General features: G+C 41.5%; 2 protein-coding genes across 5 annotated transcripts; one reads left to right on the forward strand and one right to left on the reverse strand.

Annotated features, from left to right (window-relative positions):
* Nucleotides 1-7,250: 7,250 nt before the first annotated feature.
* Nucleotides 7,251-14,797, reverse strand: GPR65 (G protein-coupled receptor 65). Of its 2 annotated transcripts, none has more exons than XM_070403480.1 (2): nucleotides 14,728-14,797; nucleotides 7,251-9,104 (listed from the first exon to the last, which is right to left on the reverse strand). In XM_070403480.1, exon 2 carries the CDS (start codon nucleotides 8,681-8,683, stop codon nucleotides 7,682-7,684), a length of 1,002 nt encoding a protein of 333 aa, XP_070259581.1. In that variant the 5' UTR covers nucleotides 8,684-9,104; nucleotides 14,728-14,797; the 3' UTR covers nucleotides 7,251-7,681. The 2 variants fall into 2 exon arrangements, with proteins under 2 accessions (XP_070259581.1, XP_070259583.1); XM_070403482.1 differs by lacking the exon at nucleotides 14,728-14,797 and adding an exon at nucleotides 9,292-9,348.
* A 6,427-nt stretch (nucleotides 14,798-21,224) lies between these two features.
* Nucleotides 21,225-68,620, forward strand: GALC (galactosylceramidase). Of its 3 annotated transcripts, none has more exons than XM_070415430.1 (17): nucleotides 21,225-21,419; nucleotides 28,246-28,314; nucleotides 28,583-28,646; nucleotides 29,808-29,921; nucleotides 31,758-31,897; nucleotides 34,346-34,384; nucleotides 36,175-36,305; nucleotides 39,432-39,587; nucleotides 48,663-48,787; nucleotides 50,291-50,418; nucleotides 52,222-52,311; nucleotides 53,402-53,488; nucleotides 56,084-56,234; nucleotides 58,133-58,313; nucleotides 61,484-61,647; nucleotides 62,833-62,909; nucleotides 66,732-68,619. In XM_070415430.1, the coding sequence occupies exons 1-17, from the start codon at nucleotides 21,225-21,227 to the stop codon at nucleotides 66,876-66,878; spliced, it is 2,058 nt and encodes a 685-aa protein (XP_070271531.1). In that variant the 3' UTR covers nucleotides 66,879-68,619. The 3 variants fall into 3 exon arrangements, with proteins under 3 accessions (XP_070271531.1, XP_070271541.1, XP_070271550.1); XM_070415449.1 differs by lacking the exon at nucleotides 21,225-21,419 and adding an exon at nucleotides 21,608-21,684 and having other exon boundaries at nucleotides 66,732-68,618; XM_070415440.1 differs by lacking the exons at nucleotides 52,222-52,311; nucleotides 53,402-53,488 and having other exon boundaries at nucleotides 66,732-68,620.
* Nucleotides 68,621-144,179: the final 75,559 nt, after the last annotated feature.

The raw sequence follows: 144,179 nt of genomic DNA on the forward strand, positions 1-144,179 counted from the left end.
CTTCTACTAAGTCTTGTCAATGAGCTCTGTGCCCCCAAGATAGGGAGGCAGCCAAGAACCACTGAGGTTCAAAGGACCACTGAAGTCTTAGATAATGTCACTGTCACTTGTGATTGTTAGAGACCAGCAATCAGAGGCCCCGCCTCCATTTTCTTAGCATATGCAAAACCTCCCTGATTTTGGTGTGAACCCCACAGAGGAGGACCTCCCAGTAATGACTGAGATGGAATTTCCTATAGCTTGGTGTTATGTGCGCTGGAAATTATTGAGTTAACTTAAAGAGAAAAGGCAGCAATATTTTTTGTAGCACTGAATCAACGAACAGAGATTCATGGCATTGTATAGTCTGCAACTAAATTAAGTCAGTTTGTGAACATTTTACTTAAAATTTAAGGAAATAACATCCTTACAAATTTCTCATGAGTAAAGAATGATGGATGGAAATCAAGATGACAATTTCTCTTTTTACCAATTTCCAATGAGTAAAAGGTCATTGGTAATATCTGATTCTGTTTTACTTTGATAAATGTAAAAAATATGAATATGGCTTTCTTAAAAGGAAAATATTTCTTAAGCTTATTTTCCTGGATAACCTAAAACATTTTCAACTGAAAAGGCAAATAGTTCCAAGGGTTTCAAAAACTGAACTCTGGGGTTAGGACAAAGAGTAAAATTGTACCATTCTTTGTAATTAACTTATTATTTATTCACTCAATAAACAATTCTGATTACCAGTGAGAACCATCTTAACAATAGTCCTTTTAGGGGTCAGAACAAGATTTGTAGAGCAAGGAAGAGAATCTCTGCTTATTCTACAGACCCTACTTTGTGTTGGCAATCCTTTCATCCCAGGAGAATTGGACGGGTGCTGAAGATGCATTAGATCTTCTGTCCCACAGTCCTTTTTATGAAAAATATTTTTATTGATTTTTTTTAGAGAGTGGAAGGGAGAGGGGGAGAGAGAGAAACATCCATGTGAGAGGGAAACATTGATTGGCTGCCTCTTGCATGCTCCCTATCCAGGATTAAGCCCCACAACTCAGCCATGTGCCCTGACCGGAAACCTTTCAGTGTTCAGTGCACAAGATGACACCCAACCAACTGAGCCACACTGGCCCGGATGGTCCCAGAGTGCTTTTCAATGCAGGGTGTCACACTCTCTTTTCTTGGGTGAACTGCCAGAGAAGCACTGAAGGCATTTCCTTGAAGATTCAAAACAGCAAGTGTCATTTCCATGAGTGAGTGAGAGATAATATTTCTGGTTATGTATATTTAAAAAAACTAGTCAAGCCTACTAGAGTTGATGGTCATTCTGTGCACACTTCTAAAGGCCCACAGTGCACCTCTATGTGGTATTTCTAGAGGCACTTCCTAGTCTACTATTGCAGTCCTGTTATGGGGCTCCATTTAACTGTCTAAAGCAGTGGTTCTCAACCTTCCTAATGCCGCGACCCTTTAACACAGTTCCTCATGTTGTGGTGACCCCCAACCATAAAATTATTTTCGTTGCTACTTCATAACTGTAATTTTGCTACTGTTATGAATCGTCATGTAAATATCTGATATGCAGGATGTATTTTCATTGTTGCAAATTGAACATAATTAAAGCATAGTGATTAATCACAAAAACAATATGTAATTATATATGTGTTTTCCGATGGTCTTAGGCGACCCTGTGAAAGGGTCATTCGACCCTCAAAGGGGTTGCGACCCACAGGTTGAGAACCACTGTCCTGGAGCCAAGACCAGGGATTTGAACAAGATTCTTTCAAAAGAATGTTCACAAGTTCAATTAAATATCCAAGAATGATCAATAGCTTCTAAGAACTGAAGTTAATATTTTTCACAGCATTGGCAAGTCAAGTCATTGCAGGTCAAGATTTCTTGATTATATTTAATTTAAAATTAATTGAGCACACGTTTTCTAGATAACAAAATTTATGTTTATTCTAAAGCTTGCACTGATCAACGATGTGAAGACTTCCATAGTGCATTCCTTTATTTGGCTTGCTTTTTAAACACCTAATTTCAACATTATTTGAGGAATTATAACCTGTTTTTTAGAAATCCACTGGTACTTAATAAAGGGCTTAGTAAAATAACAGGGAGGAAAAAATAGATTACAGGCCATTATATGTTTAATAATATGCAAATACTGTTAAATTAGAATGTGATTGCATTACTGTTCTTTGGAGAAGAACAGAATTAAACAATTCAAAGTAACAGATGTAATTTCTTAGTGCTGAGATTTAACAATAATAAATTAGAAATTGAAAATCATACATATATTGATTTATATCTTGACTTTTATAGAAGTAATCTCGTCATAGTAGGCAAAATTGCAAGCAGCTAGTAGTTCAAATGTTTTATGCTTCTATTTATGTGAAGGGTAGCTAGTATTTTCTTTTGAGTCAGATAACTAAATAAAAAACAGGTCACCAATGTTATATCTACAATCTTTCAGGAATAACACAATTTAGCCTATGTTCTCTTACATCTGGACTGATTTTAACAGGCTGAAAAAAAATACTGAAATGACATATGGAGTTTAAACCAAGTGAAATTATCTGATGATTATTGCTGAGTTTTCCAAAGAGCAGAGAAATAAATGATGCAAACTGAATTTCAGCATTTCTCCCCTTTCATTTCCAACTCATAGGAGATATTTCTAAATTGTTTCTTGGATAGAAAAAAAAAAAAATCTCCTTAAGCTACTTTTTGCTCTTGAAGAGCACCAGTTGGCCATGAACTTCAAAGTTCCAATTAGAACATGATCGTCACCTAGTGGCCACAGACAGGGTCCCTGTGTGATTTTTCTTGGCCTGCAACAAACGATGTAGTAAGAAAAGGATCTTTGGAGGAGAGGAATCTTAATTTCCACATCACTCCCCCCTCACCCAAATTTGACTTGATTTTGCCATCGTCAGCTTATTCCTACAACTAAGGTGCATTCAGCGAGTGCAGCTGATAACATGAACATGATCACTTTGCACTCCATCTTTAAGCTGTGAAATGGCAAAGGATAAAAATAGTGTTTAAAATTTTCTTTTACTTGAATCGAATCAGGTGTTTATACTATGAAAAAACAAAAATAAAAAACAAGACATTCTTGCTTTCTTTTAAATTAACCTTCTGTTATTTTCCCCCAAAGGCGTCTACCCAAGAGATGCAAATAAAACATCTTAGTCAGAACTGGATTTGTCCAGGATAGTAGAGGAAAAGAAAAATGTAGGTAAAAATTTCCTTACCATCGCTCCCTTGGCAGCCACTGTTGGTTGGCTAGGGGAGGAAGGAGGGAGAAAGATAGGGAGGGAGAATCTTAGCTATGTCCCCCTAGCTGCTGAGTTAGTAAATAAGGAAATGAAAATTCACATATGGTGCCTTCTTTCAGAAATTAAGGCAGTGACGTGTATTCAACTAGTTGGTATTAGATATCTTATAGCACAAGCAAGTGCTACAAAGGACCAGGTATTTGTTTGTTTTTGAGAGATGGGGCAGGTTGTCGCTGTATGTGTCTATGGATACGTATTTGTGTGTGGATGTGTCTGTTGGAGGAGCAGCCTGCTGATTCATGGCAGACTCACCTGACGGACCTAGACAAAGAAGCCTATTATCACAAAGGCCTTTGTGGGACTGGGTGTTATAGTAGCTGTTGCGTTTCCATAGCAACCTGTGGATGGGTTCAACTAGAAAGGATCAGGGGCCCTATGCATAAATGACAGAGTGAAGCCCAGGGCAAGATAAAAGTGATGTAAAAAGAAATGCCTATATGCTATGCATCACATATTCTATTTTAAAATTGGTACATCTGCTTAAAAAAAAATCAAGTTCACAAGGTCAACTGAGGTAATAGATGAATATTATTTATTTGACTATGACATTAAAGAATAGAAATATAAGGTCTTGCGGGGGGGGGGGGGGGGGGGCGCGGTTCAGCTTAGACAGAAAAGAGAAAAAGGAATAAATCAGGCTGAGAAAGCAGATTTTCTCAAGATGCTCCTGGGGAGGTGATGCTGTATAACATGAACCAAATGAGGTGGTTTTTTCGGTTGTATTTCAAGTTCTTAATTGGAGGTTTTATATCTCTCTGCTCAGTCACTTCCCTGGCCTATCCAGAGGTCTAATTGAGTTCATTAAGTTAAAAATGACATTTTTAATAAGAAAATAAAAAGTAAAAATTTAAAAATGGATATTTACCTGTGTGTTTATGATAATGTCCTGAGCATGTCTCCTCAGAATTATGAACTCTTATGAGCAGGCATATTGAGGATGTCCCACAGAACCAGGAACAAGGAGGCCCTTAAAGTGCCTTAGTGGATGTATTTAACCACCTGGAGGAAGTAACCATAGCAGTGCGTGCGAGAGCCAGCTCCTACCAGCCCACATGGGTACATGCCTACCCACAGGGTCCCTCCAGGGGCTTTTCTATTTCTTAGGTAGCTGGCTACCAATCCTGATAAAGATGAGAATAGTAATAATGAACATTAAGAAATCTCAGGACAATGCTCTAATCAACATTTACAAAGTATTTTTTACACCTACTTGTTAAAAGCAAGTGTTCTTATTGTCCTTGCAGTTTATAGGGAGAGCACAAAAAATACCTGAGGTAAAAAATCTCATAGGTAAGTGGATCGGTAGTGTCCCAATGTAGGTCTTCTGAAAACAGAGTCCCAGGTGAGGTCTTATTCCTTCCAGAAGTACTTTTAGTTTTTAATGGAGAATTTTAATCAAGAGCCAAAAAAAACCTTTTAAAACTAAAGGCTTAATTTCCCTATGTTGGGAGTATAGATAATTTCAGATCATGTCTGGAGGCTTTGCACTCAATCATCTGAGCATTCTCCCAGCATGGATTCTCCACGAATGGCCCTGCTCTGATAGGAAGGATAGGCTGCCCGAAGGTTTCAGCAGCCTGGTTTATATTGAAACTTATCTCACAACATCCTAAATCGATGGTTTTGCTGTCAATCATTGGGTAGAACATTCTTTTTTCTTTTTAATGTATTTTTATTGATTTCAAAGAGGAAGGGTAAGGGAGAGACAGAAACATCAATGATGAGAATCATTGATTGGCTGCCTCCTGCGTGCCCCCCACTGAGGAGGGAGCCCTTAACCAGGGCATGTGCCTTTGACTGGAATCAAACCTGGGACTCTTCAGTCTGCAGGCCAATGCTCTATCCACTGAGCCAAACCAGTTAGGGCTAGAACATTCTTATTAAAGGTGCCACACATATGTATTTGCTACATCTCTTCATGTAACCAAGGTAAAATATTTTTAAAAAATCCTCACTCAAGGACATACGTTCCCATTGACTAGAGAGAGAGATAGAGAAATAGAGAGAGAAACATCAATTGGCTGCTCTCTGTATGTGCCCTGACCAGGGATTGAACCCGAAACTTTTTAGTGTACAGGGCAATGCTCCAACCAACTGAGTCACCCAGCCAGTTCTCTGTAACAGTTTAATTAAGATCTATAGGATTTATTATATTCTCAGAGGTATTAATGAAACAACTCTCCTTTTTCCCCCTCTTCCTGACCAAAATTCAGTGTCTATCCTGAACAGCTCTTCATGCATATGTCTTTAGCATGCTTAACAAAAGAAATAGTAGAAATGTTTAAAAAGTAAATAAATAAACAAAAGGAGCAAAGCAACTCTGGAGAGAAGTCAGGATTCTTAGGAAGTCTTGTGATCTTGGACAAGACATGAGACTTTAACAAGTATTCAACTCACAGGCTGCTAATAATTTGTCAATAATTAGTCACACAGCCTAAAGCATTTTAATTACCCTTTCTTAAAAATTGATTTGAGAAAGAGACACATTGATTTGTTGTTCCACTTATTTATGCATTCATTGGTTGCTTCTTTTGTTTATTTAATTAACAATATATTTGTATTGATTTCAGAGAGGAAGGGTGAGGGTACGAGATAGAAGCATCAATGATAAGATAGAATCATTGATCAGCTGCCTCCTGCATGCCCCACACTAGAGATCGAGCCTGCAACCCAGGCATGTGCCCTGACAGGGATCAAACCCGAAACCTTGGTGTATGAGGACAATGCTCTAACCAACTGAGCTACCTGGCCAGGGCCTATTTTAGTTACTCTTCATTTTAATGGTATAACTTCAATTTTTCAGCATATGTGTTTCTCTGAGTGCCTAAACACAATTTATTAATTCTCTACAAACTTTAGGACCAGAAAAATGCAAAGAACAGAAAATGTACATATGGTCCTCAAGCAAGGTTTTCCTCTTATGTACACACCATCATGGAAATTTCCCTGGAAAATGAGTTAGTTTGTGCACTTATTGGTTTTTTAGTGTGTATCTATAAATTCATTATTGAAGGGAGATGGGACTTGTTATCTGGCTTTTTGCGAGACTAGCAAATGGAATCAAAACATTTATTATCTGATCATTTGCGGGGGCAGTAGAAGAAACAGATAAGACAAAGAAGGAAGAAGAAAAGGAGAAGAGTAGGATAAAAATCTTTAAAAATACATCGGTTAGGTCTACCCAGCATGGTTCAGTGGTTGAGCATTAACCTATGAACCAAGAGGTCACGGTTCAATTCCCAGTCAGGGCACATGCCCGGGTTATGGGCTCAATTCCCAGTGTAGGAGGCAGCCGACCGGTGATTCTCTCTCATAATTGATGTTTCTATCTCTCTTTCCCTCTCCTTTCCTCTCTGAAATCAATAAAAATAAAATAAAATAAAAATTAAAACACATTGGTTAGGAAAAATGTTCACCTAATACCTACTTAAAACTAGCAGAGTAATTTCTATAATGACAACTCAAAAGAACATATTATATCAAGACTCTCTAAATATTTCTAAATATTGTAAGTCCTAAAAGAAGTCCCCTAATATAAGATTTAATATAATAAATGCATTTTTTATCTGTAATGTCTTTTAGTCTTAACATTAAGCTTCTGGTAATTTCAACTACTATGTACTTAACTGTGAATATTTAAAAATCAAAATAAAACAAAAATATGATTTGAAAGAAAGTAAAGAAGGTCTTTGAGAAGCTGAAAGAGCTTCCACAAAGCTCATGTGCTTTATATCATGGAAGAGCCTTCAGATTGTCACTCTAGCCCATTTACTTTTCCTTTATATAGAAGTGAGTAGGTTTCTGAACTGATGTGAGTTTCACTAGGCTTCATGAAACCATATATTTTGTAATCCCAATAATAAACACAAAACAGTATTTAGAGTGGGCTCAATAATTATTTACTTATGAGTGAGAAGATTAGAAGAGGTATTTTGTAGTTGAGGTTGTTGGAGACAAGGACATATGGTTGGGAGACGTTATAGCTGACAGCCTAAAATCTATAGAAAGAGTGAGAAAAATAATAAAAACCAGACATAAAGGTTACCAAATTAAAGACACACAGTTCTGCATATCGTACTAACCTCTGAGGGATTATAGCATAGATACAAAAACAATTGCCATCAACAATAACAATTCTGAGTAATTAGGAAATATTAGGTTTTTGTTTAATATTCATTTAATAAAAGCCAAGGAGCTGCACAGTGCACTTTCAAAATATTTCCCCATTGGAGAGGATATTAAAATATTCCCTCAGTTTGGAAAACTTAGTTCTATCCCATGCTAGTTTTCCTTTTCAAAATGTAATCATGGTGATATAATATTGTGCATCTTAAAACAATTCCTTGGTTCTATTCCAGGGTGTCTAACTCCACAGTATCTTTGGTAGACATAGAAAATATGCTTTTTCTTTGTCTTTGTGATTTATTAAGTTTCCCAGTACAGAATTTTAATATATTCCACATATCGGATCTTCCTGTTTCAGTTACAAAACAATACAGAATCGGATCAGCAACACAATTTAAACTCGTTAATGCACCCGTGATTCTATATATTTTATAGGTCTGCTTCCCATACTTTTCGTCAACTCTAGGCTCTAAAATGCTGCGGAGCAGCAACATCACATGAAAGGGAGTAAAGCACAAGACGAAAGTCAATGTGATAGTAACAAGTAGTTGTATGATTCTTTTCTTTTCACTGTTTTCCGTGGCTTGATTATATTGCACCGCTTGGTAAACTTTCAGGTTGCAAACCATCATGATGACCAGAGGTATAGCATAGCCCATACACGTCCTAAAGAAATTGAACCAAATTTGCCAGTTCTCCAAAGGGTATCTGTCATAGCATAGAGTAAAAGTAGACTTATTGGTGCCACAATATTCTGTAAATATCTCATCTTTCCACAAAATGGCAGCATTGAAGATGGTTTCTACTACCCAGATGGACAGGCTGACCATGAATGCAAATCTTCTTGTTCTTAGGAAAAAGAACTTCAGAGGGTAGACAACTGCTAGGTACCGGTCCACAGCAATGCAGGTGAGGAAAGCTGTGCTGCTGTAAAAGTTCATGTGCATGAAGAAAGCACACCCCTTGCACAGGGCAGGAGAGAAAGTCCAGTTGTCTTGATTCCAAGTATAATGAATCCAGAAAGGGAGAGTGAGAGCATACAGCAGATCGGACAGTGACAGACTGAAGAGATAAATGCCTAATTCGTTTTCTCTCTTTGCTTGCAGAAAAGACACACAGAGAGATCCAATATTGGCTGGAATGCTGACTATTATCACGAAGATGTAAACAATTGGAAACAAATAGTGATCCAGGTCGTGCTGCTCATCAGTACATGTGCTGTTCATTTTCTTCTTTTCAACGTGGCAATTACATTCGTTCTTAGGAGCTAAACAGCAAAGTAAGTCTTGCCTCGTTTAGTTTGTCCTCAACATCGAATTCTCTTTCACTTTTCAATTTTCTTTGCTTCCAAAAGTGCTGGTTAATTCATGAATGCTTTTAAAGAATGGGCACAGATCCCTTTTCACACAGATGTCAATGGTGTGGAGTCAGGATCCAGGCCCCTGGCGGTTAGCTAGCGTGGCCAGTTGATTCTGGTGGGTGGACGTCCATGTGTTTATCATCACGGAATGCTGGTGAGGAAACCCTCAAGGATCAATCTTTCGGAGTCTGTTGTCTCCAGTTTGTTTGGTGTGAATCTCAGGAGGTTGGTGCAAACACAAATAAATTTCACAGAGATTGACATCTCTTTTTAAAATGCCTTTGTTTCTGTAATAAAAGATGAAGTAGAATAAATTAGATGTTTAAAAGATACACCAGGATTTTGAAGCAATATTCTTGTGTTTTACTTATTAGAGATTTTAAAAAATGCATTCAACTACAATAAGGTGTTTGTAATGGGAAAACGATCTAATTGACTTCAGTAAAGGAAATCAAGCTGAGATATTTTACTTACTTCAAATAAGAATCATCCAAGAGATACTAGATTCCAGGGAATTCTCTTTCTCACTGGACATGATCTAAGAATGCAAAACTAAATTTGAAAAGTCATCTTAAGAGATAATAAAAAAGATGGCAAATTCATTGATGTGTTTGTAACAGTAAAGGCGTTTGAGTGTATGATAAACTATATGGTTGTATGATTTAAAAATGTTAATTTCATAGGCATTCTAGAGGTAAGGCACTTTCAAAATCAGCTTATTAGCCAAGAAAATATTGTCACAAGAAATTTGATGAAGTATTTTAAATTAGCAGAGCTTGCTGAACCTTCATCAAGAATCAGATAACACTATCTCTTCTGTTCTTCCTTCGCTTCCTTTGTGGTTAACTCACGTTATCTTTCTGATACTCCTGTGAAATAAAGGTCAGAATGTTCTCAGTTTTGATAAAAATCTTGTGATCATCAGTTTCCTTCTTTATTAGGTGAATATATATATGGTGTCCCCCAAAAATGTGTACTCATTTTACCACTGATTCTATTACATTTTGAAAATGAAATATATTTTAATAAACACTGCCTTTGTAATTTTGCAAATTGTATGTACATTTTGCAGGGCAATATATCTATATATATATATATATACACACACACACACACACATATACATATACACAAGTTTGATGTTACAGGTTCATATAGGAATAGAGAATCCACCCTTTTCACCATATAGGGGTAGAGAAATACTTCTATCTTCCTTTGCTAGTGAGGCCCATTGGTGCCTTATGATTTATCTGATGGGTGCATTTACAGAAAGTTTTGTAGAGTTACTAGTCAAGAGAAGGAAGATTTGCCTTCTACCTGTGTGCGGATAACATCAAAACCACCCCCTTCCAAGTGTCATTGAGCCCTAGACACAAAAGAGACCTGTCTCCACAAGGCACAAGGATTCTGACAGCTTAACCAATATTCAGGGTGTGTAGTATACATATGTCACTCTTAAAACAAAATGAAGAACTGAAGTGTTCTAGTTTTACCAAACCTAAAAATAGGAATAGAATGTGAAAAATAGCCCTTTACATCAATGGGTGTACCTTGGTTGGAAAACTGGCACTTGTGTATATCATATGGCTCAGAAACTCCACTTCTAGGCACATGCTCAACAGAAATAGATGCATATGATTACAAAAAGATATAGAATTAGCATGTTCACAGTAGTACTATTTGTAATATCTCCCAACTGGAATACTCACTAGCAGTACAATAGATAAATAAATTGTTGTATATCAACACAATTGAAATCCATGAACCAATGAAAATGAACAAATGATTGCTCATTCATGCAATAACATGGTTGAAGTTCAGAAACATAATGCAGAGTGACAGAAAAAGGCAGGCACAAAGAGTATACACTATCTAATTAAGAATCAGACAAAATTAATCTATGCTGTCAGAAATCAGTGTAGTGGTCCATGTAGTGAGGGCTAGATGTTTTGGGCACTGTATTAAATGGCATGCATATTTGTTTTAATTTATGTTTCACTACAACTCTGTGCTAGTTATTATAATCATATATTTCAAATACAGATTTGAGCCACCTATTAAGCAATTAACCCCAAATGACTTATCTAATCTTTGGTAGAATTCAGCCACAAACCTAGATTGTAATGCTAGAATCTCTTATTTTGTTTTTTGTCTTTTGTACAAAAATACCTTAAAAATCTGAGGTATTTTTGCAACAATTCAGACTGCCTTTGTTGAGAAGGAAGATAATATTTTCTATTTTCCATCTAAATAGTAGCACCAATAGATTAGCACAAGTCTTGTAGTTAGAACAGTTCTAATTAAAGAACATGACTTATGAATAATCATTTATGAAAATTAGATATATAAAACCTCACATTCTCTAGAAGTCATCTCTTTTATGTTCTCTAAAAAACATGGCCTTCAAATAAACTTATAAAAATGATCTTACATCATGTCCTCAAACTCTGTGGCAATGTGTTGTTATGTTTGCTTAGAACTATCGCCATGTTTTCTTTGAAAGGTTAAAATGCAAAGTGTTTCTTTTCTACAAGTTATAATGGATAATGTAAGAATTTTACTTAAACAGGTTTTTATTTTTTTCTTGCGCTTGATGTTGGAAATAGATGGCTAAAAGGAGCAAATATCTTGCTACCACACCAAGAAAAAACAATCTCCCAGTTCTCATAGTTATGAGGCTGAATTTTATAACTTATTTTTAGTTTAGGAATCCTCTGTGAATTGTTTTAAAGTTGAAATTATCTTTTACTACTTATAATATGATAATGAAGAACATATAAAGACCTACTGTGAGATCTATCTATCTATCTATCTATCTATCTATCTATCTATCTAATCATCTCTTACAAGTAAGAACCATTGTGCATTTCTCTTCCTTCTCAACAGAGCTGATCTGCATTAATGCAGGAAATCATGTAAAGTGTCATAGTAAACATTTGTGTGTGTGTGTGTGTGTGTGTGAGAGAGAGAGAGAAAGGGAGAGAGAGAGAGAAAGAAGAAGGAGGAGGAGGAGGAGGAGGAGAAGGCGCCAGGTAGTGGTTAAGTTGTTAACTGGAGGGGTTAGGTAATGACTGGAAGAGGGCACTTTGGGACTTCTGAGAATTTTTAAGGTTTTGTTTCTTTATGAAAGTGTTTATACCATGAACAAGTTCTGTTTGTAAAACTTAGCAAGCTGTACACTGAGGATATGTGAATTCTTCCGAATGAATGTTGATTGCAATTAAAACGCTAAAAAATGGAATAAAAAGGCTATATGAGATGGGATGTAAAGAATCTTGACAATCAATATCTGTTTCAACCGCAGATGGACCATTTTGCCTTCCTAAAAAGGACATGGTTTAACTTCTTTCCTCATATAAAAAGCAATTCATAGAAACAAAACAAAACAATAAGTAATTTAAATAATATGAAAATGAATGCACCAACAATAAATATTCTAGGCATGAGGAAGAAGTAAATACAAATCCTCCCTGGAGGACGCTCCCCAACACAGGCTTAAAAGAATTCTTACAAATAGACTTCCAACAAACATGGGAGAGAGAGAGAGAGAGAAAGAGAGAGAGAGAGAGAGAAGCCATTATGTGTGAAATTTAAGAAAAACAAGAAAGAAGAATACCAGATCCCCAAAAGCTTTAGAGAGAAAATGAATAAAAGAACAGACATACAACACAAAACAAGTGTGACCAACAGCAGTCTAGAACTCATGAAGGACATGGAATCCTCAAATGTATAAAGCCCAGTGAATCCCACTGGGATTAAAAACAAACAAATGAAGATGGAAATTTACACCAGACACATTGTCATCAAACTGCAGATCAACAAAAACTAAGAAAAAAGAGCCAGAAAGAAAAGATGGACTCACTACAGAGGATGAAATTTAGACTGACAAAGGAGTTCTCAACAGCAATAATAACAGACACCAGAACACAGTGGATTGGTATTTCCAAATGGTTGAGAAAATGTCATCCCATAATTGTCTACCCAGCAGAACTAAATTTCAAAAGCAAAAATACATTCTCAGATAAACTACCACTGAGAAAATTAACCCCTAAAATCCTTCTAAAAGAAAAGATATAAGTGAGAAGGAAAAGGACACTAGAAAAAAATCTGAGATGCATGAAGGATTGAATAAGCTACTGAGGATGCAACTTTGATGGCTGAACAACATGTCCATTACTGGGCTGGTTGTGTCTGGGAGAGCACCTGAACCATGACATATCCTTCCTCAGGACCAGGACCAAGAGAGCTAAGTCAGTGGGGGCCTCCTCCTCCTTTACTCATGTTACTCAAAAATATGTAACCTTTTCTCTCTAAAAAAAAGATAAGATGAGTAAAATGGAAAGAATGGTTTTAGGATGACTTATAAAGTTCTCAAGGGGACACATTTCTTTCTGTGTAAAAGCATTCCCTGTCTTGACTGAGACAGCCACAAGACCCAGTGGTTTGATGAAGAAGATACTGGGGGTCTTCTCTGTTGCGAAACAGGCAGTGGGTGTGTTCTGGAGACTGAAATGCAGTCTTCAGGGGATTTGTGAACATGTGTGTCTCTTCACGTTTCTAACTTTCAGTTTTCACAGGTGTAAGATAGTCAGATAGTACCCATTTCTTAGAGTTGTTGTGAGGATTAAATGACATAACACATGAAGCAAAGTACCTAGAACATGGCAATATTAGCTAATATTATTGTTTTAATGACAACACCAGTAGTTCATAGGTGTCCTTTGTGCTGTCCCTTACATTTCCTAAAAGGAGGTCATCTTTGGCCATCTACTCTGACCACAGTGGAGAAGCCAGAGGCCCTCAGAGTATAATTTGTACAGTAACATTTCACATACAATACCAGCTCTGCAGAAAATAGTTGTTAAATTAGTGTGGATCTGAGATTTTAATGCATACATAATTTTATTATTCATACATCTTTTCAGTTATTATTGTGACTAATCAAACTTTCAGAAAAATTATTTTTAGAACTAGTTCTGAAAAAAAGTACATTTTTGACTTTTGTTTTCATTGTTACCAATTGCCAAAAGAAGATAATCCATAGCATATTAAAATATAATAACTATTCTTAACCAGCTCCTAAAATAGTACAAATCATTGATGACAGTGATCAAAAGAAAAAATGTTCCCCTACAGTGTTATAGGATACATTTGCCTTCATTTATCATTTTAATAGCTACTTATTAAGACTCTACTACATGCCAGACAGTGTGATACTCACTTATTAAGAATTATTAATCGGCCGAAACCGGTTTGGCTCAGTGGATAGAGCGTCGGCCTGCGGACTCAAGGGTCCCGGGTTCGATTCCGGTCGGGGGCATGTACCTGGGTTGCGGGCACATCCCCAGTGGGGGATGTGCAGGAGGCAGCTGATCGATGTTTCTCTCTCATCGATGTTTCTGACTCTCTATCTCTCTCCCTTCCTCTCTGTAAAAAATCAATAAAATATATTAAAAAAAAAAAAAAAAAAGAATTATTAATCGATACTTCTTAATAATGAATATATTACTTCCAAATTTCACTTCAGTTATGATGGTATAAAAAGTATCACTAGACCATTGTGCTGATGAGGAAATGGTGCTAACTAACGCTACAGCCAGGCGCTTTCTTGAATATAGACCTATCTTTCTAACCACTTAATTCAGTTTGCCAAATGAAGAGGGAACAGAGTATAAACATCCCCCTTTTGCATACAATTTTACCTAATTGTAAATGCCAATTCTGACATCCTTTTATCATTCCTCAAAATAGAGGAAACCACGTGTCATCCTCTTTTCTCTCTTATGATGCTCCGCATCGCCACATTTATACAATCTAAACTAGACAAAACATTGCAAACATCACTGACAATCACACAAAAGTATGTTATCAACTTAGAAATCTTATTTCATTTAAAAATTTTACACTTACCCATGTTTCTTGGGGTGACGATTTTATCAACTGAGGAGCCAGAAAAGTCGGCTTGCATCAAGAAGAGAAACCCACATTTTGAGTGGACAGGAAGTTGCACTCATATTTCATCATAAACCAATGAGGAAGCAGCACCTTAACAAGAGGGAGGTATTTTATCCAAATCTGAACCAGAAAAGTCTCCTAAATACTTTAAAAGATGTTTTATCTATTATTTACTAGAGTATATTTTTTTGTAACTAGCTTTTCTCTTTGCATCTTAATTACAATGTATACATGCATACCAACATTACATGGGGGTTATTTAATAGAATATGCACTAAAATTCAGTGATTCATTGATTCAGTCATTCATTTGTTCTGTCAACAAATATATCTAATACCCTTAGCACACAGTGCTCGGAGCTATGTAGGACCTGGTTATAGCCTGTAGGATCTTATCACCTAGGGAAGGAGAAAGGTACGTGCAATAATAACCATAATACAATGACAAAAAAAAAAAAATAGATAAACACTCCAAGAGAGGTACAAAAAGATAGGACGATCATTGGATGGGAGGTAGGGTAGGATGTTGTAGATGAATTCAGGGTGATCAAGATCCATGGGAGAAAAACTGCAGAGGGAAGGTGGGGGCTGGGTATATACTGAGCATATTTCAGTGCTTAATCAGAGTGACAGCAGGGCTAACTAAATCTTTTGTTCTTTAAAGTGACTGAGTGGTTTGGCTTCATAGTATTGTATCATAGAACCATTTTCTCCTTTGATTATTAGAATAAAAGGCAATGATTGCTAAAACCATGTTAAAACTAGTTGAACTAACTGGTTTAGAAAAACCAATAATTTTATGAAACTGAAAAATCATTTTGAGAAATACATGGATTGCTATAATGAAAACTCATGTAGTTGACAGTTGCCACCAAATCTATAAGTACTTTAATATGAAGTGAAATGAGCTCCTAGAACTTTTCAGATATAAAAAAATATCGGACATCACTGTTGAATCTTGTCATCTAAAATTTGTATTACATAGGGGAGCATATTACTTTATAAGAACAGAATTAATTAGAGATGCAAATATTTAACTTGAAAGACTGTAATCAAGACAATTTGAATCTATTTTTATAAAAGAAGATTAGAGGTTGTTGTTGCACTTTTTAAAAATTCTCCCTAGAGATAGAAAAGTTTTATGACATAACCTTGACTTTAATGTTGAGGTTATTCAGGATAATACAAGAATGTAAAGGTTTTCTATACTTCCTTTGTAGGTCTTTCACTGAGAATAATAAAAGTAATAACTTAATTTATAAAATGCATGAGAATTTTCAAAGTAATTGAGCATACAGTAATGTAAAAATTCAGAATACCTTGTATTTTTACCAAAGCAATGAAAAATTAAAGTACAATGTGGAAATTAATAATAAAACCCTTAAGCCTTCAAAAAAATGAAAGTAATGATTTATGCAAGTTCTCATTTTTGCTTGGTTTTGCACATCGGCTTATCTATTGCATTTACACATGAGTATTTCATGACTCTCAGTATCTCCTATTTTACCTAAACAGACTATACTTCTGCTTTCAGGAAAAAGGTATTTTTCACACCAAACATTTATGTATTTTGCTCTTCAAAAAAAAGGATGTAGCTAAAAAACACAAGAAACACAAACTTTCACCTTTGATTAAATCGGAGAAAAACTGTAGCCGACTTATGCTGAACCATTGCCAATTCTGCACAGTAAGACATTTAATAACTTTTAAAAATTTTGCTTTTCATTTAGTCCAGAATATTTGACAATATTGCATTTTCAACCACAGGACTATTAATGAAGAGTTGGTCATTTGAGAGCTCTTGAGTCTCTGTGACATTTCAAATACTAAAGTGAGAAAAAGCCAATTAGCAATTATTTTAAATACTGCTTTTAGGGGATATGCATTTTTGGTGTGCCAGTTCTCTGGTCTTCTGAGGTCACAAAATGGACACCCAACACTGGGCAGTGGCAGGGCACTTGTGCCCGCAATGTGGAAAAGGGGAAGAGAATGTGGTTCTGCCAGTTCCAACTTCTCCATGGGGCTGACAGTGCAAGAGCCTAACCTGCTGATGAAGGGTCCTTTGTGAGGCTGCATTGTCTGTTTGGTACAAATTCACTAGTTAAAGCAGCATTTATTGCTTCTTAGGAGGAATTCTTGGGTGAAAAGAGGGTGGTGGAGTGTGGGGAGAAGACATTCCTAAGGTTTAAAAGAAAATCTTTATTGTTGAAAGTACTACAGATGCCCCCCCCCCCCCCTTATTTCTCCCCATTGCCCGCCTCCACCTGGTTTCTGCCCTGCCCCAGGCCTTCATCACCCTATTGTCTGTGTCCATGGGTTATTCATATGTGCATATAAGTCCTTTGGTTAATCTCTTCCCATTCCTCCCACCCCCCCTTCCCTCGGAGATTCTTCAGTCTGTTCCATGTTTCCATGCCTCTGGTTCTATTTTATTCATCAGTTTAATTTGCTCATTAGATTTCTTGTTTGTTTATTTTGATTTTTAGTTCCAATTGTTGATAGATATGTATTCATTGCCATTTTATTGTTCATATTCTTGATTTCTTCTTTTCCTCCCCCTTTCCCTCTCTCTCCCTCCTCCTCCTCCTCCTCCTGCTCCTCCTCCTCCTCCTCTTCCTCCTCCACCTCCTCCTCCTCCTTCTTCTTCAAGAAGACCCTTTAACATTTCATATAATGCTGGTTGGCTGGTGATGAACTCCTTTAGCTTTTTCTTGTCTGTGTAGTTCTTTATCTGACCTTCAATTTTAAATGGTAGCTTTTTTTGGTAGAGTAATCTTGGTTGTAGGTAGTTGCTTTTCATCACTTTGACTATTTCTTGCCACTCCCTTCTGGTCTACAAAGTTTCTGTTGAGAAATCAGCTGACCGTCCTATGGGAACTACCTTGTAGGAAACTGCTTTTTTCTTGCTGCTTTTAAGATTCACTCTTTGTCTTTAACCTTCGGCATTTTAATTATGATGTGTCTTGGTGTGGGCCTCTTTGGGTTTCTCTTGTTTGGGACTTTCTGTGCTTCCTGGACTTGTATGTCTATTTCTTTCACCAGGTAGGGGAAGTTTTCTGTCATTTTTTTCAAATAGGTTTTCAAGTTTTTTCTCCCTCTCTTCTTCCTGTGCCCCCATGATGCAAATATTGGTGTGCTTGAAGTAGTCCTAGAGACTCCTTAAACTATCTTCATAATTTTGGATTCTTTTTTCTTTTTGTTGTACTGACTGGGTGTTTTCTGCTTCCTCAAATGAGAAATAACTGCTTTTATTCTTAGTGTCTTCTACGTACTGTTGATTCCCTATAAATTATTTTTCATTTCAGCTAGTGTATCCTTCATTTTTGACTGGTCTTTTTTTATGCCATTGATGTTTTCACTAATTTCCTTGAAGTTCTTATTAAGTTCCTTGAGCATCCTTATAACCATTGTTTTGAACTCTGTATCTGGTAGTTTTCTTGCTTCCATTTCATTTAGTTCTTTTTCTGGAGATTTCTTGTTTTTCATCTGTGCACTGGCTCTGGGACCTCTGGGACCTCCTGGAAGGTGCAGAGTCAACTACTGCCCATGTTGTGCCTGGGGCCACCCAGCATGAGCTACAGAATGATGGGCAGATGGCTGCTACTTGTGTTGGGCTTGGAGGTGCCAAGGAGAGGGCAAGCTGTCAAGCAAGGCAGGCTGCTCTAGTGCCAAGCCTGGGGCCTCTTACTGAGAGGTATTTCTCAGCTGGCGTGGCTCAATGGATGAGCACTGACCTATGAACCAGGGGGTCATGGTTCGATTCCTAGCAAGGGCAAATGCCCAGGTTACAGGCTCAATCCCCAGAAGGGGGGTGTGTAGGAGGCAGCCAATCAATAATTCTCTCTCATCATTGATGTTTCTCTCCCTCTTCCGTCCTCTCTAAAACCAATATATATAATGCTGGTGGTCTTAATCTAGCATCTAGAAGGGTTCAGGAATCTGGAGAAGGCGCTGTGTGTAGATTAACCATGAGTCCTGAGATGAAACATAATTTTGGAAGGCATTTTAGGGGCCAGAGGAAACTTAGCTAAAGGAACTAAGTTCTCCTTGTCTCAGGACCCTTTGCTATTTATTAACACAACTTGTCCTAAGGCAAGGTAGATATGCACTTCAAAGGGTAGGGTTAGGTATACAGAATCCATTGTCAGATTGGGGAAAATTGCCTATGGCTGTTCAGGTGTATGTGTGTGATTTTAAAATATGTTCACAAATTCTTTGAAACCCTTCCTTTCAAAAGGTGAAGCCTAATTTCTGTCACCTTGATGAGGCTAGACTTAGTGCGCCACCCTAGTTAATAGAATAAAGCAGAAGCAATGGTTTAGTCAGAAAAATTCGAGACTTCCTCCTCCCTCCCTCTCTCTCTCTCTGCTTGGTCTGAGGGAAGCCAGCTACCAAATGATGAGAAAAGACCCACATGTCTAACTGCCATTTCCGTTTTCTCACGTCTTGAGCAAATTTGAGTGTTGTGTCAGTGGTCCAAGGATTTCCCTTTCTCAGCTTGTATTCTCACGTTTTTATTAGAAACTTCCTTGTCTAATAGAGCATAGAAAATAAATTTGAAACAAGAGATACTTTCTCTAGTAAGGAATTACTCTGGTATATGAACTAATAGGAACCAGTGGCTTGTCCTGGAGGCAAAGCTACTTTTTCTGTTAAATATTTTGTGTTTCCTCTTCTGCAGATTGCACACATTGCACAAATATTTGTGGCGTGCCTCCCAAATGCAAGGTACAATGATGCGCTACAGGATGACTAATGCTGGATAGTTTCAACTTCCTGATTTCGTATACATGGAATTTTCCTCTATTACCACCATGGTACTTCCCTTCTAGTGACATTATTACATGTTAAATGCAGATCATAGCTATAACATCACAGGGTTGGTAGGACACTTAGCATTCACTTGATCTGTCATCCTTGGCTTTTCATTTACTGCTGCTCCAGCTCAAGCTTAATACACTGTTAGAACAGATGGATGAGAGGGAGTTCTGGAAAGGTAAATCTATGGGAGTTGGATAGTTACTGACTTGTGTCATAGAATGGTGGCAGGAGGGAAGGTAGAGTTCAGATATGTGCGGTACTGGGTATACCGAGCGGTTTCCTGGGGCTATATTCTTCCTGCGTTCCGCATGGGAAGAGACTTGAACCGGTTCATGCAATCTAGGAGGTGCTTTCGGGATTGAAGAAATAATGAAAGACAGACATAAAATAGACTAAAAACTTGGGCTGGGTGTGGTGCCTGCCCTCTGGAGGGACAGAGCATGCAGAGAGAGAGCAAGCCAGCTCCCAAAGCTGCTTTTATTATATACTTAAGTTGCAGGAAGTTACATCACATCTGGGTGGGCCTTTGACATCATGAGATCCATCCCCTTAACACTGGGTGGAAGAGTCAAACTGGGTGGCCTCCAATCTTTTGACTGGTCCCGCCCTCACGGAGTGGCTCTGCCGGCCCCCTGAGTCCAGCAGACATAAATTAAGACAAGCGTATCCCAACGGCCCTTAGCACTAGGAAAACAAGAAATAGAAGTGATCCGTTTAAAGGGGACTAAATAACTAATCATCCAAACCAGAACACTTTTGAGGGTGAAGGGGACTAAATAACTAATCATCCAATCCAGAACATTCTTGAGGATGAAGGGGCACCATTTTAATTACGTTGGGGCTGTCCTTGGGAAACCAGATTAGACCTACAGTAATTTACGAAGTGAAACAGAGCAAGTACAGCTTTTCTTTTCCCCTGCAGCCTCTCAGACTTTTCCATTTGCTCTAATGCCAAGGAAATCAGACATCTCAGACCAATATTGGATGTGGCAGACGTCCCAGGACAATTCACAACTTCCCTTCCAATTGAGGGTAATCTGCCTGGAACCATTTCAACTGGCAGTGGAAGGTCCTCTATGAAGCTAAAAGCTAAAAACACAGAGTTACCAGAGTGGAGAACCTTGTCACCTGTTTGCCAAGTGTGCAACCCATTCGGCTGAAACGGCCTGGGTGCCCATTGCCTAACGTGTATTGCATGCATGCCCCGTGCAGCTGCTCTTGCTGTGTCATCTTTCCTGAGAAGAAACAGGTTCCGAAAGCTACGTGACTCCACTAAGGTGGCTGCTGAACTGGGGCTGCCTTAGGGGCTGCCATTGACTGGCACGTGGTAGATGCGCCCCGAGATGCTGGGGGAGGGCATGGTAGGGCCTTCACTACCCAGTTGCCTCGCCAAACTGTCTTTCGCTAAAGTGCTCAAGCAGGGGATGGAGGAGAAGCATCGAGGGGAGCACACGTGAAGGGAGCACACGTGCAGGCAGGAGCATAAAAGGCTGCTCAGCCCTCCCGCCATAGGACGGCGGCTGTTGCCCTCATCCAAGATGGCGGCGGAGGCGTCAGTGGCCTCCTGCCCTTTTCCATCATGGCGGCGACCGGACCCGCCTCCCCGGGCGCCGGAGTCTTGTGACCCACACAATGGCTGAGAGCCTACTCCAGGCTTCCCGGCAACGCCGAGTAAAAGCCATGACGGCCGCCGCGGGTTCGGCGAGCCGGGCCGCCCTGCCCCTGCTGCTGTGCGCTCTCCTGGCGTTCGGCGGCGCGTACGTGCTCGACGACTCCGACGGGCTGGGCCGGGAGTTCGATGGCATCGGCGCGATCAGCGGCGGCGGGGTAAGCGGCCGGCGAGGGGCTGGCGTGGTGGGAGGGGGTGCGCGAGGTGGCGGGGGCGGGGAGGGGGCGCCGGGTCCCGCCCCGTCCCGTCCCGCCCCACAAGCCCCCGCGGCGCCCTCCCGCGTTGGGACGCGCAGCGGGATGGGGGGAGCTCCTGGCTCGGCGGTGCCCGCGCCCCCGGTGCGGGGCTGGGTCCCGCCTGCTCGTCTGGGATGAGCCCGTAGAGGCAGTTAGGTGTAATGGATGGGCGTCCCGAGGGCACCGAGTAAGTGGTGGCAGGTGTAGGTAGAGCCAGGGCTGGGACTCGAACCCTCCCGTGGGCGCCGGGGCGGGGGATGGGGGGGGGCGGGGGTCGCTGCTGCAGAAAGTCCGGGAGCCGGGCCTCTGTCCCGGGAGGAGGGCGCCCCAGAGAGTCTCTGGCTTCCCTCCTCCATTCCGGGGAGGTGGGTCGGACCGAAGCCCTGGGCGGCTGCAGCTGGATTCTTTCCGAGGGGCCAGTGCCCAGCAGGTGTTTTTATTTTATTTTGAATTATTTCATTTTTCTATTACAGTTTGCATTCAGCACTGTTTTGCGTTAGTTTCAGGTGTAGACCTTCATATTGGTTACAAAGTGTTCCCGCTGATAATCCAAGCGCCCACCCAGCACCATGGGTAGTTATTACAGGCTATCCGGCCTAATTAGCATAGTACGCTTTTATTATTATAGATTATTATAGATTGTTGACTATATTCCCTATACCTTACCTTGCACTCCATGCCTATTTTTAAATTTCCAGTTAGTACTTGTTAACCCCATCACCTTTTTTCATCCCGCTCTCTAACACCCCTCCCCTCTGGCAACCGTCCCTCTATCTCTAAGTTCAATTAGGTTTTTGTTGGAGGCAGGACAGGTGCCTCCAGGCCTCTTTAGTAAGTTAAGAGGCCTGAAAATATCTGGGAATTTTTTTTTTAAATGGGGGCAAAGGCTGGGGCTGGGGTGGGATAGGGGGCATCTGTAAAAATGTCAACAATAAAAGTACAATATAATTTAAAAAGTTAAGTAGAATGGCAGGCTATACTAGTATCAACTGATAGTCTAGGATTGTTTATTGTTGGGGGGCTGTGTTCCTACACATGGTCAAGGCCCGCAGGGGGCAGTTGCCCACTAGAAGGGTCAGTGCCTCTGTACCTCATTTTTGTGTGTGAGGAGGGGGAAACATTGGGTCAACAGCCCAGACAGTGGCTGGCCATCCTTGGGGTGCATAGTATCACCTGGTGCTTGTTGAATTGCAGATGCTGACCACTCCCACCCCCCATTCTGACTGTCGTCTGGAGTAGGGCTAGGAATCTGCATTTCAACAAACACATCGATTGATTCTCTTGCTAAGTATTGAGGGACATTTATCTATCTATGTATCATCTATCTATCTATCTATCTATCTATCTATCTATCATCTATCTATCTATCATCTATCTATCTTTCTTTCTCTATTTCTTTCAATTCAGGGATCTCTGGAGTAAGGTATGGATTTAAAATAATAAACTTTTTAATTTTAAAAGTTTTAGGTAGGCAGAAAAGTTGCCAAGACAATACAGAATTCTCATATACCGTGCAGCAGCCGCTCCTGTTATCAGCATCCCACGTTAGTATGGTACATTTATTGCAACCAATATTAATGAAAGTCCGTATTTCCCTTCATGTTTCCTTAGTTGTACCTAATGCTCTTTTTTTCTCTTCCGGGATCCTACTCAGGATGCCAGCGGCATTTAATGGCATGTCTCCTTCGTCCTCTGTTGGCTGGTACAGTTGGGATGAGCAGGAGTTTTCTGGGCATTCCGTAAGATTTATGTGAGGGAGACTTGAGGGCCGCTCCAGCTTTGTGCAGAACTGTGTGGGCACAGCTGACAATTTCCTTAACCCCCTGGTCATGCTCTCAGGTGACCTCCAGGTGTGGGAATTTGCTTCAGTAGCATCTTTGTTCTTGGCTCCAGACCACATTTACTTGATTTTGTCCATGTTCTTTGTAACCTTTGTCTTGTCTTGATTGGATCCTTGGTAACCTTGGAGTCTGTAGGGTTTATGGTGGTGGACCTTTGGGTGAGAGGGATTTTCTTTTGTGTAACCCAGATCACAGCTAAAGCCAATTTTATTTGAACATGTTAAGGCTGAATTCTTGTATGGGTTGTTTGTCAGGTTGAATCAGGTGGAACTTGCACCCTCAGATGCCATGCAGGACTTGCCTTGAGTGCTTGCTTGCTTGCTGGGTGGGTGTTTTATGTTGGTTTCAGCCTGTTGATAACCAGTGTTGTGGCTGGACTGGTTCTTATGATTGCAATGCACTCACAAGTCTTGGAAAGCACAGGTTAATTGCTCCATGTCTCATTGAATACCTGGGACCACACAGAGAGTTGGAAGGAGAGGAAGAGGGGGGGCGGGTGTGGGCATGGGGGGGCCTGCTTTTATTGGGGTGGAAGGTGGGGTCCTAGTGTTTTGCAGACTCACTCTGTTGGTGAATTTAAACTTAAAAGTCCCATCCCAACCTGGCTCTTTATCTAATTGTGTGGCAGGCAATGTGCTTATTTGAGATAGCCATCTTTGAAATGGGTGCCTCAGTAATCAAAGCTTAAGTCAGGCGCTTGCATTACCAAAAAGAAGAAACCAACTCTCAGGGCTTACTAGACAATCCATCGTTGATGCTGAGGCATCAGCGTCAGTGATGAGGACATTAACTGCCTGGGTAGCTGATATGCTGAAAGTCAGGGGTAGGACACGTTGTAACCCAGAAAGTGCATGTCTAAATAGGATATAGCAGCACTCCTATACTAATTATACAGGCAATAGTCTAAAATTCAGTCCATGGCCATTGTTCCAAGCTTAAAGGGTCCTGCCATGAAACCAGGTCAATGATCTAGGGGCCTAGAAATCTATTCAGTGGTTTTGGTCATATTGTGAAATATTTTAACATCTTGGGCCATCTGGTGTAAGTGGGTATGAACCTTTCCTGAGTTGGTAGATTGCTCCATATCTCATCAAACCAGTCTCTTAGTCCTGAGAATAGGTCAGTTCAGTTTAAGGGTTGTGTCTCATTTCAGGACGTGGTGATGCAGATGGGCTCCCAAAGGTAAGCCTACATGGTCTAAGTATTTGCATCAGGTTATTTAATAAGAGGCATTTCTACGGAAACAAAAGAAAAACAATGGTTAATGGTTGGACCCTACTGTAAACCCAGCCTGAGTCCTGAGGGTGGTTGAGATGTTTTCTAGACAGCAGGCTTCAAACGTCTTCACATGGAGGAAGGGCCGGCAGTGGCAATCAGACAGATTTCCTAGTTCGCAGTTTGAATGTCTCTGGTGACGGTTCTTAATGGCTCACAAGACATAACAGGCACAAAATGCAGTAGTGCTGATTTCTCTGAAGTCTATATCAAGTTGTCCCACTTTAGCTTGCATGGCTTCAGGAAAAGGGCAGTTTTAGTTCTCAGTGATTCAAGCCAGAAGGCAGGGTGAAAAATTTGAAACATTATGATGCATAGTAATCCCCCTTTGGAAAAACTGCTGTTTGAAACTGCTGTTTGAGCTACTCTGTTATTCTTAGACAGTCTCTTATTCCGTGGGTCAACTCTGTTATTTTTAGACTGTAAAATAACTTTGTTTTTTGCTTGAATAGGAAAGATAAACTTAATTGTCTCACCTTGCAAGCTAGCCATCTAAAGGGGCTGATGCACTATATTAATTCACATATTTTGCCAAGTGTTTGTTCATCAAAGGTTACAGGTGTTTGATTAGATATAATATGTATTCAAAGTTACAAGTTGTCTATATAGATATTGCAGGTGTTTGATTAGATAGGATATGTATTCAAGGTTACAACTGTCTGTAACAATAACTCACATAGAGCCCTTTGTAATATCTGCAAACAAAGAGGCTCGAAGAGTATAAATACAAGAGACTTCCTGTATGTGGGGTTCAGAATTTGACAGAGCTAATCTGCTCTGAATCTGCACACAGTAAAGATGACTCCTAACTAATTGGCTTATTTGGCGTCTTGTCCAGCTCGCTGATTTGCGATACAACACTACAAGTTTAACCTTAATTCCTTAAATCTGTCTGGTTATATCTTTCTCAAACTTGTCATTCTAGTCAAAGCCTTGGTAATATAACCAATGTTTCCAATTGTGTCCTGTTATGAGGAGGACAGATTCTGATTGAATTTATGCCAATAACTTTTATTGCCAAGAAAATAAGAATACCAAGTTTCTGAATTCTGGAGGGATCAAGTAGGGAGAAAAATTGTTTCATCTTTGTTCACAGAGATATACTCTATCAAATTGCCGTAAGTCATAGATAGCTTAAGAAAAAAAGGTTTCCTTAAATCTGGAAAAATATAACATTAAAGGGCCAACAATGTTTCAAATAAAAAGTTAGAAAAATTATAATCATCCTCATCAGTTCATTTAGTTCCATGCACTTCTTGTTGATCTTTTGTTATTAGTTCTATGAATCCCATTTTACTTCAGGGTTCTGTAAATTTGGCAATGATCTATGTATTCAATGAATTTCTATCATTTAACATTAATGTAGCAAAACTCTTAGGCTTCAAGTTACCAGAAAGATTTGGGTTAGTATTTTTAAGAGGACATACCATACAACATAGTTATTAAGAAGTGGCTGCCTGGCAAGCCAAGCTGAAGTCAGGCACTTGTGTTACAAAAATGACAGCCCACTGTCAGGGCCTACACCAAGGTGGAAGACTTGGTCTGCAGCCTGATCACAGGTCTGACTTTCTGCTGCAGAAAAAATCGCTTTCCCCTAACCCAGGGGTGGGCAAACTTTTTGACTCAAGGGCCACAATGGGTTCTTAAACTGGACCGGAGGGCCAGAACAAAAGCATGGATGGAGTGTTTGTGTGAACTAATATAAATTCAAAGTAAACATCATTACATAAAAGGGTACGGTCTTTTTTTTTTTTAGTTTTATTCATTTCAAACGGGCCGGATCCGGCCCGCGGGCCGTAGTTTGCCCACGGCTGCCCTAACCCAACCGATTCTTCTTGATTTTCATGCAATTTCCTTATGTTGCAATGTCTATCATAGGTACTGGCTCATATTTCAAGGTAACTGTGGACTAATGGACTAATTGATTTGTTCTTTACTACTACCCTTTTCCTTATTTTGTGGTTTAAACCTAGAATAGCTAGTATGTCATAAAATGAGGACCCCTATGTCCTGATATTTGTACTTTTCATATTAAATCCAGTGTTTAAACTTGCTGAAAATGGAAGTCTTTGATTATGTTTAACTCATTTTAAAGTTATTAAAAGGAGAAGAATTGTTTCAGAACTCAGAGTGGGTGGATTTTATCTATTTTGTTTTGATAGTGTGTCTGTGTATAGCACATTACTCATCTTAGAAGCTGATTAAATGAAAATGGTTGCAACACAAATATTTGCACACCATTCTAAACTTCTTTGCGGAGTCCCGAGTACCTAGCACAGTCTGTGGCAGTAAGTGTTCGGAATGTTCTCATTTATCTTCATCTCCTAGAGGGAAGGCAGTGTGGTAGTTAAGTATGTGGACTTAGAGCAGATTGTCAGGGGTCCACTCTGGGCCCTGCTACTCACTGGATAGCCTTGGGAAGGTCAGTTCACCTCTCTGTGTCTCAGTTTCTTTTCTGGGGACACAGTGATACCTGCATTGGCAGGAGCATTGTGAGGATATATGTGAAGTACCTAGGATGGCGTCAGGTACATGGCTAATTTTGGTTAATATCCTACTTCATAGATTAGGGAGGAGGAAGTCATGCCAAGGACTGTAAGTGAGAAAGGTGGTCCAGTTTGGTATACAGTGCCTGCCGTTTATTGCGAGCTGACTATGTGCCAGCTACTGTGCCATGGTTTCTTCCGGTGCTGGTTGGAAACAGCTCCAGGCCTTATTGAGGGACTGTGATTAGTAACTTGGTGATTTGTTATGCTTGATGGGGCGTTTCCACATTTGGCTATACTACTCTTAACTGATTATTGTGTTTTGTTTAAAATTAAACGTATTGGTGTGACATTGGCTAATAGGATCATGTAAGGTTCAAGTGTACATTTCTGTGATACAAGATCTGTATCCTATACTGTGTATCCACCACACAAAGTCAAATCACCTTCCTTCGCCATATATTTGGCCCCCTTTACCCCTTTACCCTCTTCCCTCTTAAAACTTGCACCAAACAACAAACAATCCGATTAAAAAATGGCGGGCAGAAGCCCTGAACTGTCTATTGTCTTTGACTAATCCCTTTGCACTGGGTGTGACTATGGCCTTGCAATCATATAATGATGTAGTGTTTGTTTCAAGTGGGCACTTTCTGTCTTAAAAATAGGAGAGCAGAGGGGACAAAATAACCCCCCAAACAGCAAAACACACCATTCAAATGGCACAATGCAGGACAGGAAGCATCATTTACATTGGGTCAGAGCGAGGTTAGTGAGCATGTATAGTGTTCACTCACTCACAGAGTGCCTCCTTAAATATCAGAGCCTCTGCTAGTCTGTAAGCTATTTGAGAACAGTGACTGCATTATTAAAAACAATTTGTGTACATAATGCCTCTCATTTATTGAGAGCTTACTACATCCCAGCTATTGTGCTCAGTCCTTTACATCTTATTTTAATGTAGTTTAAGAGCAGCTGAATGAATAAGATAACCCACTTTACAATCATTAGCCTTTGGTCACATAGCTTATAAATGATGGAATCTGGATGCAATTAGGTTGCCTGTACCAGTGCATAAAGCACCATGAAAAAGTATTCATGTTGGATTTGTTTTATTCATATTTTTGAAACTTTTTTTTTTTTTTTTAGGCAACCTCCCGGCTTCTAATAAACTACCCAGAGCCCTATCGTTCTCAAATATTGGATTATCTCTTTAAGGTAATGGAAAATTAATTATTTAATGGTAGCTGTGATATTTTTAGAAACAATGGTGAAATTCACCCATAGATTTTATCACCTTCTCAGTTCTAGTGTTGTTGTTTTTTTAAATGGCAAGTTACTTTTGGGATGAGTTGCTATTTATTTGAAGTTTTGTTTTGTTTTTCTCATCTGTAAAATCAAAGGCAGCAATTAGTAATTGTCTTGAAGTGGTGCTTCGTCCTTCATACCATGAATCACAGGTTAATACTGTTACTTCTTTCTCCAGCCAAACTTCGGTGCCTCTTTGCATATTCTAAAAGTCGAAATAGGTGGTGATGGGCAGACAACAGGTAGGAGTATCCCCTGCCCAACATTTGAATCTATACTTAAACTTATGGACTGTGACTTCAGAATATAAATAAAAGCTACGTTTGTTGATGTTGATTATTGCTTAGTAGATTGCTCATTTTCCCCTCTACTTATTTTTTAAAAATTGTATCAAAATATGCATTTTTCCCATCTAAAACAGCATTTGGACTTTAGCTTGTTTATTTAGTTGAAGTAATTTATAGTAAATCCACAGTTTTTTAAGAGCTATATTATACAGCATAGGGTCAGTTTGGAATTGTATTGAAAAGTAAAAAAAAGCTTTTAATATTATATAAAATATAAAGTGTTATTAGATTTAAATAAAATAGGTGGTAACAATATAAGTAATCAGATACATAGCTCTTTTTTTTTCTTTTCAAAACAAAATTCTTTGTAACCACCAAATCTTCAAACTTCATTGTGACTGTTTTGATGGCTTTGTGTAGCACATGTAGTTAGTTAAAAGATTATGGGCCAATAATGTCCAGGAAGAAGAAAATGGAAAGAAAAAGGAATTTAATTATCTCAATTATTATATACATATATGTATATGTATATATATATATATATACATACAGTTATTATATATATTTAGATCAGATTCCATTATAATGAACTCTAGACTTGTCTGTACACTCGAGTTCCTGTTAGAGATTTGGAAGTAATTTTTGTTAACCAGATATATCTATGTGGTGGTATTAGTGTTTAATTTATGTTGAAAGGAATGGATTGTGAGAATTGGCCCTTAGGAGCCCTGGGATTCACAACCAGGATTGAGAAGTGGAAGCTCAGGAGATGTGAACTTGAAGCTGGAATTTGAAAACCCCAAAGACACCAAAAGCCCAGCAGAATATAGTTGTAGGAATTTGCTATTATATGAGGTAATAACACTTCTCTTAAACTCCTTATAATAGAAAGTTGTGGTATTATTATTGAAGATGCTTACGATGCTTAGGATAGTGAAAAAAAGATGAAACAATATGCTTTCATCATCCAGCCACAAGCTATATAAGATTATTCTTGCCCCATTTCAGGATTGGAACTGGAATACTACTTCTGTGAAATGTGTATGTGTGTCGGGGCGAGTGGCCCTACGATGTACCATTAACGGAATTGCCTCTCTTTTACTCTCTCCCACTCAGATGGCACTGAGCCCTCCCACATGCACTACGAATTAGATGAGAATTACTTCCGAGGATATGAGTGGTGGTTAATGAAGGAGGCTAAGAAGCGGAACTCTAATATCACACTCATGGGTAGGAAGTGAAGTTTGCCATGCTTTTGCCGTCTGTTTTCCTTTAACTTTTAAAGTCTGAATCACGTATGTAAAGACCCTATTAATACTGAAGTACTAATAATGTCATTAATACTACCCGTATGCTACCCATAGCAAAGCATGTGCCAGGCACGATCCTTTCTTTGCCCTTATATATTACCTCTGATCTTTATAATAATTCTGGAGGAAGGCATTATTTTCCACATTTTACAGAAGAAGCAATAGAGGCTTAGAGAGGTTATGCCACTGATTTAAGGTCAGGTATTAGCAAATGGCAAAATTAGATACAGGAACTATTCCATTCTGGTGTTTTGTTTTATATTTTTATGGTAAAATATTTTCCGCAACGAAATTTCTCATCAAAATTTGTCAAAGGGCAATGGTGTTATACAATTGTATATTACATGCAGTAGTATATTCCAGCTCTTTGCAAAATTGTGTATTACATGTAGTCGTAGACCCCATTTCTAGAAGTGGTGCATACAAAAGGTTCATTGTTTGTTTGTTTTGAATCTCAGTGGCGTGGTGGGCACTGTTTCAGGCACTGGGGACACCAAGCAATCCAGCCCCCAACTCCTGCCCCATAAGCTTAGGTTCTAGTGGCAGGACAAATTGGATGATTCCCACAGGGGACTATATGCATTTCACTGTTCTCCGTAGCGGTGTCCACACCTGTGAAATATTTCAAATGTACACCGAGGTGGCATTCTTTCATCATCTGAAATGAACTTGATTTTTTGAAACAGGCTTGCACATTTGGACTAAGTTCAGGGAGATTAATGAGATCTATTTTATAGACTTGATTTCAAAAACCACTTTAGACATCTAAAGGACAAATGTAAGTTTTTCTAAATTAAAAAATGGAGGGGTCAGTGTGTGCTTTGTAAATGGGCCTTTGTAAGAGATTCCAGAAATGTTTGGGGCAGTCAAAAGCACCATTGACTTCAGTGTTATTTGCCACTGGGCTGCTTTCAGGGTCACTGCTCATTTACATGCAGGATATCAGGCTGTTGAACATGTCCTAGCAGAGACACACAGTGGGCCTGTAGAATGTATGTGGCATTTCATTGTTTCAAAGTGCTCTGCTATTTTCATGTCACATTTCTTATGTAAATACACTTAGGCATTCCTCCTGAGTTTAGAAAAGTAAACATTGTGTCATTTTGATTTTGAACTTTTCAGTGGTGAACTAGATTGGTAACATATAAACAGTTAGGGAACTTAACTGTTGAGTTTATTTTAATGTATCAGTAACATAGTTAAGATTTAGAATTGTAAATTCTACTCTTCTCATTTTTTTTTTACATAAAATAATCATTAGCATATAGGAACAATGTGGATTATTTAATCTGCATCATTTAACAAAGCTATATTTTCCCTATTGAGTCATTGGCATTTATACTGATATCAGGGCAAACTAGTTTTGCTGAATTTGATTACGTAATTTATATTTTAAGTAACCTTATCAGTGAATGAGGAATTTGTATTGTACTTACCTCATAGGAGTAGTTAAACATAAGCCTTTTAGAACTCTTTGATTTGACCTGAGAGAACAGAAATGGGTTATTGAACATTCCCTATAGTAGGTGTTAGGGATGTTAAGTTAAGTTGTACATTATATTTGTTTCTGTTGGTATCTTTGAGAGAGGTGTTTGTTTTTGTTGCTGTTTGTTTTTCTTTCTTTCCCTTGAAAGAGCATTTGGAGTTATTGAATTTGACTCCAGGGATCAGTAAGGAATTATAGTATTCCTTTTGGTTTCCTTTGCTCTGTTTTTAATAGTGCTGGCATTGTTACACCCACTCTCCCTCTCTGCAGGGTTGCCTTGGTCATTCCCTGGATGGCTGGGGAAACGTTTCGACTGGCCTTACGTAAACCGTCATCTGACTGCCTACTATATCGTGTCCTGGATTGTGGGCGCCAAGCGTTATCATGATTTGGATATTGATTATATTGGGGTTAGTAATAGATTCAAAACAAGCTTACGTATATTTGTAATTTTTTAAAGTGGTACTTTGTTAACTAACCATTTTGTCTCATGAGACTAATTTGTTCTATTGGTGTCTGATAATAACATAAATTAACTACATGTAACCCCTTAATTCTTCTTTGCCCATTCATATTCTTTCCACTTTTGAAAAATGTATTAAGAGTTTGCCTTTTCTGAATTATTTTTTAAACTACATTTTTATTGATTTCAGAGAGGAAGGGAGAGGGAAAGAGATAGAAACATCAATGATGAGAATCATTTGTCGTCTGCTTCCTGCATGTCACCTACTGGGGATTGAGCCCACAATACGGGCATGTGCCCTAACCAGGAATCAAACCATGACCTCCTGGTTCATAAGTTGACACTCAACCACTCAGCCACACCAGCGGGGCTGACATATATTTTTTTAATGTTTGTTTTTGGTACCACCCAGCTCAAATTCTCTCTCTTCAAAGCCTTTCCTAGCTCTCTAGTTCTTGTAACAATACTATGTTTACTGTGCTGTTTAATGATTAATCTCATTTTGCTCTATGATTCTTCTGTGGTTCTAAACCAGGGGGTAGCAAACTTCCTTCAAGGACCAAAGAGTAAATATTTTAGGTTTTGTGGGTCAAAGATATTATTAAGGATATTATGTAGGTAATTATATAACCATTTAAAATTGATCCATTTAAAACTATAAAAACCCTTTTCAGGCTACGAAAAGACAAGTGGTATGCCAGATTTGGCAGGCTGGCCAAAATATGTCTACCCTTGTTCTGAACTGTTATTTAATAACTAGAGGCCTGGTGCACAAAATTCGTTTAGGCCTGCAGATCGGGCTGAAACCGGCAGTCGGACATCCCTCTCGCAATCTGGGACTGCTGGCTCCTAACTGCTTGCCTGCCTGCTGGATCACCCCTAACTACTTGCCTGCCTGCCTCATAGCCCCTAATTGCCTCTGCCTGCCTGCCTCATCACCCCTAACCGCCTCTGCCTGCCTGCCCGATTGCCCCTATACACTCTGCCTGCCTGCCTGATCGCCCCTAACCACTCGCTGGGGGGCAGGGCCAGACAGGGCGAGGGGCTGTGGTTGTTCTGGTCTCTAATCATTTTGGTCGTTCTGCCATTTCAGTCACTGGGCTTTTATTATATAGGATGTAAAAGTGTAACACACTATATCTTGTCTTTCCAGCTGCTCTCTTGTTAGGTTGGAGGCATACTTCAGACTGCCTTGTATCCTACAGAGCCCACCCCCCCCCCCCTCCCCCACCACACACACACAGTGCGTCTCCACACACTTTTGTTTATTAATATGCCATCTGTCAAACTGATTTGAAAGTTTTCATGTAATCAGCAAGCAATTATTGAGCTCCTACTATGGTGCAGGTACATGTGACTATTATGTTCTAGGGTAACAGGAGTAATAAGCTCCTGGATCCAGTGGGAGGAGTAGTCACGGGAACAAACTGCAGTGTCCTGGGAGGGATGGTATAGGACATGAGGATGAGCTACGGGCCATCAGCCAGAAGCATGAATACACTTGTTTTTATTATCCTTCTCTAAGTTATAACTGAAGATTAGCTTGTATATGAAAGCTTTCTTAAATTTTAAATTGTTACCCTATATTGAGACTAAATGTAGGTTTGGGTCTAATGGTATTCTGTATGGTAAAGTTACACTTAGAAGCTCTTTTTGGTAAATAATGGGTGATTCACACCTTTCTTAGACGCCTGATAATCCCATGCTGTGGTGAGGAGCTTCTTTGATGAGAAACTCTTCCCTGTATCCCTGGAGTAAAAAGAGTTAAAGCACCTGGATATGGGCTCATCTCCGTTACTAATGGTTTTCTCAGCTGCAAAATGAAAGTCATGAGGTTCTCTTTCAGCAATAAATTCCCATGCTTTCTGATATGAAACCTAAGGGTTATGTGTATGTTCCTTTCATCCTAGTAGGAGTTTGCTTTTGTGTGTAGCACATGACTGTGATTCTCTGTGCATGCTGGGAAAATGACTCCTGTGTGGTGTACCTGTGACCACGTGGCTTTCTGCTGTCCTTGTTGGAAACTTGTGGGAGTCGTTGCAGCAATCCCTCTGTCTGTTAGGTCTCAGTGCCAGTGTAGGTCCTGGCACACATCGATTTATCAATATTGGTTTAAAGATTGAGTGCATATTCTGTTTTTTGGAAATCTCTGGTATACACTGTTTTTAAAAATACCCACATTGCTTTTAAGATTTTTGAAAATAGTATTTTAATTTTAAAATTATATTGTCTTACAAATATCTATAAATTCTATATCAGGCCATTCCATAAAGTAAGAAAAAAATGGCTTTTCAGGTGATATGAAAGATGATGACAGAAGTGGCATTTAATGATTATGTGTATTTTCTGACATTTAAAAACTTTACTTCAGACTTTTTGACTTTTTGTTTTGCAGATTTGGAATGAGAGGCCATTTGACATCAATTATATCAAGGTCTGTACAAATTAAAAATCTTTTAATCTTTAAATTATCAGTGGATAATTCCTTTATGGTTCTATGGAAATTAGTAGTAAAAACTATTTTTTTTTACAGCACAGTTATTTGTTTTGCTAGTTGTGACACAAAATTTAAGCAAAATCTTAATATTTGTATTCATGATGAAAGCATATATAATTTCCTGTAAGTCCCAAATTTTACTTTATATGTATTTTTTATTATTATGAGTCTGTTTTGAGTCCATTGCATTCTAATTCAACTTACCTTGGTTTGACAAACTGCTATTGTAAACAATTTAGACTTCATTTCCGTTTCTCTCAATCTTTAGTTTACCTGCAGCAAAACATCTCAGGATATAAGAACTTGTAGTTTGTAATTGCCATTTTGTAGCAAGATGTTATTGGAATCGGTGTCCTGTTTGTTAAAATGCCTGTATAAAGAGTTCAGTAATGGCAGATGAATGTAAGTGTTCAGGTTTGATATGCGCTGTGAGCATATGTTCCATATAGTGTGGTAAGATGGCCCCTGGAAATAGTCTGGGTTTGTTTTTAAGAGTAGAAATTAATAGAACACAAATAAGCCATTTATATAACAATGGCAGGGCTACTGTTTCTTTTACTTTTGCCATTTACATTGTATTTGAGATTGACCTTGGGTTTTCAGTGATGTGGTTTTTAAGTTGTGCCTGGAAAACCCCATATGGGGTCTGAGGGTGGTTGGGGAAAGGGACATGTGAGTCTCGGGACCCTATGAACACCAGAGTAGGCACTCAGTGCTTTGCTGATTTATTTCCTGTTAACACTTAGATTGTTATTTTTAACTAGATGCCCGGTGTATGAATTCGTGCACCAGTGGGATTCCTCGGCCTGGCCTGCGGGATTGGGCTGAAACCGGCTCTCCGACATCCCCTGAGAGGTCCTGGATTGCTAGAGGGCACAGGCCACGCTGAGGGACCCCACCAGTGCATGATCAGGGCCGAGGAGTTACTGTGGGAGGGCTCAAGGGCGTGTCCGGCCTGTCTTGCTCAGTCCCGATCTGCTGGACCCCAGCAGCCAGCTAACCTACCAGTAGGAGCATCTGCCCCCTGGTGGTCAGTGCTCGTCATAGTGAACGATTGAGCTGCCTTAGCATATCATTAGCATATTACGCTTTGATTGGTTGAACGGATGACTGGACACTTAGCATATTAGGCTTTTATTATATAGGATTTTCCTGGGTGGATAGTCTTATAGGTAGGTTTTATTGCCTGTTTTCTCTGTACATGTGAAAGACTTGCAGGCAGCAAGGGAGTATTTCTTATGTTTATTTCTAGTATGGTACAAAATCTTGAGAGCTGTAATATTTTCAGTAATGGCAGAATATTTAGAGACACAGGAAAATACTAAAAATAAAATTACAGTTTAAAGCATTTTACCAAATGGTATGTTTAATGCGATCCCAATTTGATTTTGTGTCTGCCTGAGAAATTTCCTAAGAATGCATGCCAAACAATAGTGGTTATTTCTGGGGAGTACTATTACGGTTTTTTTTTTAAATTTCCACCCGCTCACCCCAATTTTTTATGGTTAAACATAATTTTGAAGGTAGAGGGTAAACCCCTCTAAAACATTTTAACTTCATAGGTTTATTTTTTTATTTTCCATAGGAGCCACATTTCTACTGAAAAATAATACTGACACTATGGTCCAGTATGTTGATTTTGGAAGATAGTTTAGCTACCTTGGTGGTAATGCAAGAGCTGCAGTCTCTTTTGTAACCTTTCCTATGTCCTGTTTATCCTCCACAAGGTTTTAAGAAGAATGCTGAACTATCAAGGTCTCGAGCGAGTGAAAATCATAGCGAGCGACAACCTCTGGGAGCCCATTTCTGCTTCTATGCTGCTTGACGCGGAGCTCATGGAAGTGATTGATGTTATAGGGTAAGGGATGTCTTACTTTGAAAACTAAGGGTCCAATGCTTGCTCTGAATATTAACTGTGCCTTTCTTTTTGTGTTTTCCTCTCCATTTGGTTATATTTTTCAGAAAGTAGCTTTCTTCTAATTACTTAATGAAAGCCTGTATAACTGGTATTTCATTCCTTTTTCTTTGAAATGTATGAATTTTGGGATTTTTCTATGACAATAAAAGGAACTGGTAATTTTTAAAAATTGTTAATGTTTGCAGTAATAAAACATGGGTTTGTTTAGATTTGGGGCAGAATAGTACTTAAATTTTTTAGAAGTTATAAAAGGCAATGCCGTGAAATCAGACTCCCTGTGGGTGGAGTTCTCTCATGAACACTGTGTACATGGTGTGGCATGATCACTGGCCATGACTTTTGTCATGTCTCCTTAGCCATATGGTTTTGACCTTGCTCCTTAGTCCAATCTACCTTTCAGTCTTCTTTCTGGGCCCTGGCCTCACTGTGTTCCAGCAGTATTTTTTTTTCCTGTTTTATTTTTTGTTATTTTATTTTTTCAGTTTGATTGAGAATTGTCATACATCACTATATAAGTTTTAGCTATATAGCATGATGGTTTGATTTACATCTATTATGAGGTGTTTACCACAATAGGTTTAGTTAACCTCTTTCATCTCATATAGACACAATAAAAAGAAAAGAAAAATAATTCTCATTATAAGAACTTTTAGGATCTTACTCTCTTAACAGCTTTCCTATATATTGTATAGCAGTGTTAACTGGTCATTACATTGTACATTACATCCCTAGTACTTATTGATCTTATAACTGGAATTTTGTACTTTTGACCACTTTCCTACAATTCTACTTTCAGCTACTTTTTTTAAAAAGTGAATTTTAAATATCATGACAATGTACATAAATATTTAAATAATAGAATACACGTGTGTGTGTGTAATTTGTTCTTTATTCAATGTAAAGACTCTGCTTGATCTAATGGCATTTTTAATGAAGAATTTTTAATGTACACAAATGTAGGCAGAATAATATCATGAATATCCATGTTCCCATTATTCAGCCTCCATAAGGATGAACCTATGGCCATATCATACTGTGAAATGAGAGACATTTTGTCTGATTACATACATTTAAACAATTATATTCCTAAAGAACCTTTGCATTTTGTTGAATTAGCAGTGGATCTGGATATTGGAAGAGACCCAGATACACTATTAGTCCTGCCCTTCTTTGCTCAGATCATTTAATCTGAGCAGGTTTTAAACGTAATGTAACAGATCTGTTGTTTTCTGAATGAGGGATATAACATCTATTTCTATAATTTTATAGGAGATACTTTTTCAGATTATAAAAATAATGCATGCTCATTATAGAAAAATTAGAAAATGAGAAAACTATAAATTAGAATTTACTAGAATTCTAAACTAGAATTAGAATTTACTCAGAATCCAACATCTAAAGATCATTGGGAAGACAATAGCATATTCTTTTTCAGGATTTATTTTTTTATAAAGTATATTTTAATCAGAGATACAAGAAACATACATTTGACTTTTGGCCGAGGCATTGAGGTTGAATATCATGTCATGGAATAAAGTTTTGGGATATAATATCACTACAAATATTAGTAGCCAGATTTTCTGAGTTGGGCATTATGGTGACGTGGCAATAATTTCTTAACCCCCTTGGGTGCTAGCTTGTTCGTGTGGTCTCTGTAGTGTATATTTATAATACTGAATAGATGCCTATTTTCAACCGAGGTCAGTGACTCAACAAATCTTGGTGGAACCTCATTTTTGTTCAACTGTTTTTTTGTGTGTGTTCTCTATTATATATACTAGTATATAATACTTATTTCTCATGAAGTTCTGGAATGCCAAATTGATAATGTGCCCTAATCCATCTTTACTAGGTCTAATGAATTCCCTAATAGGACTGTCTCTTAAAAGATTCATAACTTAAATGGTAATAAATAACTGCAAACTAAAACAGGACTTCACAATCATTCTTTTAATATAATGGATGCTGCTACACCAATGTACAAAGAGATAATCCAATCTTTATTATCTGCTTATGTTATTAAATTTTTTTGTGATAAATTGTTGACCTAAAAAGTATACACTCATGTCCCTAAAGTTATTTAGCTCATATGCTCTCTTATTATTGTATTAACTGCCAGTCTGATTTCTATTCTAAATTTGAAATTTCTTAGTTGTTTTTAATCAGTAATCAGTAGTTTCCACCATCATCATTGTGGCAATAGTTTACCCTTAGAATAATGCATATACATTTATACTTCAACTGACTGATTCCTCTCAAAGGGGAAGGGTTCATTACTCTGGGGCAGGATTGCTCAGCCTCTGCAGGTTTGATATTTCCACTGGATGATGCTTTGCAGTGGGGACCTGCCCATCCTGTAGGATGTTTAGCAGCATCTCTGGCCTCTACTCCCCAGATACCAGTAGCAAACCCTGCCTTCTGTGCCAGGCAAAAGCACCCGGTCGAGGACCACCACTGCTCTGGGATTATAAATATTCAAGGAACTCTGTGTGGGTTTTTATTGTTTTTCTGTCTGTGTCTGGGAATAAATGCCAAGTTGTCTTTCTCTGTCTGCTAGTGGTGGGAACAAGGGAGGAAGTACTACTTTACATAATAGACTCATTGGTCTTTTGTTTTTGGCTTCTTTCTTACTCGTTCCTTTCCAGTGTCCCAAACTCTGTACTTACTATGGGAACTATGAATCCTGTCTCCACCTTATTCATCTCTTGGAGTGTCCTAGGCTCTGGCCTCCTTTGCTAACTTCCTCTATCAACATGCTTCCATACATGTTATGGTTTCCAGAAGCAGAAATGTCTGATTCATCTATCAAGACTCAACAGAATCTTGGTGGAACCTCGTTTTTGGTCTTCCTTCCCATCTTGTGTGTGGTTATAGGTTTATCTCATCTTAAGGACATCCTGAGACACAAGGATGGGAAGCAGATGCCGACGACAAACAGCATCTACCTGGAAGCTGTTGTTGTTTTAAAATAGAACATGCTGGAGAAGATGTATTTTCATTTGCTTAACAAATGGATATAAGCGCCACTTGACCTTTCCCCATTTCCTCCCACCCTTCCTTTCCTAGAGCTCACTATCCTGGGACACACACGGTCAAGGATGCACGGTTGACTAAGAAGAAGCTCTGGTCTTCTGAAGATTTTAGCACTTTGAACAATGCCATGGGTGCTGGCTGCTGGGGTCGCATATTGAATCAGAATTATGTCAACGGCTACATGACTTCGTAAGTTATGAAGAGCTTTGAAAGGTTTTTACCTTGAAAATGTTCTAAAACACAAGTAGAAACATGTACGATGGACTTTCATGTTCTCACAACCTAGATTCAATGATTGTAAACATTTTGCCTTATTAGCTTCATCTATACCTATGTCTGTACTTAAGCTACATCCATTTATTTTTCTGTATTTGAATATAGTCTTTATTGAATAAAGTCAGGCTTATTGAGATATAATTTATATAAAGTAAAATTCATGCATTTTTATGATTTTTAACAAGATATATATGTATATAAATATACATATACACAAATATATATAAATATATGTAAATATATATAAATATATAAATATATATGTGTATATATATATATATTTTAATGAATGATTATAAAGTAAAATTACAAATGTCATGGCTCTTTACCCTAAACATTTTATCATGTGGCTCCAGAAAAAGGACATCTTCCTACACGATCACAATATCATTTTGATACATAAGAGCATAAGAACATTTTATTTTATTTTATTTTTATTTTTTATTTTTTTTTTATTTTTCGCTTAAAGTATTACAAAGGGTATTACATAAGTGTCCTTTTTTCCCCCCCGCCCTTGACAAACCCCTACCCTCCCTTACCCCCCAGTGTCTTATGTCCATTAGTTATGCTTATATGCATGCATACAAGTCCTTCGGTTGATCTCTTACTCCCCTCCCTCCTGCCCCCCAACTCTCTCTGGCCTTCCCACTGCAGTTTGACAATCAGTTTGAGGCAGCTCTGCCTCTGTATCTATTATTGTTCAAAAGTTTGTAATGGTCTTTATTATCCATGAATGAGTGAGATCATGTGGTATTTTTCCTTCATTGACTGGCTTGTTTCACTTAGCATAATGCTCTCCAGTTCCATCCATGATGTTGCAAATGGTAGGAGTTCCTTCTTTTTAACAGCAGCATAGTATTCCATCGTGTAGATGTACCACAGTTTTCTAATCCATTCATCTACTGATGGGCACTTAGGCTGTTTCCAGATCTTAGCTATGGTGAATTGTGCTGCTATGAACATCTGGGTGCATATATCCTTTCTGATTGGTGTTTCTGGTTTCTTGGGATATATTCCTAGAAGTGGGATCACAGGGTCAAATGGGAGTTCCATTTCCAATTTTTTGAGGAACCTCCATACTGCCTTCCATAGTGGCTGCACCAGTCTGCATTCCCACCAGCAGTGCACAAGTGTTCCTTTTTCTCCACATCCTCTCCAGCACTTGTCGTTTGTTGATTTGTTGATGATGGCCATTCTGACAGGTGTGAGATGGTACCTCATTGTTGTTTTGATTTGCATCTCTCGGATGATTAGTGACTTTGAGCATGTTTTCATATGTCTCTTGGCTTTCTGAATGTCCTCTTTTGAAAGGTGTCTATTTAGATCCTTTGCCCATTTTTTGATTGGATTGTTTATCTTCTTTTTGTTAAGTTGTATGAGTTCCCTATAAATTTTGGAGATTAAGCCCTTATCAGATATGACGTTGGCAAATATGTTTTCCCACGAGGTGGGTTTTCTTGTTGTTTTGTTGATGGTTTCTTTTGCTGTGCAGAAGCTTTTTATTTTGATGTAGTCCCATTTGTTCATTTTCTCTTTAGTTTCAACTGCCCTAGGAGCTGTATCAGTGAAGAAATTGTTTTGGCATATGTCTGAGATTTTGTTGCCTTTGTATTCTTCTAGAGTTTTTATGGTTTCCTGTCGTACATTTAAGTCCTTTATCCATTTTGAGTTTATTCTTGTGTATGGTGTAAGTTGGTGCTCTAGTTTCATTTTCTTGCATATGTCTGTCCAATTTTCCCAATACCATTTATTGAAGAGACTATCTTGGCTCCATTGTATGTTCATGCCTCCTTTGTCAAAAATTAATTGAGCATATTGGTTCGGGCTAATTTCTGGACTCTCTATTCTATTCCACTGATCTATATGTCTGTTCTTGTGCCAGTACCAGGCAGTTTTGAGAACAGTGGCTTTGTAATACAGCTTGATATCTGGCATTGAGATCCCACCTACTTTGTTCTTTCTCAGGATCGTTGCAGCTATTCGGGGTCTTTTTTTATTCCAGATGAATTTTTGGAGAGTTCGTTCTAGATCTTTGAAGAAGGCCATTGGTATTTTAATGGGAAGTGCGTTGAATGTATAGATTGCTTTGGGTAGTATGGACATTTTAATGATGTTGATTCTACCAATCCAAGAACATGGTATGTTCTTCCATCTGTTTATGTCTTCCTCTATCTCTTTTTTCAACGTCCTGTAGTTTTCTGAGTAGAGGTCTTTAACCTCTTTAGTTAAGTTTATTCCTAGGTATCTTAATTTTTTTGGTGCGATGGTAAATGGGATTGTTTTTCTGATCTCCCTTTCTGAAAGTTCACTATTGGTGTATAGAAATGCCTCAGATTTCTTGGGGTTAATTTTGTATCCTGCTACATTGCCAAATTCATGTATTAAGTCTAATAGCTTTTGGATGGAGTCTCTAGGGTTTTGTATGTATAATATCATGTCATCTGCAAATAAGGACAGTTTTACTTCCTCTTTTCCAATTTGGATGCCTTTTATTTCTTCTTCTTGCCTAATTGCAATGGCTAATACTTCCAGTACTATGTTGAACAGGAGTGGTGAGAGTGGGCATCCCTGTCTTGTTCCTGTTCTTAGGGGAAATGGTGTTAGTTTTTGTCCATTGAGTATGATGTTGGCTGTGGGCCTGTCATATATGGCTTTTATTATGTTGAGGTATGATCCTTCTATTCCCACCTTTCTGAGAGTTTTTATCAAAAATGGGTGTTGGATTTTGTCAAATGCTTTTTCTGCATCAATTGATATGACCATGTGGTTTTTTTCTTTCAATTTGTTTATGTGATGTATCACATTTATTGATTTACGGATGTTGTACCATCCTTGCATCTCTGGGATAAATCCTACTTGGTCATGGTGTATGATCCTTCTGATGTACTGCTGGATCCGATTTGCTAAGATTTTGTTGAGGATTTTGGCATCTATGTTCATGAGGGATATTGGCCTGTAATTCTCTTTCATTGTGATGTCTTTACCTGGTTTTGGTATTAGGGTGATGCTGGCTTCATAGAATGAGCTTGGAAGCGTTCCTTCCTCTTGAATTTTTTGTAGTAGTCTGAGGAGGGTAGGTTTTAGTTCTTCCTTGAATGTTTGGTAGAACTCCCCTGTGAAGCCGTCTGGCCCTGGGCTTTTGTTTGCTGGAAGCTTTCTGATGACTGCTTCAATTTCTTCCATAGTTATTGGCCTATTGAGGTTTTTAGATTCTTCCTGATTGAGTTTTGGAATGTTGTATTTTTCTAGGAATTTGTCCATTTCCTCCAGGTTGTCTAGTTTGTTGGAGTAGAGTTGCCCGTAGTATTGTTTAACAATCATTTGTATTTCTGTGGGGTCTGTTGTTATTTCGCCTCTATCATTTCTGATTTGGTTTATTTGGGACCTCTCTCTTTGCTTCTTGGTGAGCCTGGCTAGGGGTTTGTCAATCTTGTTTATCCTTTCAAAGAACCAGCTCTTGGTTTCATTGATTTTCTGTATTGTTTTTTTGGTCTCTATTTCATTGATTTCTGCTCTAATCTTTATTATCTCCTTCCTTCTGCTCACTCTGGGGTTTTCTTGTTGCTCTCTTTCTAATTCTTTGAGTTGTAGAGTTAGATGATTGACTACCATTTTTTCTTGTTTTTTGAGATAGGCCTGTAGAGCTATAAACTTTCCTCTCAGGACTGCTTTCATTGTGTCCCAGAGGTTTTGGATTGTTGTGTTTTCATTGTCATTAGTGTCCAGGATGTTTTTAATTTCTTCTTTGATGTCATCGGTAACCCAATCAATATTTAGTAACATGCTATTCAGCTTCCAAGTGTTTGAGTATTTTGGGTTGTTTTTATTGTAGTTTATTTCTAACATTATGCCATCGTGGTCTGCGAAGAAGCTTTTTATGATTTCAATCTTCTTGAATTTGTGGAGACTTTGCTTGTGACCCAATATGTGGTCTATTTTTGAATATGTCCCATGAGCACCTGAGAGGAATGTATATTCCGCAGCTGTGGGGTGAAGTGTTCTGAAGATGTCAATTAAGTCCATCTGATCTAGTGAGTCATTTAGGATTGCTGTTTCTTTGCTGAGTTTTTGTCTAGCGGATTTATCCAGTGATGTCAGTGGTGTATTAAAGTCCCCTACTATGATTGTATTGTTGTCCATCTCTCCCCTGATATCTTCCAGAAGTTTTCTTAGGTATGTGGGTGCTCCTGCATTGGGTGCATATATGTTTACCAGGGTTATATCTTCTTGTTGTGTTGATCCCTTTAGTATTATGAAGTGGCCTTCCTTATCTCTGGTTATGGCCTTCACTTTGAGATGTATTTTGTCAGATATAAGTATTGCTACCCCAGCTTTCTTTTCCTTTCCATTTGCGTGAAAGATATTTTTCCATCCCTTCACTTTCAGTCTGTGTGAGTCCCTTCTAATGAGGTGGGTCTCTTGTAGACAGCAGATGTATGGGTCATGTTTTTTTATCCATTCAGCCACTCGATGTCTTTTGGTTGGAGCATTTAGTCCATTTACATTTAAAGTTATTATTGAAAGGTACTTGTTTGTAGCCATTTCTTTTTTTGTGTGTGTGTGTGGCTGTTTTCTTTCTGAGCTTGATATTTCTTCTTTTTACACCAGTCCCTTTAGCATTTCTTGCATGGCTGGCTTGGTGGTGATAAACTCCCTTAGCCCTTTTTTGTCTGTGAAGCTTCTTATTTCCCCTTCAATTTTGAATGATAGCCTTGCTGGATAGAGTATTCTTGGATTCAGTCCTTTGCTTTGCATCACTTTGTAGATTTCCGTCCATTCTTTTCTGGCCTGATGTGTTTCTGTTGAGAAATCATTTGATAATCTAATGGGAGATCCCTTGTATGTTACTTTCCGTCTCTCTCTTGCAGCCTGTAAGATTCTCTCTTTATCCTGAACATTTGCCATGGTAATTATGATGTGTCTTGGTGTGGGTCTTTTCGGGTTCACCTTGTTTGGGACTCTCTGGGCTTGTGTGACTTTTTTCTTCCCCACCTCAGGGAAGTTTTCTGATATTATTTCTTCGAATAGGTTTTCTAATCCATGTTCATCTTTCTGTTGTTCTGGCACCCCTATTATTCGTATGTTGTTTCGTTTCATGTTGTCCCAAAGCTCCCTTAGGCTCTCCTCCTGTCTTTTAATTTTTTTCTCCATTTGCCGTACAGTTTGAGTGTGTTTTGCTTCCTTGTCTTCTAATTCACTAATTCGGTCCTCCGCTTCTCCCAGTCTACTGTTGATACTTTCAATGGAGTTTTTTATTGAAGCTATGTCACTCTTCATTTCTTCTTGGGACTTACTTAAGTTGTTGATTTTTTCATCTGTTTCTTCTAGCTTCTTGCATAAGTAGTTGAGTTTTTCATCTGTTTCTTCTTGCTTCTTGAACATCTGGTGCATGTACTCTAGGAACCTTATTCTGAATTCTTTTTCCGTCATGTTGCATATCTCTGTCTCACTTAGCTGCTTTTCTGGCGAGTCCTCCTTTTCTTTCCTTTGGGGGTTTCTTTGCCTACCCATGTTTGATCTCGCTGACATATGTAGATGTTGAGATGTTCAGTGGCTGCTCCCTGGGTGGCAGGGGCTCCTTGGGTTGTGGTTGCTGCTCAGACGGTTGCGGTAGCAGCTGCTTTCCAGTTGGCAGCAGCTCCTCTGGTGGGTGTTGTTCACAGCTGTGTTGGCTCTTCTGGCTGGTGGGGGGAGGCTTCACGTACAGCTGCTGTTCCACAGACAGAGGGTGTGGTGATCAGGAGGCTGTGGTGATCAGGAGGCTGCGGTGATCAGGGGGCTGCTGTTGCTTGGATCTGCGGTCTGGGAAACGCTCCTCTCTTACCAGCACTGCATGGTCTGGGAAACGCTCCTCTCTTATGGGCACTGCATGGTCTGATCAGTTCCTCAGGATGCCCCCTTTAGTCTCAGTTCTCCGCAATCACAAAATCCAAATCTCAAATCTCCTGGCGCCAGCAAACCCGCGGAACTCCTTACCCTGGTCAGGGTCTGTGTCTGTCCCAAGAGACGCGGCTGTCTGCCATGCGGTCTCCCTCGGACCCTCTGGGCTCAGGTCTGGCAAACTTTCCTGCCCAGATCCCTGGTTTTTAACCTTTCCAGGGGAGGTCTGCCCTTCCCGGCTGCAAACCGTCTCACCAGCTGAGTAAATTTGCCAATTCGGGGTGGGTGTTATTAGTTTCAGCTGCTTACTCCGTTTGCTCCGGGCAAGAACATTTTAAAAAGTATTTCTAATACCCAGTCTGTATCCAGGTTTTCCTAATTATCTCAAAAAGTGTCATTTATAGCTTTTTTAAAAAAACATAAGAGCCAATCAAGTACCATGCATTGCACTTAGATGACCCTAAAATATCTTTTAATCTAGAATAGTTTCCTTCCTTCCTCATTTCTTATGACAGGACTAAGCTTGTGGACTTTCCACCTCCCAATGTGCCCCACTGATCCTTAGGCAGTGGTTCTCAACCTTCATAATGCCGCGACCCTTTAATACAGTTCTCATGTTGTGGTGACCCCCAATTTCATTGTTACAAATTGAACATAATTAAAGCATAGTGATTAATCACAAAAACAATATGTAATTATATATGTGTTTTCTGATGGTCTTAGGCGACCCCTGTGAAAGGGTCATTCGACCCCTAAAGGGGTCGCAACTCACAGGTTGAGAACCGCTGCCCTAGAGCTTCATTAATTTGTGTAACTGTCTGTTTCCAAAGGGAGGTTCCGAAGAGAGAACACTCTTTTTTATTTCTTGAGGAAGCATTTTTTAAATGCTTTGAGAAGCTTCAATTGTAATTAGATTCAAATTAACTTTCTAAAACAAAAATAAATAGAGCAAAAGCAAGCCAATACATGCTTTTGTGATGTTAATGAGAGCTGACATATTATTCTGACAGCCCTCTTTGTTCTTTTTCTTCTGTTTTTGAAAGAAAAGATGCTTCTCATTGAGAGTTTGGTTCTAAGGACTTAACTTGGTATTAGGAGTCAGGCATGCTCATGGCAGAGAATTGAGTTGACTGCATATAAATACAAAGTAGGAGGCAAAAATCACTCATATTTTTGCCATCCAAAAGTATCTGTTCTTAAAAATTTTGGAATGTGTCTTCCCATTTACATTATATATGTAAAAGTTTCATATAAAATTTTAATACAATATACTATATAATGTTCAGGAAATAAGCTGCTTTTCACTTAACAAGACATTATGAACTTTCCCTCATATTTAGGTATACTTTGACTTCAGCACTTTAAATGTTTATATATGTTCTTTTACATAAAGCGGGATTTCCCACACTTGCCTTGTCTCAGGAAGCACCTGACTCCTTGGCAGCTGCCCAGACCTGCTGAACCTTAATCTCCAGGGAAGGCTCCTGGGACTCTGGTGGTCTAGTCAGCACCCAGGGGATTCTGATGGCACACAGCTTTGGGAAACACTGACACAGAAAATATCCCATACCTCATGAATATTCTCCTCTTCCTAGAAATGGAAGTTCTTTCTGTTTTCATTAACAGTTGAGTACACACTGAAATGATCGGTTGTGTGCAGATGTCTTTATAGACATCGGTGATGATTTCCTCAGGTGTGTTCTTGGAAGTAGAGTCAGTATCTGCATCAGAGGTGTATAGATTGTCAAGGCATTTGTGTATATTACAGAGTGCTCTCCAGGTAGTTTAATTTGTATTTCTGGCACTAGCCAGGGGAGATACCATGCATCTTGTAATCCACGGGTAAAGTCATGAGAGCTCTTAACATTTTCACTGGTAGTAAGCACTTTTTGAAAATTGGGACTATTATTTCTACTTTGTGTTGCCAGAATTAGAAGTCTTTGACTTTTTAAGAATGTCAGTCTATCATTTTATTATGGGTGAGGACTTGCTAACAAAAATACAATTCTTTGGTAAGCTCTCTCTAGTTTTTTTTTTTTTTTGGCTGTGAGGAACCTAGCAGTACCAGGGTCCAGAGCTTCCTTTTTGTCCTTGGATTTTCCTGAGAACCACAGAGTCACAATCTTAGGGGTCAGCACCCTCTCTGAAAGAATGGATCACAATGCAGACCAGCAAGCTGACCCAATTAGTACTTGTAGATGAAGCAGAATCATAGAAGTGCTACAGCCCCGACCTTGTTCTGTCCTCTTCACACATTCAGTTCCCACAGCAATCGCATGAACGAGATATATTTCTTATCCTCATTTTACAGACCAGGAAACGGAGGGCCAGAGAGGTTAAGTGATGGAGCCATGATTTGAACCCAGGCAGTCAGACTGTCAGAGTTCTCAATTTTATTGCAGTTCATAAAATTATATCATGAAACTGGGACACTGGGAAAGCTGACTGTCACAAGGAAAGCAAGTATGAATAAAGCCTTTATTTCTGGTACTGGTAGGGCATGGTCCATGTTCTGATTACACCATGGCTCCGTAAAACTGCACACGTTGGATTAATCTAAATTTTTTAATTATGTGATTCACCATTAACAATATTTAGATGCATCCAACACTGGATTTTTCAGAATATGAAGGAAGTTAGTAAACATATGTTTTCTTGCTTCGGGTGGCCATTTTTCAGTATTTATTATCTATTTATAATGATAAAAACATAATATGCTAATTAGACTGGATGTCCTTCCAGAGACCTTCCGGACAAAAGCTGGTGCTGCAAGGGAAGCCCGGGTCCCAGGTGTCAGGGAAGCCAGTGCTGGCAGCTGGGGAAAAAAAGGCCTACTCTTGCACGAATTTCGTGCATTGGGCCTCTAGTATATATATAAAAGGCTAACATGCAAAGTGTCCCATTGGCCCCAGCCAGCAGCTGGAAGGCCCTGATTAGCCCTGGTTGCCGGCCAGGCCTAGGGACCCTACCCATGCATGCATTTCGTGCACCGGGCCTCTAGTATTTATATAAATTATGTGTATGTCTTTTTACTATGTAGGATTCTAGACATTTACATTTTTATCACAAATGTTTTGGTGTTTCTCTCTTATCAAACAAATCATCTAGAACAATCGCTTGGAATGTGGTGGCCAGTTACTATGAGCAGTTGCCCTATGGGCGCAGCGGGCTGATGACTGCCCAGGAGCCTTGGAGTGGGCACTACGTGGTGGAAGCTCCTATCTGGATATCAGGTATGGTTCCCATACCTGTCACCCCCTAAAGTGCTCTCTAAGGGCAAAGCAGAACATTCTTAGAGGGGGTTGTCATGGAAAGGCTGAAACTCCCCCCGTAATTCTCCTGGCTCTTTTGGCTATCTAACAATTAAATAGACAGAAGACAGATTATCAGCAGGAAAAAACAAGCAAATTTAAGTTTGTACATGTGGAGGTCTCATAGATATGGGACCTAAGATGTGATTAGAGTAGGTTTTTGATACACCTTTTAGACAAAGGAACAATCAACCTCTGAGGAGCTGACTGGACAACAAAATAGGCTTGGGTTCTAGTTACTGAAGAAACGAAGCAGTGCCCTAGCCGGTTTGGCTCAGTGGATGAGCGTTACTGTGGGCTGAGGGGTCCCGGGTTTGATTCCTCTTAAGGGCACATGCCCAGGTTGCAGGCTTGATGTCTGGTGGGGGGCATGCAGGAGGCACCTGATTGATGATTCTCTTTCACCACTGACGTTTCTATCTCTCTCCCTCTCCCTTCCTCTCTGAAATAAAAAGTATATTTTTTAAAAAGAAAAGAAACTAAGCAGTTTGCTTACACAGCTTTCTCTGTTCCGAGTGTCCTAAATCTGGCAATAAGGAATCGGTCTCTCTGCCTCCTGGTGCAGGGAGGGTACCTTTCGCCTGCGAGATTTATTTTCTGCTCTTGGGGACAGAGAGAGTCAGTGTTGCACTGCCGTCTCAACTTTAATTAAAAATCATCATTATGCTGGTTTGGCACATGTCCTGGTTGGTTAACTCCTTAAATGTTGAACTTGATTTTTTGCATGTGGGGTCAGGTCATAGAGTATTGCTCAGTACATTTTCAGGGCCAGCATTGGAGGTGCCCAAGAAATATATATTGTGTAAATAAACTTGTTGAAACCATAAAGCTTAGTTTTTGAAATGCATTATTAACTTTTTAAACCTTATTTTTGTAGTTATACTAGATGGGTTAAAGTCAGCGGTTCTCAACCTGTGGGTCGCGACCCCTTTGGCGGTCAAACGACCCTTTCACAGGGGTCGCCTAAGACCAAATGCATATCAGATATTTACATTATGATTCATAACCGTAGCAACATTACAGTTATGAAGTAGCAACGAAAATAATTTTATTGGTGGGTAACAACATGAAGAAATGTATTTAAAGGGCCAGAAGGTTGAGAACCACTCGGTTAAATAGAGATGAACAAAGGTTGGGAGAGGATAACCTTATTTTATTATTGGAAAAAGACAATCGTATTCTTGAACTGACCGAGTGTGGTTCATTTGTTTTTACTAGTCATTCTAAGAATCCTCCCATAATTGTACCATTTAACTGGACTAATTATTCCAAAGTTGGAACATGGAATTGGCAAGTATTTTCTTCTAAAATAAAAAAAATAGCTTGTTAGACTTAATCAGACTCAAATCAGTAGACAGGTTTTTAAAAAACAACCCCGTCATTACCATTTTAATCTTATTTGGCTCTTTCTATGCTTTTCTGTAGCTCATACTACTCAGTTTACTCGACCAGGTTGGTATTACCTGAAGACAGTTGGCCATTTAGAGAAAGGAGGAAGCTACGTAGCTCTGACTGATGGCTTAGGTAACCTCACCATCATCATTGAAACAATGGTAATCCTTTGTTGTTTCTTTCAGGGGGGTGGGGATTAAATCACTTTGTTTTTTTAAATCGGCTTTTGAAGATTATATATACAACTAGAGGTCTGGTTCACAAAATTCATGTGGGGAGGGGGTGTCCCTCAGCTTGGCCTGCATCCTCTCGCAATCTGGGACCCCTCGGGGGATGTCCGACTGCTGGTTTAGGCCCGATTCCGTGGATCAGGCCTAAACTGGCAGTCAGACATCCCTCTCGCAATCCAGGACCGCTGGCTCCTAACTGCTTGCCTGCCTGCCTGCCTTCCTGATCGCCCTTAACCACTCTGCATGCTTGCCTGATTGCCCCTAACCACTCGCCTGCCTGCCTGATTGCCCCTAACCACTCTGCATGCCTGCCTCATTGCCCCTAACCACTCACCTGCCTGATCACCCCTAACCGCTCACCTGCCTGCCTGATCGCCCCTAACTGCTCACCTGCCTGCCTGATCGCCCCTATCTGCCTCTGCCTTGGCCCCTGCCACCACAGCTTCGTCCAGAATTATGTCTGGAAGGTCGTTCAGCTGTCCAGTCTCATTAGCATATTGTGTTTTTATTATTATAGATAAGCAGTATGTAGTGGAGGAAGGAACTTTTCCCTATACCCTTTCAGGTTCAATAGCTGAGGCTCCACAAATTAAACCGACAAAAGACAGAATAGCCCGAGAAAAGAAAACAGAATTTATTTGTGCATGCAGTGCACATACATGTGGGAGGAACTCAGTGATGAAATCACTCAACGGGTGGTTAGGATTTGAGTTTATATACCTAGCTTATTGAGTAATGTAGAAAGGAGAAAGGGAGCATTTGGGGAAATAAATGACTTTTGGGAAAGATAATGGGTTTTCAGGAGAGCTAACAGGAGATGAGAAAGTTGGGATAGTGTTTGGGCTGATCTGAGCGGTCTTTCCCTCTCCTTCAGGGCCATAAAACTCCCCTAGAGATTTTGGGGTAGGCTTTTATTCCCATTCCTCTGTTCTGGGGTAGATGCACCCTGAAGAGGAATTATGGCAGCCTTATTTCCCAGAACTTGCTACTTTTAATCTTCCTTTTGTTTTCCTTCATCTGTTAGTCTCAACTATCTTCAACTTAAAGTAATCTTTATACCAAAGTGGCATATTTGGTGGTGGTTTATTCCTTCAAACACATACTTCAAACACATACTTAAAGTGCATAATTTCATAAGGTTTAACAAGTATAAGCCCAATAAACCATCATCACAACCAAAGTAGTGAATGAGTATCCATCACCCACCTAAGAGGATTCATGTCCCTGTATAAGTAGTCCCTCTGTCCTGCTACTCCTCATACATTGTGACGTCATTGCTTTATGTCACTGAAGAATAGTTTGCATTTTCTGGAGTTTTCTGTCTCAGTGGAATCATCCAGTATATACTGTTTTTTGTCTTGCTGATTTCACTCAGAATAAAACGTAAAAACATCTCAATACATCTCAAGCGTTTGTTTTCTTACTGTATTTTACTTGGAAAATATTTACAACATAAAAAAATCTAATGTGGGTGCTATAAAATGACTGGAATTTAGCTGTGAATTCAAAGTATGGTTCAGTCAAAATGCCAGCGAGCTTTACTTTGACTAGTGATATGCAATGGACACTCTATAAAGGTTATATTAGAAAAAAGTCTTTAAAAATTTAAAATAAACTCATAGTTGTCACCTAATATGTATAGTTTCTCTTAATATTGGGGCATTAAATGTTTAATATTTTTTCCTAATGGCTTGTGCATCATTTGGATAATTTATGTGATTTTTTTCTCCTCAGAGCCATAAACATTCTAAGTGTATACGGCCACTGCTTCCTTATTTCAATGTGTCACACCAAATTGCTACCTTCGTTCTTAAGGGTTCTTTTGTAAGTAAACATGTGGGGCTTTTATTTTGGTTTTGAGAATTTATATATTTTATCATAGGCTAGCAGTTTTTAAATGAAATCATATATTACAGTCAGAAGACAAGATGTCTTATTAGAGTCTTAAACGATTTTTATAAAAAAGTCACTGGTTGCCACCCATGTTCTTACGGGTGAGAAAAATCATTATAAAATAATGTTGTTTCATTGTTGTTCTTTACCATAAAGTTTACTAAAAGTTAAAAAAAAAGTTTGCGTATGAGTGGATAAATGCCGTGTCTTGAAGCTGCTGACTGGTTTTAGTCTATCACTCCAGAGCGGCTCGGAGGGAGAGCTCTGTGGCCTTGAAGAGCACTTAACAAAAGTGACCTGCAGGAAAGTCATTCTTAAGCAGGAGCATCAGTTATGTAGTCTGGGGACCTTTAAAGCATTGATTTATATAGTGTTCTGTACATAAAAGAAAGAGAGACCAGACTCTAGCTCTTTCTACCTATTGTTAGATTTGAATGCAGAAAATGCAGCACTCTTTCTAACTACTAATCGCATTAAGGATGGTTTTTTAATACTAGAACATTCTTTAAAAATATTAAAAAAAATGATTTCAGAGAGGAAGGAAGAGGAAGAGGGAGAGGGAGACAAAAGCATCAAGAGTGAATTATTCATCAGCTGCCTCCTGCACGCCCCCTACTGGAGACCAAGCCTGCAACCTGGGCATGTGCCCTGACTGGGAATCAAACCATGACCTCCTGATTTATATAGGTCAAGGTTCAACCACTGAGCTACACAGGCCTGGCAATACCAGAATATTCTTAAAATGCTTTCCACACAAGTACAATAATGAGTATTTTTCAAGCCAAGGCACTAAAATAAACATTTGCCAAAGTCTGTAGATTTATAGGAAATAAAATATTTGCTTGAATAATGCTTTTCTACTTTAAAAATGTTACCGTTTAAATTTGAGATGCAGGCCTTTCGGTGGATAGAGAAAAAGTGCATATGGCCACTGGTTCGCTCTTGCTGGTACTGACTTTGGGAATCCTCAGAAGAGTATGACAAGCCACTCAGCTGTGCTTCCTGTGTGTTCTCTCCTCAGAGTGAAATACTGGAGCTGCAGGTGTGGTACACCAAGCTTGGGAAGTCATCGGAGAGGTTTCTCTTTAAACAGCTGGATTCTCTATGGGTAGTTTTAAAACAAATTCCTATGTATTGAGCATTGCAGCAGTCAGTGGTTCTCAACCTTCTGGCCCTTTAAATACAGTTCCTCATGTTGTGACCCAACCATAAAATTATTTTCGTTGCTGCTTCATAACTGTAATGTTGCTACTGTTATGAATTGTAATGTAAATATCTGATATGCAGGATGGTCTTAGGCGACCCCTGTGAAAGGGTCGTTTGACCCCCAAAGGGGTCGCGACCCACAGGTTGAGAACCGCTGGTTTAAGGGAACAGAAATTTGATTAATGAATTAAGAATTTTTAATTTTATAATTGATTTTACGGCTGAAGCATACTAGAGAGGAAGTTGTCCCCAACCAGTTTTTATAAAATAGAGATCTTCTTCAAAGCAGTTGGTTTGTCTTAGTGAATGATACCACCATCATTTTCTTTGGCTGCTCTAGTCAGAAATCTGAGTCTCATTTGAAACTATCTTTCCCACTCTTCATGTACTCACACTTTATATACCACCAGCGATCGAGGATAGGGATTCTACCATCCACACGCCTCTCTTACCCATGCCTCATTCCCCTTTCCCACTGCCTCTGCTTGATTCCATTCCTCATTATCTTGCTCCCGGATTTTGGAAACCACCTCCTGCTTCCCCAGCCGCTAATCTGATTCTCTCCAGACCCCCATCACACTGCTTCCAGAGTGATGTGTCTAAAATGCAGGTCGGATTTTTCTCTTCTCTGCTTAAAGTGCCTCAGTGATTTTTCCTGTAAGTTCATATCTCTTAGTGCAGCCCATGACACTCCATATGACCTCAAGATGTATGTCCTATGAAACTGGCCTCACAAATTAAACTTCTTGCATTTTCCAGAGCATAGCATGCCAGTTTAACTACTTTTGTGACTTTGCACATGCCTTTTCTTCCTCTTAGAATTTCTCACCACATGTCTTCAAGACTCAGCGTAAGGTCACTTCCTCGGGGGCTTTCCCATCAGCCTTAGCTCATCTCCACCTGGGAAGATGTGCTTGTCCCGTTAAACACTTTCCCACTGCACTGGGCACCTTGAGAACTGAGGCCCTGCCTTCTTTAGCTTTTTATCCAAGGGCCTGCTGTAGTGCTGAGTACATGGTGGTTTCTCAGGAAATAGTTCAGAGAATGGATTGGCCTAAGCAAGCGCATTACTTCCCCTAATGGACACAAATCTGGTAATTATTCGTATCCTGTGAACCCACTAGCCACTCTCAATGATTGAACATGCATTAATATTAAATTCCGGAAAAAAGGACAGTCTGTTTTATTTGTACAACAATTGCTAGAAATAGCATAATAAAATTGATTTTCCCCACAGGAAAAATAATGTCATTTGGGGTTATTTCTGAGCCAAAATATGGTGTTAGATATTTCATAGATCTGACCAACAATTTATTATTAAAGCAAAGATAGAATAGAACCTCCTTTAGTTCAAAGTAGAAAGAAAGCTGCTCAAATTTCATAGACTAGGCGTACAGCAAATGCCTACATTAATTGTACACTAGACTATTTTTGGCACACAACAGGTAAGACAGAGGATGTGTTTTCATACCTCACACACTAGGCTAGGAGCACTGTAGAAATATTATCTCATTCAATCCTCACAGAAGCCCTGGGAAGTATGTATTTTGCCTCATTTTGTAGATGAGGATATTGTGACTTAGATTAATTTGCTAAGATCATAAATGTCTTATAAACCTAACTTGCTAATTGAAATATATATTGAACATAGAATGAGTTGAACTATTTTTTCCTTAACAGTAAAAGGTTTCCTGAGTCACCAGTGAGATTTTATGGATTTTTCTACCTTAGTAAAAAATTAGTAAAGTCTTAAAAAGTAAATAAGCAGATCTCCTAGTTATGTGTATTGAATATGTACAGGGTTGGACAAAAGTAGGCTAAGTTGGCAATATGTGAAACAATTTATTCTTGTATTTTATTTATTAATTACTATATTATTTTCCATATACACAACTGTAAACTGACTTGTACCACCCTCTATATAAATATATGTAGACATAAACACATATGAAGTGTTATATATATGTGTGTGTGTGTGTGCATATATATATATATATATATATATATATATGCTATTTTTATTATAGACAAGGATGTAATATTTAAAACACATACATGTACAAGGGTGGGCAAAAGTTGGTTTACAGTTGTTAGTATGCAAAAATTTGTTCTTATATTATTATTAATTTTTATACTATTTTCCATATAAGTAACTATAAGCCTACTTTTGCCCACTCCTGTACAAGCTTTAAGGAACTTACAGTCTAATGGAAAATAATAGACTAATAGAAGTAGATTTGGGGATCATCTAGTCCTCCTTCCCTCCATGTAGAGAAATTCTTTAAAAAAATGCTTTCTATGAAGAATAATCTTATAAACTCTTCATAATAACAACATTTTTTTGGAGGGCCTTAATCTGGGGTGTGTCCTTTACAAGTGGTGAGAAAGTTCTAACAGAAATGAGTTTGGCTTATCTTTGAGCCTGTGTTTTAAAAAGCCATTTTGCCCAAATGAGACGAGCCAAAGCCCTGTCCTTGACACCACGTTTTCTTTTTAGCTCCTTGACAGCAGCGGCAGCTTCACAGTGGAGCTGCAAGAGGATGAGTTGTTCACACTCACCACTCTCACCACCGGCAGCAAAGGCAGCTACCCGCCGCCTCCCAAGTCCCAGCCCTTCCCACCCATCTACACGGATGACTTCAACGTTGGTGAGTTTCCTTCACTACAACTTTAGCTTGGTTCCCATTTTTATCAGTTGTGGAGAGAGTCTACCTGGGAAACCAGTGTGTGACAGAGGGCTGCGCAAGGTGCATTCATTTAGCTCTAAGTCTCTTATCTTTTATGTTACTTCAGGGTGAATTTCCACTTGAGGACCTGTATTTTTCAGTGCCAGCAAAAGCCTTGAAGTCATTGTCAGAATGAAAGAATTCTAAGTAGTTTTTGGTGAAACCTAAGATTTGTTACACTGCTACTGCCCCTTACCCATGTCTCATGAAAGCCATTGTCCTTTGTATAGAATTTAAGGCACATAATGGACTGAGTGCTTGTGGGCAGTTGCTCTATCTTTGGATAATCCAACTCATTGTCCACCCTCTAGTGTGCCTGGGAGTTTTATGTGTGTGCTCTCCTGGTTTTCTGGGAAGATCTGTGCTGATGCTGTTAGAAAAGCTTTTGGTGATAGGAAATTTAGGAAATCTTGCAAATGTAGGAAAACCGTTGGTAATTTAATTGTTGTATTCCTAGATCCCTCAGCAATTGACAAGACTTGGTGACTGGTAGGTGTGGGTGCATAGCATCATGGACCTCACAAGCAGGGTCAGGTTCTCTGCTCCTGGGATCCACAGCTGGAGGGGAGAAGTAGGGAGGGAGACTGGCTTTGGGAGAGACCCAGCCTCCTATTGCTGCGGGGCTGCTGGTGCCACTTCGGACCAAGACTCCCAGACTCCTATACCCCTGCCCAGTGGTCCCTGCCAGGGTCTCAGCTCCTTCCCCAGGAACCGATCCCTGGTTGACTGGAGTACAAGGCCCTTTGCACTGTGACTGAGTCCTCTCAATCATTAGGATAAACCAGGCAACAGTGACCCTGCCTCCACAGCAGAGCGTGGTGCTGTTTTCTTGCAAGTCCCTCAAATGGCCTCCAGTATCTTAGCGTTGGGCGCAGTCCTCTGTCTGCAGCAGTAACCCTCCTTGTGTTCTGTCAGGAGGGGTCAGCGTGGGACATGGCCTGTGGGCACCCTGACCATTTATTCTGTGACCTGCAGATGGAAGGCAATCCTCACCCTTCCAATCTAAAATACACTAAAACGGAAATTAAACACCAGAGGCCAGGCTTCGGAACTACTTTATAGGGTTTTTAATGTCTCAAATGATGTGGCGAATGTGAAAACACTTGGAAAATCATGAAGTGAGAAATTGCTGTAAGATATTATGACTAAAATTGCTCATCTAGCTCCTTCATCATGGTAAGACTATAATTTAATAAAACTAAGAAGAGATTGATAGCTTAGGCTCAACACTGATTTTTTTGTTCCGTTTTAGAAATAGAAGAAAATTTGTGAGTTCTAAACCCTGTGTTTGATATCACGAGCCTTTTCTAATGTTCTCTCAGCTGATGAGTGTGAGCAGTGACTTAGAACCTTGTCTGACAGATATTATAAATAACAAAACTAAATCTTGTTGAGTTCTGGCCAGGGCTGGCTTATGTCTGCACTTTATATACATTCTTTCATGTATTTATTCTCTGTCCTCCTCCCACTTCGAAATGAGGAAACTGCGAGACAGGGAAGTGGAGCACCGTGCCCAGGGCCAGACTAGAACTTGAACTCAGGTCTGCCTTCCTCCAGAATTCATGGTCTTTTCCCTTCAGCAGGTGCACAGGTTAAATATGTAAAGTCTGTATGTCACACTGATCATATTGACATTAATAATGACAGCGTAAAATCAATATCTCATTAGTAACCTAAACCCTAAACTCTGACTGGTTGTAAGTTTCATTTCCTCGTTTAGAACTTTTCAGCAGTGTTTTCAAATGTACCATAAAATCTCCGAGAAACAATGTTCAGTAAGGATTTGATATTAAACAGAGAATTTATTGTATTCTGAACAGAATACCCGTTTTTTAGTGAAGCCCCGAATTTTGCTGACCAGACGGGCGTGTTTGAATACTTTATGAATACGGAAGACCCGGGAGAGCACCGCTTCACACTGCGCCAAGTTCTCAATCAGCGACCCATTACGTGGGCTGCGGATGCGTCCAGCACCATCAGCATTATCGGGGATTACAAGTGGTATGTGATGCTGGCGTTCTTGACGTAGATACGACTGCAGTAACCTTGTCGTGCTGTTGGGTACATTCTGAAACAAAGGCTTTTCCACGTCCTCCTGTCCAGGCACCTAATAGGTGTGATAGTTATTGAATATTAGGGTGACCACAAAGTAGCAAGTTGTTTTGCTGTGTCAGTTTCCTTCCCTCAAATTTTCCCAGTTTCATAGTAATTATTCCAGCAACAGAAGATTTTAATATAAAAATTGAGGACTTTTGGACCAATAGTAATTTAGCATTTATTTACGGTCTATAATTTGAGTAGCTTTTTTGGGTTTGTTTTTTGATCTAGTGGTGCCACCTGCTGGATATATATTAGAATTACACTGTGCTAGCCTGTGACTGTAGATGGCAATCGTGAAAATTAGCTTTTAGTTGGATAGGGAATTCAACTCTTCTTTTTAGGCATCTGGTAAAGAGACAAGTTGTATTTGTTTTTCACTTAAAATATAATGACCAAATAAAAACTCCCCTTCCCCGTTAAGTCAGTTATGGAACTCCAATGTACTGGTTATTATACCTGTTTTCGGTGTTTGTTTTTTTTTCCTATTTTTCTTTTTAGCTGGTATAATTCCACTGTGAAACGTAAAACACAACCATCCCAGGTTTAGTGATACTAGCTATTAATGCCAAGCCACCAAAGAGCCTATCTGTAGTTTAGAAATTGGACAGGGTGGGGAATATAGTTCTGAAAAGAACCCTGAATTGTTTTATCTGTGGAATGCTGCAGAAAACCTTACCCTTCTGTATTGCCTATTTTCTGTTAAAAATCACAAAATCACAGTTCTAGTCCCAAGCTCTGATACGTCTTGAGAAGCTGTCAGCTATCCAGAGTTTCTAGGACCCTTACAGAGGTAATACTAAACACTGGTGTGAGTTCCCCACAACCACCTTATGGCACAGGTCTCATCCTCCCAGCTTATGGATTGGGAAACTGAGGCTTCCAGGCAAGATTTGCCCATGATCCCACCCTGGCAAATTGCAGAACCAGTGTTAGAGGCCAGCTCTCTCTGGTTCTGTAGCCCATGCTCTTTGGACCACACCTCACAGCCTCATTTTAATCGTCATCTTCTTCCCCGGAGTAGGAAGGGGAACGTTAGTGAGCTTTCTCTGTAGTTCTCTTTTTGTGAACCAGCTCTCCATGTGTGCACAGGGCCGCCGGTTCTTAGATCCGTGTTTGCAGTAGAACTGCCTCTCTGTCATGCTTACACGTAGATAAGTACCAGCACAGTACTTTAGGTAGACTTCCCCTGAGCGACTTAAGATTTTTCATTTGTTAGTAAGCTTTTTTGGGATCTGAAGACAATCACAAAGTTACCTTTGCCCTGGCTGGAGTGGCTCAGTTGGTTGGGCATTGTCCTGAGCACCGAAAGGTTGCATGTTGGATTCCCAGTCAGGGCACATGCCTGATTGCGACCTCAATCCCTGTTGGGGTGTGCAGGAGACAGCCAATCCATATTTTACTCTCTCCCTCTCCTTTCCTCTCTCTAAAAATTAATTTAGAAAAATATTTAGAAACACACACAAAAGAACCTCCCAAAGTTACCTTTTGCTGCACACATCCAAACTCTACATCCCTTTGATCAAATTTGCTTAATATGTGGGCTGGGTTTTGTTCTCTCAGCACCACTGAGAGACTATGGCTATGGAAGAGTACTCCACACTGTTACTCTACTTCATTCATTATCTGTAAAATTGCCTGTAAGTTCTGATACAGGAATCTCTTATTCTGGAATGGGATGGGACGTAAAAGAAAGGAAAATGTTCACTCTTCTCTCACTCTAAATCAAATAATTTATGATGCGGACAGTATCTGTAGCACATTCGAACTCTAAGGAACCAGAAGAGAGGTAGGGATATATTGATTACTATGGGAGGACATACCTGAGAGACTGGCTTTACTTACTTAGCATTTGATTTTCCCCTAAAGTAGCCCAGCTCTGATTAGAGGATTAAATGTGAGTTCCCTTATTGTTGTATACCTGTTGTAGGTGCTTCTTTTTTTAATATTTTCATTTACATAGTAAAATTCCACTGTGCAAATTTTACTGATTAAAAAACTCCGAGAAATGTAAAAGCCACATAATTCTAGATCCAGTTTACCCCATTTCCAAAATACTTGGGGGCATTCTTAATTTTTATTTTAGGTAGATTGCTTGCTTTATTACTTGGCTATGGTCAGGCTTGCTTTCTTGTTTGCAGTTATATTTTGAGTGCGAGGTGAATTTTTTTCAGAGATCATGTTGGCTTGAGGTGGCTCGGTCGCTGCTTAAGGTATCTAGTAGCATTTATAACAGGAAGCCTGGAGGAGAGTCAAGTCCTAGCCCTGCTGGCTCCTGGTTGGCTGAATCTACTGTCCATTAGTTGTCTCAGAGCCAGAGCTTTACTGCTTCTGAATAAACAGAGATGCCCTGTGGGAGAAAAGGGTTCTAAAGCTGGAATCCCCGGACCAGCAGCATCTGCATCACCTGGGAATCTGTTAGATAGTAGGTTCAAGGGGCCCATCCTCCACCTGCTCAGGTTAACAGGCCCTCCTGCTGGTCTCAGTGCTGCTCAGGTTGAAAACCGCAGCTGTACAGTCCACATAGAGTTGGCTCTGTCTTTGCAGAGAAATAACTTTAGAGCTTTTGTCTGGAGTTTTTAGGTCTTCTTAGTGTTAAATGTAAAACTTATCCCTCAAGTCATTGATGTTTTCCCAGAAGCTCCTGCCATTGCTCTCGCTGCTTATCTTTGCTGATGGAAATGTAATAAACCTTTTTGTTCAGAATTATTGGGAGATTGCCTTTTACGAATTCCTAGAAAAATGGCTTCTTTTAATGTTATTTATTCTTAGGATGGATGAGACGCTGTTATTGAGAGAAGAAATATAGTCTTAAGAAACTTAAAAACAGTAAATATTATTTTCCAGTAATTCATTAAAAGAGGCAATGAAATGCGTTGACTTTAGTCTTGTAAAACTTAAAGCCATCATCAGTGAAGACTCTCGAAGCTCATTCTTGCCATAAGCACAGATGTAGCAGATCCTGTACTCACCTCCATTAGAGGTTTGGAAGCACGGGGCTGTGCAGTGACGCATCATCCTGCTATGTTTGGCAGGGCATAATGGAAAGCCTAACCAACCGTTTCATTCTGTAGGTCCAACATGACCATCACGTGTGATGTTTTCATAGAGACCCCTGGGAAGGGAGGTGTGTTCATTGCTGGAAGAGTGAATAAAGGTGGCATCTTGATTAGAAGTGCCAGAGGGATTTTCTTCTGGATTTTCGCAAATGGCACCTACAGAGTTACAGGTGATCTGGGTAAGTGTCATATTCTATAGCATGAGAGAGAGATAACTTGTGCAAAGCTTTCTTGTATATTACAGAGTTGAGCTGGCAGTAAGGGTGGGATTTGTGTAGATGGGGTGAGGGTAGAGAGTGCTCAGGAAACATGTAAATAGAAGCAAGGAGGTGGCCACTGTGCTTGTGGAAATACAAGGAGAGGGATTGATATGCTTAAAATAGAGTAATCCTATTTCCTAATTTAGTTAATACATTGAAAACGGTGTGACTTTTCTCATTCATCTTAGCAGCCCTTGTTTTGTGTAGAATAGTGTTTTATGCAGAATAGGTGCTTAGAGCAGGTTCCAGTTGAACCCCATCCAGGTCCCTTTGGTTTTGGATACACACTGCTCTGTTGAAACTAGACCTTGTGGTGGTGGCTCTGCTTGGTTCTTAGTTTCCTGCTTTTCCTCTTGCATTAATAAAAAAGTCTATAGTTTGCTGCTCTCCGCCTCTTCCTAAGGGCTCCATAAGTAAAATGAAAATGAAACAGGAAGTGGGTAATAAGGACATGAGAGTAGAAGTTGCATAATCATAGCGTGACTGATCTAGAAGGTACCTCACATTTTCCAATCCAGGAGCCAGAGAGGTTAATGGATTTGCCCCAGGTCTCAAAATGAGTTTGCGTCAGAATAGGAATTAAGAATTTAAATCTGTGTCTTTAGTCACCACTGCTCTGTGTTTTAAACTACCCCCTTGGTCTCATCCTGGGTTTTTTCTCAGGCACTCAAACATGATCACAGCCCAAATTAACTCATTATTTTCTCTCTCTGATTCTCAGTGAATGCTGTTACCATGTAATCAGTTACACCAGCTAGAAATCTTATGGTAGTCTTTTAATCCTCCTCCTGTCCTTCATATTTAGTCCAATCAGGTAGAAGTGTACCCCAGAACTATAGAAGCTAATGTGTTATACGATAATTGGTTTGTGAATTTATTTTTCTGGTTCTCTGGTGATTTCGCAGATAGTATATGGTCCAGAGTAGGATCTCAATATGTGCTTGTTGAATGCATGCTCGAATGAAAGATGTTTTGTTTTAAATCATTTGTAGATCTGGAAATGTAGATGTTTATTAAGGTCGACTCTACTACATACAAAAGCCACCTGAGAGCCCCCACTGAGTTACGTGATTTGGTGATTTAGATAACCTTTTTGTGTTGCAGCTGGATGGCTTATATATGCTGTAGGGCAAGCTGAGGTTACAGCACAAGAATGGTATACACTCACTTTAACTATTAAGGTAAGTATTGCTGATCAGCATGGCTGGAGGTAAGATGTTCTTCTCTTGTCCCTTTCTAGCATTTTCTGTGAATATCTGGGGCGGGTGGTGGTGGTGATAAGTAGTAGAAATAGGCAGAAAGTATGGCATGATACCAGCAAACCACCACTCCCTGGAATAGTAGTATGTGTCAGGGTAAACCCACAGGAGAGCCATCAGCTGTTGACTTTATTACCCAATAATTCAACTGCTTTTTCAATTTTGCTTGAAGATTATAATTGGAGCTTATAGGTTTAAGCAAAGTCCCATAACTTTATTTTTGATGGTTGAATATAATTTGTTTTTTTACTGTAAGCACAATGTTTTCAAAGTTGGTTTCCATGAATATATTTGTCAGAGAAGATACCAGGTTCATTGCAGTACCATGGGCCTCTAAGAATATTTGTCAGACTCACTGGTTGATCATGAGTTGTTGATTGACATGGTTCTAAGGGATGCTCTATGGAGAAATTCTTCTGTATAAAAATGCTTCTCTATGCCAAGATAGACCTGGCATAACTTTGTTCAGGTTATAATAGAGATTAAAAATGGAATTCAGAGAAATTTTTGAACTTGTTCTCTTCCCTTACCCAGTCACCAAAACGACAATACTAAATTTTCAGGTAGTATCAATATGTATGGACCATCATAGTTTACTTAACTATACATACTTGATGGGCATAATTTTGTTCCCAGTTCTTTCCTTGTACAGGGAACTGAGGCAGTGAAGGATGCCTTTTTGCAGATAGAGGGGAGAGATCTTTTATGTGCCTCTTGGGGTACACATGTTCTATTATTTGTTTAGGCAGATATTTAGAGGTGGAATTGCATTTTAAATTTTAACAGATACTACCCTGTTGCTAGTCAAAATGTATCAATTCTATAGCATTTATAATAATATTTGATATTATCAAGTTTTAAAGATTTTTTTCAAACTGATAGATATGATTTATATTTTCTTGATAATTAGGTTGTACATTTTATATTTATTGTCCATTTTATATTTATATAACTTTTCTCTGAAGTTACCCATCGAATTCTTTCCTGATTTTCTTACTGTGTTGTTTTTTTCTGATGGACCTATATGAGTTTATTATGTACTAGTATTCTGGATAGTCTATGTGTTACAGATATTTTCTCCTGTTTTCTTGTTCTCATGATTTGTATTTTAATTTTGCTTATGGTATGTTTCATGAATAAAAATTTAAAATTTTGGTATTGTCAAATATTTCACATTTTCTTCATTTGTTTTATATTTTGTTTAAGAAAGTGTCCCTTTTCTTTAAAGTAGGAGCTTTTCTCCCTGCCCCCAAACTAAATAAAGTTTGGGATGCGTTTTATGTTTAAGTCTTTAATCCATTTGGCATTTATTTGTGAATTATAAGATGAAGAGCCCGATATAATCTTTTTAAGCAAATTGATAGCTATCATCATTTATTATATAGACTGTCCTTTTGCCCATGATTTGAAGGCCACATTTTTTGATGTAATAAATCATCACATGCGCATAGCTTGTTTCTGAACATTTCTCTGTTCTTTATATTGCTCTGCTTGTCTATTATCCTATACTAGAGGCCCAGTGCATGAAATTTGTGTATGGGTAGGGTCCCTAGGCCTGGCTAGCAATCAGGGTTGATCAGGTTGCCCACCTCCCCCCCCTCCTTCCCTCACTACCCACACACTACCACCATGTGGTCTCCCTCTTCCCATCCACCCCCCGCCTCCCAGCCTCCCGCCTCCTCTTTCCCTCGCTCCCTCAGAACCCCACCGTCACTGCTGCTGCTCGCTCACCCCACAAGGGTCAGCACATGTCATAGCGAGCGATTGAACTTCCAGTCTCCCGGTCGAACTCTCAAGGAAACACTTTGCATATTAGCCTTTTATATATATAGATAATAAAAGGCTAATATGCAAATCAACCGAACAGTGGAATGACCGGTTGCTATGATACAAACTGACCACCAGGGGGCAGGCACTTAATGCAGGAGCTGCAGCCTGGTGGTCAGTGTGCACTCACAGGGGGAGTGTCACTCAGCCAGAAGCCAGGCTCACGGCTGGCAAGTGCAGCGGTGGTGGCGGGAGCCTCTCCCACCTCCGCGGCAGTCAGACATCCCTCAAGGGCTCCCGGACTGTGAGAGGGCGCAGGCCAGGCTGAGGTACCCGCCCCCCCTCCTGAGTGCATGAATCTCATGCACCGGGCCTCTTGTTTTATTTATAAAAACAGGTGGCTAGCCTGTGGGCCATAGTTGGTTGACTCTTGTTCTTAAGGCAGTGAACTTGTAGATAAATCAATAAATAAAATTATGAATAACAATATGGAATAACGAGATAAAGTAGCTTACCAGATTGGATTTTCTCGATAGAGAGGTCAGGCAAGACCTCTTGGAGTGGGCAATGTTTGATCTGAGGGTGCCGCTGGGACTGGCCTTGTGTGAGGAGCAGCTTGGCCAGGTTGGCCAATGCCTGGGGAGTGGGGGGTTGGGGGTGGCGAGGAGATGAGGTACTGTTAGACAGGTGTTGTGCTTAATATGATTTGTGTATGTGAGTCCCTTGGGTCTGTGTTAATATTCACCATTCCGTAAGTGGCAGGAGATGTTTAATGAGCGTCTAGAGCTGAGGTGGCTGTGCATGTGTATAGTAACAGGGATGCATGTGGACAGCTAGGATTCAATTCCTAGCTCTGCTGGTAAATCTTGACTTTGGTTTTTAATCTTCAGTCTGAGTGTCTCCATCTGTAAAATGAAAGAGCTAAATTGAAGTCTATTGCATTATAGACTTAAAAACAGATTTAATTTTAGTTCTTGGCCTCGTGCTTTGGATCTTTAGCTCTTCATCCTTTGAAATTAGCTAGTTTGAAATGTTTAGCTGTAATTGCACGCTGTGCATATATGCTCATAAATGTACTGTAATAATGATAATAAGCGCCGGCTAGCGTTTACTCACTGTGTGCCAGGCCCTTAACTAAGTAGGAATGGCAGCCACATGAAGAGGATGTTACTTTATCTTCCTCTATCAGTGACCACTAAGTCATTTTTTAAAAATATATTTTATTGACTTTTTACAGAGAGGAAGGGAGAGGGATAGAGAGTTAATAACATCGACGAGAGAGAAACACCGATCAGCTGCCTCCTGCACACCCCCTACTGGGGATGTGTCCGCAACCAAGGTACATGCCCTTGACCAGAATCGAACCCGGATCCCTTCAGTCTGCAGGCCGACGCTCTATCCACTGAGCCAAACTGGTTAGGGCCACTAAGTCATTTCTATGCTACTTCCCTTCTTACTGCCCCTGGCAATCATCACTGATGGTGACTAGTTTTCTAACTAAGGTTGGGCTCTTCATATGACTTTGAAGTTATATTCTGTACACTGGGACAGAAAGGACTTACATATATGGACATTTTGGTTCCATTACTCATGTATGCCCACAACCCATGCACATACAACCACTTGTAAAAAACAAGTGTTTTTTCTTTTATTTCAGTGGGCTCTTGTCTAACATTTTATAATAATTTTATGAAAAGTTTCACATTTCTGTGGGTTTTACATTTTGGTAGAGTCCAAGAAGTATTGTGATATTCCTTGTGCCTTGGAAACTATTACACAGGTAGATAAGAATTTCCTCAGAGAATATTGTTCCTGTATTTCAAACTTTTGTTCCAACCCATGGAATTGTTTTCCTGCAGGAAGTCTTAAGTGAGGAGGGTGTTTGCTCTGCTAAGTGGGTGGGCCACAGGTTATTAAGAAATGGACTCCGGACAATCATTTTCATATGTCTTCAAGGGTCGCCTTTCTTGCCCCCAGGGTCATCTCTCGGCCGGCATGTTGAATGGCAAGCTTCTGTGGTCAGAGGTCCCAGTGAATTTCCCCAAGAATGGCTGGGCCGCGATTGGAACTCACTCCTTTGATTTTGCACAGTTTGACAACTTTCACGTGGATGCCACACCCTAATATTCACAGAGCACCGTAGAACACTCTTTGGATTTTTTTTTCTTTCTTTTTGGTTTGGTTCAGAGCCAATTCTTTTTTTTTTTTTTTTGATGGATTGATATATAAGCCTTTGGAGGCCAAAAATAATGAAGAGTAAATGAAGAAGAAATATGTTTTTATTTGATCATGTGGAAGATTTTTTTTTTTTAGAACTAGTTCCAAGGGGAAGAACAGGTGACTCTTTAACATCACCTGGTGTGTATCCTACTCTTCGGATGGTACATTGGTTCACCCCTAGGAGCGCTTTGGGTGGTCCAGATCTTGACACTTGGTGTTACTGCTGAGACCGCCCTCGTCATCTTATTTGGAAGTGATCATGCAGGTGATAATAACTTGATTATCACAGAAATGTATTTATTAATGCCGATGTGTGTCTAAGTGAGCTGATGTCTTTGTCTTAAACTAAAGAACTCTTGAAATGCTGCTTTTTGAAGACCACTTCAATGTGTTATTCTAAAAAGTACTTTTTATTTTCCTTTTTTATGATGATGCTTTTAAATTATAGATATGATGAATGGAATGATATGAAAATTGTCTCATTAATAAACTACCTCTAAAGCCATTTCTGCAATAATAAATAATAGTAGGTTAATTGGGTTATCTGCATTTTAAAAAATTCTTTCAGATCCACTTTCAGTCATATAACCTTATAACTCTCCGTTGTAACATTTCTCCAGATGGCTGGAAGGAGGAAGAAAATACCTATAGCCAATGCTGTAAGTGGGTCTAAAGATGAAATTGAAGCAAAGTTTCTTATCTCATATCATGTGCTTTTCCTGGTCTGTCTTCTCATGTGTCACTGGGAAGAGATTAAAAGAGTCAATGAATGAATGTTTTTTTCTATCTGCTTGTATGCAGAAGAAGGGGGACACTTAGCTAGTTGCTAATTCATAGAATTGGATCTAATATTTTGTGTGGTTAGATGCATTTATGTCACTAAACTACCAATGCATTTATATTTAACACTACAGTGTCGGGTGAATTTCCCGCCAAAATATAAGATGGCGCGGGCAATTATTTAGGTTTCCCGCGCAAAATCAGAGTTAGTTTAAAATGCCTATATCTTTTGAAGTATGGGTTCGATTGAAATGAAATTTTCGGTTTCTTGTGTAAAAAATGAAAATTTATTCAATCACAGACATTTTTTTATCTATTCAGTACATAAATAATTTGATATATATAAACTAAATACGAAAAACCCAAAAAATACTTATTACCTAAAAATATACACATATTTTTAAAGTTTAAAATAAAATTTTCATAATAAATCAAAACAAATAGAAATTAATAGTTTTTTAGCGTATGATATTTTTCAAAACACGCCCCTTTATGTAGAGGTATATTGCAAAATTTGCACATGTAGCGTGTCTCACTGTGCAATTTATGAACGGAACATATGCAACACCTTCTCAAAATGTTTTTCTTTTTTCCACTTCCGACAATTGCCTGTAACGTATGCTTTCTCATGTCCATCGATAGCCTGCATGGTGGATCAGATGTAGGTGGTTTAGCCCGCATTCCAGAAGTAGACGGTACTGGTTGAAGGTCTGGAACAATGTCCATGTCCTCTGGAATATCATCCGTCAACCAGTGGATAGCTGTTTGTTTCAAAAACATTTTAAAACCCATTTTTCTTTGCCTCACTGATTTGTAAACTGCATAAGAATTAAATAATGCGCAATTTATCATATACATTGCCAACCTTTTTGTCCATTTGACCGTCCTCCGCAATATCGAATAATATGAAAGGTATTGGTCGGCCCGGTCAACACCTTTCATATGTTTATTGTAGTCAATGAGTGCATTCGGTTTGACAATTTTCTTTTTTGATGTTCTGTCAATATTCTGACTTTCTTCCATCTCCGCAGAATGAATCGAAGAAATCAGGTATACAGGCTTTTTTGATTGCCACACTTGTAACAATATATCATTTTTCCTTATAAATTTTGTTTCACCTTTTTTCAAAGAAATTGTTTGAAAATCTTTAGGTATACCTCGATTTTTCCGGATTGTTCCACATATTCTGAATTTGTTTTTCATAAGTGCTTCACAATTTGCGACGCTATTATAATAATTGTCCATATATATATGGTACCACGAATCAGTGTATGGAGACACTACTGTTTGTATCGTTTCCAATAATCGCTTTCCTTCGCCGCAATAAATTTCCATGTTACAGATATATCCTGTATCACTTTCGCACAACAAACGAACCAATATTCCATATTTAACGATCTTGCCAGCATTATATACCCTAAAGAATAATCTTCCCCTCCAAGGTATGATCCCTTCATCTAGTGATAATTGCTGATGAGGTTTGTAAATATTTATAAATTTAGGCACAAAATAATCTAGTACTGGTCTCACTTTGCAAAGTCTGTCTGATTCATTTACGATATCCGCATTATTATTGAAGTGCCAAGCTTTCCATATCTGTCAGAACCTGTCTCTCGTCATCGTTTTACCAAAATATGGCGTCTCCGTCCATGGCTCCGTGGTCCAATAGTCATCTCTTCTATCTTTGCGCACCTGTCCCATGAGAACAATTAACCCTAAAAACTTCTTCATCTCTTGAGGGGTTATATCTTTCCACTTTAGGCTTTTTTTTGAAAGTTTGAAATTATTCCTATTTTGATTATAATACCTGTTTGACTCCTCTACAAGAAATTCAAAAAAATCATCTCCGATAAATAATTTCACGGCATCTTCTATATTATTTATAACAGCATCTGTGTTTAATCCTTGATGCCCTAAAAAATCTTCTAAGACCGGTGGATTATCAACATGCGACCATTCTTCTCTCCCGCCTTCTATATCTGACTCTGTCAGAGCTGGAGCTCGAAATTCTTCGTCGCCTCAATGTCCTGGGACGCACCATTACTTCATCATCACTAGAATCTTCATCACTTGTACTCGCATTTTCAAGATCGCTATCACAAGAATAATTGGACAACTTGTCTGCACAAAACTCATCATCACTATAGTCTGAATGCTGCGACATTCTAGGTTAAAGCAAATAAAAATAATACTAACTGAAAATAGCGGTACTCCGATAGATATCTGATATAAAAAAATAATTATTATGCGAACACTTTGCGGAACGATTTTATTTTATTTGGTTAAAAAATTCTATATGAATGTCTTTATCACAATATATTTAAATATTTAAACACGTAATAATATTCACAAAACTCAAAACTAAAGACGTCCGGACACAAGAAGTATTTCTCAATAACTATTCTCTTTGCATGGTGAGATATCCAGGGATATCGGTTATAAAATGAGAAAACAATACATTGGTACCCTAACGGTATTGTACTCGACCAGCGCCATAAAGTGTTCTCTACTTACAAGGGATTTTTATGATACCTATTACCCCAATGGGTATGAAACGGTTCGCATACGCAGGTAGGTATCTTTGTGAACGGCAAACAAACAAATATTTGCTAATACGCAGTTACAATCGGCCCGAGTTTACACGTTTCCCGCACTCCACCGCAAATCTATATGAACCGAGTTAAGACGGCTCCCGCGGAGTACGCGCAATTCACGCGAGCCGACTTAACTCGTTTCCCGCAATCCAAGTGTTAAGTATGGGTGAGCATATTTGTCATGCAGTATAGTTTATATTTAAGAATTAGTGTACGTCCTAGAAACAACTTAGTCATTCACGTGGATAAAGTAAATTCTGAAATTCTTTTGAAAGTTTAAAGCTTCAATGAACTGATTTTTCAATTTTGAAATTTATAATCATTTCATATAGGCTAAACTGACATGAAATTTTGTATTACTATTAAACTCAAGAAACAAAATATTAGAATAAATCAGATTATAGAGAAAAAATTTAAATTTAAACCATGTCTAAGTGATTTCCAGTTCAGTCCCTACATATTTTTTAAAAATTAACTTTACTAAAGTATAACTTACACACAATAAAATGTTCTTAATTTTAAGTATACAGTTCAATGAGTCTTGATTAAAAGATACATTCATGTAATCAACACCCCAAACAAAATATCAAACATTTCCATCACTCCAGAAATCTCTCTTGTACACCTGTGCAGTATTTCCTCTCACTCCCCATCTCGGGAACCCATTGATCTGACTTCTGCCACTACTGATAAATTTACTTTGTTCCTAAACACATTAGAAGTGGCACCAGATGCTATGTACTATTTTGTGAATGATTTATTTCATTCAGCATAATGCTTTTGAGATTTGATTATGTTGCTGTGTATATCAGTGGTTTGCTCTATTTGAAAGAGAATCAATCCCATTGTATGGCTAGACCACAGATTGTCCTCCCAGTTTTTGGTATTACAAATGAAGCTGTTATGAACATTTGTGGACAAGTCTTCGTGTGGACTTGTGTTTTCATTTCTTCTGGGTAAATACCAAGGACTGAAAATGCTGGATCTTCTGGGAAGTGTACTTTTAACTTTATAACAAACTGGCAAGTTGTTTTCCAAAATGATAGTATGATTTCACACTGCCAGTAGCAGTGTTTGAGAGGTTCTACATTCTTGTCAGTGCTTCATATTGTTGTTCTTTATAATTTTAACCCTCTCTTGTGGGTGTGTAGTAGGTACATTAGATGTTGAGCATCTTTTCAAAGGCTTATTTGACATTCATATATTTTATTTTGTGAAATCTCAATTCAAATCTTTTGCCCATTTAAAAAAATTGGGTTGTATGTCTTATCTATATATCTATATCTATATCTATATCTATCTATCTATCTATCTATCTATCTATATATATATGCCTAATATGCAAATTGTCCTTGCGGGAGTTCGACCGGGAGACTGATCACTCGCTATGATGTGCTGACCACCAGGGAGCGGCGCAGAATGAAGTAAGGTCCCTGCTGGCAGCTGGCAGCCAGGGAAGGGAGGCCCCAGAGCCGGAAGGCCCTGATTGCCGGCCAGGCCTAGGGACCCTCTCTGTGCATGATTTTGTGCACCGGGACTCTAGTTGAGTCATACGAGCTCTTTATATGTTCTAGATCAGTGATTCTCAACCTTCCTAATGACACGACCCTTTAATACAGTTCCTCATGTTGTGGTGACCCCCAACCATAAAATTATTTTTGTTGCTACTTCATAACTGTAATTTTGCTACTGTTATGAATTGTAATGTAAATATCTGATATGCAGGATGTGTTTTCATTGTTACAAAGTGAACATAATTAAAGAATAGTGATTAATCACAAAAACAATATGTAATTATATATGTGTTTTCTGATGGTCTTAGGCGACCCCTGTGAAAGGGTCATTTGACCCCCAAAGGGGTCGTGACCCACAGGTTGAGAACCGCTGCTGTAGATGAAAAACAGTCTGTAAATTGCCAGGGTTACTTCACACACTGACTTTTTCCATTCAGGATGCTGTAACACAGTAACCACATCCTGGGCAGCTTATAACCAACAGGGACTCCTCACTGTGTCCTCACCTGGTGGAAGGTGCTAGGGAGCTGTCTGGAGCCTTTTTTATAAAAGCACGAATCCCATTCATGAGGGCCCCACCCGTCCACGGGTCCTACATCCTAACGCATCACATTGAGCATTAGGATTTCCTCATGAGAATCTGGAGGGACACAGACATTCAGGCTGCAGCACACACTGAAAAGTAACACCTGGAGGGGCTCCCTGGCAAGGGTATTGCACTTGAGGCCTCGTGTCTGGGTTGAATGCCCACTCTGCTGTTCATCTGTCTGACTTTGGCTGAATCCCTTGAGCCCTCTGCACTGAAGCTGCTGCCTCTGTGAAGCCAGGTAGCCAGGCTGGTCACCGAAGTACCTCGTAGCTCTCACTGAAATTCCGTGACTTGTCAATCCGTGTTTCTTTATTTAATTCAAATCTTGTTTAGGTGAAGATGTAACTGCTTTCTAAGTCAATGTGGTTTGCCCCCCGCCCTTGTTTCTCATACTGAACACGATCATACGATGCCTTGTACATTTTAACTCTAGAGAAATATGGCTTCATCAAGTGAAATCACTTTGCAAGTGGTATTTTACTTCAACTTAAGTAACACAGACACACCTACACTCTATTCTTCCATTATATGTGACCTGCTTAATAAGGACTGTCTATCACACAGCACTGCTAGTAATATTTTAAAGTATCATGGTGTCAAAACATTGCGATAAGCTAGACTAGAATCAGGAGGTAGGATTTCGAAACCAGCGTTCTATAGTTTTTGCTCAGAGGTGGATTCTTCCTAACATTTTCCTTTTGTCTTGTTAATATTTTACTTTCACTTGGAAGAAAGCCTGGTTTTCCTTGTATGTCAGAAGTATTATAATTTCATTATATTCTGAACATACTTTTTTTTTGCTTCATTAAAGCTCATGAATAAGTTGAAGCTGTTCTAAAATGCGTTCTCCTCCTCTTCTTTTAGCTCCTTCTCCTCTTCCCCTCCTCTCCCTCCATCTCATCTTTCTCCGTCTCCTTATCCTCATTGCTCCACCCTCTCCTACTCTTTCCGTCCTTCTTTTCCAACTTCTTCTTCCTTCCTCCTCCCCTCCTTCCTTCTCCAATAAAATTGAACTTGATGTTCCATGGAATTGGTAATTATTACTCAACTAAGAAAAATGCAAATACTTTGAGGGATGATGGGGGACTGTTTAGCAAGGCATTTGAAGTGATTTTGTTCCAACAGGATATTTATAGCCTTTACATTCATGGGGAGAGGGAAACATTATAGAATTAAGTGATTTGAAGATTACACTGAAAAGACAGTTTACTGCTTTCTGCATCTGTTCAACAGATTGCACTGATTAATGTTTTCCAATTGTGTGGTATGTATTTGACACAACATGGGGAGTGTTTTTAAGCCCATATGGAATATTTTATATGCAAGGGGTACCGTGTGCTTTGGGGAGCACCTGGACTTTGGATTTGTGATTTTCGCTGCAATGGATTTACTGCTATGTTTGGTAACAGACTAGCAGCCACTCAACTGGATGGCCCTGATAGACACAGGCAGAGGATGCGATTTCCTGTAAGTACATGGTACTAGAACTTTCCTGTGTTGATGGATGGCTCTGCAGTGTGAGGGACATAATGGTATCCTCCCCAGGTGGGCCTGCACAGTTTCTGGCCCTGGAGGCTCACAGGGTTCCTCCGTTGCTCATGATGCTGTGTGAATATCGGGTCAGGCTGTTTACACATGGGTGGATTCGGGGTGTCTCTACCCTCTTGCCTTGTTCCAATTGCTGTGGAGACTAGATGTGTACTTGGCACAACCTTAGGTGCAACGGGTAACAATCCCAAACAATTTGAGAATATTTTGCAGGGCTGGGTGAGTTGAAGTTCGGTTTCTCAACCGAAGGCAAGCACACACCTCCAGAGCTCTCTTCCCACACATCCTCTATGACCGATTCACACAGACTCTGGTTATTTTTGCAAGTGATTAAGGTTTGCACATAAAACTAAGACACTGTGATGAATAGTTTTATGTGTTAGCGTGACTAGGCCACGGTACCCAGCTATTTGGTTCAACATTATTCTAGACGTTTCCGTGAAGGTTATTTGTTTGTTTGTTTGTTTTAAGAGTTAACATTTAAATCAGTAGACTTTGAGTAAAGCAGATTACCCTCCATAATGTGGGTGGGTTTCACCCAATCAGTTAGATGACTTTAAAAAACACCCACCCCAAACCCCAATACTGACTTTCCTGGGAGAAGCGGGAGTCTGCCAGCGGGTTGCCTTTGGACTTAAACGGCCCCTCTTACCTGGGTCTCCAGCTGCCGGCCTGCCCTACAGATTTGAACTTGCTAAGCCTCCACAATTGTGCGAGCCAATTCCTTGAAATAAATCTCTCTCTGTGTGTCTATATCCTGGTGGTCCTGTTTCTCTGGAGAACCCTGCCTAATACAGATGCCTTATCCGAGTGAAAGTAGATAAACTCTTCTGTTTGGAGTATTGCATTACATTTTCCAATAAAAATGTAACTTATAGCACGGGGATTTTGAGCTGTTTTTCAGAGAGCGTAGAAGAGTGCATGGGAAATCTTCAATGACCATAAACATTTGTGAGTGACTGTTGAGTGAAAAACTCACAATTAGTCTAACTGGGATGACTTTCCCCCTAGTAGTGTAAATGATACAGGGACCATTAATTTAATCCTCTAAAGGGAGTGCACAAGGCTTGCTGGGTCATGGTGATGCTTAAGTCAAAAGTTTGTTTAAACAACTGACTTTTGAAAATCCCTCTTTTCATGGTTCAGTAGCATTTTACTTCCCATATAGTCCATTTTTTTAAAATTGCTGTTCACGAGGGGGAAAAGGGCCTGACCCTTCCTTCCCATTTAAGAAGAGATGCTAGAAAGACCAACGTATGTGTCATTAACTGGAATTTAGTAAAACTCTGGCCAGAGTCACCGGAGAAGCTGGGAGCTACAGTCTTTTAGCGGGGCTCCCGGACACTTCAAATACAACTGGGGTTAAGTTATTAAGGGCGAAGGGGTCTGTGCATGTTGGAGCCAGTGACCTGCACTAACATCTCCATCTGTGGAAAGGCATTTTGCTTAGTTACTTTCAGTACTGCTCTATTCAGGCTGGTAGACCCGATCCACATGGCTTTTTAGGGGAAAAAGACTGAACATGACTGTAACATGTCAGAGCCAGAGGGGCCTTAGACTTTGTCTGGCAGATGAAGAGACTGAAACCCTCAGAAGCGAGGTGACTTCAGTAGATGTTAAACATACCGGGAAGGCTTCTTGGGAGCAGGGAGCCAGCATCTGAGCCTGTGTCCACACCTCTCCCCAATCTTTGCCATTTCAAGTTTCATGGGAGTCGGAGAGTTACCCAGCCCTCCAGTGCTGTGTTGTTTCTGTAACTGCAGATCCCTGCCATTTGGGAATCAGCGAGCCCAAACTCTTGCTGTGCCACTCACACCGTTTCTTCTTAGCAGCGAAAAAGTCATTCCCATTCCTAGCATCTTGAAATCACAGCCTGCCTCTATGGAGAATTAGTTTGTCAGCTCCATGGAAGCCGGGATCGAGGCTGATGACGCCCCACTGTGTCTGTCCTGCCTCGCGTGGTCCTTGATGCATAATATGTAACACAACAGATCAATAGCTGTGGGGCGAATGGATGTAGTGTTTACGAGGTGGCAGACACTGCGTTAAGCACTTTTCATGAGTTATCTCATTCCATCCTCATAACAACCCCATGAGGTAGGTAATATTTGAAACTGAACCTTGAAAATGTGCCCAAGGATGCAGACACAGTGAGTGTTGGCTCATGGATGGGTCTGTCTGACTCCATCCTGAATTACTTGGGAAGCTGGAGGTTTGGGGGTTGCTGTTGATTAGCATATGGAATGTATATAACTACCCTTAGGTTCAATATGGTGAATTTTAAAGGTCTGACTAGCTGATATGTTATCCAGCACAACAGATAAGTTACTTAGCTTTACAAAAAAATGGAAGAATAAAATAGGAAAAACTGACTGTTGGGTTGGCCAAAGATAACTGGTTATTGTGGAGAGTGGGGTGAGGTTGAGTGGAGAGTAGTTATTCCATAAAGTTCCTACCCTATCTTTTTTTAAAAAAATTATTTTTATTGATTTCATAGAGGAAAGGAGAGGGAAAGAGATAGAAACATCCATGATGAGAAAGAATCATCGATTGGTTGCCTCCTCCATGCTCCCCACTAGGGATCAAGCCCACAACCCCAGCATGTGCCCTGACTGGGAATCAAACCGTGATCTCCTGGTCCATAGGTTGACGCTCAACCACTGAGCCACGCCAGCCAGGCGACCCTATCTTGTTTGAGATGACCAGAGATGTTCGTCTGAGCCATAAATGGTGTTATGGCATCGAGAGCATGAATGAGAGACATTGGAATCTTACTCCAGGATTTGTTTCCATGATGCTAAATCTTTTTCAGAGGAAGTAGTGAATTTGTGCAGGAGTGGAGGAGAGCACTGAGCTACAGGGACTGACTCTGGTTTCTATGCCTCAGGCGCTGCTCTTCCGCCTCCAGGGGAGAGAATATTTTTATATTTTTGTGTATATTTTTTGCCAGAGGCATTTCTAATGCCTGAAGCCTGTGTTTAGTGGTGAGGATGTGATCCTGTTTCTCATACTCTTACAGAGAGATCTGAGCCATTGTGTTGGAGACAGAGCCCCTAAAGCTGACCTGTGGGACTGATCTGGGCTAGGGCTCAAGTCTTTGAGTGTTGGATGTGGGCTAGAGGTCATGTGGACACATTCCTTTAAAACTTTATTTATATCCCTCCATATTTCTAGAGCCTCATTCTCAGCTGTGGATGCTCATTAGAATCATCTGAGGAGACCTAAATGCTGATGCCCAGGTTCTACCCTAAAAGATATGATCTATTTGGTTTGGGGAGCGGTCCAGGCATTGACATTTAATTTAGAAGCATCTCAGGTGATTTGATATGTAGTCAGGGTTGAGAGTCATTCTTGTAGCCTCACAAGGCTCCTGCCTGCCCTAGCAACCACTGATTTTCTTGGCTTTTCCTCCTTTCCTGTGACCTGGCTCATGTAGCATGGGGGGCTTGTGCTTGTATTGAATGGCATTTCTAGGGCTGTCATAGACTGTGCATTCCATTGGGGTAGGTGAGGGGAGAGAGCGGAAGGCTCTATGAGAAGCAGAGTGAGGTGTATAGAGCAATGGACTATTTTTATTTTTATTTAAAAATTCTGAATAAACCTAATAAGCAAAATAATAAACAGCAAACAAGTATGAACTAGAAAAGTTTTATGTTTTTTTTTTTTTATAAGCAGTAAATCTGAGTGCAGATTATCTTCCCACAAATGGAAACATTAGGCTACATGCATGCTTTTCTAAGAAAAAAGGCTTTAATAAAACTGACTCAAGAAGAACTAAAAAAAGGGAAAGAAAATGACCAGTTATCATTGAAGGAATTAAGCCATTTGTCATAAAATATCAGGCACAAACAGTTTCCAGTTGGGTAATTTTAAATTATTGAGGATCAGATGGTTCTTAGGCCACTTAAAAGTGTTCTAGAACAGAGGAAAAAGAGGTAAAGCTTCTGAATTATCTTTATGAAGCAAGAACATTGGTATAAAATTATGGGTGAGGGTAGTATTTAAAAACAATGAGCTAAGCAATCTAATCTTTCCTAAAAACATTGACATGCAAGTCCTACATGAAGTATAAGCAAATAGCATCTAGCAATGCAGAAAAGGATAGCTCCATGGCCAAGTGAGGTCCATTTTACCAAATCAAAAGAGGGATCAGTAGTGGAAGTCAGCTAAGGCAGTTCTCTATGTTGATGGGTAAAGGAGAGAGGGGCACATGGCAAAGGCATTTGATAAAAGTCAATATATGTCCTGGATAAGCAAAACAATAAAATAGTAATAGATTATATTAGGGAAATTTCCACCAGTTATTTTTATGATGCTTAATGGTGAAACACTAGAACCAGGTTTTTCAAGTTAGAAATGGTCGGGATCCCCACCGCAAAACCACTATTATTTGAGAGATGGAACAAGAAGTTTAGAGCACCAACTGAACAGTGCTTCCTGTATTCCAGGTAAATCATTTAATCCTCCCAAAACTCCACAAAAGAGACACTGTTATTCCCATTTTACCTGTGAGAAAATAGAAACACAGGGAAGTGACTTGCCCAAAGTCGCACTGCTGGGGAGTGACAGAGCTGGGATTAGAATCTGTGCCTCTCCTGCCCTTCTAGGAAGAAAATTCTTGCTAATGGGAGCCTTGAGTAGATGGGGATTGGGATATAATTTTGTAAAGATGGAATTCCTTCTCTATGTATTAGTGAATTAAGTTATACTACAATTATAATTCTTACTTTGAAAAAAATTATTCTAAAGTTCCTCCAGAGGGTTAAATATTCAAGGATAGGCCAGGAAAAAATCTGTAAGGAAGTATAAAGAGAAAGGACTTGAAATTGTAGCAAAGCAGGGAGCATGGTAATGGCCCAGTATTTTAACTAGTGTAGGTCAAAGAATGGGGTCAGCTAACTAAGGCCAATTAAAGCCTTGCCCCCCATTTACATATTGTCTTTGGTTACTTTCATGGTACACCAGCAGAACCGAGCAGTTGCCAGAGACCGTATGGCCAGGAAAGCCAAAAATATTTTCTGTCTGTTTCTTTACAGAAAAACTTTGCCAACCTCTGGCATGGAATAAAGTCCACAATCAAGTGCCTGTAGATGGCATTTAAAAATCAGTGGGACTACATGGTTATGGCAGTTGTCTTATTTCTCTCCTCACTCCCATACACACATACAAATTGCAAATCCTATATAATAAAAGCCTAATACGCTAAGTGTCCAGTCATCTGGTCATCCATTCAACCAATCAAAGCACAATATGCTAATGATATGCTAAGGTCGCTCAACTCCTCGCTATGACGTGCGCTGACCACCAGGGGGCAGATGCTCTGACCGGTAGGTTAGCTTGCTGCTGAGGTCCAGCCAATTGGGACTGAGTGAGACAGGCCAACACGACCTGTAGCCCTACCATGGTTCCTTTCTGTCTGGCCAATCTCCCACACCCCTCTCCAGCCCCAATCGTGCACCAGTGGGGTTCCTTGGCCTGACCTGCGCCCTCTCGCAATCTGGGACCCCTTGAAGGGATGTTGGAGAGCTGGTTTTGGCCCGATCCCGCAGGCCAGGCCAAGGGACCCCACTGGTGCATGAATTTGTGCATCGGGCTTCTAGTAGTAAATGATAATTGTAGTGAAAGAAAAGGCAGCTTTTATCAATTTGCGCTGGGAGAAGTTTTTACCAGGATGCTATAGACAAGGAAAAAGGAAGAGCTTTCAGATATGATGATAAACATTTTAAGTGGCAGGGGAACAGTGGAAACAATGTTGAAAGTCAAATGGCTAACTTGGAAAAATATGTGTAAGAAGGGTTTTGCATGGTTCAGCATTTAGTGCTCAGGGTTCAGTCGCAGATGACAGGACCACTCTGGCTCCTTAAATAGGAAGGGATTTAATACAAGGAATGAAACCCTTGGGAGGACTGGAGGAGGAGATCCCCGAGCTGGCCTACCAGGGCACCTGCTGTTGGGGTTCACCTAGGAAGCTTCTGAGGAAGCTGCTTTCTCCTCTGCTGGTCACTGGGCCCCAGGGTCACGGCTGTGAGCTAAGAGCAGGAAGATGCAGCCAGAACCATTGGCTCACAAGGCCCACTGAGCCCAGTGATCCCACAGGAGCCAATGTGAATGCCATAGGTGCCTCGGGGGCTGACTCAGTTTCTCACTCAAATCCCTGCCAGCATGTCCCAGTGGTAGAATTACATCACATTTGAAATTTTAGCTGCAAGGGAGTCTGGCAAGTGTGGTTTTTATCAACAGGAGGAGATTAGGGCAGATGTTCAAGGAGCCAATGTACTTACTGCTCACGATGATGTGCTCTGGAACATACATAAAGAGCTGTGAGATGCTAAACAGGAAAAAATAAGTGCCCTAATTTAAAAAAAACAGGCAATGGAGAAGACAGATCACTCGAAAGAAGAAAATCAAGAGGTCATTAAAAATGAAAATTTGTTCAACCTTCTTATAATGAAAAACTGCAACTGAAATCACCAGGGATAAACTTGATATTGTCAAGGAGGTGGGGGGAGGAGGCACCCTATGCCACTACAAAGTCAGAAAGCCTTGGTAAAGGACAGAGCAGAGTCCCTGACTCAGAGTCCCTGCTGCTGGGAGTATCTGCTGAGAAAGGAGATGAGCTCATGAAGTTAACCAGAGGCACGTCCAAGCTCTTCATGGCAAAGTACTGCAAACCATCAAAATGCCCATCAAACAGGGACTGAAGAATAAATGATGGTACGTTTACACCACAAAATACCCCACCGCCTTTGAAAAGGAGAGGCATTGCTCAGCGAGGGCATCGTGCACAGGCTGTGGAACTACAGTGCCTGAGTTTGAACCCTGATTCTACCACTTACTAGCAATGGGATCCTTGAATATAATTTGTTTTTCCATTTGTAGAATAGAAATAACAACAGCAACGTAGGCATCATAACAGATAATAACATATTGGCTGGGGTCTTATGAGAATTGCCTGAGTTAATAGGATGCCTCCTTTTTAGCTCTCAGTGAATAGTCGATGTTATTATGTTGGTTGTTCAAGATCCATGACCGTGGAGTGACATCTCAAGTGATAAAAGAAGGTTTAAAAGATCAAGTACATTATGATCTGTTGTGTATAAAAAGCAGTGTACATGTGAGCGCACACACATAAATAGCAGAGGCACCAATGGAATTTTCCAGAGTGTGTTTAAGATATTAGAAGAGGTCATTAAAAATGAAAGTCTGTTCAACCTTATTATGTTTAAGCTCTTTGGGATTTCAGGTGATTTTACGTAATTGGCACTGTCTTATATTTGTGTGTATGCATACAATGTGCCATGTAGCGTCTTTTAAAAGTTATTAAAAAACAAAAGGAGAGTGTAAACCCCCTTTTATGATTTTGACTAAAATAAGACACAACTCCCTGCTGGCAGACAGGGCCCCACTGTCCCCGAGGAGAAGCTGGGAGTATGGGCCATGCTTGGAAAGACTCTGGACCACAGTAGGGAGTTGGGGTCTCCCAGCAGGAGTCAGGCACCAGCTCAGATCTCCATGGCAACCACATGAAAAGTTTTTCAAAAGGGAAGAAAGTGCCTCTCTTTATCATTAGGAGCATAAAAATGAGAAGCTTATCATTTTTATGTTTTTGACAGCATCCCTCTTTCCTCCATTCCCAAATTCCCAGAGCAAGAATTCCAGCCCTCTGACCGCAGCTTCAGACAACAAACGAACGATGTGGTGCATACTCTCTTTTCATAAACGGCAGATGTTTCCTGTTCTGATGACCTGCAGACTCTGGAGATGCTGTTTAATAAACACGCGGGAAATGAGGCATCTAAATGAGTGGTGTCCTCTTCAAAACGGAGCTAGCCAATTTCTGAGTCCTTCGGAAAGTGCTTGGGAGCCTGAAGGGGAGGGGAGCCCCCACATCTGCTGTTCCAATGTATGATGGCTAAGCTTCTGCCTGACCCTCGAATGACATCTGTCCCTCTCATCCAGAGATATGTCTTCATTGTGGGAAAGTTACAATCATTAGAAGTCAGTTGTTTTGAGCCCCAAATCTGCCTTTCTAGAACTTCCACCCGTTTATTCTGATTCTAGATCAGAATCAACTCTGAGAAAGTAGTAACTCTCACCATAACACACAGTCCTTCAAGTAGATAAAGGTCACTGTCATGGACTGTTTTAGGAAGTGGTATTGCTTTATCATCTACTAGAGGCCCGGTGCACGAAAATCATGCACTCAGGGCAGGGTCCCTCAGCCCAGCCTGCACCCTCTCGCAGCCCAGGAGCCCTTGTGGGATATCTGACTGATGGCTTAGGCCCGCTCCCCATCCTTAGTGCTGCTGCAGAGGTGGGAGAGGCTCCTGCCACCCTGTGGGAGTGCACTGACCACAGGGGGCAGCTCCTGCGTTGAGCATCTGCCCCACCGTGTGTGTCATAGTGACCAGTCGTTCTGCTGTTCAGTCAATTTGCATATTAGCCTTTTATTATATAGGGTGATAGGATATTTCAGGAATTCTTGGGTACTAGGGGTATAAAGGTAGAGCAGACACACCTCTAACATTTTCGGGCAACTCCACTGCACATAGGTCTTCCCCAGGAGTGACAGGTAGGGATCTGCCAAAAATTGTTTTCCTAACCTAAAATATAGTTTTCCCTGAGAGTCACTTTAAGATTCCTCTCTTAGGAGGCAGAAGCCATTTGCAGCACACACACACAATTGGATCTATTCTCAGTAATGTATTTATTACAATTATAGTCTTTTTCAGGACAATACTCATTTGGATGTCATGATACCTTTGTTAGAAACCCAGTCACTTAACCTTGTTTATTACTAACAAATAGTGATTGAATATTAACAAAATGTTAGAGGTGTGTCTGATCTACCTTTATACCCCTAGTACCCAAGAATTTATATTCTTAGAGCAGGGATCAACATTTTTTTTTTCGATAAATGGTCAGATAGTAAATATTTTAGGCTTTGTGGTGCATAGGTCTCTTGGCTACTACTCAACCCTGCCATTTCCACACTAAAGCAGCCACAGACAAGACAGAAATGAATGGTCATGGCTGTCTCCAGTAGAACTTTATTTACAAAACAGATGGCTGGCCTGGGTGTTGTAGTTTGATGACTCCTGGACAATAAAATAGAGATTTGAAATGGCAGGTATGACTAAGTGCTAAGAATGAAAATAAGACAGGAGGCACAGCAGGGGACCAGTCATGTAGGAACTCAAGATGAGTGAGATTGGAAATCCTTGGACGGTTTGTATAGGGAAATGGCCTGGTCTGACTCCCAGCTCCAGGGGAGCACCCTGGATGGAAACTTGGAGACTGGTTGGGAGGGTATTGCAATGGTCCAGACGTTAAGAATGGTGACTGGTACTAGGATAGCAGTGATGAGGTAAGAAGTGGTTGCAGTCTAGGTAGATTTAGAAGGTCTAACCAGTAGGCTCTGGTGAGGGTCTATATAAAAGTTCAAGGATGACTCTAAGATTTTAGTCTGAGCAGATGGAAGAGTGGCTTTCCCATCCACTGAGATGAATAAGAGAAGAGGAGCAGGTTTGGGGCAAAAGGCCAAATGTTCTGTTGGGACATGTTACGTTTGAGCTGCTTGTCAGACATCTAGTAGTTATCAAACAGACACTGGGTATGAGTCTGAGATCGAGGGGAGATATCTGGTGTTACAAATTTGAGAGTCACCGGCACGTGGTCCTTGCAGTGGGGATGAGATCATCTTGGGAGTGAGAATTGATGTAGAAGAAAGGCCCAAGGATGGAGCCAAGGATGGGATATTCTGGTGTTTGTAGATTAGGGAGCAGAGACCAGGGAGAAGAGAATTCAGCTGAAGAAACAGAATGAGTGGCCAGCGTTTAGGAGAGAGGCAAGGGAGCGTGGACTCGGGGTGGAGAGGGGGATGGACAAGCCCAATGTCCAGTGGGATGGCGCCGCTGGGATGCGGGCTGAGAATGTCCTGTGATTGGCTGCTGGAGCTCAGCAGGAGAGCGCTTTGCCTTTCCTCTTGGACCCCGCATTTCATTCCCTCCGTGGTCCCTGCTGCAGCTTTCAGTGAGCTGCCAGGCCATCACTCTTTCCTGATCCCGTTATCACAGACAAGTTGTATTTTCTTGGTGACTTGGTGACTTGGCGGGGAAATTGCACCTCCCAAATTGCTCATAATCCTTGGCTAAACGGCTCCCTTTGTGCTGAAAAGAAAAAATAAGGAAGCCAGCAGAGTCAGAGAATCATTTCTTGGAATGAAGAGGAAAGATTTCTGACAAAAATAGTCACATCATCTACCACCCCACCCCCCTCTCCCTGTTCCCCGGGGCAGGATGAACTTTACTGGCCAAGATAGTTTTCTTCTCACAGGGTGAAAATGCAGCTCCCCCTGAGAGAAATGGGAAGCCTTCTGGCTTTCACATGGAGGCGAAAGGAATGGTCTTTCATGAGTGGGTGAGGGTGTGTGTATAGGGCAAATGTGGGGTGAGGAGGAGGGTGGCCAAGAGGTGAGAGAGAATAGGCAGAGGGTGACAGAGGTCTGGCAGAAGGAGCAAAGCCAATGCAGAAATGGTGCTCATGGAGGCGGCAGCCTTTTGTTGTATCATTTTGAGTGTTTTTGACCCAGAATTGGCCCCATGTTTAAGGCCATGGATCCAGGAAATCGGTCCCCTCCTTCCTCTTCCCTTTTTCCGTCACAGCAAAAATGACACCTGGCACTCTGAGCTCGCATCTGTTCGTGCCTTTGTTCTATTTTTCCCCGACTGGGTTCAATTTGGATATCTGAGGTTTAGAAGTGACACTCCAGCTATTTCCTCCACGCTCGCTCTAATGAATGATCTTGAACTCCCTCTGCTTGGCGGGGCTCTCTTCAGTTCCCACTAAGCAGAGTCTTGGTCAGGCCACTGTTTTGACACGGTGTCACGTGCTTGGCACTTCACCACAATGGTCTTCTTGGATTATTGAACATCTGTCTTCTAGGCTCCAAATCTTGTGATTGATGGCTGACCAGCTGCCCCTGAATAAAGCTGGGAGCCAGGGGATTGAGGGGACACCTGGATAGTTTGGGTCCTAAGCCAAGGACTACACCCTGTGTTTAGAAGGTCAGGCCAGATATGTCCTTTAGATTAGTGGTGTACCCCGAAAGATGGAACGGTTCTAGACTTATGTAATGATTCTTTTTGTTACTGGGCTTTTTCACGTCCGTAATGTCACGTTTATATAATGTCCTGGGTACCAGGTAGCAGGTCACAGAACAAGTAGGTGGTAGAAAGCATGTTATTTTAACACCTGCCACCAGAAATATTCCCAGAAAGGGAGCTATTTGAGGAAAGTATCTTGATGAGTCATTTAGGGAGTCAAGACAACCCAAGGAATTTAAAAAATGCTGTGTTTAGATATTACGACTTGGGGGGGAAGGAGAAGAGTGGAAGGGGCTGGGGAGGGTGCCAGAAGCTGGCCCAGGGTGAAGTGTGCTTCGATTCTCTTATTAGGGTCCCAGGGAAGCAGAATCAATAGGATCTGGACATATATGCACATGTACATGTAGAAAGAGATTTATAAGTATTTGGCTCTCATAATTATGGAGGCAGAGAAATCTTGCAATCTGCTGTCTGCAAGATGGGTATTCCAGTCCAGACCTGAAGGCCTGAGGGCCAGGAGCAGCAAACAAAGGGTCACTGTCTCAGCTCAAACAGCCAGGTTGAGTGAATTCAACCTTCCTTCCCTTTTCTTTCCATTCAGGCCCTCAGACTGGGTGATGCTGACTGGGTGATGCTGCCTGCTTTACTGAGTCCACCAATTCAAATGCGAATCTCTTTGGGAAGTTCACTCACAGATACACCTCAAAATAATGTTTAACTTGATGTCTGGGCATCTATGACCCTGTCAGGTTGACACACGAAAGCAAGCATCACAGCGCCCCTGCTGCTAAGGAGCTCAGAGGAATTTTATGCCCTGAGGTGACAAGGGCTCAGTATAAGGGACTGTGAGTTGGTAAAGTAACCACCCCAACGCTCCCAGTTTGCCGAAATCTTTACTCAAGTGTTCTGTGCACACAAGTGTATGCCTCTTCTAAGTGGTGTGCTTGTGTGTGTACACGTGCATGGATGTGTGTGTATGTGTGGATTACGTAGGTAAATGTGTGTGTGAGAGACAGAGAGACAGAGTGGTTTGTGCAGGTGGGAGGAACTGACATTCCCCCACAAGGGCTGCCACGGTGCAGAGCAGGGATTGGTTGAGGGGGGAATGCAGAAATTAAGCAAATTCAGCAGAAGCAGGACTCTGAATGAGAGGTGGCAGAAAGGCACAGTTACCCAGAAATCCAGTGGGTGGTTGACATGAAATGGGAGTTGCAGTCGATCTTGTCTAGATTATAGGGGTGTGATGATGCCAGTGACATGTTCTCAGTGTGCTATAAGGCTCCGTTAACTGTCGGTAAAATAACTCCTGAGGTTAACTGACTTACAATGACTACCTCCGACAATAACTACCTTCTATTCCCAACCAAGTCAATATTCTGGATTATTCCCCTAGCTTTCTATCCCTCTCTAGTTATCATCTTTCAACAATTTTCCATTTCCTCTTTCATCAAAGGTACTTTAAACCTAATTGTAGCAGACAACACTGTTGGGGTGCGGGTGTGATTTCCTACAGTGGCTTGGGATGTAGGGCCCTGCCAACTTTTTTTACTCAGGGCCTTAAAAGCATAATTCCATAAAAGCAACTTGGCTTACCTGGAACTTTAGGGCCCCAGTTGTATAAGATGAATTCGATTTTCCTGCAAGCTACTGCATATCCAAATGACAAAACGTGAGTGCATTGTTTCCCTGAAGTCTTGAATGGCTTTGCAAATTCGTGTGTAAACTCACCTGTCCTCTCTGGAGTGGTCCACCCTCCCGTTCCCTATTCTGAGATAGCACACAGCACCATTCCGATGCGTCAGCCGCTGAGCTCTGGTCATCAAATGCTAGTCAGATAAATATATTATTAGCAAGGAATCCCATAAATTGTATCTTCAGAGTGAAAGTAAAGGCAGTGCAAATTTAAAATTCACAGTGAAGCCATCACATCTTTTTAGGATGCTATAAAAGTCCATTTTAATAAATATCACGTAGTTTACCTGCAGCCCATTAAATGCATTTTAGAGATAGGCCAAGTGAAAAGTGTAATCTGCTTTTAAGCACTTTCTACTCATATAAATTACCCAAATGAAGTATTTGGGCATGCTTGCACTGCTAAACCAGGCAGAAAACTTTACCAGACTTCTGTGTTACTAATGCTCCCCAGTGCTCGGCTGTGTTAGGAATGAGTTATGCAACGTAAGGGCAAAGCACACACATTGGGTTTTGAGGGCCAAACAGACCTCTGCCCTTGCTCTCTGAACTTGGGCACGTCACTTTCCTTCCCTTCTTTGGGCTGCTGGCTCCTTACCCATAATCCTAGGTTAGTTAATCCCATGAGTGCCGTCACTCAGGTTAAATGAGCTAGTGCGTGCAGAAGTACTCAGCTCAAGCCTGGTGTGTGCTAAGTACTCCATAAATGATGGCCACTATTACGATACGCCTGTAGCGTTTAACGCAACGCTATTACTTTTAGAGTCAGGCGTTCTATTTATTTCAACCATTTAAGATGGGAATTTAAAATAAGTTCTGCTCCTCCTGCCGGTTAGGCTGAATTTTATTTGTTGTAAGTACACATTATCACAATGAAAAGGGAGTTTTTAAAATTTAAAAATCATTTATTCACCATCTTTATATCCTACAGAAGGATGGTTTCCGTCTCTCTGGATTCCCTTGCCCAGGTACTGGCGCCATCTGACATCACGGCAATCGCGTTTATTGCATTACTCTGTAGTCTACATCGTCCCAAAATGAACTGTAGATATTTTTACCTGGTTTCCAGGATTGTCATTCTTAGCGGCCATGTAACATTCAGTTGAGGCTATGGATTTAACAGTCCCTGTTTTTAGTCATGCTGATTGCTTCTATTTTTTTTTTTTTACATGCATTGCAGAGATAAATATCTTTTGTAGAAGGAGTCAAGGGATTCTAGAGTTCGAGAGTTGGAAGAGGTGGGTCGTTCTGCCTGGGGCTTTGTAACGGAAGCATTTGGGCACTGAGGGGCAGGGCTCCACGTGCAACCAGCAGCGTGGGGGTGAGGCTGGGGCATCTCAAAAGAGAGGACACACCAGCCAGCTACAGAGGCTGCCTCAGGCTGACTTCTGGAGAAAGGCAGGGGGACCTTGAGGCTGCCTTCTGATTGACCCGCTCCATTCAACAGGGAAGGGAAGGACTGGGGGTGGCAGAGAAATCCCTTTCCGCGGGGAGGGATTGAGAGTCAGCATCTCGGAGTCAGCCTGTGCGTCTGCTGCTTTCTAACTGTGAGCTCATTTAATCCTATAAAGTACTATTTACTGTATAAAGTCTGTAATGCCCCAGATAAACAGATGGAGAAACCGAGGCACAGAGAGCTGGTGTAAGTGGCCCAGGTCCCTGACCTGAGAGCTGCGGAACCCTAAAAGGCACCCACTGGGGCCTCTGGGAGTCCTGCCAACAGCCTCCGGCGGGTTCTGCATGACAGTTAAGGCAGCGGCTTGCCTTGCTGCTGAGTAGCTGGAACACCGTGGGGCAGACTGTGAGGCGGCCGCCAGCGGCTTAGCCCAGCGACTGTGTCCTCGGAGCACCCCTTTGAGTGTGTCACCTGAGAACACAGCAGTGCCTGGTGCAGGTAGAGCTGTTCTCTGTTTGAGCACCTGTGGACGCCCTGCAGATCCATGGAGGACAGGCTTGTCAGCACTGCCTGGTGAGGGAAGCTGTCCCAGCTGCCATTCCCAAGCAGGGCCAGGCCCATCACACTGTTTTCATGATTGCTCTCAGGGACTTGCATCGCTCAGTTCACATGTGATATTGTGAAAATGTGTAGGTTAATTAAAATAATAGGCCCAGCGAGTGTGGTGCAGTGTTTGAGCGTCAGCCTATGAACCAGGAGGTCACAGTTTGATTCCCGGTCAGGGCACATGCCCGGGTTTTGGGCTCCATCCCCAGGAGAGGGTGTGCAGGAGGCAGTCGATCGATGATTTTCTCTCATCATTGATGTCTCTATCTCTCTCTCCCCCTCCCTTCCTCTCTGAAATAAACTTTAAAAAATAAATTACAAAAAAAGCACTTTTTGACTTATCACATTGGCAAATATGCATATATTGCAGTATAATATTATTGTATGTATATATTTATATATTATGTTATTTTATATATAATAGGTAATATATAAAACAATATATTATGTATGTTATATTTATAATAAAGATTATATACATTTATATAATCTTTATATAATGTTTAAACATATAGCTATAGGTGCAAATATGTGTGTGAGGATGTTTATTACATGGCTCTTTATAACAGTGAAAGATCAGAAGTTATTTAAATGATCAATGATAGTAGAATAGGTAAAGAAACTATGCATACCTGTACTGTGGAATCAAAGTCTTAAAAAAACCAAACCATGCTTGCAGGAATATTTAGTAACAGGGAAAAGTGCTCATATTAAATTTTTAAAAGGCAGCATATAAAATAGTATTTATATTATGTTCCAGGTTTGCAAAGAAAATAAAAAAAGCAATCATAAAAGCAGCTGAAAATAAAGGAGTGAAAAATATAAAAAATGGCGATTATTTTTGGGAGGTCAGCATAGGGTTTTTTATTTTCTTTTTTATACTTTAAATTTTACGGTTTTTTTTTTCCAATGAGCATGACAAAGACACATATAAACCATTATGCCTATAAAGCCACTTGAGAAAAATCAAAGATTCTGCATTTCCCCAACTTACCCCAACTTTCCCAAATCTGTCCTGCTGTCAGACTATGCATTTCATTTTGGCTTGGGACATAAGACGCTTAGGGATTTGGGGGTGAGAAACATGAAGGATTCTCTAAAGTAGGTTTCTAAGGAGAACTGGCAAATGAATCACTTTATAAAAAAAAAATAATCCAGGTTGGTCCAATAACAATCCAGAGGACCTGGACCAAGGCATCATGGAAGGAGGGCTGAGTGGCTTCAGGTGTGACTTGGCCACCCCTGAGCTCGGGGACTTCCCATGGTACAGGAACTGGATGAACTAGGGTCAAGTCCAGGTCCAGCGTTACCTATGTTGGCTTAACCGCCTGAAATCTCAACGTAGGTATGAAGTGATGACCATGATGAGTTGTATGAAGAGTTATGGAATCAGCTACTTAAAAGTGGGAGCAAGGAGCCTGGCCTGGCCTGAGGGCTGATAACCCGTCTCCGGCTCTGGATCTGTCCTAGTCTACATCTTTGCCTGTCAAATCAAGGAATTGGAATAGAAGATCTCTCCCTTCCCCTTTCTCTTTAAACCACCCATAGTACTCAAAAAGCCTGGAGCCAGGAGGTTTTAATAGTCCGGTAGCTTTGATTTAGCCTCCTTTGGTAAAGAATGAGTTACCGCAGGGCATGCGTATGCATTGAGGAACCCAGCAGTGGGGTTTGAGTCCTCTAGAAGCCAGAATGGCCATGGTTCTCAAGGTGAGGGAGGAGGGGCCAGGGGACTGGACGGGAGCCTTGGCCTCCTGCCCTTTCCCGGAAAGACTCATTTTCTCATCCAGGGGCTCTGTGTTTTATTTCTTCTAGAGCAGTGGTTTGCAAAGGACAGTCCATGGAGAGCTTTAAGAGCTCCCCGGGGCCCAGAAGCACCCCGTACCAATTAAACCTGGGCGAAGGCTCCCCAGATATTCCTACATGCACCCCCCCACGGAGACCCATGCACTGTAGGGAATGAGGGCTCGGATACCACGGTGAATCCCACCCATTAGTTCTATCCACTGAGTGGAGAGAAGCAAATCTCTCCACGCCTTTCCAGATCACAGTGAGGGCAGGAGGGCACCGAGGAGGGGCGAGACGGGAAAATCCTGTGATTGCTTGATGTTTGTAATCTCGACCTGGTCCTGGCCTGGCTCATGGGGTGGTTAGACTCACAGCATAGATGTATCTGAATGTGCTTGCGAGGGAGGAGGTTTTTAAACATCATCTCATGCCACTGCTCACCAGAGGGGGAGAAACAGGCTCATTCAGGCCCCGAGCTGAGAAAGTAGCCCGACTCCACCCCATCACTCACTTCCTTTCTCTTCCTTGGTGTGTCCTCAGTGCTGCAGCGACGCATGTCAGAGGGCTCAAGTGAAATGTCCCCTTCCCTATAGCCAGTGTGTCACAGAACAGGGTTAATGACTGTCAGGACAGCAACAGCAATACAGGGACCTGTCATTGTTTCTGTCTCAGGTCTGGTTTCTCAAAGACACACCACGGAGCTGAACGAAGGCAGGCAGTTGCCAGTCTGATGGCTCCTCTCCAGGGGGACACGTTTTCTCTTGTGCGAATTTTCTCACTTTTAGACAAAGAGATAGAGATTTTATTCTGCCTCACCGCGTGTGACTGACACGTTTGAAAGCATTTTTCTACTAAGGCAGGAGAAAGAGAGGGTAAAAATACTCCATTATACACACAGAGAAGCCTATAGAGGAATTCCAAAAATTAGTCTCCTAAGAAAGAATAATACATGTCTGTCGCGACGTCTAATCCTTTGACAATTTCCAGGAGACAGAACTTCAGTTCCCACTGACATCCACTAGATGGCAGCATGATCACGGTTAAAGTATCATATTGGCTTGTTTGGCACAAAACCGGATTTTTAAAAATACTGAACTGAGGTTGGAACTCAAAAGGTCTTATGGATATGAATATGCTGTTAAAGCATTCTAAATCATAGAACATATATATCTAATATATAATTCTTACTATCATTATGTAAACTATCATAGCAGCATTCTTACTCTAATTCTTACCATCATTACTTATCCTGTGCCACGTGTCAGTTAAGCAGGTTTAATGTTATGGCTACAAGTCCTTGGCTGGAAACCACCACCTTTCTTGGCTAATTTCCACTTTGCCTGGCTAAAACCACATGCTTCACAGGGCAGGGGTGTTTATTTATGAAATGGCTCTAGTCTACAGCATTCGCCACACAGCTGTGATCCTGCTAATTGCCTGTGTGATTTTCACTCAGTTGTATGATGTAGTCATTTGCTCCTTTTTCTTTTTAAATATATTTTTATTGATTTCAGAGAGGAAGGGAAAGGGAGATAGAAACATCAATGATGAGAGAGAATCATTGATTGGCTGCCTCTTGCACCTTCCCTCTTAGGGATCGAGCCTGCAACCCGGGCATATGCCCTTGACCAGAATCAAACCCAGGACCCTTGAGTCCACAGGCCAACGCTCTATCCACAGAGTCAAAGCGGCTAGGGCTGCTCCTTTTTCTACCGTGATACCGTGATTTAATATGGCCTGCAACCTTATTCTTGTTATGTCCTGATGCAATATGTTAAATCATTACGTCCGTCCTGCGTGCCAGGCTGTGTGTGAGCTGTTGGCAACGTGGGACAAGACTGTCCTGGAGGGTCCCAGGCTCATGAACTGGACCAGGACACATACGTAAAGCACACACCTTAGCACAAAGTAAATTCTTGCTTACGGGTCCTTTTAATATTTAGATATTTATTCTGTTGATGATGGAAAGTTCTTTTGGGAGTAGCTGTGCGATCAGGAAGGTCTCAGAGGTGACTTTCCAAATTGAAGGATTATGAGGAGCAGGCCCATGCCAGACATGTTCATTGGGGACCAGGGCCATGCTGCAGCTGTCCGCTGTTGTCACCATCTGTCACCTTTAGGACACATCCACATGGCCAACACAAAGCCAGTTAGAAGTACGCAGACAGCCTGGTTGATTCAGTTAGCTGAACAAATGAACACACACAGAGACTGGTCAAGGAATAGAATGTCATTGTGCGAGGCAAAAACAATTCTCTCCTTTTTAAAGCACTTCCTGGTTGATAAAGTGTATTCACACATTTCATATGTGTATTTAACAACCCCGTGCCCGAGAATGCGGTAGCCAGCTAGTGACGAGAGAATTCAGAAGCAGGACGACAAAGCATGTTAAGTGGACATCGGAGGTTCCGGGTCAATTGCTATTTTCCTATGGCTGCTGTTTACTAGAAGCCCTGACATTGGTATTTTCAGTTCAATAATTTATGACTTGTGGTTTTCTGATGATTCTACAAGCCGCTGCTTCGACTGTGTGTGTGCGCCTGACCTTCAAAGTCTGCTCCTGGGGTCCTTCTGCATCTGTGTGCATCTGCCCCACCTGGGTTTTAGTAAGCGATGGACGGGGAGGGCGTGCTTTGTTGGTGTGTGGTTGGTAGGACCATACACTGAACCAGCTGTGTTACTGAGCAGAGTATAAGTAAGCAACAGGCTCTAGCTGGTTCGGCTCAGTGGATAGAGCGTTGGCCTGTGGACTGAAGGGTCCCCTGTTCGATTCTGGTCAAGGGCGCATACCAGGGTTGCGGGCTTGATCGCCAGTAGGGGGCATGCAGGAGGCAGGCGATCAATGATTCTCTGTCATCAAGTGGTGTTTCTCTCTCCCTCTCCCTCTCCTTTTTTCTCTGAAATCAAGAAAAATATAGTTTAAAAAATGCAAGTCAGCACCCCTTTTCAGAGATGCCATGTGAAGAGTTGACACCTCATGTGATAGATGAGCCTGGAAAAGGCCTGCCCTGTGTGGTGAGTGGAACTTGAGAGCAACGCTCATTCAGAGCCTGGGCCAGGGGAGGTCTTGCCTGTGCGGTGGCTGGTAGAGAATATTACAGTGTCACAGGAGAAGCTGTTGCCCCTAACCTCCGCCACGGGCTTCTGTTTCCAGCAACAATAGAAACAAGCAGGTGAACAGGGAAACAAAACCACAAAAAGCGAGAACAGCAGAATGAAGGCAGGACGTGCATTAGGACCGAGGGAAGGTGCCAGGGTTTCTAGGATCTTGAATTTTTCATAAAGAAACAAGTCTATTTAGAAAGTGGCAGCACCTTTTGACATTTGCTAAGTGATTTTGATGATTGACTTTCCCATTGAGTTTCTGTACGAAGCCAGGGAGGGGTGTGAGAAAGAAGCAATTTTCCCATCGGGAGTGTAAACTCCTTCAGCCTAATGAAATGTTTTCTCTGGTTTAGAGATCACAACCCGCTTTTGGGTATTATGCCTAATATTGATGCTGTGCGCATTTTTTATGGAAGGCCTGGTGAAATTCAGTTAATTGTGTTTTATAGGACTGAGAGATTGTCTTTTTTAATATTCTCCAATCCTGCTCACTCATGGCTCCTCATTCTTTCTCCCTTCTCCCTATCAATAGTTTAACTTTGATGGATGGTTTGTGGCAGTTAAAAAAGCCCCCACACCCCTCGCTCTACCTTTTTGATCTGCTTCCAGTTTGCACAATTGCAAAAGTGCTGAAAAAGCCAAGCTCCTCTAAGCAGTAAGATGCTGAAATAGGGTCGTTAAATCCTGATGGGTTTTTCATTCTGCATCCCCTAATCTGAAGGAGAACCACTTTCTGAGATGGGTGGATAAATGCAGAAAACACAGGGAGAAGGAAGTGAGGTTCCCGAGGCAGCTTTTCAACCTGCGGGGCCCTGAGTTTATTGGCAAACACCAGGAGAACTCATAAGTTACCAGGGTCCACGTCACTAAGCAAAGGTGACCCAGGAACAAACCATGGCAGGCTCAGGGCATCAGCAGTTTGGTGGCATGCTGGGAGCGGCTGTGTCTTCCATCTCTTTATGTCTTTGGTGGTTTTTCTGGTGACGGCATTGTCTTGAGAGAACTCCTTTGCTGTTGGGCAACCAGATGACGTCACTTCTTGGGTCTCATCAAAGAATTAGACAAGAAGACTTAGTGGTTTATAGAAACTGTGATCTTTATTGACCGAGTGGGCTGGCCATGGGAAGAGGCATTCTGTTGTTCAAAGGACAGAAAGATTCAGGTTGATTTAAATGCAGAGAATAATGAAAATGAAAGGCAATAGAAAGGCAGGATATGATAGTGAACATTGCTCTGCTTTAGTACTTAGGAGACTTGGATTTCAGTCCTGGTTTTGTGTCTTAGGAGCCGTATGTGCTTGGGGAAGCCACGTAAGCTCTCTGACCTTCAGTTTTCCTCTCTGTAACAGGCTTTTCTTGGGGGCTTACCACGGTTGGGCAAAGAACTTCGCATGGATTACCTAATTTAACCATCCTACGAACTTTATGAGGCAAGAACTATTATTATTATTATACCTGTTATACAGATGAGGAAACTGAGGCACACACAAGGTTGGTAACTTTCCTGAGTCAGTGGCAGGGGTGGGATTTGGCCACAGTCAGGCTAAGGCTGGTGTCAGAAACCACTGCAGCCACGCTCCTACTGTAGAACCTATGTGGAGACCCAGTCCTCGCCCAGCTTACATGATCCTGGTGCTGAAATAAGTTAATATTTACTCACAGTGAAAATGGTCTATAAAAGAAAAACTCACGTGCGCGTCTAAGGTAATGATGTCATTAATAGCTCTCTTAATGTTAGATGTGGGGAATGGATCTACCTAAGATTGCAGACTCCAGTGCCATGCGCTGCCTCTCATTGTGGGTGTCCTAGTTTCCTGAGGTTTCCAAACCAAGCACCACGAACTGGGAGGCTTAGCACAGCCTAGTTTTACCGTCTCACAGTTCTGGAGGCCAGAAGTTGAAAATCAAGTCACTGGCCAGGCCGTGCGTCCTCTGAAGGCCGGGGATCTGCCCCGGGCGTCTCTCCTTGCTCCTGGTAGCCTCACTCCTTCCTTGGCGTGTGGATGGCTGTCTTCTCCCTGTGTCTGTTCACACCATCTTCTGTCTGTGCATGTCTGTGTCTGAATTTCCCCTTTGGTAAGGACACCGATTAGACTGGATTAGAGCCCACCCCAATGACTTCATCTGAACTTGATCATCTGCAAAGCCCTTATTTCCAATTAAGGTCACATTTACAGAATCTGGGGATGATGGCTTCCGTATTATATTTTTGGGGGCTAGGAGGCTCAACTCGTCCAATGACAGTGAGAAAGCATGGGGATGAAAGTTGGAGTCAGGCACACCTGAGTTCAAATCCAGCCTCCACCATTTACAAATGTGAGGTGGCTGTATTAGCTTCCTATTGCAGCTGTAACAAAATAGACTCATGTAGTGGCTTAAAACAATAAAAAATTTACTATTTTTTAGATAGTTCTAGAGGTCCCAAGTCCAAAATGGGCCCTCCCGGGCTGAGATCAAGGTGTCAGCAGGGCTGTGACCCTGGGGGAATTTCTCCCCTTCTCCAGCTGTAGACACTGTCTGCATTCCTCTGCTGGTGGCCCCTTCTTCCATTTTCAAATCCAGCAGTGGAATGTCTTCAAATCTAACTTGGAGTTTGAGTTTGACCTTCTGCCTCTCTCTCCCACTTCTCATGTGCCCTGGTGGTTCCTTTGTGGTTTTAAGGATTCTTGTGATTTTCACCTGGATAATTTAGTACCATTTCCCCATGTCAAGATCCTGAACTCTATCTCATCAAGGTGTCAGCACAGTCTCCTGGTATTCTGTTTTCTGAGCAAACAGTAAAGCTACATGGACCTAACAGGGGGGTGTGAAGGGCTCGACCATCATTCCTGTTTCCTGCATTTCAGTCCCTTTGGTTCCCTGCACAGTCTTTTGGCCATGTCAGGTAATGTGCTCACAGGTTCCAGGGATTAGGACCTGGACATCTTTGGGGTGGGGTGGGGGTGGGGGGCTTACCACCGTGACTCTCCTAAGCCTCTGCTGTATCTTGAGAATCCTTGTGTGGGTTTTGTTGTTGTTAATCCTCACCTTAGGATACTTTTTTTTTCATTGATTTTTAGAGAGAGTAGAAGGGAGGGAGTAGAGAGAGAGAGAGACAGAGAGAGAGAGAAACATTGATGTGAAAGAGACACGTTGATCAGTTGCCTCCCACATGTGCTCTGACCAGGATGGGGGAATCAAACCTGCAATCCAGGTACTTGTCCTTGACCAGGAATTGAACCTGAGACCCTTGGGTGTGTGGACTGATGCTCTAACCACTGCTCAATCGTCCAGGGCTAGAGTCCTCGTGTTTTCACTTCATGGACTTGTTGAGAAGGTTGAAGGAAGGCGCTCTGGTGAAGCTCTCTGGCCCGTGCCTGGCATAGAGCAGCAGCTCATTCAGCACCTGCTAGCTACAAATATTAATATCCTTTTTCATCCATGATGTTTTAATGAAAATGTTTCCTTTGAACTCTTTTTAAATAGTGGGGAAACCTTTGCAAATGTTTCTGATGTTGGTATAAATCCAAAGCAAAGCCTCCTGGTATTCTGTTTTCTGAGCAATCGGTAAAGCTACATGGACCTAACAGAGGGGTGTGGGGGGCTCGACCATCATTCCTGTTGTCTGCATTTCAGTCCCTTTGGTTCACTATTCAGTCAAGTGGCAATTACCAGGGACCATGCTTGGGAAAACATCCAATTTAATTTGGCCATCTTAACACAGTTAAATATTCCATTTTTAGGTACCTTAATGTTTAAGACATTTTAATGGCCACTGTAACACTCTATCACCTCCCAATCCCCAGCCTCAGTTTAAGTCTTTCTGGAGTGTTTAATGTATCTTATGGAAGCAGCCTAAAGCCATACCAAGAGGATGGAATAATAAAAGTTATTGTTTTTTACAACTACAATAACACTATAAATAATTGAAGAATACTTTAGAGTTTGACAAAAGGCTTTCTCACAGACAATGAAATAAATGGCTGATGTGATGATTGCCAGCATTCTAGAGTGGGAGTGGAGGTGGCAGCACTGGCCTCTGAGTCAGACTGACCTCCTTTTTTTTTTTTTTAAGATTTTTTAAATTGATTTTTAGAGAAAGAGAAAGGGAGAGAGAGAGAGAGAGAGAGAGAGAGACATCGATGTGAGAGTGACACATCGATTGGTAGGTTGCCTCTGGCATGCCCCCTGTCAGGGCTTGAGCCCATAACCCAGCCATATGCCCTGACCAGGAATCGAACTGGCAACCTTTCGGTGCATGGGACGACACCCAGCCAATTGAGCCACACCAGCCAGGGCCAGACCAACCTGCTTTTTTGTTCCACCTGCTTTTTAATCCCACCATTGCCCCTATGAACCCCATGATCCCAGCCAAGCCACAGACCCTCTCTGAGCCTCAGTCTCTTCATCTGTCAGACAAGGGGAGCGTCGCAGGCTCCTCCCAGGGTTGTGGTGTGGATGCAATAAGAGGACATCCACAGACACTCAGCACAGTGCCCAGCACATCTTGGCCACCGGTCCACATTGGCTGCCACCATCACCATCGTTACTACTTTATCATGAAGATGAATCAAAAGGCAGGTTTGCTGTCCCCGATTTCAGCTGTGCGTTAGGTTAACAGAGGCTACAGTCCAAGATGAGGTGCAAAACCACAAGCAAGACTTGCAGAAGGAGGTGCAAAAAGCTCAAGTTCTGACCAGCTCAGATGAGGTGGTAGTGTTTCTATGGGGGAAGTGAGCAGTGTTATTCCAATTGTTGCTTCCTTGACCCAGAGCGGGAACCAGTGGCTGGAAGAGCTAAATACTAGTATTACCTTGTGCTGTCTTGAATAGCAATTTAGGGAAAGTGAAAACAAGTCTATAACCAGCCTCTCCCTTCCCGAGGCTGCCGTCCTGCTGAGAGGACACAGCTAGGAAGTCCAGGGAAGGAGTTGCCTCTCACTCCCGCAGATCCCAACACACAAACCTTCTCATCCAGGGTGACGGAGGAAGAGGAGTACGTTTAGCCCAGAAACAAATGAAAATGTAAAGGGCATTAAAGCTCCATTGGTGGGGAGAATAGGCTTGTTCTCTGTGACCCCAGAAGTGAGACCCAGGGAAAGGGGTTGAAATCGCCTGCAAACAGATGTGGCTCAATGAAACCCCAAAGTCCCCGTGATCTCTGCAGGACCCCCGCAGTGAATGGAGCAGCTCTCGCACTTGCCTCTGGCCTCTCCTCCTCGTCTCTCCCCAGAGATGGTGTTCTGCAGCCCCCGAAGTGAGTCCTAGGGTTGGAGGATGGGTGGAATGTTCCTCGGGTGGCATTCTTTTGGGGAAGGGGGATGGGGTTTGGAAGTTTTCTTCCCTCTCAGTGGAGTTACAGAAAAAGCGGGGATTTTGGAATCAGAATGTGTTGGTTCCAATGGTGACCCTGCCGCTCATGAGTTGGGTAACTTCAGGCAAGTTATTTAAAAGCTCCCAGCCTCAGTGTCCCCTTGTGAAATGGGGAAAAATGAAGATCGCCGGCATCATAGCGTGGTTGTGAGATTTCAGTGCCGTCCTGGCCTGGCATCTGCTGATACGAACAGGCACTTATTACAAATGGCAAACTCAGCCGTCACTCGGTACTGGTTTTCTGTGTATAATGCTTAGAACTATTGACTGCAACTCAATGGCACAGTCTATAACATGAGATTACATTACAGTCCAAGTCCAACTACCGAGTGCTTTCAGGTACATGGATTCATCTCGGGCTTTGAGGATTCTGAGTTTTGCTGTTGATATTGTTTTCCCCCAGTTCTTCTGTCTGGACCTCTGCTAGCGCCTGCCAACAGGCACATCATGGTAGACTTCATTTAAGTCTAAGACTTCCACTGACAGAAAACTTAAGGCTGTTTTTCTTTTTTCAGTCCTCACCCAAGGACATGCTGAGAGAGAGAGAGAGAGAGAGAGAGAGAGAGAGAGAGAGATCCATGTGAGAGGAAAACATTGATCAGACTAGGGATGGACCACACAACCCAGGCATGTGCCCTGACTGGGAATCGAACTGGCAACCCTTTGGTGCACAGGATGATGCCCAACCAACAGAGCCACTCCGGCCTGGGGAAACCTTAAAGCTTTACATGTTTTTATATGTTAAATTCAATGTGCTTCTTTTTGGACTTAAACTGGGTTTGAATTCCCATGTGGCTACTTAATTAGCTTTATGACTTTGGACAAATTACTTAACCATTTTAAACCTGTTTGCTCATCTATAGAAAAGGAGTTGTTGTGAGGATTACATTTATTGAAATTATATAGGGAAAAACTTTATGGTTTCTATGGTTTGAATGTGTCCCCTCAAAATCCATATGTTGAAATACTAACCCCCCAAAGTGAGGGCATTATTCGAAGGTGGGGCCTTTGGGAGGTGCTTAAGCCACGAGGGTGGAGCCCTTAGGAATGGGATTTGTGCTTATTAGAAGAGACTCGAGAGATTCCCATTTTCCGCCACCACGTGAGGACACAGTGAGAAGGAGCCAGCCATGAGCCAGGAGGGGGACCCTTACCAGAAGGTGACTCTGCAGGCACCTTGACCTTGACCTTTCCAGCCTCCAGATCTATGAGAAATAAGTTTCTGTTTTTTTTTATAAGCACCCAGTCTGTGGTATTTTGTTATAGCAGACTGAATGGACTAAGACAATGGGGCTGTTTTTTAAAAAACTTATCACAATTACTAGTATTTTCCCCCAGAATAAGTTTATTCATTCCAGTTCTCGCTGTTGGGTATCTGGGTTAAAGGTATCGGCACGTTGCAGGTGCAGAGCTGGAGAACCTCTGTCAGTCGTAATCACACTGGTGTTCTGGTCTGTTATTACCTTTCTTTTGCTGCTCTAACAAATTACTACAAATTTGGTGGATTAACACAGATTTATTCTCTTAAAGTTCTGGAAGCCAGAATTCTGGAATCAGTCTCAATATCTTAAAGTCAGGATATTGGCAGGACTAGTTCCTTCTGAAGAATCTAAGGGAAATCCATTTTCTTGCCTTTTATCGCTCTGGAGGCCACCTGCATGCCTTCCTCCCCTCACTCCAACCTCTTGCTTCCCTCATAAAATCTCTGATTACATAGTCAAATCTTCCTCTTATGAGGATGAGTGTGATTACTGGGAGTCCACCTGCATAATCTGGGATAACCCCCTCTCTCAAAATCCTTAATCACACCTGCAAAGTCCTTTTCTCCAAATGAAATAACACTCCCAGGTTCTGGAGATTAGGACTTTGACATCTAGCGATGGGGATGGGGTGGTGGGCATGGTAGAGCATGATTCTTATACTGTCTGGAAGCTTGTTTAGGAGGGACCAGTGGACATTTAAATCTGTGATTTAATATTCAAAATATTCAAGGTTGAATGTATTCCCATGTTTCAGATGGGGCAACTGAGGCACTGAGAGATGTAATTTGCTCAAAGTCTCAAGTGAGTGTTCAAAGCATGTCTGGCCACAGAGCCCACACTTTTTTTAAAAAAAAATATTTTATTGATTTTTTACAGAGAGGAAGGGAGAGGGACAGAGAGTTAGAAACATCGATGAGAGAGAAATATCGATCAGCTGCCTCCTGCACACCTCCCACTGGGGATGTGCCCGCAACCAAGGTACATGCCCCTGACCGGAACTGGACCTGGGACCATTCAGTCCCCAGGCCGACACTCTATCCACTGAGCCAAACCAGTCAGGGCACAGAGCCCACACTTTTAACCACTATGCTCCATTGCCTCTCTGCAAGGAGTCCTCAGTAAATGGTCACTATTACTGTTTTTGTAGAGCCCAGAAATACATGTTTAGGAGCCTTACTCCTGTAGTTCTTCTCTGCTTTGTCTCATGAAGAGAGGAGAGAGAGAGAGAGAGAGAGAGAGAGAGAGAGAGAGAGGAAAAATAATAAAGAAAAGAAACTAGAGTGAGAGAGGTTCTTATTGACTTGCTCTAGAAGTCACACCTGAGTGAGCCACCTGCCCGTGGGTGACACCACACGTAAGCAATGAACAGATTTTGTAATTTTGTAGTCTGGCATTTAAGCCGGTGCCAAGCAGATTACTGATAGAAAGATTTCAGAAAAACATCATAAAATGATGATTAAGCTAAAAAGAATTTGAATGGTAAAAACTTAGTCTTAAATCTATACATTTATGGCTACTGTGTGCATGCGTGTAAAATTTGGTCTTGACTCTGTAGCTGTGCTCAGCACTTGGAAAGGCAGAGAGAGGGTGGGGCGGTGAGAGGTGATCATGCCTGTTTCCCCTCTGGCAGACCTCTACTCCACTCACCGAGACCTGGGAAGTGCAAGACAGTGCATTTCGTGGCGGGTAACCACCCAGTTTCTGAGGCCAGATGGTCTGTGTAGATGGTCTGTGTTCAAATTCTGACTCCACCATTTACTAGCTGTGTAACCCGGATCAGGTTTGTTTAACCTTTCTGTGCCTTAGTTTCCCCAGGAGAAAATGAACATGAAAATGATACCTACCATAGGAGGTTTTGTTCAAAGCCACTTGCCTTTCACATAAGTGCTCAGTACATGCTAACTGTTATTATTAGCCCCTTATCATCTCTAACGGGCTTGGGAGATCACCATGCATTTGGGAAGAGGGAGATGTTTTCCTTTAGTTTAGATGGAAATGGTAAGGGAGTCACTCATGGTTTGAGGGAGGAAAGGAGACAGATAATAGGCTGTCTTAATCAGCTGGGGCTGCTCTAATACCGTAATGGGCGGGTTAAACAGTAGACATTCCTTTCTCACAGTCCTAGAGGCTGGAAGTCTGAGATCAGGGGTCAGCCTGGATGGGTTCTGGGAGGGCCCTCTTGCTGGCTTGTAGATGGCAGCGTTCTCACTGTGTCCTCACAAGGCAGAGGGTGAAAGAGAGAGTTGGTCTCCCCCCCTTATTTTAAAATATTTTTTAATTGATTTCAGAGAGGAAGGGAGATAGAAACATCAATGATGAGAGAGAATCATTGATTGGCTGCCTCCTGCACGCCCCCTACTGGGGGGGATTGAGCCCACAACCCGGGCATGTGCCCTTGGCCAGAATCGAACCTGGGACCCTTTAGTCCGCAAGCTGACACTCTATCCACTGAGCCAAACCGGCTAGGGCTCTCCCCTGCCTTTTTTTTTTTTTTTTAAATGTCAATAATCTCATTATAATGGCCCCACACTTAAAAGCTCATCTAAATCTAATTTCTCCCCCCAAACCCCACCTTCAAATACCATCACATTGGGGGTTGGGGCTTAAACATATACATTTTCGGGGAGCTCTAACATTCAGTCCATAATAGTAGCAAACAGCAAAGTGAAGAAGATGGTTTCAGATTGTAGTAAATGTCATGAAGAGAATGTTTCTTGTAAGAATGGGCTCCTTTGTGCCTGGGATTGGGGTGAGATAAGAGAAATCTACTCCAGTTAGGTGGTTAGTTGGGTGGGCCTCTTTGGGCTGGGATCTGAGTGAGAACAGAGATCTGGGAAGAGTTTTTAGGTAAATGGGAGCAGGAAGGCAATGGACTTAAGATGGGGAAGAGCTTGGGGTGTTGGGGAGACAATGGCATCGAAATCCCAGTGTGGCTGGGGGAAATGCAGGAAGAGGCAAGTGGTAGGAATGACGTTTGGGAGATGGGCAAGGGCTGGAGGAGAGGGTTTTATCCTAAGTGATAAGCTACTGGAGGATCCTAGCCCAGTGGAGATTGCCCTGCTCATGGTTTCATACTTGATGTGTTTTCTAAGTGCTGTAATCTGTGATCCACAATACTACTATGGATAGAAGAATTTATTAAGTACCTACTGTGTGCCAGGCATGTGCCAGCCACTCTGCACACATGTGATAGGAAGTAAACTGGAAATTTCAAGAGAGGCACCAGGATGCTATAGGTATAAATTCCAAATTGAGATGTAAGAGCAAATGCAGATTTTCAAAGGAGTGGGAGAACTCACCTGCAGGATATACTGGGTAGTAAGAGTGCATTTGTGAAGAGGATTTCTCTGAAGACAGCCCATACCAAGTCCCTTCCTCTTCTCCCCTGCAGTGAGGGGCTTCCATAAGACCACTGGGAGAGTGGGTTGTTTTGCTGGCATTTTGTGGGCATGGCGAGACTGGGTCTGACATGGGAGAGTGGGTGGGGTGGAGGGAGGAGAGTGAGAGGTGAGGGTGAAGGAAGTAGGGAAGTAGGTCAAAGTCACATGATGGTGGGCCAGAGGTGTAGGCTGGTCAGAGTATTGGGTTAGAGCAGTGGTTCTCAACCTCTTGGCCCTTTAAATACAGTTCCTCATGTTGTGACCCAACTGTAAAATTATTTTCGTTGTTATTTCATAACTGTAATGTTGCTACTGTTATGAATCGTAATGTAAATATCTGATATGCAGGATGGTCTTAGGCGACCCCTGTGAAAGGGTCGTTTGACCCCCAAAGGGGTCTCGACCCACAGGTTGAGAACCGCTGGGTTAGAGTCATTTAAAAGGAAAATGCCCAAGAAGACCATTTAGAGTTCCGAGGTCTCTGTGGAGTAGACACTGGCTTGGGGAGGGAGAAAATTCGAAGGCAAATCAAATGTGATAATTGGAAGACAAACTGGACCTTTCAGTTTCTGAATCCAGACTGTATTTGAGATGCAGCTGGAGGACTTTTTATTATCTAAGGCCCATATGTTGTGGGCCATGCTCCAGACAGTCTTCCACCAAATGCAAAGAGAAAATCCCCCCACGAATACGTTTTAAAGGGAAGTGTTGTTTTGATTATAACCCCCAAACCACTCTTGTTCTAACATTACTGGTTATATGTGGTATTTTCCTTAACCCTCTCAGAGGTGGGTAATCTTATCCCCACTGTAAAGATGAAGTATTTCCACAAATCTGCATGAGGTCACAGAACTAGTAGGAGTCAAACAGGGGTTGAGCTCAGAGCCTCTCTTAGCCACTGTGCCATGTAACGTAGGAAGCAGTGACGGACCAGCCATTGGACAGTTGGACAATGAGCTGTTGGAAATAGCTCATGGGTTTTGATTTCTTTTAAGAAAAAAGGATGTCAGCCAATGTACCAAGCCTAATTCTCCTTCTTCCAACTGAGGACACCTTGCAAAGCTCCTTGAAACAAAGTGAGACCTTGACCCCTTGGCTCATGGCATTTTCTCCGGCATATTCCAACAGGGCAGAGCTGGGCTTTCGGGGAGATGAGGTACACGGAGTGCTACTTTCTCCCTACCTTCCTGTGTCCCTCTTCCCCTCCTGGCTTCAGGGAGGACCCAGTACTGTGAGTTCAGGGTCAGGCCTGTGGGCTGCTATGGTTCACCAGGGTCTTCATCTTGCAACCAATTTGCTGAGCTTTGCGGGGCTGGGGGAGGTTGTTAAAGCTCAGAGCCACGCTGGTAGGTGAGGAATCGTACTTTTCAGAGGGGCCCTGGGGCACCTGCGAAACACAGCCCCTCCGCCTCTCCCTGCTGCTCTGTCACCTTTCTCGGGAGCATCCTGAAACCAGCTGCATTTGTCTCTGTCACCGTCTCCAGGATAAAGCCCTTGTTAAACACCCATCGTTAGGATCTTGGCTATCAGATAAATAAAATACTGCTCTATATTCAAGCATGGCCTTTACAGCATTATATTAAAACAATAAATCAAGTATCACAGACTCGGCGTTCGCACCAGCTTTTATTGCATTACCCCGTTCTCTCCATTATCCAGCTTTAAAATCCCTCCCCCTGCATTTATGATTTTGAAACATTACATCAGTTATGTCCCCCTGGCATTTTAATCTAATCCAACACTTTAAGGGGGTAGGTAAGTGTTTAGGACACTGGGCCAGGCTCTGATCATTTTATGAAACCGTTGTTTTATAGAAGAACATTACCTTTATTACCAGATTCCACGGTGGGGTGGTGGTGGGGTGGTGGTAGTGGTGAGGTGGGGGACAATCTGGTTATAATTAGAGATAGCGTTTCTTGTGGGCTGAAGTAGAAAGCTCAGCCTTTGAGGATCAGATACGGCTTCCTTGATGGGTCGTAGCATATTCATTCAAGATGTCAAAAGAAACATGTTAATGATGAGCTTGGTGCTTCTCCTTGCGAGTTTAGTCAGAGCAGGTGGTTGATTGGAAAAACCTGACTCCGTGCCCTGCAGTGGTGTCAGTCATTCACATCACAATCGTCACTGTACCGAAGGAGAGCCTTTATATACAGGCTAACGCAGTTTCTCCAAATCACCCCCCACCGAACTGGCTGCCATTACACCTTGAGTGCAATGGGTTCCTTCTTACAAGATGGGAGGTTGGCCTCCTGCAGGAGGACTGGGCTGCCAAGGTCTGTGTGTGTAGTTCCTCAATACCCATTTCTTTTACTTCACTTGTATCGGGGGTGGGGATAATGCATAGATAAAAGTATTTTTAAACAATAACCCGAACTATGACAGTAGCATACTGTTTAAAATTCAAGTGGCCTGTCTTTCATATACCATGAGTCCCTGGGGGAGCCAATAAATGTCAACGAAATGTCAACTCATGTGTGGATTTATTGGGTCCACGGTGCATTTCTGAGGAAACGTGGTGGCATTTGGTCCATCGCATTCTTTGAAGGTATCACACGGAGTAGGTGCCATAAATAGATCAGGCGATTTCAGATCCACCTGTGCACAGGCAGCAATCCAGCCCTGGAGGGGGTGCACGGCACTGTCCTCCCAGTGTTCGCTTTGCCAGAGGATTCTCTTAGCTCCGATGTGAAAAGTCGGCGGGCAGATGTGTCCAAATAGCGAAGGCCCACAGTTGGGTGGTCTTTGGTGTTCCTAGCCCTTTTGGTGGAGGCCTTTTCATGGGCCCAGGGTTTTGAGGAGCCATTGTGGGTGAAGGAAGGTAAGAAGGAAGGTAAGCTGTGGAAGAAAAGTGGAAAGAACTCTGGCACTGAGAGCTGGTATCTGCAAGGGCTCCCCGAGACCACTCTGGTCCCTGCCTAGGAGGACACGCGCATCTTCTCTGCTCCTGCTGCAGACAGACCTCTGAGGAGCCCAGGCCTGTGTGAGTCAGCATGGTCTTCAGGGACTGAGCCCAGCTGAATTCACCGGCAGTCAGTTTGAATATCTGTCTCTCTTCTCTTTATTAACACCGAAAGTAAATGTGTCAAACTTCTTATAAAAAAGCTGCATCAATAAATGATTTATCTTCCTTTGATATTGCTTCCTACAGCCATTCTCCCAAACTACCTGAATTCTACAGCCCCAATTTTTCCTTCTCTAATATTGAAAAGGCACCATTTATGGAGTGCCTACATATGATAGACACTGTGCTCAGCCCTTTATGTTACATTAGAGGTGCATGAAATTCGTGCATGGTGTGGTCCTTAGGCATGGCTGGCGATTGAAGCGCGAGCATCTGGCGTGGAAGGGCAGGTCCCAGCTGACCTCTGGGCCCTGGGAAGCACCTGGAACCCTGGGCCCCCATGTGCCCCCTTCCGCCTGAGTCACTCGACAGAGTCCCCACATGGAGATGCAGTGAGCGCGGCCGAACACCGTGGGCTGGGGTGCAGCATGGGCCTCTGGGCCACCCAATGGTGCTGCATAGAAGCTGGGCGGGTAGTGTGCTCTCTCCTGGCCGGCCTTACAGACCTGCTCCTGCCTGAACCCACGGGGACCCTGACCGGCCCCTGCAGCCCCAGCAGCTGTGACCAGCCTACCCGGAAGAGGCCACGCGGGTGCGGGACAGGCTCCTTGTGGGCACCCAGCACCTGAGTGCGGGGGGTGGGGTGGGGGGAAAGGGGTGGGTGGGAGCAGGGGGACAGGGGGTGGGGGGGCCTCCCTCAGCGTGCAAGCCCTGGCGTCCCGGGGGAGGGTAGCAGGGGGAGTGAGAGCGAGCTCAGTGGACACCCCGCATTCTCACTGCACCTCCGTCCCCCCGCCCCCCCAGGTAGCTGGTGAGAGGTCGCAGCGCATTGCCAAGGCCCACCATGTTCTGTGCCACTGGTGGTCAGTGCATGTCATAGCGAGTGGTCGAACTCCCGGTCTCCTGGTCAAACGACCATCCAAGGGGACAATTTGCATATTAGGCTTTTATTATATAGGATTATCTCTAGAATGGCTGCAAGACATGTAGAATTAGCCCTATTTTACAAATGGTGAAATTGAGGCTCTGATTGCCTAAGTAACTGAATCTGCTCAGTGTCAAAGCAAGTGTTTGACCCCAAACCCTCTTTCTGCTCATCCCTTAATGGGGGGCGGGGTGTGCCACAGAAATGCCTGCCTGCCTCTGAATTTGGGGAGCCTTTCTGAACAAATTATAAGTGTTGGTGTAATATATTCAAAGCTGTTTAGCTCCACAGTCCATCCAGAAGCAGAATCATTGCAAAGGGTTTCAAACCATAGCTCTTGTTCACCCAGCAATTTTTCATAACAAATGGAATCCCAACCTCTTTGCAACATGTTCTGGGTTAATCATTAATCAATGTGGTCCAAGACAAAAAGTATAAAGGATTGGATTAGCTGAAATTGAGAAGAATGTGTCTAACTATAGTGATTATTTTATACTAGAGGCCTGGTGCATGAAATTTGTGTACGGGTGGGGTCCCTAGGCCTGCCCAGTGATCAGGGCTAATCTGTGGGGCAATGGGCAAGGCGATCGGGGGGGCCCCCTGGCACCCGCCTTGGCTGGCCTAGGGCCTGCAGGCTGGGGGCAGCTCCTGCATTGAGCGTCTGCCCCCTGGTGGTCAGTGTGCATCATAGCAACCAGTCATTCTGCATATTAGGCTTTTATTATATAGGATGTTGTTTGTATGAAGCATTTTAAAAAAAAAGTCTTGAATGGACAATGATTGCTATCAGGAGAAGTCATTAAGCATGATGATGCAGAGAAGGAATTCTGGACATGTCCTGTATGTAAAATGCACTAAAGATTTAAAAAAGTTTTTTTTTTTTGGTTTAACTATCCCTCTGGTAATAAAATGGGCGTGCCTCAAACTATACATGAACAAAATCCTGTTTGTGCAAGAACTTTGGAATTTTAGAAAGAAAACATCTTTGGAAGGAGACTCCACCCACCTAGTTTTATTGTTAGAATAACTCTTCACTCCCTACTTGATAAACCACCTTAATTTGTTCTGTTTCTCCCAAGCCTATCACAAAAGTCTTGCATTTGAATCAACCTACACATTGCTTCTCAGCTTGGCCTTATTTGAGACTCAGACAGGGATAGAGCAAACATTTATTCAGGTCCTGGACTAAACATTTGCTTATATGTCCGTCTGAAATATTCCTGCCCTCAAGAATTTTATTGACCACACCGAAAGGAGCATCCCTCACCGGGGAAGACAAAGGGACATTTCCTGGCCTCTTTTCAGGAATTGCACTAATGGGGATATTGTGCCTTAAAAAAGAAAAGAGTCCACATGTCTGGTGAAATTGTTAGACAAGCCTCCCTCTCCTGCTCTTAGAAGAACATTAATAATCTGGACCTCACTAACATAGAACCTATTCTAAGTCACACATATGCTTGAAAAATTGCATTCATTAATAACAAAAACTAGGTTGCATGACATATGCTTGAATCTCCCCAGAGAATACATTATTTGAAAGTCCATTTGGTACCTATTTCCATATCAATAATCAATGTGCTGTATACTGGTCATTTAAATCTGATTATTAAGGCAGATCTGGAAGAAAATTGCCTTGCTAATTCCTAGTGATTCTGTTTTGGCTAACATATATAGCTTACCTAATAAGCTTGCATATCTTTGAGTACCCAATAATTCAGGACTTTTTTTCTCCTGACTGATCTTGGGCAGGATCCATCTAATTAATGAGATTTTTCTGTATTTCAGTGCTGACAGCTTTCTTTTCATGTTTAAATTTTACATTGAACAATTTTTATTCCTCGAAATAAAAAACAGATTACACAGGGGTCTTGAAAATATTAATAAATGGCAACTATATAAGGGTTTAGGAAGGGGTGTTGGAAATGTGTTGAGGCTCATTTCTTACCCTTGGCTGGCATCACAGATTGGTGATGGTGGATTTTATGAGTCAACTTGGCTGGGCCATGGTACCTAGATATTTTGTCAAACATTACTCTGGATGTTTATAGGAAGGTATTTTTTGGATGAGATTACCATTTAAATCACTGGGTTTTGAGTAAGACAGATTACCTTCCCTCATGTGGGTGGTCCTCATTCAATCAGTTTAAGACCTTCATAGAACCAAGACTAATCTATGCCGATCGAGAAGGAATTCTGCCAGCAAATGGCCTTTGAACTGGATTGCAGCTCTTCCCTGAGTCTCCAGCTTGCTGGGATACCCTGTAGATTCTGGACTTGTACCTCCATGATTACATGAACCAATTCCTTTCTCTCTCTCTCTCTCTCTCTCTCTCTCTCTCTCCCTATCATCTATCTATGTGTCTATCTATTCATCTGCCTATCTATCTCCTGTTGGGTTTGTTTCTCTGGAGAACCCTAATACAACAGGCTTCTCAGAATATTAACTGTCCCAGAACACACCTAGCACCATGCTTGGCACATTGTAGAAAGCTTTCTAACTGCGATGAGTTGGCCAGCTTTTAGGTCTGAGGCAGAATGACGCTTAATAAAGTTTATTTGTCCCCTTTTTTCCGTTGGGTGTTTGTGTAGTTTTTAGCACAATGGTCATGGTTAGTAAACATATGCGAGAATTTTGTAGAACACCTGGGCAAGAGGGGGCAGAGCCGTCCAATGGCATAAAACTAGAGGGAAAATAAATTTTTAGTTTTTGGCAGGATTCCACTCACCAAAATGGTTTTAGGCACTTTCTAAATGTCAGGCTTAAACTAGCACATGTGAAGAGTGGGAGAGAATGGGTTGTTGAATTTAAATAGGAAAAATGTTAACTTTTTATACGTTTAAGGGAACTTTGAAGTATTTAAACAAGCACAATTGGCCTCCACTGTGTAGTTCAGATAATAAGAGAAATGCATGGTTTCTGTGCAGAGAATTGCCACGTTGTATATAATATTCGTTTTATGAAATACTTTTTCCTTCATAAAAGTGATGCATAGGAAAATATAGACAATTTGGAAAATATAGAAAGATAGAAAGTAGGGTGGGAATCACTTTTAAAAGATGATTATTATCAACATTTTAGAGGATTCTCTTTCAGTCTTCTTTTTCCTAAGCCTTTTCTTAGTGATTGGATTTTACGTAGTTGTATGACATTGTAATACACAAAATAATTTGTATTCTCTTTTTATGTAAAATGAATATTTATTGAAAATCTATGGAAGTATGGCCAAATTGCCCAAGGAGAGGATCTAATTTTCCTGGAAATCAGAGCAAAAAACTGTAAAAATAAAGGGGAAAAAATGGCCTGTTATTACTGTGAGAGCCTTTTTTGCCTGCCCCATGGGTCGTTGGTGACGCTGTGAGTCTCTCTGGACTATCAGACCACAGGCCATTGGAAAGGTGACCCTCCCAGGCTAGTGGTCACGTGTTCTAGTTCCAGCCTGGCCGCTCACCCATGGAGGAAGTGAAGTAAGGTTGGGCATGTTTCCTCATCTGTTAAGAGGGGATTATAAAACTTCCTCTCTCATAACTGGTGCAAGGATAACATGAAAACATGGAGAAAATACTCATAATGCTGCCTATGACACCACAAGCTCTCAGTCAGTGATAGCCATTAGTAGATGACACAGACTGCTTACAGGCACACCATTCATACACTCTGCAAAGACAATAATAAGCCCTCAGGTAGCGAGTGCTGAGTGCTCCGTATTAAGTGCTTCACATAGATGTCTTATTAATACATCTGTTCATGCAGGCACCGCCAGCTCATTCTGCTGATGGGAAACAGGCTTGGGGGCTGTTGCATAGGTTCCCCTAAGTCTCCTGGTGGGGAAGTGAGAGGACAAGCCACCCATTGTTCAGGATCTCCTGTGGCCTTTAAAACAAGTGAAGCCCAGGCATCTTCGGTCTCATCTGTGCAGACCTGGGAGCGCCTGCAACTGGAGAAGAAAGTGGGAGTGAGGAAGAAAAGGGGGATTTAAAAAAATTGATTTCAGAGAGGGAGAGAGATAGAAACATCAATGATGAGAGAGAATCGTTGATCAGCTGTCTCCTGCATGCCCCCTACTGTGGATCAAGACTGCAATCTGGGCATATGCCCTGAACGGGAATTGAACCATGAGCGCCTGGTTCATAGGTCAACACTCAACCACTGAGCCACACCAGCCAGGCGAAAAGGAGGGTTTTAACCAGTTTGCTGTGATTCACAAGGTGTATTTTACCAAAAGAGTGGGAGTTACGTTGAAATCTCTTTCAGTGGCTACACAAATTCTTTCAGCCTCGATGCTCTGAGACTAGACCATCTGAGATACAACTTTTGATCATGGTGTTCAAAATCATTTTTTGTTAAAAATTAAAACCAACAAGAAAGGAAAGTGTCTGTTCTCCACGAGGAATTGCATAAATGGAAGACATACGTTTTCTTTTCCCAATTTTCTCTAGGAAATAAGTTGTATCTGAGATTGGTAGCGGAGAATGGGAGTCTGTTCTTACGCATGGTTATATCATCAGCAAACAGCTTTGGAAGGAAACACCCAGGGTAATTTATCAAGGAAACTGCTTTTGACTCTATTCTTTTCCCAGGGGTGTGTGAAGCTTCAGCAGGTAGCAACTTGGTGTTTAGCATGACAAGCTTGTGAAATTGCAGCAGCTAACGAGAAAAGGGGCAGGTTGATTTGGCTTCTTGCGAATATGAAATAGAAAGGGGAAAGAAACGAACATGCATGGAGCCTTCTGCCTGTACTGGGTCCTGGGATAGGGGCTTTAACAGACATGTAATTTACATAGAATTTCACACATCTTGTTTAATTGTCATGGAATTCCTTTATTCATTCAGCTAATAGTTATTGAGTGCCTACCACTGAGCAGACGCGAGGTAAGGTGCTGGGTTTCTAGGTGGGCAGGGAGAGCTAGCGAGGAAGAGAGACACTTGGATCAGAAGGCACCATGCTGTGGAGGTAGAGGGTGATGTGAGAATCCACAGCAAGACCCGCTCCTCTAATAAGGTCTGCAGCTGAGAAAGGTGGGCTGTTAACATGATTGTGCTGACTAGTAAGCACGGTAATGAAGTCAGGATTCCTTGCTGTCTGTGTGGTTCCTTCAGAGCCATTGTTGCACTGCACCTCTCAGAGAAGCTCTAAGGAATTCACTGAAAATGCTGTATTTCCTCACTTTCTTCTTTATGCTCCTATGTGTTTGCCTCATCTGCCCCCATCTCTGAAGAGGGACTGTGTCTCTTGAGAGGAGTTAGAAGCAGGATTAGGCAGACGGGTAAGGGGTGGAAGAAGCAGAAAGCGTGGATGTGACCGTTGGAGCTGACACCACAAAATGTTTTGCAGGAAAGCAGGATGTTTTGAGACAAGGATGTTTTTCTTGCAAGTGCAAAATAAAATGCTGCGAAGAGGCCAGGAACCAACCAGAGAGCAACACAGATAGACAAACAGCAGGCCTTTAGCAGATATAGGGGGGAGAGCAGAATGCTTCACCGGCAACCCACTTGGGTCCCTTCCGGAGCCGGGAGCCTGTGTTTGATTCCTGCCTTGCTTGAACTCCTCTGGTCAGTGACTTCATTCTTCGATTCCGTGAGTCTGTGAGACACGACTCCTGAAAGCATTCCTGCTCGCTGGGTTCTGGTATCACTCTTTACCCAGTGCGTTTTCTTCCCTAGCTCCCTGCTCCTCCTCTCCCCTCTCCTAACCGCCCCTGTAGGGCTGAAGATGTGGTAATAGCCATTACAATAGCATTAGTGATCCTGCCATGCGGCAAAGAGCGAGAACCGCTATTTCCAGGTCCTGGGCTCCTCTTGCCTGCCTGTGAGCTTTGGTGGTGGGAAAGCTAGGCTTCTGCGCCTCTTTCCCTCGAGGTTTACACTGGGAGCCACCGTGGTTCACAGGGACAGATCTTTTCTCCTCATTTAAGCGGGGTGAAAACAGGCTGCAGGGCAGGTGTCTACAAACTTTCTGGAAAAGGCCGGATAGTAAATTCTTAGGCTTTGTGGGCCTTATGGTCTTGGCCACAGCTACTCTGAGTGTGTTGTGCAAAAGTGGCCATGGACAGATCAGCAGGGAGGTTAATGGTGACCTGCCTTGGCTTGAGGACTTCCTGTGGGTCCAGTGGAAACTTTTTAGAACTGCATGGCAGTCTGAGGCTTCCTTTTCATCCCCGTCTTCTCGTCTCCTTCCAGGGCCCAGACATGCACTGAGGTCTGATGGCTTCCTCACCTTCTCTACTTCCCTCTCCATCATCCCTCACTGATCAATCTCTAGCACGTCTAATCCCCTTCTGGCATCTGTTCCTTGGAGAACCCAAACTAACAGGCTAGGAGTTGCAGGCAGGGCCCTGTTTACTAGTATGCACGTGGCTGAGCATGGGGTTCAGTTGGAGTCTTGTTTTAATAGCAGGTACGTCAGATCCCTTGTCCCCTCCACTCATGTAAAGCTGTGGAGAGAAACGTGCTCCCTTGCTGGCAGGGCTGTGGTCACCTCAGCAGGGTGACATTGCCCTCGCAGATGTGTTCTTGATGGCTGCTGACCCAAAGAGTCGAACCGCTCTTCTGCTATGTGCCTTTTTACCAAAGAAGACCCCTCCACATCTCGGAGTTTCAACTCCTCACCGGGGCGTTTCTTGTTGTGAAGATGCAGCAAGCCGACCACCTTTCCAGGGACTCAGCGTTGATCTGCTTCCTTTCCAAGCAAGTTGTGATCCTTCTCTGTCCTCCTGACAATGTAACTCCAGGTGCAGAGTTCATGAACGAGTTTGTAAACAGCCTGACTCCATCTCTCTAACTTCAGAACACAGCTGCTGTTACCTGGGCCACTAGCTCGGCGCTTTCCACCAACTATTCTGTTTAGTGACCGCTAATGTACTATTTCTTGGTAGGCTGTTTGTTTGTTTTTTAAACTGTATAAAAGGAATCACAAAGAAAAGGGTTGTGAGAGGTGGGACCTATAGAGTTAGAGTGGCGTTCTGGTATTTTTGGGAAGACACAGGTTCCAATCCCAGTCAGATATTCCTCTAGTGGGTTTTATCATATTTATGCACCTTAGTTTTCTCACCTGAAAAAGGGAATGATATCACCGCATGGTTCTGGGGAAAGTAACTGATGTAGGTGCTCCATTTATGAAGGAGCCCTGGAGAAATGGAGGGCTTCAACCCTGGACACCGGAGACCAAATGGTGATGACGGAGGGACATCTGAGGGAGCCCGACTTGCTGGATGTTAGTAGCAGGTGTTAAACACATGGGAACTAATATTTTAGCTCTATGAGTATGATGAGCTATAGGTTTAGAATTACATTATTGACTCCTAGAGGTCAGGGCAATTGGGAATCTCTGTGCCAAGGCGAGGCCTTGCCCAGTATGTCCATCATACATACTGAATGGCTGGGTACCAGCAAGGAGCCAGTACGTCCTTCACACATACGGAATGGCTTACTACCAACAAGGAGGTTGAGATGAACTCAACCTAGAACCCAGGAAGGTAGGAGAACACCAATGCAAGAACATGTCTCACCTCCTGTCTCCTCAAATCTGTTTTCTTTTTCCCAAAACACGAACAAAAGGAGGAAGGAAGTGGCTTTGAGAGGAAACTGTTTGGAGGCTCCATTGTTCACTCATTTAGCAGCATTTATTGAGCATCCTCTGCATGCCAGGCTCTGGGCCTGCTGCGCAGATGTGATCGTGGAAGAAAGCTTGATCCATGTCCTCAAGGAGATGTCAGTCGAGTCACAGGGAGGTCATGACAGGTCGAGGCAGGGCCCTGCCCCGCAGTCTCCTGAGATTAACTGCCACGGGAGGATAGTCGTGAGTCAGCGAGGAGACAGCAGGGAGCATTACCCCAAAGGCCAGAGGCTGCGGAAGGGCCTGGTTGTTGAGGGGCTCGGGGGATTTTTCACAAGCTGTGTGTCAGCAGAAGTACAGAAAGTAAGGTGTCTCCCTAGCCAAGGAGACAAATGTTGCAGGGACTGTAGCAGAGGCATGGATATTATTACTGTCACCAACATCATCTTAGTAACACGTGTAGTTTGGGGATGCACCCCGTGGAGTCCCAGTGTGCACGCCCACATGTCTAAAGCGCTTGGCAGAGCTGAGGCCGCATCTTTGATGTGACGTTTAGAGACAGACACGGGTTATCTCCAGGGTCTCTTCCGGAGCTGGAGGAGGGATTCACGGCAGACACACTGAAACGTGCAAGCCCTCAGCTCCCACAGCACACCGACTGATAGTTGGATTCTATGATGTTCATTCTACTGGTTGTGGGTTACATTCCCTAGTGCCACACAGGCAGGTAGGTAAGAAATTGCTGGAAGGAGTCCTGCCATTTCTCTAGCTTCAAGCTCTTTTCCAGCCCTCACATAGATTCCCTTCCACAGTGACACCTATTCCGCATGGGCCCCTTCTGGGCAGCACCAGGACTCTGATTTGTGCATTTCCCGACAGCGCGTGCACCAGCGAGCTCCGTTTCATTCCCCGCCTTGCCGCCTTTGCGTTAAGAGAACGGTGGATGAGTTTCCACTTGGCCTTTGGAGCCGGCCCATCCTCTCTGCTTCACTCTCTGCAGCCTGCCCTCTCCCACCTCACCCTACAGACCCTCTTTGGCTGAAAGAGCCTTTCTTCTGCTTTTTACAGAATACGTTTTTATTGATTTCAGAGAGGAAGGGAGAGGGAGAGAGAGATAGGAACATTAACGATGAGAGATAATCATTGATCGGCTGTCTCATACCCGCCTCCCACACACACATACACACACATACACACAGCAGATGGAGCCTGCAACCTGGGCATGTGCCCTGAGTGAGAATTGAACTGTGACCTCCTGGTTCATAGGTCAACGCTCAACCACGGAGCCATGCCGGCTGGGCTCCTTTCTTCCTTAATATATCCTCATCTCCATTTCGCTGAGTCATTTTCATTTATCCTGTAATCATTTTCTCCGCTGTTAATAAAGTCTGCTTATTTATTTTTTCCCTATTCAGTGGATAGCATGGTTTCAGTGTGCTTTCTGCCATTCACCCAAACACTGTTAAGCTGTGTAGTGAGTGTGACTTCTCTGAGGATGTTTTCTTCGTCCGCCAAGAAGGCTTGGCTGGGGATCACAGAGTGATACAGAGGGTCTCGCATCATCTTCTTACTTCTTCCCGCAGAATAAGTGGTGAAGCCAGAGCTCTTAAAATTCAGCAAGAAACCCTTGCTGCCTTCACGCGTGACTGGACCCTCTGCAGGTGCCCGGTTCTCCCCTTTATCTGATTCCCGAGTAGTAACTGGAAGCCAGCGAGGCTGCTGGCTCCGGCAGCTGTGAGCTTTATTTTCCAGGCCATCTTTGGGGTGCCTCTGATAAAGTGGCCAAGCCGACCCATTGAGAATCAAAATGCCTTTCTTTTCACTGCTGCATTTTGGCCTGGACTTGAATTACACTCAGACATCAACCTGTGGCCCCCACAGACCCAACAGGCGGCCCGTCGCAGGGGCTCTCATATTTGTTTTGTTTATTATTATCTCCTGAGGGTGTGTTTTTGTAACATTTAAACAAATAAAAAGTAAGCTTTTTTTCTAATATTCAAGGCAGTATGCGTGTCATATAAAAATGAGTATAGTAATTTTTATTACTATAGTAAAAGAATTGCACCCTGAATCCCACCATCCAGAGATAACCTTGGTATTTAATCATGTCTACAATTATAGATAGATACAAGGACCCATAACTATGTGTATGCATGTGTTATACACACTTTAATTTAAAAAAATTAGAATCGTGTCATACCTAAACTTTTGTAGCAGGAACATCTTTTCATGCCAATGCATATTCATCTGTTTCAGTTTTCAGAGCTAAATAGTACCCCCTTCATATCACTGTAGAAAACTTTTCTTAACTGATTTCTCTTCTGGGTCACGTAGGTGGCTTCAAACTTTTCATGATATATACAAAAAATAGAGCTACATCTTTGCATACAGACTTACTTTTTCCTTAGCATAAATTCTTCCAAGTAGAATTGAGTCTGAAGGCACATTTTTGAGGTTTTGAACCATCCTACCAAATTACGCACCCTTCCCCAATCTTTGGTTAATATTCATCAATATAAACATTGTTAGGATGTACCAGTTCCTGTTCACCCTGAGATTTGTAAGTAGGTAGGAATACAGTGGGGTCTTGACTTATGAGTGTCCTGACTAACGAGTTTTTTGAGATACCAGCTGTCTATCGGCTGATTTTTTGCATTGAGTTGATAGAGTAATTTGAGTTAACGAGCTCCTTAACGAGCTTGGTCTCAGAACGAATTAAACTCGTAAGTCAAGGCCCCACTGTATTGTGGTCCTGCAGATTCTCTGAGAAAGACAGCTAACAGGTGTCTGGAATCGGATAATGGATAACAGGTGACGGTGGGTCGATCACACTCTACAATGCAGGGTTTGGAAGCTCCTACATTGTGCCTGGACCCTCACTGGCAGAACACTGAGCATTCTTCTAGGTCTGCCCATGTTGCCCGGCCCATGATGCCTTTCCTGTTGCCTCCTTCTGACCTCATCCCCTTTATTCTACTCTGTGTCACACTGTGATTCCCAGTATCGGATTCTGTGCTCAGCTCTTTTGGTCTCTGCTTTTATGGTCTCTGCTTCTCCACCCTGACGTGAATTCTTGAGGGAGAGGAATGTTTGAGTGTCTTCCATAAGTCCAACCTTGCCTGGCACCTGACAATGCATACAGTAGGTGATAAATCCTGCTGGCCCAGCTGACTTTCAGACTAGACAGCCTTCTCCTGGAGCTATTGCTTAGTGGGCATTTCTAGGAAGTTACATAAGTCATAAAAAATAGTGGTTTGGATGGCAAGAGTGTTTTCTTTATAACTTCCAGAAAATAAAACCATATACTGTGCTGGGGGAACCTTTTCCTAAGCCTTCAGAGAAATGCATCACGCTCTTTATTATCCCTCTGAGGAGTCATATAGCTTGCTATTTTCAAGCTGTGTTACATGGAAAATCGAAGCTTAAATCAAGTTTGCCTCTTGTTGTCCCTCAGTTCCAGTCTCTTGATTTTATTTCCTGAGCCAGAATTTGTAGGAGGAAGGGCACATGCATGGATGGAGTGGAGGCAGCAGGTAACTGATGCCCAAGGAGGGCTTGCTTTCTTCCCAACATCCTCTCTCCTTTCCCAAATTAGCATATTCTTCCACAACTTAACAGCAAACTACAACAGAAGCAGTTTTCCTTAACTTTAATGCTAATTCTCAGATCACTTGAAATTCTGTTCAAAGGGCTTTCCCAACTTCTCTAACAGTGACTTGCCTTTCCGTTTCCTTGAGGCTTGATGTTACTGGGTTGGGTTGAGAAGATGGAGTTTGGGGTGATAATAAAAAAAATTGTTAAATTGGGGTGGTGGTTATTATTTGGTAGTATTTTGATGTAGTAACAGCACCATGCATCATATGAGTCATATGTATATTTATATTTATATGTATATGTATATGTATATGTATATGAGCCACATAAAGAGAGAGCAGAGAGCATGGGTCATGGGGGTCAATTAAACCCATACCATTTCCACAATCTGCTTGCCTCTGAGGTCTAGGACTATGTGGGAAGGTGGGGACATAGTGAAAAAGGGAGGAACATAACGATCTCTCAGGACAGACTTCGGGATCAACAGATTGACCAAGGTTTGTGATTTATTAGTTGGGAATAGCCACACTCAAGCGCTAAGTATTGATGGATATTTTTCTCATTACATTTCAAACATAGAAAATGGTTCTTTCTGAATGAGAAATCTGGGGCCATTTTAGTCATTAGTCATTTGAAACTTTCTCTGCTGATGTTACATAGAGGAGAAAAATGACAAGAACTAAAACACATTCCTCACTCTGAATTGCTGATGTAGAACAAAATAAAATGCTTAAGATGAGTAACTCTATTAACCTGGTGGTTTGCTTCTTTTAATATTTTCTATTTCTCTTTTAGAAGCCTTGTTGTATTCAAATCTTTTGTTATGTGGGAACTGAGAACAATGGAATGCATACTGGGCTGGGTACATATGCATATATATTAACTCTTTAGTAGTGAGTTCCTGTGGCACCTGTAATAAAACCTAACTCCCTACCATGGTTCCAGAAAGGCACTCAGTTCACATTTGATTATTGCACATAGTGGGCTCAAACAATGAACCCTCAATCCACATGAATGAATAGAGGTAGATATTCTGAAAATCCTAGGTTGTAAATTCAGTCTAATTTGAGGCTACTCTCAGTAGCCAAGTATATACAGTTGGGTGATCTGCAGAGTACCATTATTCTTGAAGAAAACCAGAATAAGTCACCTCAAAATACGCCACTTTGGCATAGGATGATTTTGAGTTGAAGGCAATTGAGAAGAAGCAGATATAAGAGCTCTTTCTTGCCTTCCCCTTATTTGCCTAAAAGTAGGGAGGACACAAGTTAGTCACTGGAGACAACTTTAGACCCTATCAGCTGAAGGTAAAACCAGAGGAATCTGCATAACAAATTTTATGAATGACCCTTTATCTACCATTAGTTTTCATTATAGTTACCTTCCTACAATTCGCCCCCACCCCCTTTCAGAAGCCTAAAATCACTTTCCTTTGTTCTATCATTTCACTATAAATTTATTGTTCCTTGTTATAAATGCTTCATAAGCCTGAATTCCAAGCCACTTCTTTGAGTTACTTATCTTTGGGTACTCTCATGTGTTACATGTGCAACAAACACACTTGTTAATAAACTTTTTTTCTCTCTAGTGAATCTATCTTTTATTACAGAGCCCCAGCTGAGAACCTAAGATTGGTAGAGGGAAAACAATTCCTCCTACATTCTCCTGTTCTGACAGGTTAAATGAGATTGTAGGTCTCCTCGTGGACTTGCATAGTTGCCCGTTGCACTGACTCATATTTGGGTGCTCATGCAAATAGGGTCAAGTTAGGATTCTCTGGCTAATTTAGATTGCTTTATCAAGGGTCCTTATCATAGTTGTGGTATCAGAGTTAGTGTAGTAGTTGCAGTAGCTGTGATAGTGTGTAAAAATGGTAGATGCAGCACAGCATCTGTAGATTAGAGTTTACACAAGCTTTTTCCTGCATTATCTCATTTAGTCTCCTGAACAACCACTGGAGCTAGGAGTTATTTCCTCATTTCTGATAAAGAAATTGAGGCTTAGAGAGATTAAAGGATGTATCTGAGTCTATTCAAAGACAGTGTGCTATAAAGTTTGAACTTGATGCTAGAAATTTGGCCTCACAAGCTAGTTTTGGGAAAATGTAGGAAGCTGGCAAATGGCAAGCTTCAAGGAGCAGTCTATTTACCAAGGGTGGTGAGCAAAAGCAGTGAAGAGATGTATGTCTTTGGATTGGATAGCAGCTTGTCTGAGGTGCAGACTGCTTTCTGTGAAAGGAACTTGGAAGCATTAAAATCTTACAGAATACCTGCAGATGAAACTGCCGTTGAAACACACACACACACAACACTTCTCCTTGCCCCGCCCCAAATTAACTCTTGAAGGCACAACAAAAAGCATGCAACTTATTTAAGCATCCAAAGTTATTTTAGCCATTTCTGATAGAAATGTTTATAAAATGAGGTAAAACTTTCCCCTACCTTCTTAAACAGATTACACAAAACATTTTGAGGACAGGAATCATGTGTATTTCGTTTATGTGACATCCTTCGCACCTAGCTCTGTATGCAGCACAGAGCAGGCATTCTATAAGCATTTGTTGAATGAGTCAATGAATAAAACAAAAAAAGCAAAAAAGCACATCTACATACAACACAGCAAAGCTGAAATAAGCTAGCATATTTTAGTGGTAACCTCATTTAAAGTTAGTGAAGACCTTTGAGTGTTTATGATCTGGCTACATCTTCTTTTATATTTATTTTTTATGACTCATCACTTTTCTCTGGCTATGCATGGAAGCACGTACTTAGCTATAACCCCGCAGCTGCTAACCTCAGCTAGAACCAAGTTAGGTTTCACCTCATCTCCATCTGATTCGTGTGGCCTACTGCACTGTGGATTACTTTTCTAAATAAAAGGAAACTGTGTGCTTGCTGACAATCCACTATTTTAAATATACCTTTAGGTGTGGATTTTCCATAAAACCCAGTAAGCAGACCAGCCTGTTTAGCTTTTAATTCTGAAATTTACTAGCTCTTCCTCGCCATTTGCAGATGTAAGCTCATTCTTAATTGTTCATTTTTATTCTCACCCCAAACATAGTAAATCTTAATGGCCGCGCTTTCCACTTTAAGAGGGAATGTGTTAGTTGTAGGAAAAAGTATTCGAAACACATAAGATTAGCAACGATATAATAACGTCTCCAAGCTGTTCATAAAAACTTATATTGACTTTCAAAGAGTAATCGTGCTGAGATGGTTTTTGAAGGGACCCTCCAGATGGATGCGTTCTCTCCACCTCAAGTTCTTGTCATAACATGTTTTCTTGTTTCATCTCTTAGTCATTCAGAACTGTGAAAATTCTATTTTTCTACTTTAATTACAGAACTGGTTGAGAATGTATTCTGTTGTTTGGCAGTATTACTAAGGCACTCTATTTGTTTATGACTCTTTGAGAAAGTCATTGTAATAAGGTCAGATTTGCAATTTAAATGAACTTTAATATTTCTTGCAAAGACTGGGGCTGCTTATTTATGTGAGGGGTGAATGCGATAGAAATTTATGGTTTAAAAATACCTTCTCCTCTTTCCTTTTCCAAATGGTGCATCTCAGGTGATAAACGTTTTCAACTGTATTTATAATTTTTCCCCCAGAAAAGGGCAGAAAACCCAAATCAGTGAAATATATCATGACTCTAAATGGGGTTGTTAATACTGTATTTTTCTGCTTTTCCTCATTAAAATCGCTAACCAAAACCTCTATTGTATTCATGGATAAATATTATTCATTCCCCATTGTATGGGTGAATTCTTCATTCTGCCACTCTTATAACACAAACAAGCAAAAACAAAACAAAGCAAAATCTCTTCTTCAAACTTGAAGGAGTGTTCATTTATTGAATTTATTTAATTACTCTTGATGGAAAGGACTTACATAAAGGATGAAGCCCTTCAATTTACCAATCAAAAAAATCTATAACTGAGTGTGTCAGGAACACAGCTTTATATCATATCCCTGCAATGCAGTTGTCTCCAGGAGTGCTGGGTTTAGAGGAAGTCATTTAATTTGTTGAGAAATTGTTTCTTGATTGGTGTGATGAGAGCAGAAAAGCACCACTGTCCTCTCCCGGCTTGAATTCTGTTGCCTATTGCGTAAGTGCTTTAAAATACTCTCTTGGAAACACAGTAAAGAATAAAACCATTTAGAAAGTCTGAATGAATGAAGCTTAAGTAGTGCATGCTTTGTAGGCTCCTGAATTGAAAATACTGACTACATTGGAATAGAAGGACTCCTACATAGTTTTTATACCAAGATATAGAAAGAGAATGAGATGAGTTGTATAAATCTTCTGTTAGCTTAAAAGATGTAAACTGATCTGCAGAAACAAAATTCTTCCAGGAACTAAATCTCAGTGAAATGACCCTTCCTTCCTTCCTTCCTTCCTTCCTTCCTTCCTTCCTTCCTTCCCTCCCTCCCTCCTTCCAACAAATTATTCTATTCAAATTTACCTATTTGAAAAAATTGGTGTTCTTTTGTGTCAGATAATCCATATCTTGTGTCTCTCTTTCATGAAAGAATAACCTCAGTTATCAATTATATTTCCTCACCTTATATTCACTTTTCAATCCACACCCTTCCCATGTCCACTCCTGACAATTTGCTGAAACTCTTCTTGCCAACTTCAGCAAGACTCTTACAATTGCAAATCCAATGGACACATTTTCTCCGTGGTTTCTGTAACTTCTCTGGGGAATAGATTTCATTTATAATGTCATCCTTTTCCCTTGTCCTATGAAATCTCACTTCTACTCATTTATCTGTGGTTATTCCTTCTTAATCTCTTTCAAGAGTGCTGGATCCTAAATGCTGGTGTTTCTCAGAGTGCTCTTGGGTTCTGTGTCCTCTCACTCTCTATGCTTCCTCTGGCAACCTCATCTGCACTCATGATCTTAGCTACCACTTACATGAAATAGGAGAGGTAGTTTCTTGTTGTGTTTTGAGCTGGGGTAAAACAGTGGCTCCCACTGGTTTCTGTGGTTGCCATCTCCGCGAAAAACGCCCAAATCCATTCACCCAATCAGAATTCTGAGTTGTAGATCTTTTACTTTAGCCACCCCATTTTTATTGGCACAAAAATAGTTGTCAACGCCATGGAAATAGAAGAGCTTTTTCATAGGGGCCATGAAGTTTGAACAGAGAGAAGGGTAAAGGATTGAGTTTTGGAATCAGGCAAAGTCTACTATAAGAGCAGGCAGAGGGACAAGAAACAAGGAAGGGGACAGAGAAGGGGATTCAAGGATTCTGGTGGAGAGCCAGGGCAGAGCATTCTTCAAGGAGGCAAGGGAGAAGGCAACGTCAATAAGAGTTCCAGTGGGTTACATTAGGCACATGTCATTGAACCTGCCCTCACTGGTTGACCCTGAGAAAGGCTGAAGGCAGAATTTATATGATCTGCCTTTGTGTAGGCTCTCTTGTGGCACCTTTCACATAGCGGAGCACCATAAATTATGTATTCATGAATGAATGCATAAAGGGCATAAAGAGCACAGTTTTACACGGGATTGGGAAACATCGGTCATGAGGTCTACGCTAACGACAGAGGATGTGTGATTAAATTATACATCCTTGAAGGCATTTCTGCAGTGGAATTAAACTCAGACCTCAGATGCTGCCTGACATTCAAGGTTTATTTTCCTTGTAATGTCACCCATTTGCATTCACTCAGGTCCAGACCATCACATCTGCTTGCTTACTGTTCTCTGAGTGGACCCAGGCTCAACAGGGGCCAATGTCACTACGGCTACAAAGCCTTCCTACCTGTTTCAACTTTGCCAAGTGTTCCTTTAAGTCCCAACTCCGTCATGAAGTCTTTCTAGATTTCCCAAAGCCAGTTGTGAGCTCTTTATCTTCTGGGAGCAGGTATTAACAGTAACAATAATTGTCCTGCCCTCAAAGAGTTCATGGATTAGAAAAACAAAAAGGCTTAAGCAAATGCTACAACTAAGAACAATAATAAAACTTGTTCACAAAGTGGGCCAAGCTCTTTTTAAATAAAGAGTATGTCATTGAATCCTTGCAAAATACCTGCTATGAACCGAAAGTTTGTGTCCTTCCAAAATTTATATGTTGAAACCCTAGCTTCCAATGTGATGGTATTTGAAAGTGGGAGGTAATTAGGGTTAGATTAGATCATGAGAGTAAGGTCTCCATGACGGGATTAATGCTCTTAGAAAAAGAGAAGAAGACAACATACCTCTATTCTCTCCTCCCCTACACTCCCCTCCCCTTCCCTCCTCTCTTCTCTCTCTCTCCACACACACACCCACCAAGGAATGCCATAGGACTAGAGCCCCAGTGAAAGCATTTACCAAGCAGATGATACAGCAGAGAAAGTGACTGTCTGGGGGAGGAGAGTCATATCACAAAGAAGACAAACAATTATTAGGGTGCTGAAGAATGCATCAGATTTTACAAATAGAAATAAAAAGAAAAGGCACTTGGGACAGGATTTTGCAAAAGCATAGAGGTACAAAAGACCACAGATCATTCAAGAAGATTATAGAGAAAAGTGCAAGGGGATGGCAACACATATTTAAGGTGGTTCAGATAGAGAGGTAGAGAGGCAGCTTGGTACCCAACTAAAAGGAACCCTGAAGCATCTTCCAAATTAAGTCAGTTCTCAGTGCCCTGATAGGAATCATTTTTTTCTTTTCTTTTTTCCCCCTCTGATCTATCCTACTTTGCATTTTTTGAAAATGAATCTCATTTTGCTGTTTATTACCCATATATTGAACCTGTCTATATCTCTAGGAATAAATTCAATCCATCATTCTTCGTGGATTTATTCCAGCCCCCGCCCCAGTTTGTATAATTTGCAAATTTCATTAACATTCTCTTTGCTTTCTCTTGGAAACCATTAATAATGTTGTTGCATATGATCAAGCTTAACACCAATCTCTTTGGCACCCCTACTAATCAACTACCTCTGGCTGGATGTCACACTATTCATCACTGTGCCTTGTTTACAGACCCCCGGAAAATTATCAATCGCGGTGACAGTATTCATATCCAAGCCAGTGTCAATTAATTTCATAAGTAAAATTTCGTGACGTGGTATCAAATGTGTTACCAAAATCAAGATGTATTGCCGTGTCTTTGTTCCCCTCCACTGTGAATGTTAAACAGTTTTCCGATCGGTCCTAGATGATTTATCTGTGGCAACACCACGCTGCTTATTCGCTCCTGATTCCATTACTTCTTAGATGTGCTGGGCTATTTTTCTCCAGACACTTAAACTTCCTGGAGGTAATCTCAGGATCATTCCTCTTTTGAAAAGATAGGTGAACACATTTGTTGCTGGCCTGAACTTCTGTAATCTCTGCAAATATATCAAGTCATTTAAAGAGCAATTCCTTTTTCCCTCATCTGGCAGCTTTTATGAAGTAGTGAGGTGTCTCCACTAGCTCTGAGCTGTCACCCTAGGAAGTTGGCGTTAGATGTCACCTGCTGGGGCAATGAGCATGTGCTGCTGTTTGTGGGGAAAAACATCTTGGTTTCAGGGGCTCCTTCCGGTCCACCTGCACATCCATTTTGGAATTTCTTCATTCTCTCAGCCTTGAGTGCAAATAATCTACACCAGGAAATACACCTGGGCCACTATACACTATGCCAGCCAATGCACCCAGATGCTGTGGGCTTTAGGAGCACAAATAAATTAAAAAGTAAAAGATTAGGATTGTAAATTTGCTGTTTCAAAATCAGAATGTATCCCAAGGCTGAACCCTATGGTTTTTGGTACACAGAGCATCATGTTTCCTTGTATGTCTTTCTCATTTGTCCCTCACTGGGCCTCTCCACCTTCACTGTCCTTGACAAGGATATTTAACAGACAGTAAGATCTGAGTATGCACATTAACAGTTTCTATCCAAATGTCCCTTTGTCTCAAAGTGAGAAAAGAGAAAGTTTGAGTGGGGAAAGCTTACAAAAGGAGAGAAAATGAAGGGGCCATTAGTTGGATATTCATGTGGAAGGAACAGTTTACCCTGAATCACACCAAAAGTCAAGTGAGCTTTGGGAGGGCTCCAACAATTTCCAGTAATTGTTCTTAAACACTCCAGGTTACATCTCCCAAGTACTTATATGGCCACTTTGCTGCTGATTCATCCTGGTGGACTCAAAAGGCAGAGTGTCCAGTCTATACGCCCTTTACTGCTAGGACCAGGCTGTAACAGGCATTTGGTCACAGCTTCTCACAATGCTTTTCTGAATAAGGTTGGCTTCCCTCTAACATAGGGTTTAGAGCTGTGCGCCTTCGCCCGATCCCTGGGAGACTTTAAGATGAGTCAAATGTGTCTTGCCCTGGCTGGTTTGCCTCAGTGGATAGAGCATTGGCCTGTGGACTGAAGGGTCCCGGTTTTGATTCTGGTCAAGGGCACATGCCCAGGTTGCAGGCTTGATCCCCAGTAGGGGGTATGCAGGAAACAGCTAATCAATGATTCTCTCTCATCATTGATGTTTCTCTCTCTCCCTCTCCCTTTCTCTCTGAAATCAATACACACACACACACACACACACACACACACACACACAACAACAACAACAACAAGAAAACCCCCCCAAAACCAAAAAAAAGGTGTCTTGAAAAATTATAGATATAGCCACAAAAGTGTGTGTGAGTAAGTGTGTATATATTTCCTCTGCCTCTGGCGACCAGTGAGACAATGGTCTGTGTTCTGGGAGGCACAGGTAGGCTTCCATGCCCTCTGGCTTCCTCTTGGGTCAGAAAATCAGAGGGTGGAGAGGGGTCAAGGTATTTATTCTCTGATGAGTCACATGAGTGGGCAGGGTGCCCCCACTGAAAGCTTCTGCCAGGAGGATGCTTCCTGCAGCCACAGAAGGCTTCCTTCCCTTGGCTTTTTGGTTCATGAAGGCAATTGGCTATTGTCAGCTTTCCTCTCCACCACAAAGAACTTCCCCATCACTCCTTGCTGACTTCTCCCAACCCTCCTCACACATTGTTAGTAAAGAGTCTTTCCCTATACTTTCCTCATTTACTCTGCTTGAGGTCACCATATTCTTCCTGCCAGGACCCTGATGGACACAGCACTCCATCTAAATATGTCTCCTTTCTCCACTATTCTCTCTCACCTTATTTTTTCTGTCATACACATTTATATGTAGTTTTAAAATTTATTTGTTTATTTATCTGGTGCATGTATTCTTTCCTAATAGTGATTTCCATGAAGATAGGGAGGAGGCTGATTTTATTCATCACTACATAGTCACTACTTGGTACTTCGTGTCTGGCTCCAAAAAATACTTGTTGAATGAATGAACAAACCAATGAATGGGTGACAAGATACCAATCAGGTTGCCAGAGGAGAAGTGTCATTCATTGTCCAATTACTACATTCCAGGTACTATCTTAAGTGATCTCCATGCATTACCTCATTTACAGCACCCTATAGGTAGCCGGGATGAATGTCACTTATATAAATGAGGGGACTGAAATTCTGGAAGGTTATGGAGGGTACACAGCTAGCAGGCAGTGGCTCCAGGACTCAAACCTGGTTCTGTCTGACGCCGGGTGCCATGCTTTCAATCACCACTCTCTGCACTGGTTAGACATTGGAAAGGAATATAGGGCCCAGTAACCATTCCCAACCTTCTTTCTGGCTGCCGTGGAGAATGTAACCAATAGCTGAATCAAGACTCCTGGTCTCCCCAGGCCTGCCAGATGGGCTGTTTAATCAGATTCAGACCTTGCAGCTGACAGAATCCCCCATCATTTATTTTCCTCTCATCGGTGAATAATTGAGCCTGGCTTATGGCTGCGGCAGGGTAGTTCTCACCTAGTGGATTCTGCCTCTTTGTTGTTGATGAGTACTGAGGATAGAGTGAATGATTTGCTCTTATGTATGTGTAAGATGTGAAAAGGGGTTAATTCCATACCAAACAGAACATCTGTCAAAAAATTCGGGCCTTAGTTTTATAAATCCCCAGCCTCCCTTTGATTATTGCTGTAACTCACACAGACAGAAGATAATCTCTAAATTATACAGAGCTTCATGATTAAAATATTTTGCCCCTTTTTCATAGTTTGAGAAGGAAGAAGATGTGGCTTTGGAGGCTTGGTGTCAAATTAAGTGGTAACGGAGCCGTAGAAGAACATAATAAATATGCAGAAAGAGACCAAAAAAAGCATTTCTAATAGGTCCACATTGTAGAAATTTGCTGTGTGTGAAATTGGAAGACTTCCTAGGGAAAATCCTTGGCCCATTTGCTTTCAAATTCACTTTTTATGCTCTTTCGCTTTTTAAAGAACTGTCTTAAGCTCTATTATTCCCTCGCAGAGGAATCTGATCAAAGGAACCTTCTTGGAGCTCTGGAGCTTCCCAAATGCCAGCCTAGAGACAACCTTTGCTGAGGGCAGGTACCTCCTGAGCCCCCTGCCAGCCCTTTTCCTCCAAGGAGCAAGGCTACAACCCAGGCATAATCAGTCAATAAAAAGAACTCAGAAATATTTGCTGAGACCATCTGGGCTAGGCTTAGCAGGTTAGAGAATCTGAGGGACAGCAACAGGCCTGAGGGAGCTTATCACGCAGCTGGGGACACTGGGTGTGCATCGGTCAGAACCATAAACTAGTTCAAAGTGTATCATTGCGGAGTTCCACGACTGAGAGTTGACCGCTCATGGGGGTGACTCTTCGGAGGAGGTGGGACTTATGCCTGGTTGTAAGTGGATGATCTGGAGTGTGGGAAGGAAGGCAAAGGCTCTTCAAGTGGAGAATGTCCCTTCCCGAAGTTTGGGATGGAATAAAGCTTCTGCTGAAGTGAAGGCAGCAGAGAGGTTATGAAAGGGTTTTCAGAGCAGATCTAAATTCTGATGCAGCAGAGTTTTTTCTTTAATTCTCAATTTTCATTTTCTTAAAGCATTAAAAGGAGGGCATGACTGGAAAAAAACAATGGAGGATAAATGCAAGCCTTTTACTTTCCGGAATATTCTATGTGTTCTAAGCAAGCTTGCACATTTGCATGTGGTTCAACCTCTTTGCCCAAGATTTATAACAAAAGTGAAATTGCTTCCTTGGAGAGGCAAAGCTTCCAGAACTTTTCTGCATATTACTGAGGTATTTGGTAACTTTGTACCATTTCAATAGCTTTATAAGCTTGAGTGCTGCTGTGGATTTTTATAATGTTTTCTCCACCTTAATTCAAACATAAAGTTTTGGAAAAGTGCCTTGGACTACTGAAATATCTCCTAAAATGTTGTTGAATGGGTTTTGTTGGTGTCTGAGAATTTGGGTTATAAGGCACAATTCCATAAATGCACTTGATGTCAGGTAAGTATGTCTTCATTGTGTTTGAGGTCTTTCATGAAGCAGGTTGATTTTTAGCTCCTGTGCACCAGATCACATTTATACAGCAACAAAGAAAACAAATGAGCTAATATAACCCCTATATTTTTCATCTCACAGACTATGAGCTGAACTTTTATAGCTAATATGCTACTGAAGTTTGCCTATTTTCTTTTTATCTAGAGGCAAAGGAGTGAGAAAATAGTGATTTATTGAGCAACTTCTACATGCTCTGTGCTAGGGGATTTACAAGTGATTTTTCATTTAGTTCTCAGAGTGAAAATCAAGGTAGATATCATTTCATTGCATATTAAATGGCATGATAATAATGCCTATGTCTCAAAGATATCATTAGGATATAAGAAGATAATGTCTGTATGGTATTTAGCTTAATATCCTCCTCATCGCTATAACCATTATCATTATTATTATCATTTTAATTTTATTTACCTCGCCAATGTTACCCAATCAGTAGGAACTAGGATGAAAGAATTCTAATAAAAAGGCCAAATATAATTCATAGCTGTAAGTAATAAGGGGAAATTACTTTACCTATTTATTATCACTTATGTGTGTGAAATAGGCATATATACCAAGGCCCCTTAAAAATTCACTTGAATTGGGATAAATCCAAAGTTAGTTGGCACACATCTAGTGCCCACATCTTGGTTTGTAAAATTATTCCCTAATAAAAGGATCCAGAGTTCTTTGGAAATATGGCTGATTCTAGGTCTGGGGAAGAAATAGGCAGGATGACCCTGAATCATCTTATAGTGCTAGAAAGTAATAATGGGAGTATGTCAAATGGACACAATAGCCAACTGAAAGAGCCAAAGCTGAAACAATATGGATGAGAAAATAAATAAAATAGTATTAGACTATAACACAAAGTATAAAATAAATATCCACGAACCCATACTGACATATAAATAAATGATTAAATAATTAAATAAATAGAGAAGAACTCAAAATCATTTATGTAGATACTGTTCTCCAAAAGGTGGAGCACGACTTAAGTGTGAGCTGTGCATAGTGACTTTCTTCCAAAGAGTGCAATATGAGAATAGGGGAAAAAAGGGTAATTTTACAGTGAAGAAACTTGACAAACACTATCTCAACCAGGAGATCTAGGTCAACAGTGATGTGATGCTAATGACAAGAATCAAAAAAGCAGTTACTTTACCTCTGATTTTTCTCCTAAAATCACATAACCCCAGTGTAATCATGAGAAAAATATTAGACAAACTAATGGAGGGATATTCTATGGTCAACCTACATATCAGTCACCAGGCCAGGAGAGAGTTTTGCCCAAACCATGCCATTTCTTTCAATATCCTTTGAATGAGCTAATGTACTCGTTAATCATTCTTCTTCCATTTTCTCAAAGAGTTCTGCATATATTGATCCCTGCCTGTTTTTGTCTGGCAATTATTTTTAAACTAGCAGCCCGGTGCATGAAAATTCATGCACTGGAGGTGGGGGTCCCTCAGCATGGCCTGCTCCCTCTCACAGACTGGAAGCCATTAGGGGCAGGAGGCGACACTGTGATCAGGGAAGGCGATGCCCCCATCACACCTCTGCTGCTGCCACTGCCAGCAGCGCAAGCTTCAGCTGGCCCTGCTTGCCTGAGCCTCAGTCAGTGGGGAGTGCAGGAGGACTCGAGGCCCACGGCGGGGCTCAGGGGACTCCAGCAGCAGGCGCACAGAGTGGCCGGACCCGCCCCCACCGTGGGCACCGCCATCTTGTGATGGCATGATGGTCAATTTGCATATTACCTCTTTATAATATAGGATGATCATGCATTGGATATACTTGTGGTGATGAATCTGAAAACAACATTGACATCTCTAACAATTGGTCATTTTCTTATTTCCTAAAGAGGTTTCAAAGAGTTGGCACTTTGAGGGTGAAATAATGAGTAGTTTGATGTGTGGGAATGAAAGAGGTTCAGAAGGTAGTGTTCAGGAGAGGAAGTTGGTTTTCTCTTTGCCCCTGTTGCTGAACTTTCTGGTACTTTCAACTTGAGAAGCATCTATAATAATAGAAGCATAATATGCTAATTAGACTGGACAGCCGAACAACCTTCCGGATGACTTTCTGGATGACCTTCCAGACGAAGCTGGAGCTGCGAAGGGCGAGCTCCTTGCATGAATTTTGTGCATTGGGCCTCTAGTTGGGATAATAATTTTCTGATAATTCACATATTACACCCAATTAGCCACATTTCATGGGCTGCAATTGATAATTAGCCATTACTCTAACACATGCCAACACTGAAGGGAGCTGATTGCCAAAAACTAAGTGCAATAAGTTGAGTCTACAGAGGCGAGTGGAACAGATAACAACTTTGCCTGTTGCCCTCTTCAGCAGTGAGACATATGCAAAGTTGCTCATGAGGACTTTAATACAAAAGCTCCTTTTATTCCATGCAAACTGCACTAGATTAAAGGAAAGAGAGTGAAGGGGGTCTTAAGAAGTGAAGTGCCTCCAAGCACTGCTTTTTGATGAGAACTCTCTCCCCACAGGTTTGTTACCTTTGATGCCTCCTGATGGGATCAGAATCAGAAATTTAAGTTACTGGCAGAAAGGACAGTTTCACTGGGAAGTTTATACAACGTAGTGGCTTCATCTATGGATCGTCGTGGTACCAGGGGACTCTGCTACTGAAATGACATTGTATATAGAGAGAGCTTAGATGGGACTTGGATTTAATAATTTGCAATATTAGTAAGTTGTAGATCTCATTTAACAAGTCAGTGTGACAGTTACTTTTATATGTCAATTTGACTGAGCCAGGGGGTGCCCAGGCATTTGGTCCAATAACCTGGATGTGTCTCTGAAGGTGATTCTGGAGACATTAACATTTAAACAGGTAGACTGAGTAAAGCAGATTGTCCTTCCTAATGTGGGTGGGCCTCATCTAATCAGTTGAAAGTCTGAATAGACCAAAAGGGGTGACTCGCCTGCAAGTAAGACAGCCTGCTGCCTGACTGCCTTTGAGCTGGGACAATGGCTTTTTTCCTACCTTCAGTCTTAAACTGAAACATCAGTTCTTCCTGGGTCTTGGGCCTGTAGGCACTTAGCCGGGAACTACATGGAGGATGATAAGTCTCACTATTTTCATCTGCCAGTAGTGAGACTTGTCAGCCTCCATAATCATGAGCCAATTCCTTGCTACCTATCCATCCAACTCTCCATCCTTTCTATTGGTTTGGTTCTCGGGGGAACCCTGATGAATAGAGCTAGGATTGGTTCGCTGGGGCTGCCATAACAAAGTACCACAGACTGGGTGGCTTAAACAGCAGAAATCTATTTTCTCAAAATTCTAGAGACAAAATGTCTGAGATCAAGAGGTCAGCAGGGTGACTTTCTCCGGAGGCCTCTCTCCTTGGTTTATAGATGTCCACCTTCTCCGTGTGTCTTTCCATCATCTATCCCTCTGTACGTTTCTATGTTCTAATTTCCAGAACTTAGAATTCTTATAAAGACACCAGGCATATTGGGTTAGGGCTCACCCCAGTGACCTTAATTTAACTTAATTACTTCTTTAAAGACCCTATCTCCTAGTATAGTCACCTTTGGATGCACTCGGGGTTAAGGCTTTAACATATGAATGTGGGGAGCATAATTTAGCCCATAACAAAGACCCTTTGTACAGAGTCAGGAACTTCGAAGTGAGGTCTTGATGCTTTAAAAGTAAATGCTGGAAATGGCCCACATAGAAAAAAAAGATATATTTTTAATCAGGGGGATGTTGAGGCCAAATACACTTTTCTTTAAAAATATCTGCTATTTTCCTTAATGGACACAGTTGAAAGGATAAGGGTGGTTGAATGACTCTAGGGATACACAGAAAATGAGGAGAGGATATAAAAAATGGCCCTTAGATTCTTAAATGGTAAGTAGAGAAATTGCACCAGATAGCTTGAGGGCATCTCAACTAAAAATTAAAGGCTTTTAACTGCATAGTTTCTCTGTGAACTTCCTGCCATAAGATTATTCTTAAATGGGACACATGCATTAACCTCTTGTACTAGTTAGGACTCCTTGATCAAAGGTGACAGAGAGGAAACTCATTCTACTGGAGGAAAAAGGAAATTTATTGGCAGGAGTCTGGGTACTTTGTGGGAGAAAGAACAGCCAAGTTACAGGAAAGATAAGGAGGCAGCTAGGCTCCAAAATGACTAGAAGCAGGTATTTAAATGTCATCAGGGTTTCTCTTTCTGTCCAGTTCTTCTTTTTTTTGTTCCTTAATCCTCACCCAAGGGTATTTTTCATTGATTTTTTTAGAGACAGGGAGGAGATGGGTGGAGAGAGAGAAAGACAGAGAGACACACAGGGAGAGAACTCTCGATGTGAGAGAGACACATCGATTGGTTGCCTCTTATTTGATCCCCAACCCGAGTGGGGATCAAGCATGCAATCGAGGTTCGTGACCTTGACTGTGAGTCAAACCAGTGCCCCTTGGGTTGAGGCTCTAACCACTGAGAAAAACCAGCCAGGGCATCTGTCCAGTTCCTGCTTCTTGCTGCCACTGGATTAATTCATCTCTGTCTCTTCCTCTTCTTGTCCCTCCCTCCCCTCTCTCTCTTCCTCCACTAGGATGTCAACAATTCCATAGCTTTGCATCTTAGATCTCTAGCTACCCAGAGAATCATGAAGTGTCATCCAGATCCAGTTAATACATTCCTCAGAGGGACTCTGGTTGGCTCTGATTGGTCCACACTGTGTCAAGTATCTGTCCCTGAGCCAATCATCTATGGCCAGTGGGCAGGACCTTGTACCAAATGGCTGCTTTGGCAGTGGGAGTGGGAGGGAGGAGGTTGAAAGGCAAGGGAGGACAAGCACAGTCCTGTTGGTATCCTCTATAGCTAGTGTGTGTGGTTGTCATACTTTTTAGAAAAATTACCTTTAGATGATCTATGGCTTCACTTAGAAACCATTAGACATTTGGGTGAAGACGTCAAACAGCAAATAATTTGATTTTTACAAATTAGGAACGTTCTGGAATAGTTATGTTGGATAATCAAGACACCTGCAAAGTTGTAAAATTTCTAAAATAAACTACAAGAACCCAAAATCAGCAGCAGTAGAATATCTATTCTTCAAGGGGCTTTCACAAAAGCAAAATGGAATTCAATGTATTCAGTAATAAACATACCAACAGGATGACCGAATGTTTTGTTACCAATTCCAGGGCAGGTTTGAAAGTGAAGAGGAGGCATTATTAATACTTATGCAGGAGAACATGAGAAGGTGCATAGTCACTTTTGCTTACATTACCCATCTTTTTCTGCAAGTTGTCCATGTTTTTCATTAGAGCCCTTGTTAGTCATCATTTAAAAAAATTCTCTGTATGGTAATTCCAACATCTGTATCACATCTAAATCTGGTTCTCATCCTTGCTCTGTGTCTTCAGACTGTTTTTCTTTTCCTTTTAGCATGCCGTATAATTTTATGTTGAAAGCCCAAGGTGTTGGGTAATAGAAACTGTGGTAAACAGGCCTTTAGTGTGATGTTTTATCCTAACTTGGCAAGGGATTGGGTTATGTTAAATGCTTGCTGTAGCTGCAGGTGCCAGAGACTTCAAATTGTTAATGTCCTTGTTTCTGTCTCCCTGTTGGCTTTGGTCTTTTCTAAATTCTTCTTCCCAGGGAGAGTCTGTGTCTTGCGACTCTTTCAGCTGTGATGTGCTCTTTATACTGGAAACCTTTTCCTCTGGTGATTAGGCATGTGGGATGGGAAACATTCTATAATCTAGATGAAATCTCCGTCTCTTAGCTGGCTTCTATTTCAGGGCTGTGATCTTCACAAGTGTTCCTAGTTTCACCCCACACCCCCTGCTTCGGTGAGACAGGATGGCCGGAGTGGAACACTCTGGTAAAGTCTTTTCCCCTGGCCTGTACTATAGAGAACATCGACAATGCTAACTTTCCCCCTCTTCCTGACACTCACTGGGGAATCTTTCTTTACTCTTCATCATGAGAACCTGATGGGGCTCCAAAAGGCCAAACCCAAGAAAGTGTGGGGGCACCCCTAACACTGTGGCCCCTAGGAGTTTCTCATTCTCAGATTAGTACATCCAGCCACCAGCAATTCATCAGAATTACCATGTAAGTGTTATTACGATCAACTCTAAACACATAAGTTTGATAACTTAGATGAAATGGATCAAGTCCTCAAAAAAAACTAATCTACCACAAGTCAATTAAAAAGATAAGTTGAGCCCTAACTGGTTTGGCTCAATGGATAGAACGTTGGCCTGCGGACTCAAGTGTCCCAGGTTCGATTCTGGTCAAGGGCATGTACCTTGGTTGCGGGCACATACCCAGTAGGGAGTGTGCAGGAGGCAGCTGATCGATGTTTCTCTCTCATCAATGTTTCTAACTCTCTATTCCTCTCCCTTCCTCTCTGTAAAAAATCAATAATATATATATATTTTTAAAAAAGATAAATTGAATGGATTTATAATCATTAAGGAAATTGAATTTATAACTTAATTATAATTTACTCTATGAAAAAGAAATCTCTAGGCCCAGATGATTTCACTAGAGAATGCTACCAAATATTTAAAGAAAAATTGACATTAATCCTACACAATATCTTCCAAGAAATATTGCGTGAAGTCAATGGTTCAAAGACTAAAAATGCATGATTTAGACTTATGAATATAACCTACAGAGTTAAAAAAAGGGATTGGCAGAAATATAAAAGATATAGTATGGAAGGCAGTATAAATGAACAAAATTTTTCATTTTTCATTGTAGGGAGTCAATATATAATGCTTAAAGTTAGCAAATTAAGAAAGAAAATATAATGCATACATTTAGTATTATGGAGGTAAGCTCATACAAGTTACACAAAAGAAGCATTTATGAGTGGTCACCTCTGAGGAGTGGGACTCTTGTTCACAGAGAGGGAAGACTTATTTTTTGAGTCATCTAGTGCTACTTGAATTGGTATCACTCTATGGATATATATTTAAAATATTTACGTTTAAGCTATTAAAAACAGAAATGAAAACTTTTCCATAAAGGTTTCCAAGATTCCAGAAAAATTTATGAATTTTTTATAGGCCTCAAATTCAATGTACTTTACAAGCTCTTTTTGGAAGAAAGTTTATGATAAGCTCATGGTTACTTTAGCCCTGAAATGGTGGCAGTAGAAGCTGTGTTCTGATTTCAGAGATAACATGAGGATTTGAAACTCCTCCCACTCCTCACCATGGTATTTATGAATATCTGTCTGTCTGTCTATGTCTATATCTATACCTCTCTATCTCTATCTCTATCTCTATCTCTATCTCTATCTCTATCTATCTCTCCATGTCCATCTATACCTACACCTATACCTATACCTATACCTATACCTATACCTATACCTATACCTATATTACCCTATCTAATAAAGAGGGTATATGCTAATTGACCCTCATGCCATCACAAAGATGGCGGTGCCCACAGCCAATAAGGAGGGAATATGCTAATTGACTGCCCCGCCCTCAAAGATGGTGGTGCCCACAGCCACAAGATGGTGGCATCCAGTCCTCTCAGCCCCACAGCAGGCATGGCAAGGCCGGACCCGCCTCTAGAGTCCCCCAGTCCCCAAGGCACAGGCAAGCCTTGGATGGCAGCTGCCCAGCGGCCCAGCCACCCAGGGCCACCTGAGGCTCAGGAACCAGGGCCAGCCGAGGCTTGTGCTGCCAGCAGTGGCAGCAGAAGAGGTGTGATGGGGGTGTCGCCTTCTCCTAATCGCCAGGTCACCTCCTGCCCCTGAGGGCTCCCTGACTGTGAGAGAGGGCAGGCCAGACTGAGGGATCCCCCCTCCAGTGCATGAATTTTCATGCACTGGGCCTCTAGTCTATCTATATATCTATGTATATCTGTATCTATATTGTAGCTAATCAGAGCTTCATGTTGACCTCCCAATAAATCAGTTTTTTGAAGACTCATGCTTTTAAGCCATAGTACTGATTTGCTGCTAAAAATTGAGTCAGGTGGCATAAATGTTTGACCAGCTCTAATTCCAGAGAGGGGAAAGGCCTGTCTTCTCTGACTGTGGTCAGCTTCAGGGGCTGAGGTATTGAACAGTCACTCTGAGTAACCATTAGACATACACCTGGAAGAGTGCATGGAAGTGATTTGGATGGAGAGCATTAGTCTTACTTTCACAATCTAGCCTTATGAGAGATTCGGGAAGCTGAATCTGAGCTACTATTGAACAGACAACTGATAAGTGGTGATGGCAGTGGCAGAGTGAGGGTGGATTATCTTCCTGATTCTGCTGTGATTTGGAATAAAGGGTTCCTGGTACAGTGCCTTAACCTGTGTATTGGGGGCATGTGCGGGTGGTGATAGGAGAAGTGATGGAGAACACAAGGGTATCCTCCCACCTTTTATTTTTGAGTTGGCTTTGCCCACCACCACCAAGAAATAGATCTAACACCTTTATTTTTGCATTCTAATTTAGTAAAGGAAATGTGATCAGATAGTAATTGTTTGCTTAATACCACTAAACTTCAAAGGTCAACTACCAAAATGTATAATTTAAGGCCATTACTTAAAGGGAGAGCTGATGTTAAACAGGGATTTCTGTTACCATATGCATCATATTAAGTAAAGCCTTTTATATACTTTTACATATTAATGACTTGAGTTGATAATATAACAGATATAAAACAACATGTTAATATTTAGGAAAAAATGATATTTAGAATAGAAATGGTAAATAACCCTACATGTCAATTCTACTCAACTGTTAGCTGCTTTACTAGACCACTGTATTGAGAAGGAGTCTGAGGCCACATCTGGGATTGATTAGTTATGGCTGCCAAAGCTGGGAATGGACAGTATTAATGTCATGTTATTTATCATCTACAGTTTGGGAGAACCACATAAAATAACTGTACAAGCTGTTTTTTTTTGATATCAGATTCTGTATGTGTCCTCATTTGCAAAATGAGAGTTTGACTAGATAAGCGGTTTTCAAACTGTGGTATGAGAGGTTTTGCAGGGATGGGAAAATCCAAGAAACAGTTTCTATTCCCCCTTTTAGCAAGAGCAGATATATTGTTTTTAATGTTTTTCATATTGGCTTCCATATCAACTTTCGGTTGGACAAGGGTTCTTCAGCTAAAAAGGTTAGTAAAACAGGATCTCTCAAATTCCATCAATTATTTTATGCTTTCCTTTCTCCATGTCTCTTACTCCCAACAGATGTGTAATACCTCTCCCCCGGTCCCCCAACCTCCTCCCTCAAAAACAAACAAACAAACAAACAAACAAACAAAAAACATAACTTCTCAAAGGTTATAGCATTTAAATTGGATCTTGAAGGAAGAGTAGGAATTCTCTGTGAGGTGTGTGTGTGTGTTTACTCCAGGATATTATTTTTTTCTTAAATGATCTATGGCTCGAAGGCCAAGGAACCAAGACTAGAATTTTGAGAGAGCTGTGCTGGGCTGCCCAGGATGGCCTTCAATGGACGGTCACAGTATGGAGGATTTTTGAAACCCCAGAAAAACTCTTAGTGACTCAGGCTGTCTTAAGATCAGATGTATAAACAAAAATGCAAGTTTATTAAGTTACAGAGGACATTATTAGTTGTTAATTCCTAGGTTATTCCAAAATCCTTCCTTGAGTCTGTGAAACCAAACTGGCAATCAGAAAACTATTTGGTGAGCATGGGACAGATGACTTTGAGGGACCATTCATCCAGGCCGTCGGGAGATCCAGTGACCCTCTCTCACCTGCTGGACACAGTCCTTCATCCTGGGCTGTGCTGGCTAAACCTTGACAGCTTATTGCCCCTGTCTCTCCTTCCTAGACACACAGAGACTGTCTAGTTAGCATCATTCTTCTTGCTCCCCTTGCCTAGATGACCACTTGCTTCCATTGCAATCAGGCCTGAGGAAACTCCCAGCCGCCTGAATTACTTTGGAGCGCTCCTGAGCCCCTGCAGCCAGGTGATCAGTGTGGGTGGGACTGCTGATATCATCGCTCACTGATCTTCACCCCACCCACTCTAAGAAGGTGGCTTTCTCTCTTCCTACAGGAAGCACCTTAGTGTTCTCTGGATTTGACTGCTACATTTCATGTTACCCTACTCTCTCTTTTCTGTGAAAAATCCTGTCAGCTCTGATCAGCTGTGTTCACTCTCCTCTGTCAGAAGCCTACACGTGCCTCGGTCCCACCTTCAGTTCCCTCGGAACAGGGATTGAATCTGACAGTGGCTGGAGGGTATCGCCATCCTGATTGTTCTTGAATTCCCGAACATTCTGCTCTCTCTCTAGAATAGAAAAACCACTCTAATTCGAGCAGTGAAGCCCTTTTAAAATCAGAGATGCAAGCTCTTTGCCATATACATTTTGATGGGGCCCTCTTCCTGCGGAGCTGTTAGCTTATAAGGTATAATTATACAAGTTTGGAGTTCAGGGTGACAGCAATGACTACGACGCATGAGGGTTGGAGTTTTGGCAAAAGGGTTTTCCTGACTGGGAGATGGCAGATGTGGTTGGGAGCTTCTAAGGAGGGCTGCTTCCTTTAGGAATCATGTTTGGCCCCCAATTACAGTGGGTGTTGATACATATGCTCACTGACTATTAATTTAATGTATCACTCATGGTATTTCAGGCACTGTGATGGTGCTGTGAGTATACAGATGCACAATCTGGGGTTTCTGCCGTCCTATCACTCCAAGTCTAATGAAGGAGGTAACTGTAACAACAACAAATAATCACTAGTATATTGACCTTACATGAATTTGGGGGTGTATTCAGAAAACTCCTTTATTCTTTTCCTCCAACACCGACTCTACACATTTTGTGGGACTAGTGTCTTCTTCACGTTGGATGAAATCTAGGAAAACTCTCATGTCTTTTTGTGGTAATAAAAATACCTCCCTTTACTTTCAGTCACACAACAACCTCAATTATTGTGATTATCTATAATAATAAAAGCATAATATGCTAATTAGACAGGATGTCCTTCCGGACGACCTTCCGGATGAAGCTGGGGCTGCAAGGGAAACCCAGGTCCTGGGTGCCAGAGGGAAGCTGGTGCCGGCAGCTGGAGGAAGGAAGGCCTACTCTTGCACAAATTTCATGCATCAGGCCTCTAGTTAAGTATAACAGTAAAACCCTTATCTTTATTTTAAATGGGAGCTCCCTCCTCCCACAGGTTGGGGCTATTGGCTGGTCTCTAGAGAGACAAGTGAGTTTGTATGTGTGTAACAAATACAAGTAGCACAAATGGTGTCTATTTTGTCATTTTCACGTACATAAATCTCTATTCGTTAGGGTCACTTTCTCAGCACTGCTGAACCCCAGGGCGGGACAGTCCAAGTATGCTGTGTGGAAAGCAGGTGTTCCCAGGAATTGGGGGCCAAATCTCTAAAATAAATCGTCTGATACTTAGGAAACATGCTAATATATGTTAGTAATTACTATTTGGTAACTATGTGATGAAATGACTTTTTTCTGTAACACATATCTGGTAATGACTTAGATAAGTAGGAATCTATACTGTGTGTGGTATATATTTGGGAAGGTTGGGCTTAGGTGGACCAGAGAAATCAGCTCTTATGATGTGATATTGGAAAACATAAGTGTCTTTTTTGGGGGATGCATCTATCAAAATCAAGACATAAGATAGCAACCCCCTTTCTGTGCCTGTCAAAAACAGCAGAGAAAGAAGAGTGATAAATCATTGTAATAATGGTGGCAGTGGACTGGGGAATCTGGATGAATTTCCCTTTCAAGCCATCAGTTTTAAGCAAATGAGAGGCCTAAAGCAAATAGTAAAAATAACTGTAAACCGAGAGAATGACTTGAGATACAGGAGATATCAACTGACAGCATTTTCTTTTTCCTACTTTCTCTTCAAGGATGACTGGACATTGTAAAACCTCATTAAATCAAAGGTTTTACATCGCGATCTCTTTTTGGCTCTGACAAGGGCTGTGCTTGAAGCTCTTTTTTTTGCTTTTGTATCCCCAGTGCACGGTAGACACATTGTAATAACAAGAGTGACAGCAATCATAAACATAGGTTGCATTCTTACCTTTAGTCTGCTCCTATTCTAAGTGCATTGCATATAAATTATCTTTGCAAAAATCCTAAGTGGCAGTTGCTATCATTATTACCATTGGCACTTGAGGAAACTGGGGTGCAGAGAGGTAAAGTAGGTTGCCCAAGCCTCACAATTAATAGGAGTGGAAGTGGGATTTGAACTCAGGTAGCCAAGCTGCAGAACCCTTGACCTTTGCAACATCCAGAAGGACTAGCACATGCTCAGTGGATACCAGTAAGGCAACTCTTCCTGAGAGCTTACATGTGCCCTGCACTGCTCTAGTCTTTTGCATGTGCTAACTGACTTAATATCATTAGGTACTTATACTTATAGGTACTTTCTCCCAAGCCTTATCCTATATAATAAAAGGCTAATATGCAAATTGTCCCCTCAACTGGGAGTTCGACTGGGAGTTCTACCAGGGGGTGGGACCGGCCGGCCAACCACCCATGGCCCCTCCCCCCTGGCCGGCCCCACCCCTGATTGGCCTTGATCGGGGCAGGCCGGCCGGACCCCACCCTTGCATGAATTCATGCACCAGGCCTCTAGTTGATATATAATTGACTTGCAACATTATGTAAGTTTAAAGTGTCCAGTGTAGTGATTTGATACACATATACATTGTGAAATAGTTACCACAATATGGCTAGTTAACATATCTCTCACTTCACATAATTGCCATTGTGTGTATGTGCTGAGAGCATTTAAGATATACTTTCTCATCAACTTTCAAGAATACGATGCAGTATTTTAATTATAGTTACCATGCTGTCTATTACACACCCAAAATGTATTCACTTATACACATTGACCAACATTTCCCTCACCCCCTGGGACCCTGGAGACCACCACTCTACTCTGTTTCTATGAGTTTAGCTTTTTTAGATTCCCTATATAAGTGATATCATACAATACTAGAGGCCCGGTGCATGAATTTGTGCATGGGGGAGGTCCAGCTGGCCCACCCCAATGGGGGCACATTGGGCCGGGCCAGCAGGGTGGAGGGGCCAACTGGGGCCTGGATCAGGCTGGTTGGCTGCCATAGTGCCCGTCATAGCCACTGGTTGTTCTGGTCATTCTGGTTATTCCGCCATTCCGGTTGCTGGGCTTTTATATATATAGATTTGTCTTTCTCTGTCTGACTTATTTTACTTAGCATAATGTCCTCCAGATTTACCCATGTGTTTGCAAATGGCAGGATTTTATTCTTTCATATGCTGAATAAATCCCAAATTGTGTGTGTGTGTGTGTGTATCTCACATTTTCTTTATTGTTGGTGGACACATAGATCGTTTCTATGTCTTCGCTGTTGTGAATAATACTGCAATGAATATGGGAGTGCACATCTCTCTTCAAGATAGTGATTTCGTTTACTTCAGATATATACCCTGAAGTGGGGTTGTTGGATCATTTGGTAGTTGTATTTTTAAATGTTCATAGTGTTTTCCATTGTGGCTGCACCAATTTACATTCCCACCAATGGTGTCCCCTTTTTCCATAGCCTTGCTATCTCTGATCTATAGCCATTCTAACAGTGTGAGGTGATATCTCATTGTGATTTTGATTTGTAACTTCCTGATAATCAGTGATGTGAAGCATATAGGTACCTTTTTTATTCCTAATTTACATATAAGGAAACTGAGGCACTAGGCAGTTTAGGAAATATCCCCAAATTCACAGCTATTAAGTGGCAGTGGTAGCTTTCCAAGCCAAGGAGATCTGTTATTGTTCATGCTTCCATCGCTCAGCAGTACCAACTCCCTCATGGACAAGCCATGAATGCATCTTCATCACAGCTGTGGGAGAAGAGAGATTTGCTGGAAATAACCTTTGCAGCAATTTTAAGGCAGTTTTAGAATAAATGATTTGTTATAATCAATGAATAAGCAATTAACTCAGGATCATTGTTGAGTTCCATAACACAGCTTTCCCAGAGCCTTCATATGTGGTCCCCATGCCTTTTTCACAACCGCATGGGGT

Source organism: Myotis yumanensis, unplaced genomic scaffold (genome assembly GCF_028538775.1).
Source record: "Myotis yumanensis isolate MYYU_CA2020_CCGP unplaced genomic scaffold, mMyoYum1.0.hap1 SCAF_1, whole genome shotgun sequence".
NCBI classification, from domain to species: domain Eukaryota; kingdom Metazoa; phylum Chordata; class Mammalia; order Chiroptera; family Vespertilionidae; genus Myotis; species Myotis yumanensis.

What these genes read in the sequence shown, in the direction of transcription:
- GPR65 (XM_070403480.1), bottom strand. Translation starts at nt 8,683, where the DNA reads ATGAACAGCACATGTACTGATGAGCAGCACGACCTGGATCACTATTTG.
- GALC (XM_070415430.1), top strand. Translation starts at nt 21,225, where the DNA reads ATGGCTGAGAGCCTACTCCAGGCTTCCCGGCAACGCCGAGTAAAAGCC. An exon ending in TATTGGATTATCTCTTTAAG is followed by an intron (nt 28,315 to 28,582) that starts GTAATGGAAAAT and finishes TTCTTTCTCCAG; the next exon opens with CCAAACTTCGGTGCCTCTTT. An exon ending in CACGGATGACTTCAACGTTG is followed by an intron (nt 56,235 to 58,132) that starts GTGAGTTTCCTT and finishes TATTCTGAACAG; the next exon opens with AATACCCGTTTTTTAGTGAA.